At 34.8% G+C, this 135234-nt stretch overlaps 3 protein-coding genes and 2 long non-coding RNA genes across 6 annotated transcripts in view; 4 read left to right on the plus strand and 1 right to left on the minus strand.

Moving 5' to 3' along the window:
* Positions 1 to 10751, plus strand: part of LOC125659889 (E3 ubiquitin-protein ligase TRIM71-like) — an 18570-nt gene extending 7819 nt beyond the window's left edge. For both annotated transcript variants that reach the window (XM_056149830.1, XM_048891685.2), the window contains 2 exons: positions 2790 to 4592; positions 8251 to 10751. In XM_056149830.1, the coding sequence (XP_056005805.1) occupies positions 2822 to 4592; positions 8251 to 8483 (2004 nt within the window). In that variant the 5' untranslated portion in view covers positions 2790 to 2821 and the 3' untranslated portion in view covers positions 8484 to 10751. The remainder of the gene's footprint in view (positions 1 to 2789; positions 4593 to 8250) is intronic.
* Positions 10752 to 16489: 5738 nt separating this feature from the next.
* On the plus strand, positions 16490 to 17649 carry LOC130050252 (uncharacterized). Its single transcript, XR_008798698.1, has 2 exons — positions 16490 to 16957; positions 17568 to 17649. It is a non-coding gene; the product is annotated as an uncharacterized LOC130050252 (long non-coding RNA).
* Positions 17650 to 38158: 20509 nt separating this feature from the next.
* Positions 38159 to 54281, plus strand: LOC125658645 (solute carrier family 23 member 2-like). Its single transcript, XM_048889953.2, has 12 exons — positions 38159 to 38266; positions 38394 to 38551; positions 43508 to 43596; positions 43678 to 43736; positions 46810 to 46991; positions 47523 to 47800; positions 48703 to 48956; positions 49149 to 49305; positions 49766 to 49882; positions 51667 to 51762; positions 53333 to 53407; positions 53438 to 54281. The coding sequence occupies exons 1-12, from the start codon at positions 38159 to 38161 to the stop codon at positions 53623 to 53625; spliced, it is 1761 nt and encodes a 586-aa protein (XP_048745910.2). The 3' UTR covers positions 53626 to 54281.
* A 12888-nt stretch (positions 54282 to 67169) lies between these two features.
* LOC125657994 (uncharacterized) lies at positions 67170 to 120279 on the plus strand. Its single transcript, XM_048888988.2, has 13 exons — positions 67170 to 67270; positions 69506 to 69537; positions 77033 to 77231; positions 78160 to 78288; positions 78401 to 78437; positions 79072 to 79220; positions 92359 to 92394; positions 93318 to 93359; positions 93775 to 94101; positions 96951 to 97139; positions 97292 to 97518; positions 110856 to 110979; positions 118023 to 120279. The coding sequence occupies exons 2-13, from the start codon at positions 69517 to 69519 to the stop codon at positions 120002 to 120004; spliced, it is 3462 nt and encodes a 1153-aa protein (XP_048744945.2). The 5' UTR covers positions 67170 to 67270; positions 69506 to 69516; the 3' UTR covers positions 120005 to 120279.
* On the minus strand, positions 70392 to 71381 carry LOC130050251 (uncharacterized). The gene is made up of 2 exons (XR_008798697.1): positions 70993 to 71381; positions 70392 to 70647 (listed from the first exon to the last, which is right to left on the minus strand). It is a non-coding gene; the product is annotated as an uncharacterized LOC130050251 (long non-coding RNA).
* Positions 120280 to 135234: the final 14955 nt, after the last annotated feature.

The following is a 135234-nucleotide window of genomic DNA, read 5'->3' on the forward strand; positions in this document are numbered from 1 at the left end:
TTGTTATCCGCAATGACTAAAAAACCTAACAAACTGAGTAAATGCTCGCATACAGTAGAGGAAATGCACGGTGCTGTGAATTATTTTTTGAGTCACCTTCCACCACCAAACATCAGAAATTGAATATAATAACTCAGAATTTTGGTACTAAGATATTCGCTTGCCACATTCTGAAAATCAGGCAGACATTTTTTGTATCAGAAATGAATCATCTTTAGCAGTCTCTAATTTGTATCTATGAATTGCCCAAATGAAGCATACTTTTCGTAACTTCTTTTTCCAAAGAGTTCCAAAATTATTTAGTTCCGATACCCCGTAGTTCTTTCCCTTCCTCTGTGCAGTTGCTTTGCTAATGAGGTGGACTATAATTTACATCTGTACTGTGATACTATTTTCTAACTACCATATGTTGTGTTTCCCTTTAGCTCATCTGTATGGAGCGCCAAATTAACATAAACTCAAATAATTGAAGATATCTTCAATTATTTGAAGATATCATCAATTGAATTATTGCTCTCTTTAATTGAATTAATGCGCGCATTAAATCATTTATTGCTCTCATCAAATGAATTGATGCGCGCTTCAATTCAACTATTGCTCTCATCAATTGAATTAATGCACGCATCAATTGAATTAATGATAGCAATAATTGATTTAATGCGCGCATTAATTCAATTATTGCTCTCTTCAATTCAGTTGATGAGAGCATCAATTGAATTAATGAGAGCAATAATAGATTTGATGCGCGCATTAATTCAATTATTGCTCTCTTCAATTCAGTTGATGAGAGCATCAATTTCGTAGAAATATTGCTCGCAATAATTAATTTAGAACTCGGTATAAATAATTTGATGATCTCTTTAATACAATTGAAGATATTTTTAATTATTTACAATGCTTTTGTATAAGGAATTAATGCGCGCATCAATTCTTTTAAAGAGAGCAACAATTCAATTAAAGAGATCATTAATCCAATTGTTGATATGTTGAATTGAAGATATCTTTAATTATATAGTTGCTCTTTCTAAAAGAATTATTGCTCTCTTCAAATGAATACGCAAGATCGTAAATACCGAGTTAGTGGAACTCTCTTGTAAAGAAGTCCGGAAAAGCATGTCGATCTTGGGCATTTTTTGTTTATTCAAAACATGGCATCGGAAGACGATTTAACCTCCATGTGTTTTCCACAATTAAAAACATTTTTAAATGAAAGGTGTGTAAAAACGTCTGGATACAGGAAAAATGAACTTTTGAATTGAGCTCGCGAAGCTATATATTTTGACGCAAGCTTTTCTCAGCTGTGGGAATTTCCTGGCTGACAGCACTGGGGAAAAATCCACCACATTTCCATTAAAATCTATCAGTTGTGGATATTTCTGCGTATTATGTTTCTTTCTTGAATCATTACTAGTCTAATGCAATGCAATGTGATAGTACACCATTGTTAAAATCGGGTGAATCGATCACGACAAAAGTTGCACAACTGGTATTATTTACCAACATGCCCAAATTCTCGCATACTCTGGGTCTCACGAGACTTTGAAAGGGGAAAGTAAAATTTAAAACCAAGACGGAAAAAGTAGTCGCGATCTTGCGTAATAAGAAAGATATAAAATAATATTGAATGTAACTTAATCAAATTCTGTTCTGATCGCTATCCGCATACTTCGACCTTACCAATACTGCTTTTTTAAACTTTGTATGCACCCAATTTGATTAAAAATTGACATGTTTTTACAGACAAGTTTTTTCGTTTGACTCGATGTTTACTGCAGAGCGAGGGCCCGGATGTTTAATCTATCCTCGATTGACCTTTGACATGTCTTGACGTCGAAGCGTGCAATAGGACTATACTCAAACTTTTATCTATAGCGTTTTCGCCCTGCGAGCTCGTCAGTAGATTTTTAAAAATCTACTGACGAGCCCGCAGGGCGAAAGCGCTATAGATAAAAGTTTGAGCATTGGATTTTAGTCCAAATAGAAAGAGTTCATATCATACAGTCAAAATAATTCCCAAACAGAAAGAGTTGATATCACACCAAATAGAAAGAGTTGATATCACAATAGTGATTTAAATATATTTTGGAAATCAAGAAAGCGCTAGTGATTTAAAAATATATTGGAAATCCAGAAAGCGCTAGTGATTTAAATATATTTTGGAAATCCAGAAAGCGCTAGTGATTTAAATATATTTTGGAAATCCAGAAAGCGCTAGTGATTTAAATATATTTTGGAAATCCAGAAAGCGCTAGGGATTTAAATATATTTTGGAACTGTATATTTTCCTGCTTTTTTATTGAATTATATATATATATATATATATATATATATATATATATATATATATTCAATAAATTCTTTTTTCTTGGTATCGGGGTAGAATAAAGTCAAAAAATAAAATCCAATTATATTATTGTATTGGATTTTATTTTTTGACTTTATATATATATATATATATATATATATATATATATATATATATATATATATATATATTGTTCATAACTGCAACGCATTCATGTGGGAATTACCATCATTACAATTGATAAAGATAAGGCTGAAACATTGGGAGTGTAAATTTAGTTTTTTGATAGACAAGTGGCTCAGGTGAGTGTTGTGGAGCTTAATCATCAAGTTATCTTGATATATTCAGTACAAATGATTATATAAGTACGCTTTGGGGTTGTATTGAGTACATATTCTAAATGATGTAAACCTTGAAATATAGATAGTATAAATAATTGTCATTTCAATGTTTCTCTAGCTTTTTACTGTATGTTTGATTTCAGACTGTATTACTAAAGACCAAACCCTCCACATAATGAGCACACTAGGACTCAGTACACAGTATAAAGTACGACAGTGTTCTCAATGCCAGGAGGACACCGAGTTCTACTGTAACACGTGTAAACATGATCTGTGTTTACAGTGTAAAGAGGAACATGTTGCAGAAAAAAGCACCAAATATCATAGTGTTGTATTTTATGTAACTCGTCACACACAGAGAAATTTTACCACGCAATGTAAAGTACGACAATGTTCTCAATGTCAGGGGGACACTGAGTTTTACTGTAACACATGTAAACGTGATCTGTGTTTACAGTGTAAAGAGAAACATGTTATTGATCTACATACCAAATACCATGATGTTGTAATTTACCGTGAGAAGTTTAAATGTGTCCCTTTACGAGAGACCTGTGTCAGACATACAAACAGAAAATACAGAAAGTTCTGTGATCAGTGTAAATATTCCGTTTGTAAGCGTTGTATAGAACATAGAACACACGCACTGAAAAGTCTTAGAACAACTTATCGCACAAAGCGACAACAACACAGAGAAATCATTCACACTATCAGAAGTGATACTATCTATAACTGTCGTGTTTTCCTTGCAGGAATAAAAAATGATATCAAAACCTGTCCCCAACTAATATGTTATCGTCAATTACAGATGTCAACAAAAGCCCAGAGATTGAAAGATATGATTGATACTGTGGTATGTAATGTTAAAACACGATGCAGAGGTGTATTGACTGAGAGAATGCAGAAGAGAAAAATGAACAGGGATGTTGTTCACATAGAGAACTATGAACATAGTTATGAACAATCAGCAAACAGAGCGGTACAATTCCTCTTGTTTATAAAGACCAGTCGTGTCCCCCAAATAAAGAACAGTCCTAGTCGGTTATTGAGTGTTATCACAGAAATTCAAATGACAACACAAAAACGACAAATAGGAATAAATGAGTGTGTGAAACGTATGCCAACACCTATTAAACACATGTCTATTTGTGTGAAAGGTATTAGTTACGGTGTGTATCATATATCTCGTGTGAGAGCAGACCGGGTCTGGGTCTGTGATAGTACCAATCTCATATTGACAGACACAACAGGAGACACTGTACACTGTGTGGCAGATAGCATATCAGGGTATAGAGGAATACACACGGTGAAAAGTTCTCATGAACTGATTTATATAAACAGTGCTGATACCATTAAAGTACTGTCTGTAGACAATAAAACAGACACCGACGTGTTAAATAAAACATTAGAATGGACAACACGTTGTGTGTACTACTCCCCTGCCATTGGAGATCTGATTGTCGGGATGTGTAAGTCTGGTGCATATACAGGCAGGGTAACCCGATACACCAGTACTGGACAACACATCCTGACCATTGAACATGACAACGAAGGTCACATGTTATATAGTTATCCGGATTATATCACAGAAAACAAGAACGGTGATATCATTGTGTCTGACTATGACCGCCGCGCTGTGGTGGTGACAGAGCGCGTTGGGAGACATCGATTCTCCTACACAGGACCTCCATCAGGATCATCACTACGACCATGTGGAATCTGTACAGACGCACTGTCACACATACTGGTTTGTGATTTAAACACACACACAGTACAGATGATTGACAAGGACGGTCAGTTCTTGTTTTTGTTACTGACACGACAACATGGGATATACCGACCATTCAGTCTGGACTATGATGATAAAACTAACCTTTTGTGGGTTGGATCACAGGGCACCACCACCGTATCTGTATATAGATATATACAGAGAAGGTACTCTCTGACTGGTAAGAACATGTGCTAGTACTATTGTAGTTTATTGTAGGATATAAGTCACTAAAAGTTATATGGATAGTGTTTTAACTATAATGTGGTTTATTATTAGATATAATGTCTAGTTTTGTTTGCAATTAGTTATGATTAGAGGTAGTATTAAGTTTTGATTACGATGTTGTTTATAATCAGAGGTAGTATTTAGTTTTAAGTATAGTATCGGTGATAATAGGATGTAGTGTTTAGATTGAATTAGATATGTATTATAGATACACGGATATGTTAAGGCAGATCATACTCCATTTATGTAAACTACGTACACAATCTTTAGAATTTGTCCTACACAAAGGGACGGAGCTATTAAGTTAAAAAAAAACTCTTATAGGTGTTTACATGAAAACATTTTGTATCATATGACAAATATTCGCATCCGTATGAGTCATTACATGCCGTTATGAATATATCATGAATATGCCTTGATAAAATTTTTTAAAAAGTATAACACTTTTCCATGATTTAAACATTGATATAACTGGCAATTATGACAGTAAAACACCAATAGTTTATCAAAAATGCTGCTAGAATCCTACCACTTTCGGTACGAAATGATCGTTAAACATTTGAACACAAAACCATCTACCACGGTTTTACATTTTAAAATAATTTTCTATAGTTTTCTTTGGAAGTTTTCACAACAATCAATTCTAGCAGTAATTGCCTTGTACATTAGTTGACCTTTCAGACGGTGTATAAAAAGGTTGTATATTATGCGGCGTAGTGTGTTATTTTTGCAGTTTTATTTCAGTGTGTGACAGTGGAAAACCGGACCGACATGCTAAATGGAATGCCTTTTTTCCCATTAAACAAATATGTCCATGAATGAAATCAAAATACCTTGGCACACTGATTTTGACTACAGATAACTCCGTTTACCTGATCAGGATATAGGGCCCACGGCGGGTGTGACCGGTCGACAGGGGATGCTTACTCCTCCTAGGCACCTGATCCCACCTCTGGTGTGTCCAGAGGTCCGTGTTTGCCCAACTATCTATTTTGTATTGCTTGTAGGAGTTATGAGATTGATCACTGTTCGTTATCGTCACCTTTCACTTTCATAATATCAATAAAGAAGTAGGGACAGTTTCTACAGTTATCTGACCCAGAAAATAGATTATTTCAGTAGGAGTCCCAAAATCTGGCATTCAAATAAGGAATATATAAGCAAATTCAAACTATGTTTAATTTGATCCAAAATTGCTTTGTGTTGTATGACAGAAGCGTGAAGTTAGCATAAAATTGCCAAAAATGCAAAAATCAATTAACATTTTCATAAATTCAGGGGTTTTCCTTTCAGAAAACATACAGGCCATGCGTTGAGGAAATTTATATTTAAATACATTTTTTCATCTTGTCTTAATACACGATATATATTAATTTAATTTTGCTCGACGGATGGACACACCTTTTCCTAAGCAATAATCTGGATGAAATTTAACAGTTATCAAGCTTTTTTTTTTGAAAAAAGGCGGGAAAACTATTATCCAGGACGTAATAATGCTATAAAATAAGAAATAACTTTGATTTAAGTTAAGACAGTATACTTGACATGCATTTAATTTATTCAAAACACAGATCAAGCTTGATTCCAGACACATTTAAATCAGAGAATTTTTGGGGCCTTTTTATGTACACAATCGTACCTTGTTCTTTTCAGTGTTTTTCATATATCCCACGGAATACATTTCAAAAACTACAGATTTTGTTGATATTTACATGACATATTTAACATATTCTTCACACGTGTCATCGTCACCGATGTATAGGTATGACGTCATCAGTTTACTTTCACATTGATCAGACACACATGACACGAGAGCATTATAACACTTCGTATTTCTTTGTAACTGTATGGTTTATTTTAGGCATAAATAAACTTACATGAAAATAAAATAGGAATGAAGCATATCTACTTAGTGATATACTTATTTCATTTATGACGTCGCAATGTTTCGCGGATTTTATCTAAGCAACGGTTTTCATAACCTGCATGAACGTCCCCGCCTGGAGGTATTGGGTAGTTTTGATTACATAGTGGACAAATCTTTAATATGATTTATATATTTTTATGATTTAAAGGTGAATTCGAATGGATATAGATACAATAACAATATTTTTATCTATATAACAGTATGTTCCCTATGCATCGTCCCTTGGTACCTTTAGTTCTTGTTCAAACATATTGTACTTAATTGCAATGTTTAAAATGTCTATGCCCCTAGGGGTCCATTATTAGGCAATAAACTATCTGTATCTGTATATCATTTAATAACTTTTAAAGTGATGACTTATAAACGATGCTGATTGGTTGAAAAATTCGTTTGATTTCTCTGTCAAAATTTCGTTCCGAGTTCATCTGCACTAAGCACGCGGGACTACTTTTCTCTGGAATGCGTCTTTCCCGTACTAATTTTAGCGCTATTTATAGAACGGGATTTTCCACACAAGCATTATATATAACGAAATGCATTTGTTTGATTTTTGTTTTTCATTGCTATCAAAAATTAGCACAACTAAAGATATGAATAAAATACAAATTAATTTAAAGAAACAACATACATAGGCGATGACGTGTCAGAATAGTCAATTTGATGACGTAGACAACTTACTGGTAGAAGTAGACAGATTACACGAGTTCCCGGTATGAATCGTCTGCTTTACGAGATCGATAACATGACAGAGCAAGTGGCGACTTCTGATTTGGTAAATATCAATGACATTGAACTGCGTTATATGGGGCTCAGTCAACGAGTGCGTTTTGAACGTTTTTCTCGATATTGAAATGGAGCCGAATTGCATTCTACCGTTCCAACGACACAACCAGTGTTCAACGTCTCCTCCAACACGATGCAGCATAAATCCAGTCACCACTTGTTATCTTCCTTTATATTTCATTCAGCTTTTAACCATTGCACTTTTAATTTGGCATATAATCCATTTAAATCTGCACAGTAACTGTTCCTGACCTAAACGCACAGCCTTGCCGTTTTGTTTTTGTTTTCATTCTTGCCTATATGTATTCCTACGCGCCATTTCAGAAACGTTAATTCAAGCTTTTTGATGGGAGAAACTATTTGTTTTTCTATCTTAAAAACATAATTAAATGATAAGAAATAAAACTTGTAATTCTTTGTTTGATGCATGTATCAAACGAAACATTGGACGGAAAACTTTTTCATCAATGCGCTACGCAGTCAGTAGGTATCCTATCGTATCGTGCGTGTATCCTATCGTATCGTGCGTGTATCCTAACCTATTGTGCTCGTATCGTGTTCTGTCGTTTATCATGTCAAGAATAACGTTGTGGAAACTGTAAAACATTAATTTTTATCAATATACATGTAATTATTTATCAATATAGAATCGATGTTCTGGGTGGTAGATCGGGCCCACTTTTAGAGGATTTTATGCTTTAACACTGCGTAAGCTATAAACAAAATGTTTTAAGATTGCTGGTAAAAAGGAGAAGATAACGAACATTGATCAATATTATATATATAAGGAATAAAAACTGGATTGTTGTACAAACACGGGCCCTTGGATCTGATGATAATTTTTCTTTTAAAGTAGGATTTGTGATTTAGTATTATGTGTTTTTTTATATATGTATTTCAGATAATCAAGAGAGTGCGAACAAGGGAACTAGGGAAGAATCTGACCCTGATGATAAGGAAGCCTTGGAAGAATCTGACTTTGATGACGAGGACACATGGAAGGAATCGGACCCGGGTGACATGGACATCAAGAAGGAATCATTGACCAATTCGCAGCGGTGTACTGTCATCATCGTCATAATCATCATCATTCATTTTTTTTCTGGAGTTTTATTAATCCTTTTTAAAGGGTAAGGCCCGACTGCCCTGCCCTGCCGAGACCTAAGTTTTTCTTTCTATATTTTTTGGTCCTGTGACTGACAACTCAACTGTATGACAAACGGGATGATTTCAGCTTCTCCATCGTCAACTTCCCATATTTATGCGGTAATATTCAATTATCACCTGCGTATGGTGTTTATATATCTCAACTGATTCGATACACAAGAGCTTGTTCTGCATATAGTCAGTTTTTAGATCGAGGGAAGCTACTGACAAAGAAGTTGATGGCACAGGGGTTTCAACAGTCTCGATTGAAGTAAGGATTTCGCAAATTCTATGGTCGTTATAACGAATTAGTTCGTCAATACAACTTATCATTGCGTCTTATGCTGTCTGACGTGTTTCATACTGATTGTTAGGTCGTTTTTGGCACACTGATTTTGACTGCGGATAACTCCGTTTACCTGATCATGATATAGGGCTCACGGCAGGTGTGACCGGTCGACAGGGGATGCTTACTCCTAGGCACCTGATCCCACCTCTGTTTTGTCCAGGGGTCCCTGTTTGCCCAACTATCTATTTTGTATTGCTTATAGGAGTTATGAGATTGATCACTGTTCGTTATCTTCACCTTTCATTGATACCACTCAATCCCGCAGATTCTATATCTTGTTTCACTAAGTCATATCACAACAGATTTTGTCTGCCTAGAGCTTGATATCCAGTGACATTCATGGCTTTATCGTTTCCATTGAGTGGAAACTGCTATTTCCCATGTTCTTGAACCATGTAGCAACACAGGTATAATGTAGGTTGCGTATAGACGACCCATATAATGTAGTTGTATGAATCAAAAGTTGCCAATACTGTTACAGAAAATTTAATTATCAATATTAAAAGTGAAGCTTGTCTTTGAAATTGTGACAAAACATATATTCCAAACTCTAGTGTGTTGTTATATTTAGCAAAACTGGATATATGAACATCCTTTCATGCACGGCTGCAACGCATTCATGAGGAATTGACTATCATTACAATTTGTAAAGACATCAAAGACAAAAAAAAAAAAAAAAACAAAAAACAAAAAAAACAACAACAAACAAAGCGATACGTTTTTGCTGTTTTGCTGACAAGTCTGTTAGAATTACAGAAATGACAATATTATATTTTATGTTTTGCAGATGAGATACCATTATCATTCCCTTTAATTACATCAGCCAATGGTTTAGATATTTATTTCCTCATCTAGTGATGGTGAGCATTGAGTACATTTCCTCATTTAATGATGGTGACATTTATTACATTTCCCATTCCATTGAAGGCGGACATTCATTACATTTCCTCTAGCAATGGCAACATTGGTTACATTTCCTCATCTACTAATGTAGGACGTTCTAAAGGTGACATTGATGATAAATTTGGTCATCTAAAGATGATGAACATTGATTAAATTTCCTCATTTTGTGATGTTGGATATATATTACATTTCCTGATCTAGTGATGGTGGACATTGATTCCTTTTCATCCCCGGAATGAAGGATTAGCGGCATATTATTTTCGACTGTCCGTCTGTCTGTTTCTCTTTGTATTGTTACGGTTCAGGACTTCACTCATTAAATATACTACTTTATACCTATACAACATTAAACTGACCTGATAGCAGATGTAACTTTAGAATTATCCAATTAAATCCATATCGATTGTTACAATGTTGTGATTTTCATTCAGACTAACTGCTTATGATAGAATATTATGAACCCTGAACCCGATGTTTTAAACTACTTCTAAAGTCATTTATAAGCAAAATATGAACAATAGAAACGAACTGCAATTGATTTTATTTAACTTGATTACTTTGATTCACATATTGTTATAAAATATGTTATGTTTATTATGTTTATATTGGTACAACGTTATTAAGTGATATTTACAAATTTAACTTAGATAAACGATGTCGTTATCAGTTTGAAATGTTACTACGTCATAACAACAACCGATGTAAATAAAAGACAGCTGTTTGGAGAGAGAAGATCAGTCAACTGCAGAGAGAGACTCGGTACATTTCAGAAATAAGACAGTGGTAGTTACCAAATAGTACCAAGTTTAAGTTGCATGTAACCACATAATTATTAAGAGTGACATAACGTTTTTATAGTAATTTACAAGCCTTTTAGTAGTAGGAACGTCCTGGATTGGTTCGTCACTGTATACTTAACTAAATAACGTTGTACCAACCAAACGAGTTACCATTGTATGTGTATATACAATTTGACCAAAGGATCGTCGCAATAAATGTTATAAACTTTATAGAATATTATTCTCATACATATGGCAAGTGAAGATATCATTTCAAAGTGGACCTTCAATACGCAAGTTCCGAGTTACCCAAAAGTGATTTCCCTTTGTCGAACTCTTTCGCATTTTATGACATATTGTGGGTACACATTGTATACATTATATCGTAGACTGGCACTGTACATAACGATTACGTACGATTAATGTAATGAAAACGTAACTTTTGTTTATATCAATCACTGGTATGCATATTCTGGTCATATCAAGCATAATTTGTTTGAATAAGGCTATTAAATCATTATTCGTTTCCTCTTCTACATGAGTGACCCTTTTATCAAAGAAAGATGGCAATTAACAATATTTGTTTGAGCCATTTTGTTATCCAATATTCATAAACTCACCAAAGTTGCCTTTCCCCTGAGATAGGATGGTCTCAGAAACTCTGGATATAATCTTTTAAGAAATAATACAACGATAGTAATTAGCAAATGTACCCACCGTCATCATATTTTACGTCATAATTTACGGAAGAGTTCGATAAAGGGAAATAACTGTTGGGGAACTCGGAACTTCCGTATTGGTCATCGTTCGTCATAAATTGTGGTCAACCAAAGTAACCATTTCTACCTTACAATTTATTAAAAGATAAACAGCGGCCCATGATTATGTGATTATGTAACTACCCCATACCCTCGGTTTCGTTACAGTATGTTTGAATGTCGGTGGCAAAAATGGAACCTTTTTACACCACAAGAGGTAAAGTTACCACATTTGGTGTATTTCTTGTGGCAAGACCTTTTCATCAATCCTGTGACCTTGATATTGAACGTAAACCTAATTTTAGAAAATTTGAATGTAAGTCATATCTTTCAAATTGTAAGAGGTCCTGATTTTATATTTAGCATGTACATTTCTTGCGAGAAAACCTTTAAAACAATACCAGATTTGTTGGCTTTGTGATCATTGACCTAGTTTTTTGAAATTTTCTACAAATCTTAAGCCTTAGTCATATCTTCTACACGATATAGAACTTTCATATTTGGTATGTGTATTCCTTCTCACATGTAGCGGATAAGCACATTTCCTAAAATTATATATATATTGATGATCAGATGGAGTTCAATCACATAACATTTATTTCTCTACAGGCTGTTTCGTAAGGGGATGGTTTCCCCTCACTCATCGGGAGAAAAATTACATCTAACGAAAAATATCCGAATGGCTGAGAATATGTTACACAGAAACATACTGGATAGTTGCTAAGCATGATTACACATAGGATTGAGTAAATAGAAATTTATGGGAATGACGGCAAGTGCTGACAAGTTGTGAACGCTTATTCAATGAAGATTTTTCGGGATGACATATTATAAAGAATTTCTCTAGAATACAAAGGTTGCACTTTTTTGAAATGTTTGAGTATGATGATGTTTTTCCTAAAATTTCCCACTTGATTTTGTAGTCAATATTTTTGTCTTTCAATGTCCATATGAATTTGCTGAGCTCGGTGGTATTCTTTTTCGTGGAATTACGGAATGAATGAGTGTGGTTGGCGTATCTTAATTTGAACTCGGTGTCTGCTAGTCCCACGTAGCTCTCTTCTTGTCCATTATCGGCTCTGACTCTAGCTAAATACACAATTCCGTGGGCGCGACATTCACCGTTGAGCGGGCATTGATCTTTGTTTCGGCAATTACACCTGTTACATGTATCTCCGGTCTGGCGCACTTGTTTGATTGAAGCGTTATGCGAGTCAATTACATTTTGCATGGATGGCATACAACTGTATGATATTTTAATAGTATTTCTGTTGATAATCGGGCGTAGAACATGGCCTATCGGGAAACACTCATCTATAATTTTGAGAAACTGTTTACCCAAGTTTGTTTTTACGTTACTATCATATGGGGGGTTAAACCATGTGATGTTACGGGAACGATTTCTTCTGCTGTTCTGTTTAGTTTTGGCTGATTCGTCGTATGTTAGCTTGTATTTATAGCCGCTTTCATCAAGTGCTTTTTGGTATATGCCGGCGGCTTTGACGAATTCCTCTTTGTCCGATGAAATTGATGACAATCGATGATTGATGCCTGATGGTATAGCTTTAAGTATGGAAGGCGGGTGGTTGCTGCCGGAGTGTACGTAACGCGGAATGTTGCCGGGTTTCAAATACGGGGAATGTTTACTTGTATGTAAGTTCAACGTTACGTCCAAATAGTTGACCACCTTCTTGTTGGCATCTATAGTGATACGGAGACCATGATCCTCAAATATCTTGCACAGACGTTGTTTTATCTTCTCTGTGACTTGTGCGCTGCATTTCGTAACGCCTAGTCCGTCGTCTCTGTATAGTCCTACGTTTAATAGACTACCGAACTCGGCTTTGATCACTGACAGCAGGTAGATGCCGACTAATTCACAAAACTCAGCGCCATCGTATGAGCCCATGGTAATATCGAATAGATTTTCTTTGGCTTCTTTCTTGACCCACGGTTCGTTTTGACATAGTAATAACGACTTCTTTGTGTGCATAATGATGTGACTATCCGCATCGGAAATATGATGGAACTTCGATGCGTAACTGAGAGCATTGCGGAGTAATTGCTCAGATATGCTGGGATAAAAGTCCACGATATCAAAACAAATGAATGAAGATGAACTCTTGTCAGGTATACTGTCGAACCATTCCACTACGGATAAAGTTTTTCGTATTATGTATTAAAGCATCATCAGTCAAGGAAAAGTTTAACAGAATGCGCATATTGATTCATTTTTGTATTTTATACCGATTTATAAATACATGTAGTAGGATCATTACATTTAATGAATACAAGATGTTTTTTAAATCTTAACACATAACAGCATTTCATTTGCTATTATTTTTTAACAGAAAAACTGCGTCAACTGAAATGCATGTACAGTCTACTCCGGATATAATGAAATTCAGGGGACCAGCCTGAATTGCTCATTATATCCAAAGTTCGATATAACCAATGCTGAACTACACAAACATTGTTACTGGGGACCTTATTTAACTTCAATATAACAGATAGTTCAATATAACAGACTTCAATATAAGTAGAGTGGACTGTAGTATGTATTCAAGATTTTTCGTGCATATACATGTTAGTCTTAGAATATTTCTTTCATGACTATAGTTCGCAACCACTTCAGAGCACATTTATGTCAAATGTCTCGAGTATTTGTACGAGATGAGGGGTATTTTAGAGTTATCATTCAATCCTGATAATACTTTATCCTAAAGCGTATTCTTATTCCTAAACCAGCGTATGTTGGCAAGTAATATGTGCTGGTTTCAATAAGCAAAAATTTACGGCCTAACAATTGGTATGAAAAAATTCAGACAGTACTCAACCTAATGACAGGTTGTATTGGCAAATTAGATCATTACAACAACCATAGAATTTGCGAAAGGCTGACTTGAAATGAGACTGTTGAAACCTCTATAACATCAACTTATTTGTCAGTAGCCTGTCTAGGTTTAAGATTTTACAATACGCGGATCATACTCTTCAGTATCGAATTAGTAAAGAGACATAAACACCATATGCAGGTGATTATGGAATGCTCCTACATGAAAATGGGAAGTTGACAATGGAAAAGCTGAATTCATCCCATTTGTCATAAAGTTGAGTTGTTAACCATAGTTTTTTTATTTCGAGTTTACTTAAATACTTTATATCGAGTCGACATACATGTATGAGTGAAAGTTAATATTGTTGATAGATCTAGTTATTTTACTGGTCCTTCGGATGAGAAAGCAAAATCCGAGACCCCGTTTCACACCAGTTGTGGTACAATAAAGATCTACCCCTGCTCAAAAGTCGTAGGCGTCGAGCATAAGCCTAAAATTTGCAGTAATGATGACGTCTCCATATGAGTGAAACATTCTCGAGTAGGACGTTAAACAATATACAATCAATCAATCAACAATTTTTATGTTAAAATAGTTTGGAAATTCTATATTGTTAATATATCTAATTGTTAGGTCCTCAGTTTATCAATAATTGAAAAAAAACCCAAATATTTTCAATCAAAAGTTCTAAAACATAACTTTTTTACTCCATACCGTTAGCTTTAGATTACAATGCTATATGTGAAATGCTAGTTTCTCGGTATTGATTGTACTTTCAGTTTTGTGGAACTAATTACTGAATCATATTGTCCTGCCATGACACCGAACTAGCCTTCGAGGTAAAGTAGTAACCCACGTATCTTCTAATTTGTCTTCCTTCCTTCAGTGTTCGTTGCCCACTCATGGTAAAAATCTTAGAAGTATTTTGTCATTTCTCCGTGCCCCTGGTTCTTGTCCTCTGAATCCATCAGGTTATTGTAGATGTTTGGATGTCTCAATGTGATGAGAATGTGAAGAATTACAGAAGTCGTGATGATTGTTCTGCATGTCTCTGACGTCTGGTTCATTTACCTCTCCAGAACTCGGAACTTGTGTGTCACAATACAAAGACGTTCTCCACTACACGACTTGCTCTGTAGAGTCTGTAGTTAAAATACTCTCTTTCGTGATGCTCAATGTTTCTGAGGGAAAAGGGGTTAATCAGGCTTTTGTTGATCCCCAAAGCATTGTCCCCTACTATGTAGTATCGGACAGGAAAACGTCATCACCAGGTAGAGCCTTGTCTTCGGGGAGATTGAATGTTGTTCAGACTCTCCAGCCTTCCGTCAGTTCTGACCCATTGTAAATACTAGCATCGTTGCTGGCATTATCAGAGCCGACACCAATCCAAAGAAACTTGTATTCTGCGTCGATCAGAGCCCTGGGGACAATGGAGAAGAAGTCATTGTATTGTTTGAAGACAGTGGAGAAGAAGCCCTTGTATTATTTGAACATGGAGCCAGTATTTCATGGACAGGTGACCATCACATGTCTACCAACTAGAGCACCAAAGCAGACAGAAAATTGTCACCTCTTCTCAAACTGCTCAGCAATGGCGATCCACACTTCAATTATAGCAGGACACTGGATCACCTCAGCAGCAAACTCGGCTTTGATGGCATCGCAGGCATCGTTAAAGATAAGGGAGATGGTGTTTGTAGGAACTTGAAGTTGTAAGACAGACTTGATAATTGTCAATGCGGGCCATGTGTCATAGAGTAATGGAAATCTTGGGACCAGGAGGGAAAAACTTTCTGTGCCATGTGTCCTCTAATCTACCTTCTACCCTTCACAGGACCTCATCGTATGGGTCTCTATGAAGTCTTGTGTAGTTGGAAAAGACCTTCACATCTTCTGTCTTCAGTTTATTAAGAAGAGTGCTATATTACACTCAAAGTCAATAAAAGCGTGCAATCGATGTCGCCGGCACTTTATTAGAAAATAAGCTATATCAAATCATATATTTTGTGTGCTATACATTCATGGACCCATAGCCTCCCTAGGCATGGTATACTTTTTATTTCCCCTTTACTTATAAACTTGGTAATAAGCGTAGATACCCTAATTTTGTAACATACGTGACTGTCGTCGACTCAGTTTTTAAAATTGAACAAGCAAATATAAAAATCTGAGAGCGTGTTTTTTAATTTTCTTTGCGTTAATATCATTTGTATTTCCTAAATTTTCATTCAATAAAAGTTTAACACCTTTTGCGTATGATTTTAAGCAGTGGTGTATATATTACTCCATGTCGCCAGATTATATTATGTGATCATAGGGTCAATTAAACACCCAATGTATGAACAAAGATTTCGTATTATCTTTATGTTTTTGATCTCTTTTGGCGCTAAAATATTCAAAAACTTTGGGAAAATATTCATCAAGCGATATTTGGATGTGGCATTGAGAAGAAGTCATCATTTTCTCAAAATTTTGCATTCTGATTTTAGAAATGTAACATACGATACAATAATTTTTTTTATGAAAACGTATTTGCAGAGCAAATGTTACCCCTTTTATGAAAATCTCGTAGTGTACAGAGAATGAAAATATAAACATTTCTTTTGCAGAAGTCATTGGTTGGTCTGAAATTTGACAAACGTGTCAAGATGTAACATTCGTGATGTAACATTCGTTACCGAGAAATTAATTAAAAGGAATGGTATCACAATTTCCCGCGTATTTTTGCTCTCTGTCTGCATGATGTGGTATACGACATGAATGTCTACTATGAACATTTGAGTTTGAAAGTCAATACGTGTTAAACTTTGAGAATTAGGATTAATTTTCTCTTACGGTAAGTACTATTACAACAACTGCAATGTTTGATATACAATATTGATTAAGCAGATGGAATGTTTTGGTCTGAATTTGTTCTTCTGATATCAAAGAATGTATATAGTATTCCAAATATCTCGAAATTCCTCTGGTGTAAGAATTACATTGAGTAGAACGCTGGTAACATACGTTTTTCAAAGTAACGTATGCTACTTAATGAAATGCTTGATTAGACATCAAATATTGAACTACATATTGACAAAATATCATCATTAACGATATGTTTGTTGAATATCAACTATGTTATGAAGAAACAAATGTGTTATTGTTCCCGTATTCACCAGCATATACAGATATCCTCTGCAAGAAATACAGACCATGTTTTTCTCTGCTACTGTCCTATTTATGATACATGTAACTATGCAACTCTACATTTATCAATTTGCTAGAATTCAGCATCTTTTCATAATATACCTTAGAAATGAAGGGATTAATCTCTGATGATTGTTCTATGCAATCTTATAGAGAAATCATTAAAAAATATTTTATCTGAGTGTAACGTATGTTACCAGGAATTCCGTTACGTAATATTATTCTACTTGTTCTTAATTATTTATTTATTTTTTCAGAAATGGCGCTTGTGAGAGCAGATGTACAGAATAACTACCATGAAAAAAAATGCATTAAAACATAAGAACAACCATGAAAAAATGTTTTAGAAATAAAATTATATGCTCCCCTTGTGGCAATACTGAAAAGGTAGAATGTCTGTATAGACAGTGAAAATAAAGGTTTAACTACCGGTCAAAGGCTACCACAATGATACATGTAAGTTTTGTCTCTCAAAATACTTTTAAGCAACTGGTCATTTGAGTAATTTTGTATGACCTTTGACCTTGTGACTTGAAATCCAATGGGGGTCATCTATTCATAAGGGGGCACCAGTGTTTCAAGTTTGATGTCTATCAAGGAAAGACTTCTCAACGGACAATAGCGTATGTCCAGAGTAGTTTAACCGTTGTCCTTTTGACCTCAAAATCAATAGGGGACATCTATGTCTTAAGGTTCACGTTAAATATTCATTCATAACACCGCGTGGTGGATTATACTGACAGTTTCTATGGAAAGGTATTCCAAAATAAGCAACAAAAACATAAGATTCGGTATACATTTAATCAAAATGTTGGGAAATTAAACATTTTCTTTATATTATTATTGTAAACAGATTGTTAGAAATGGGTAAATATGTTTCTTTCCATTGTTTGAATGGAAATGATGTGTTTACAGTAATGAAAGGAAAAATAAGAAACATGCGTTACTTTCATTGTTTATTATTACAAAGAGCAATCCAGGTTTCAAAACATGTGTCTGTTATTTCTACAAGAATCATGAGCATTTGAATAGCGAAACATCAATCTTTTACTTTTGTTTTAATAGCATATTTATTGCAAATTAACAAATTCAGAAGAAAAGACACATTTGGTAATTTTTTTTTACTTGTCTACGTTATATTTCTATTAAAATTGGTATTTCCATTGAATTAAGTGATGTCGTTATGATTTTGCAACATCAATCGTAAAGAATAACTGATGATGACATCGTTTTGGCATGGGTGTACTGTTGTGTAAGTGTTGAAACATACGTTACATAATTATAGCGCTACTTCATTTACATACATAAAAGCTATCGTTCTATATCTATTGCTAGTCTTTTGTTTTCATGTTTCATACATATTGAACTGTTCGAGAATATTTGTTAATCAATTTTATTTTCTGCCATTTCAAAGATATTGAAAGTGATATCTAGTCGTTTATATTGCGCTCTTAAAATCTTATTGCTGAGTTTTTCAGCAGATAATTTCTTGTTGTGTTGATTAAATATTTTCTTTGAAAACCTGTATTTATTGTCTTTCGCAAATTAGAAAAATATATGCTCAGTCAATTCCAATACAAGTTATGGAATAATACATGGAAAATTAATGTTTATCTTACATATTATCATGTCAAGGACTCGGTAACGATGGTTACATGTGAGAAAAATCTCGAAAAATTAACCATACTTTGACCTACTGTAAAAAAAAAATCTGTCTTACTTAACTTGAAACAATTTGAGGTGAGTGTTCAACAGATATTTACCATTAATAAAGGCATGTTACCATATATATTTTGAATGGTCGATAAACCGTGATTTTGAAACCCTCAATTGCACGCTTTTATTGACTTTGGGTGTATAGTGACAATAGTATTGTCTTCTTTTATCAGACAAGCATTCCCTGACCCATATAGACTTTGGTTTACTCCTTCGCCTTGGTTTGTCCCTACCATAGAAAATAAAAAGCAAAACAAGATAATACTTTGTCGAATGCTAGAAAGGCAAATAACAAGAAATAGCAAAGTGAAGTGAAATACGACATGTTTTAACTGGATTGAACGGTTGTTTGAGTATTTGACTAATGTTTACCTGTAAGAGGAGGTACTGGGCCTGGAAGAGTTGCTTATCATGTTCTCTGAGTAGCATCCTTCTTTTTCCTGGTCGACTCATCATCAAAGTAAGCCATTATGCAAGAACTGAGTTGTGTAAAAGAGTGAAGATGTCTCGATTTCACAAGATGCTCTCGCGATGATCTTATGAATGGCAAAATGGACACACGAAGTCAACACGAAAATCAACCTTAGCAAGGTCTTTCGGGAAAATTTGGCATGCCAAAGATTTTGCCACCGCTCCCAAAGTTGCTGCCGGAGTCTGAGAAACTCATCCAGCGATCCTACGATGGCTGAAGATGCCCTCACGAATTGCCAAATGTTTTTACGATCAGATCCGAATTTGAACATTTCGTTTATGATGTGTCAATCTGGTGTCAATTTCGGGACAGTGTGACGCCTGCACCACTGTAGAACGTGATAATTGACGCAGAACAATCTATCTTATTTTAGACAAGTGATTAGGACTTACCAGAAGATGGTGGGGGTCTGGAGTTGGATGTCACTACAGATGAACAATTAAGGTTACAGAGGTTCCCATCACAACAATGAGGGCACAGGTCGGAGAGTGGTCGCTTCCTCCCCACTACTGGCCCAGTCAAATGGGAGGGGCACATCTAGATATCAGGACAACATGATGTGCGAATCAAAATAGGTCTATCTTGTTCTGGAATACTGTCATAATACTATTTCTGTAATCTACTGGGTGTTGTTAAGTACAAAATTTACAATGTAATGTTTGTTATTTAAAACTTTAAAAAAATATTTTAGACAAACTTTAACATGATTAAAAATGGCGCATACTTTTAGTTTTGTTTTCTCTCGCACGAATCGTTTGCGTGTTTGGTTACTTTATACGATTTCGAATTTTCGATAGATGAAATATTTTCTTTGTCCAAACAACTGCTTTAATCTTGGTTCAAATTTTCATCCGAGGAACATTTTCTCCTTCTCTGACTTTAATAAAGAATATAGAAATAAACCACGTTCATCCTGAAATGATTTGTTTGTTTTTAGGATTAAATCTATACAACGATTCAAGCAATAGAGAAAAATACTACAAAAACAGTGAAGAATGCAAGTTACCGATGATTTCTCGCATTTTGATGTATAATATCTCTGTCCAAATAAGATTCTCTCCTGAAGAAATCATTTCTACAAAAGAAATGTTATGCATTATAGTGTAGTGCTTCTAAGAGGCCTATTAATTTTCTAATCTATATCAACCATACATACTTTTTCGGAATTGCAGGGAACTATTTTATGACAGTCGGCGGGATGCAGAACATCTTCACAATCAAAACATATAGGTCCACGCACGAGTGGATATTCTGAGTAAAACAAAAATACATATTTACATATCACAAACCTATGGTATCCGGATAGGGCCATGTGCAAAAGCGTAATAGCTAATGCACAACACGCTGTTACGCTGAACATTGCGCTAATACACAACATGCTGTCACGATAACACGCCGTCGCGCTGTTGCACTAATGCGCAACACGCCGTCGCGCGTGTTGTGTGTTAAGCGTGATAGCGCAACGGCGTGTTAGCGTAACAGCGCGACGGCGTGTTTGTATTAGCGTGATAGCGCGACGGCGCGTTTTGTATTAGTGTGATAGCGCGACGGCGTGTTTGTATTAGTGTGATATCACGACGGAGCATTTTGTTATAGCGCAATGGCGTGTTAGCGTGACAGCGAGACGGCGTGTTGTGTGATAGCGCGTTTTAAGAAACGCGCTATTACGCTTTAGCACATGGCTCTATCCGGACACCACACAAACCAAAGTTCGATACGAAATCATGTCTATTTTTAAAATCAAATTCTTTGTAAAGTTTTTCTTATTTCATACAGATTTTCTTCAGCTAAGTTTCGTTAGAATTAGTTAGGTTAATTTTATATTACATAACATGCTATAATGAGGCGACATTGGCACTCCTGTAAGAGACCCGATTAACGTCACAATGAAATTGTCTGGAAGCTCTACTCAATATAGATGTTCAAAAACAGAAATATTCGCTTTAAGTACTGAAATATCACTTTTTATCTGAATATTGTAAACACGTAGTAAAAACTATCTCAGACTTTATGTACATAATGTACATGTACTGCATTGTGTTATCATATACATGTAGGTTGATTGATTGATTGATTGATTAATTGTATGCTGTTTTATCGGCGGTATTTTGACCGTATATTTCCTTTATATTGTGTCATATAATTGTTGTTCAATCTACATGACTATCTTTAATGTGATAAATTTCTTATATAGACAACCAGCGTTAGTGTAAGGCTCCTCATTGCCGTCTTTGGGCGTGGTCAACTAGATAGATTTCTGTAGACGGATAGTAGAAAGTTCGCTTTGTAACTGGGAGTTCATGAGTTCGAGTCCCACTCGTGTCGTGGGTACATTAAACCCATGTCAGATACATAGATAATGATTGTTCCTTCGCCAAATACTAGCCATTTAGAAGTGAGAATCACGGACCTTTCCGCTATGACCTTAAAACGGAGGTCTCGTGTCGCGGCAAGCGTTATAACATTAAAGAACCCTCATTGCTACAGATTTGAGCGCTAAGCATAGGTCTAAATCTGTGGTACTTCACCTACAGATGGTGACGTCTCAAAATGAGTGAACAATCTACGTGGGACGTAAAACAAACAACCAATCGTAGACGAAACAAGCCAACACTGATACTGAGCTCACTATCCCTGACAAACTAGACAACTAATACTCATTACTCAATTGCTCTGAAAAAATATAGTTCCATTCATGATCAGCAGATACAGGATTACAACAAATGTATAGAATATCGAGGTGTATGTAATAGGTGGGAGAAAACAAAATTAAAGTCAAATGTTTTTAAGAAAAATCACTTTTCCCCCCAGAAATATATACATTTTTCAGAGCAATAGTGTGAAGAGTACCTGGATCCAGTAATATATCTTGAATAGATAGTATGCACTGATCGAATATATTAAAAAGGACTTATTTTGAGTTATTTTTAGATAGGTTGTACGTAGGTTATAAGAACCTGCGCAAGGACTATATATATATATATATATATATATATATATATATATATATATATATATAGTTAGTTACTGTAGTTAGTTAGTTAGCTGTAAAGTATAAGACAATAATTCCAGATTCCAGCTTACGGTGTTACTTACAAGAATTTAAAATAAAAACGAATTATTGACAACGATTGATATTTCGTACAATCATCCAAACACGAGTTCGGCCCCAAAAATCAATATATTTTTTGGAGTATATGTATGACTTGGACCTTTCAGGTGTACATGTATATAGATCTTATAAATGCACATTAAGATACTAGTATATCTTTTTTGTGAAAAAAAAATAAATAATTTTTTCTTTTTAAAATGTTAAATTCTAGTAATTATTTATTTATACTTTCTTTTAAAATCGTGAATTCTCCAATGAGGATCTCCTGAGCTGCCGAATGTCCATATCAAATAAATTGCTCTTGAATATAAGATATTATTAGTTACACAGTTAGTTAGTGACCAGATACGGAAAAATACGGGTTTTCTTTTCACACCATGTATTTTTCCGTATCTGGTCACTAACTAACTGTGTAACGAATTTATCACGTCGAAGACCTCTAACTGTAGTTGTGGGGGTCTATATCATAGAACTTAGTCAAATGTTTTTCCTTTTGACACGGTTGCAAGTCGAACCCGACGATAAATAAAATTACTCGCCCAATACGGATTTTACTCGCATGATACGGTTTTTTTCACGGCGTCATGTGACCAAGATCTGACCAATTAGATTTCAACAATTTTGTCTGAGGCGTGATAAAAACCAACTACAGCGGGGGTATAACGGTTTATAGACAAATCAAGCGCGCCCAATTATATAGTATTTGTCGTAAATATAAAATGACAACTGTCCACGTTACATGAAATTATACCAAAGGAACCATGCCCCCCCCCCCCCCCCCCAAGATATTCAGGTAAACGACCTGCACTCTACCTGATATATATTTCATCCTTGTCTGTTCAGTGTGCCCTATATCGAGGTCATAGATAAGGTGGAGCACTAATAAAGTATGATATACACAACTGTTGCATGTTCACACAAATCTTTGATAATATTCGAGTTTTCAAGATATGTTCTTTATCTAAATAAAACTTTTAAAAATTCAACGAAGGAGATGTTTTACTCACAGGAACTCTTGTGATACAAAAAATATAATTATTTATAGTATGACGAAGTTCAGGCCCAAAACGGTCGAGAAGGTTTCTTTAATAATAACAATAATAATAATACCATATTTACACTCTAAAAACAATGTTTAGGTTTGGAACACTTTTTAAACGTGTTTAGGTCTAAACGTGTTTAGGATTGTGCTTATATCCTAAACGCGAAGTGTAATAAACATGTTCTACCCTAAACATGTTCAGACTGAGAACATGTTTAGCTATGCAAAAATACAGTATCTAAACACAAAATAACATGCTAAACACTTGCTAAACACATTCCTAAACGTCTAAACACAATCCTAAACGTCTATGCGTTTAGGTTTTGAACATGATAAGCTTAGTAACATTGTTGACATTAGTTTTACAGTCTTCATGTAGAATATTCCTGTCTTCTGTAAATGAAATTCGAATTGCAGAAAAAATTGCATGTCAGAATTGCCATACTTCAAACTGCTATAGTGTACCAGGTCCCGATAGTGACCATAGTGTACATCATACGCCGTATTGCAAGTATACACTGTCGAGGTCGATATCCAAAATTGATGGAGCATTAGAAGAGCCGTCTATGGGCTTCAACCCTTTCCTGTTGGAAATGAGCAGAGTTTAGGAGTATCCAGAAAATTTTATCTGGAATTCCATTTCAACTTGAACAGGTCTGGACACATACATATTGAATTTTAAAAAAATAGTGTAATTCATTGTCTCTGGTATTAGACGTGCCTTTAGTGTTAATTTAAACCAATGCATCACTCTTACTTTGCATTGGAACAAAATTCATTTAAATCTTGTGAAAGAGAACATCAGTTGCAATTGATGCCCCCCCCCTTTTTTTTTTAATTCAACATGTGACAGTGCCTGTTATGCGAAAACTAGCATATCAAAGACAAAAAAATTGTTGAAGTTGTACTTGCCGGATGATATTTAACCATGTATAGTTTACTTCTTATATGTGCATAAGTGATTTTTAATGGTTTTGTCTTTAACATGTATCGCGGAAATGTCAACCATGTTGTTTCGGCAATTAGAATATAGAAATAGACTTGCAATGTAATTTGAGAAGAACCGCCCAAACCCGTGTAGTGATTTGGGGGGGGGGGGGGGGGGGGGGGGTTAGTATTTCTGGTCGGGCTCGGAGTCCTCTGAGCCTGCACGTGATTTTCTCTCTCTCTTACCCGCGAACTCTAGGCAATCGGACGTGTTTTAGAAAGTGCAGCAGTGTAGTTATTGTATTTGTTAACCCCTTGTAAGTTGTTCTGTGTATTTGTGAGTATATCTGTTTATAAGTGTTTTCCGGTGTTCTTTGTGTGTAGGAAATCACTTTACCCGCATTGTTCGATTTGAAACATCATGGATCCCATAGACACAGTTTGTAATGCAAGGGATATTCTTGCTAGATTTTGCAATGTTATTCTCCTATAATAGAAGAGAAAGCTACTATTTAAGACTCTTTAATGCTGTGGATTGAGTTTTAAATAGAAGGTTAGCAAATCATTTTGTAATTGAGACAAAGTCAAAACCTAAATACAAGGAGAACTAAACATGTTCAAAACCTAAACACAAAAGAGGTAAACGTGTTCAAAACCTAAACACAATAAGGGTAAACATGTTCAAAACCTAAACACAATAAGGGTTAAACATGTTCTACACCTAAACATAAAAAGAATTAAACATGTTCAAAACCTAAACACATTGGGTTAAACATGTTTAAAACCTAAACACAGAAAGTGTTAAACATGTTTAGATTTAGAACGCGTTCAAAACTGTACACAAGAAATGTGTTTAACTTTGTGTTTAGGATCTAAACACCATTTTTAGAGTGTATATAGCACCCTTTTCATACACTATGTACGCTCAAAGGTGCTTTACAATGCATATATACCTTACAAGAGAATGTTATACACATAATACATAGAAAATAAATAAAACATTAAAAGCTGTACCTATCCTCATTGTACATATAAAACATGAAAACACAAGATACCATAAATATGCTAGATAAGAATAAACATCAGTTTCAGGGCGTGTTAAAATAATAATGAAATACACACACGCACACACAGCATATAATGTCTCAGGTATCATACATTAAAACATACAATTCCTATTTTTTTTTTTAAATAAAACATCACAGAATGGTACTCGAAAGCTAAGACACACAGTCTTTAGTTTTCACAGAATCTAACCTACACGAATGACTGAAATTATAGAAACTAGTCCTGGAAAACTTGATGGAAAAAATGTGTTTTCAGTGACTTCTTGAATGCACACGGTCTTCTACAGTCCCTTACATGTTCTGGAAGGGCATTCCATAGTTTTGGAGCTATTGTTCTGAAACACCGATCTCCGTATGTTACGGTTCGACTTTTTGGAATAACTAAAGTGACTGATTGTTTTATAGACCTAAGATTTCGGGTAGGCTTATATACCTCTAGTAATTGTTTGATATAAGTTGGGCACTCATCATGTAAGGCTTTGTAAGTATAAGTAAGTATCTTATATTGTGTCCTATACTGCACAGGTAACCAGTGTAGTTCTCTTAGTATTGGAGTGATATGGTTGTAACGAGAGGTCCTGGATATGAGACGTGCGGCAGTGTTCTGAATATGTTGGAGCTTGCTCAGGACTTTCTTTGGAACACCAACCAGGAGAGCGTTACAGTAATCTAACCTTGATGTAATTCGGGAGTTCACAAGAGATTTAGTTGCTTCTGTTGTTAAATATTTTCTGACGGGCCTATTTGCCGCAACTGTGCATAACAAGATCTGCTGACAGAGTTCATTTGTTTCTCCATATCCATCTTGGAGTCAAACATGACACCAAGATTTCGAACGCAGGTTGAAGGATTAATTTGTGAGTCACCTACTGTCACTGAAATGTTTCTAATGAGGTTTGCATTTCGATCAGATGCAAACACAATGACCTCAGTCTTATCCGTGTTGAGTTTCAACATATTGCCATGCATCCAAAACACGATGTCATATAGACAAACCTCAATACGATGTAATGTATCTGCCTGTGTAGCTATGCCCCTAGGTTTAAAAGACAGATAAAGCTGAGAGTCATCAGCGTAAAAATGGTGATCAAGTCCATGATATCTACAGATGGAACCAATTGGTTTTGTGTACATTGTATAGAATTTGGGACCCAGCACTGATCCTTGCGGCACACTGAAATTCATTTTCACTGGCCTTGACTTGGCACCATCTATGCAGACCGTTTGGTGACGGTCACTGAGGTAAGATGATATCCATCCTAGTGATTTGCCTGTTATTCCGAACAGATGTTCAAGTCGGTGCAACAGGGTAGTGTGTTCGATAGTGTCAAATGCAGCGGAAAGATCCAGCATCACAAGTATAGTGACATCATTTTGGTCTAAAGATTTAAAGGGTAAATCATTATTTACATCTCTTTCAAGTTTATCTAATTCATCCTATTATTAGTGCCCCGCCATATGATGGATGCCTTACAGTAAACATTCTGTTCGTCCGTTTGTCTGCCCGTCAGTATTTTCTATGACATAAATTTTATTCATAATGCTTGGATTTAGCAGAGGAAATCACCTTTAGATTTTCATATTTATCGGCATTGTCATTACGGAGTTATGGGACGTAAATTTCTTTAAAAATATTAATACATGTAAGATAATCACACTTTTTACGAAAGCCTATTAGTATCATGTAAAAAAAAAATTAATTCACATTCCATTATCCCGTAATTACGAGAAAAGATCTCAAAATAACGAGAAAAGATCTCGTAATTACGAGATAATCATCTCGTAATTACGAGAAAATATCTCGTTATTACGAGAAAAGATCTTGTTATTACGAGAAAAGATCTCGTAATTACGAGAAAAGATCTCGTAATTACGAGAAAAGATCTCGTAATTACGAGATAATGGAATGTGAATTAATTTTTTTACAAGATCTCGTAATTACGAGAAAATATTGATATAAAGCCAAGTTGCACAACTTATGGATAATTTTGGAAACGTTTGATACTATTTCCCTCTTTGTTGATTGGTCAGGAAATCGAAATGATCTCATTCAAAGTGTGTGTGACGGTACATATTGTCGTCCAGTGTCGCATGATTAAGCAACGCTAAATACCTATAATTTTCGTTCCGGTTTATCATTTATGTTCCGGTCCGCGTAAGTTTAGTTGCGGTCATAATCACATTTTTAGAAACATGAAATGCATATGTTTACGCACATTTTTTGTGAGTTTTATTTCGTTCATCGGGTTATACAATAATCAAAGACAAATATCATTAGAACCAAAATATTTGTACGTCTGTTTTTGTGTTTTCAAAATCTGTCAGATCAACAGGTGTTCATTTTTGTTTTATTACGAAGGTTTGATCTCCATTTCAAATGATTGTAAACTGGAGGTGTGAAACCTGTATATATTTAGATAGAGTTGTTACATGACTCCTTCTACAATATGTACCGACACAAACCCTCACCATTATTAGATGTATACATGTAGCATCAGGTACTGTTCTACATGTAGGAATGAGACTTCTTGAACCAAGTTTGGATTTTTATTTATCTATTATATTTTTACAAATCTAGATTAGATACTCAAATGTATGCAATATTTTTCATTTTTATTGATCAATGCCAACATATATCTTTAATGATCAAATAATTTCGTACTGGTTACTTCAGATATTGAGTACGCGTGATAGAGAGAGAGAGAGAGAGAGAGAGAGAGAGAGAGAGAGAGAGAGAGAGAGGTCACTAGTCCCTGTACATGCATGTTACTAAGAAAGTAAAAACAAAAGATGCATACACTTAAAGCGCTAGATAGTGGTTTGTTGAAATAATGATATTTTCATATTATAGATATTTTAAATTGAAATTTATCAACATATAAAATGAAACAAGTCAAACATGTAATCATTTAATGAGATTAACAAAAAGGCGATCACGTCCTTCATTGAAAATGGTATTGGAATCGTACAAGAATTCCAAATATTCATTCGCATTAAACAATTCAGCCTTTAACCACAACTAAATATTCTCTACAAAGATACCTATAATTATTTTACCACTACCCCCATTCCCATCTATCGCGGCCGGCGACAATATATTCCGATGTTTATTGTCTCCGACGACAGTATGTACCGTGATGCAAAAAATATGCCTTGTCTCAGCGCATATTATCGTCAGCGACAATATGTAGTATATGTACCAATGGACAATATGTACCGTGAGGGTACGTGCATATCGTCGCCGAGGATGATATGTTCCAAACAACAATATGTACCATCATAGTGTGTACTTAACGGTGGAATTACAAGAATCTTGAACTTTCAAATTTATACACAGTTACACTAAGCATTATGATAGTTTAACTTTATTATTAGCTTATATCATCGTAAAATTTAATTGATTTAATTAATTGATAGTGCAGAAACCTACAATAATAAATCGTCGTTTTCTTTCCATTGTACCTTAAATGCATGAATAAACTTTCGTTCGGTAAGTTAACTTCGTAAAAATTCTATTGGTCAACTTGGCATGCTTTGAATGGAAAGTGATTTCTTATATTTAAAACAGCATCCAAAACACACTGACGGAATGAGGAGAGGAGAGCTCATATAAAGATAAATAACATGTGACCAATATTTACATATTTTTATCTCGAAATTACGAGATCTTTTCTCGTAATAACGAGATGATTATCTCGTAATAACGAGATCTTTTCTCGTAATAACGAGATAATTATTTCGTAATAACGAGATCTTTTCTCGTAATTACGAGATCTTTTCTCGTAATAACGAGATCTTTTCTCGAAATTACGAGATAACTATCTCGTAATAACGAGATCTTTTCTCGTAATTACGAGATATGGGAATGTAAATTTATTTTTCATATGATACTAATAGGCTTTCGTACACTTTCGATAGCACGCAATGACTTGAGAAGATTTTTACAGAATTTAAAGGTAATGATCGGATTAAGATGAGGAAGTTTAGATTTATCAGTTTTATCGCTACGGAGTTATAAAAATCCTCATCGCGGGGGCTTTTCGAAATTGTCCGTTAATGGCTACATATTATGCCATGTTTCGTTCAGAGAATGTTTTATAAATACATGCATGTGTAAAAATAGTTACACGTTTCCGATAAATATACTGGCAAGTTGCATCACTCGATTTATATGGAGGTTCACGTCGAATCATGACCGAAAGAAAATAATTCCAGGAATTTTCCTTGCATTATGGGACTCTCCATAAGAGGTAGACTCTCCAATTTTTTTGTGAGGTGTAAATTCAAATACATAGTGTTTGATATTTTGTAAGTAAAAGACATCAAAAAAGAATTTAGCTTTTTTTTTTTTTATTGTAGATGTGGGTGATTTGGTTTTTGGCCAGCTGATTTAACAAGTGCTTAACGTCAATGTAAACAAACTTTCACGCCTTGCTGGATGGGTATGTATTTTTGGTATGAAAACTAATGCTGATTGAGAACAGTACTACATGGTGTGGAAGTAAAACTTCTGAGGAGTTTACTTTAAGGAAGCATGGTCAGATCAAAGGTGAGTAATTTTGGTAAGAATATATAGGCAAAATTAATAGAGCCATGGAACCTGCAGTTGCGCATTGAAAGTTTTTGTACTTTTATTTCTTTAGAAGATTCTTACTTATGACAAACTTCACAATTTGTGTTATCGAATAGTGTTTAATTAAGCTAGATGATAGAACAGACACAATATAACCGAAGATTCCGGTATTTACACTAAATGAGAGATCAGGCACGGTAGAATTGAAGATTCTGGGGTTTACACTAAATGATAGTGGAATTGGAGATTCCTATTGAAAAAAAATCCGGAAAGAAGAGGGAGAAATTTTATCCCTTTTTTCCTCCACAGGGAAACTCTATACTGACTTTGTTCATGGGTGGTGGGGTAATACACTGATACCCCCGGGGTAGTCTAACGCGAATCTGTTTTCCGGGGAGGGATTCTATACGGGGGGGGGGGTCTAGGCTACAACAGAAGGGGGGGGGGTCATAGTCAGTTCTTAACTGAATCAAGTTGTTGGTATTCTGACAGTTTTTACACGTTGGGTTCTATAACTTAGTAATTATGTTCTTGTGTATTCCAGTGCAAACTTACATATACAAGGCTTTTTGTTACCATACTCTGACCCTAGGGATCTTGAACTGAATACATATGATCTTAAAATATAAAAAGATGCTTGGACATTGCTTTGACAATTTTTATCCGTAAAGTTTTTGAGCTGAACTATTATAGAGCAGAATTAAACCACGTTTAATGACATTGAGAAAGATATAGGGATGTGACTGATCGACAGGGGATGCTTACTCCTCTTAGGCACATGTTCCCACCTCTGGTATATCCAGGGTCCGTGTTTGCCTAATTTTCTATTTTGTATTGTTTATAGGAGTTATGAGATTGATCACTGTTCGTTTTCTTCACCTTTCATATATGTGGTTTACATATTAATTATACTTCGGTCCTTTGTAAGTTATTGTAAAAATAACAGTCAAAGGTTTGCAAGGAATATTATAACGAAAGAAAATTGAATATAATTATCAGAGTAAAAATCTACAATGTATATACAAATCAGGCTGGGATTGATTTATTGATAAAATTGCTATAAATGAAATTCTTTTTTCATATTTTGTTCCCAGGTATTGAAGTATCACAATTTTGACAATGGTGCGTGCGCATGCGGTAAAGAATAGTTTTGTTTGCATCTATGTACAGGTGTTCCAAGATATTTCTGCTAATAATCTGTTATGAGCGAGCGGTAAATCAAATATCATCACGATTTCCTCGTATAGGTAACTGAAAAAAAATGTTGACTTTTTACTTACAGGATAATCTTTTTTCTCAATATTACATGATTCTCAGGCGGACTGATTCTTTTGAATTACTATTATACACACTAGTATACACAACTATTACTATTATACACACTAGTATACAGAACCATCTACAAAAATACGGTAAATATGGACTATAACATGCAAGTTGGACCTTTTTTTTAATTGAAAACATAATTGTTTTATTTCGTAAAGTCCGATATGGATTTAGCTGTAACGCACGTGTCTACCTTTCGTGAAGTATATTATATTTTCTGTAGGGAAGGCCTATAAAAAAAATTCCGAGGGTGAAATGTTATTCAGCTACAAAATGATCTCTGAAATCTGAACCCTTCCAAGTGTAATCTTTCGTATGACACCGAACCCGATTTTAACGGATGATAAATTGTGTGTTTGTCGAGTGACAGTCGGTAAAAGCTTTCTTGGACGCCTGTTATATGGATGCTGCGGGTAGTGCTCTTTTTAAGGTTAGTAAATCAGAAAGGAACGCCCTTTTCGTTTGTTTATATCATTGGGGATTAACGTATGCATTATGTAACTTATGTAATCGGCGATTATGCGGCTTCAGATGTGGGAAATACCTCGCCTTTTTTCAATTAAACTTGTCAATATATGCACCGTTTGTACAAAAATAAAATCCGCGATTTCGCCCGTCAACTGTTAAAAAAAATCTACTACGAAAGCAAATTGCTACGCAATGAAGCACTAGCGAAATATTTCCTCGAATGTGTGTCCATCTTAGGGTTTAAAATGATTACGATGTCGTACCATTCAAATACGTACATGTATGACAATGTACAGTTAAAGTATGATATAGAGGGAGACGGTAAGATTCCAGTTCCAAGAGAGCAACTTTATTTCCCACAATCCCTATTATTATAGTCTCGTTTAAAGCCAGCATTTGGCAATCTCTATGGTCGTTATATTGATCTAGTTTGCCTATATAACTTATCATCATTGGGTCAAATGCTGTTTGGTGTGTTTCAAACCGATTGTTAGGCTGTTTTTTGGCACACTGATTTTGACTACGGTTTACTCCATTTACCTGATCTAGACATAGGGCTCACAGCGGGTGTGACCGGTTAACAGGGGATGCTTACTCCTCCTAGGCACCTGATCCCACCTCTGATACATGTATATCCAGGGGTCCGTGTTTGTCCAACTCTTTATTTTGTATTCCTTGTATAGGATTTATGAGATTGATCACTGTTCGTTATCTTCACCTTTCATACAAACACTAAAACCAGATTAAAACTTAGTACAGTGTTTAAAACCAGAATAAAACTTAGCACAATATTTGAATAGAGAATAAAACTTAGTAGAATGTTTAAAACCAGAAGAAATACAATTTTTAAAACCAGAATAAAGCAAAGATTGGGGTATGTTATTGCTTACAATTTTTTTTAGAATGTATGGATATCGATCTGAATATATATCACATTTCAAATAGTCTTTAGGTAAAATGTGTCATCTAAATGTTAAATTTCTGTCTTTGAAAATTAGGATGTTTTAGATTACAAAATTAACATTTCACTGGTTTGCTTGAAAGGATTATCAAAGCTTGTTTAGATAACGGAATTAATAACAAATTTTGGGGGTCAATTTTAAATGAGCTATATCTTTAATGTTTAGATCAAAAATGAAAAATAAAAAAAGAGTATGGCAGTCGCTTTAAACATCATAATTAAGGTGGTTCACTACACCAAGGCTTATACTGTTTCTGACCCTACGTCACAAAACGGCGATTTAAATGTTTTGTGATATATATCGATCGGTGTCTCTGTCTATCATCGGTGTCTCTGTCTATCATCGTAGCTCAGTGGTTACTGCATCAGAGAGAGCGAGAGAGAGAGAGAGAGAGAGAGAGAGAGAGAGAGAGAGAGAGAAAAGAGAGCATCAGGTTGGTGAACCGCAGATCCCGAGTTCAAATCCGCAAGAGTCTTTTGTTCATATGTACTCAAATAAACTTATGAAAATCACGTTTTTAATCCGAATTTGCATATTTATGCCTTTTGACATATGTACTCATTATATATCATCATATTTTAATCAAGTTCGACACGGCACCGAAATTGAACGCTTTGAAACAAGCCAACTTTTCTTCTTCTCTCTTATATCAAACAAGCTCCCTAGTCATTAGACTACCTCGACCGATTGCATGCAAGACATTTCATCTTTTTCTTTCTATGTTTTTTTCTCTAATCACACATAGTGTACGTACATTGTATATCTGGGAGCTGTCTAAACACTCCACATACTAGTATATACAGATACGTGTATACCCGCCAGACTTTGTTTTTCTTCATAGATTTTGTTTTTAATCTGAATGTTGTTTTATGTCTCATGTGAGAATTCATTCAAACATGGTCGAGCGATATGTTTAATTCATCTAAAGGTAAAATACACTGGCGGATTTAGGAGATGGGGTTCAGACCCCCACCCCCACGCCCCACGCCCGTTCTTTTTTTCTTTTTTTTTTTACCACACAAATGATCCACCCGTCTAAAATTCCATTCGGAACATTTTTGTCGGCCAAGTGATATACAATGCAATAAACAAAGGCACCAATTTAAAATTATGCAATTATGGTTCGCAGTCGTCAGATATTTAGTGACGATGCCTCAGGATTGCGCTGGATTTCTGATTTTTGAAATGCAATAAAATTATTTAGAATCAATAAGTCCAGTTTATTATTTTTGTTTAAATCTTATAAAGGATGTGGTGACTATAAATGAAAGGAAGAAGGAACAAGAATTTTGAAGTCTAAAATGCACTAAAATTCACGAATTTGAATTAATCTTTTAAAATTTTTCCCGGGGAATCCCCCCAGACTCTCCCCTTCGGTCCTCAACCCCCTCCCCCCCCCCTCAACAGTAACAGTAACGTTTAGATCCGCCACTGAAATATACAGAACTTTTAAGATAGACTTTGAACTTGAAAAATATTTAGAAAAATTGCCTGAAAAATTAGAACTATTCTTCTTAAATTTCGCACCACAAATCACCGCCTTCAGTAGAGACTGGCAGGTGTATTATTATATTAGTATTAAATATAATGAAATATCTTGTATTTTGTGTAACGAATAAAAAAAATGTAGACAAATTCAATTATGTATTAGAATGCAGTGCTTTGTCAAATATTAGAAAAGAAACCCAGTATCATTAAATTTCGTGAAATTTTGTCAACCAGTAAGATTTAAAAAAAACCTCTATGTTTATCTCAAAAACCTACGAGTTAGTCTGTCCTCCTTAAACATATTTTGTAAATACTTTTTCACTACATGCATATTGTATATTTGTACATACCAGGAGCGGATCCAGGAATTGCGATTAGAGGAGGCGCAACTTTATAAGGCAGGGGGCCTGGGGCCGTCAGAAGATCCTGGATTTTACAGATTTTATAGGGCTTGAAATATGGCACCTATGTAGTCACTTTTACCATTTTCTGTCATTCTCAATAGGGTAAAATTAATAAAATGACGCAAATTTTAAGGGTTTTTGGGAAAAATGTAAGTTCTCTCAATATACAATAATTCAATAAATCAAAAGATTTTGTCGTTTATTGCTCCGCGAGTGGAGGAAATTATTGTTTCTTTTATCGTTTACATTTTTCTAAACGAGAGACCACGATTTAACTTAGATTTTAAAATTTATGGGGAGCCACTGCATACTCTGACCTCGATCATTCGTACTCAAATGTATGTTTATCTAATGCACCAACTGTACCATTTGTCTGGTTTGAGCGAAAAAATGAACTTTAGAATATTTCACTCATCGATACCTCACCAGCTGTATAGGTAAAGTGTACACACGTTTACTTTTGTGCGGCGCTCAGGGCCGTGACGGTGTTGATTCTACATCGTGCCAGCGGCTACCGTGACCTCTGTTACTGTGAATGTTTCACAAGACTGCAATTCTAAAATATTTACACCCAATTAAGAATAGAAATTCAACACCAATTTGTTGGGAATCCGTATCATGATACGCCATAGAGACGTACTCGGGGTGAAATTTAAATGAGTGCAGATTCTTCTTGATTTTTCGCTAGCTGTTTATTCTGATGTCACTCCCAGTATAGATAAGAGTTCAAAATAGGAAATTCACATTGTGTGCACAGAATAGCCAAATAAATGATATAATGGAGTCCAATTTCACAGATAAATAATCATTCCTAGTTATTAAATAACGACACTTTTGCTTACATGCAACACATTTTCAGCATTTTTATGATTCAGTGTATTAAATATTAGTTACATGTACATCAACTTATAAAAATTTCTTCAAATATAGTTTTTAATGTTTCTTTTTTAATTTATATATAGTGCTATATTTTTGACGACAAATAACGTCAAATGTCATTATAGTGTAAAGTTTGTCCACGTTCGTTAACATTTTTATCATGAATAATTTAAAGATTTTCTCCATAGATAATAAGATAGGAAATTTACGAAAGCCGATTAGCATCACATAAAAAAATGAATTCACCTTCCGCTATCTCGTAATTACGATATAATTATATCTCGAAATTACGAGAAAAAATCTCGTTATTACGAGAAAATATCCCTTAATTACGAGATAATTATCTCGAAACAACAAGAAAAGATCTCTCTTAATTACGAGATAATTATCTCGAAATTACGAGAAAAGATCTCTTAATTACGAGATAATTATCTCGAAATTACGAGAAAAGATCTCGTAATTACGAGAGAATTATCTCGAAATTACGAGAAAATATATAAGTATTGATCACATGATATCTTTCTTTATATGACCTCTCCTCTCCTCATTCCGTCAGTATGTTTTGGATGCTGTTTTGAATATAAGAAATCACTTTCCATAAAGCATGCCAAGAAGACCATTAGAATATTTAGAAAGTTAACCTACCGAGCGAAAGTTTTATTCATGCATTCAAAATACAAAGGAAAGAAAACGACGATTTATTATCGTAAGTTTCTGCATTGTCGATTAAATTTTACAAGCTTTACGATGATATAAATTAATAATAAAGTTAAACTATCACAATGCTCAGTGTAACTGTGTATGAAAGATACATGTAATATCTCTTGTAATCCCGCTGTTGAGGTAGCTCATTACACCAAGTTTCATTTGATGGCTCGTTAAAACACATCTTATGAATTATGGTTTCACCATCGAAAAAAGTGACACAAGCTCTCAATTATCTTATGTGAATTTTTTTCATATAAAATAATTGAGAGTTTGTATGATGAAATTATACTTCATACGCACAAGCACTTGTTTCTGTAAATAAGTTATGGCGTCTGAATACTCAGTATTGAATGTTCCACTCCAAATGAAACGTCACCAGCTGTAGGTGAAGTATCAAATTTAGAACTATGCTTAGCGCTCAGGGCCGTAGCAGTGAAGGTTCTTTAACGTGCCAACGCCTGCCGCGACACGGGACCTCCGTGTTTAAGGTCATATCCGAAAGACCCGAGATACTCATTACCAAAGGTTGTGCGTTTGACGGGGGAGCAATCACTGCGCACATTCAAAGAGTTTCGAACCTGAGATTTGGAGCAATGTCAATTTTTTGGGAAGTGTATTTTTCATATCTACATTGAAGGAGAATTAGGATATTAAAGTGAAAAACTAGGGTCGCTACGCTTATTATTGAGCTACAGTGTTCTAAACATGACCTTTTTCACACTTAAAATTATTTCAATTAAACTTGATTTGTCTGTTGATGTCAACACAACATAAGCAACTCAAATCAATCATTACATAAGATAGAATATGATACATAATCATGTTAAATAACAATACAGATATTAAAAAAAGATTAATAATATACCAGTAATGGAAATCAATAATGACATTTTTGCACTTGTTATACAAATTTCACATAATTTTCAAGGGCATGTCTTAAAATTTAAAATGAAACTTAAAAAATGCGGGGGTTAGAGACCAAAAATACATCTAAACCAAATTGATAAATTACAACATTTGAACTAGTTCCAAGTCCCAACTACTTGTATCATAAACTATAAAAGTTCATTATCTTACTATATAACAAGTTAGTTATCTCGTTATAACGAATAAGTTATCTCGTTATAACGAATTAGCTATCTTGTCATAACGAGATATTATCTCGTTATAACGAGATCCTAATTCGTTATGAGATAATCAACTCGTTATAACGAGTTAATTACTCGTTATAACTAGATACTAACTCGTTATAACTAGATAATTAACTCGGTTTAACTAGATACTAACTCGTTATAACAAGATAATTAACTCGGTTTAACTAGATACTAACTCGTTATAACTAGATAATTAACTCGGTTTAACTAGATACTAACTCGTTATAACAAGATAATTAACTCGTTACAACCAAAATGAGCCTAGTCGACTTTCGTATGTTTTAGCCTGAATGGAGTAAAAAAGAAATTGACCTCTCTTTCGCCTGACTGAATTAAACAAAAAAACTTCCATATATTCCGCCTGACTGAATTCAAGAAAGAAACTGAAATCTATTCCGCCTGAGTGCATCAAAGACAGAAACTGACCTCTGATTTGGCCTGAGGACAAAAGAAATCAAAGAAATTGACCTTTGTTTCGCCTGAGCAGGTTAAAGAAAGATACTGAACTCAGCAGTGTATAGATCAAGTCTTCACTGGGTATAATCAGATGATGACGGAGGAAGAAAGGTCAAATTCAGGGGAGGAAACTGAGAAACCCGTATTATACGGGGTGGATGATGTTCCGCCGGCCCATCTGACTATTTTGTTTGGCTTACAGGTATGTTACAGGTGTTCTGTGCCAATTTAGATTTTGTTAAAATTTAATACTTCGGTACCAAAGAAATGCGGGTCTCATATCAATATCAGTTTATATATCAGGCAATGTTTCTTTTTTCCATTTATAGCAAGCTGTGATGTGTATTGGAGGGTCGCTTTCCTTGCCGTATATCTTGGCGACCTTACTCTGTCCGATGGATGAACATAACGTGCGCGCGCAACTTCTCAGTATAGCCATGTTCATGTGTGGTGTAGCCACCGTACTGCAGTGTTTCTTTGGAGTGAGGTAAGAAAGCTATAGGCGTCATCAATGACGTAATTTGTATGGCAATACTATAGAGGTAATTGCACTGCAGTGTTTGTATGGAATGAGGTAAGAAAACTATAGTCGTCATCAATGATGTAATTTGTATGGCAATAATGTAAAGTTCAATGTAATGCGTTTATTTTGAGTGACGCAAGAAAGCTATCGGCGTCATCGGTGACTCAATCTATAAGACAATATTGTAATTACCTATGAAATTTAATGAAATGATATAACCTTTAAATACAATGCGAAAGATTTCGGTGATTATTTGGTAATCCCATACTGCTGACACTGAATCTATTCCCCAATTCCCGTAACTCGTGTACATAGAGAATTGATGCACTGTTTAAATTACATGTACAATGTACATGTAATATTGATTATATTTTACATAACTAACGTTCTACACAAATGGTCTCCTGAAAACAAGCAGCGGTAACGGGTTTTATGACCTTAATGTATTACGAAACTCTGAGCTGAATATGATGTCTTAAAGAAAAACGATATAGGCTAACTCACATTTTTGGGAGTTGAACTATGTTCAATCTCCCTGGGTCATCACGCACTTTTCTGCGCAGTAATTTGTATTGATTTGTATAGTGGTCGTCAGCGGGGGTTCTGTGTCAGCTGATTTACTCCTAGGTAAATCAACATAAACTTTTATAAACATCCGCCATTAAATAATCCATGTAACTTTTCTGAATTAATCTAATTTTGATAATTGACATGTAAATAAATGCAATGATATTGTATTCAAATCAATTTGAATACAAGATTTCGATCAAATTGATACTGATAGACATAGAAAAATAAAAGATAAGATTGAAAATTGTCGTTTGTAGCGCAGCGTCACCTATAAACATTGATAGGGAAACGAACGACAACTGCACACAAGCCCTATTGACACCGTGGCGCGAAATATCGAATATGGTGTGAAACCTCAGAAAATTTACAAGAAATAACTCTACAACATTGTGTATGTGTATATATTTGGTTTTTTTTTAATGTGATATAAAAAATGCTTGATGTTACATGTAGATTGAATTAAAACACGTCATTCCCAGTCAACAACTTTCGATTGGGATCGGAATACGAAATAAAATTTCTTATATCCGGTGGCAAAGTGAAACTGCTTCATGCTTCAAGTTATTGAATTACGTAGTAATTGCACGTTACACATTAGAGAACTGTTCCTTTTAATAAAGAAAGTCACAAAATAGATACAAAATGAGTGTACCTTATTCATTACTGTTACCGAGCTTCCGTCGACTATAATCTCGAAATGGCGTGTTTCGCTGCGCTTGATGACGGTAAGGTCCACATTTTCTACGTGAGTAGTGTGATATTTGTTTATGTATTTTTTGCGCATACATGGTATGTCTCGGCTAGGAATAATGGAAACTTTCTCACCTATGTATGTAAAGACATATTAATCTCTATTTTTAAAAATGTAGAACACTTTTATCAAATGACAATGTTTGAAAACGCTTAGAGCCCCGATGTCAGAATTTCCTTTTCCAAGACATCAATATGTCAAATTCATTATCCTTTTTGAATAGTATGTTCCATATTTTGTACCAGTTATCCATTTTGAATCCCCTATTACAATGGGATTTTGCTGCACTCTGTAATGTTTGAGTGGATGTCATGAGTGTGTGTCAAACAGAAATTTTAAGAGTATGGGATAAGGTGCTGCCATGTATTACTTCACTATCAAAGTTTAACCCAGTTGCCACAATGTTGAATTTATGCTGCAAAAAGGATTGGAAATTGCTCTGGTCAAAACACATTGTTTATTTGTCTACAGATGAAAGAGACATGAGGATTCTCCCTCACAAACTGAAAAAAAAAATAGTTATGGATCTTGTACATGTATAGTTTATTAATCACTATAGATTTCCAGCATCACAAGTCTGATTCCACTATATGCTTTCCATACTGTCAGGTTCATTCACCCCCTGTTTGAGCCACAGTATAATATCCCAAATACCTTGGCAATAAATAACATTATTTGACTAGTGTTTCATTTTTAGCGGAGTTGCGATGAAGTCGAACTCGGCTTATGATCTGATGAAGTGCCTTTGGGCGGGCAGGCGGGCACGCATCAACATTTCATTTCCGCACCATAGCTCTTGAGCAAATTATAGGATCTCATTCAAACTTAGATGGATTGTCACCCTCAGTAAGATGAGGAAGCCTATCGATTCTGGGGTCACTAGGTCAAAGGTCAAGGTCACTGGCTATAAATAGACTGAAATTTGGAGAAAATTTTGTTTTCCGCACCATAGCTCTTGAACGAATTATAGGATCTCAATCAAACTTAGATCGATTAAGTAAGACAAGAAGCCTATCGATTCCGGGGTCACAAGGTCAAAGTCACAGTGGCTATAAATAGACTGAAATTTGGAGAAAATTTTGTTTTCTGCACTATAATTTTTTAACAAATTATAGGATCTCAATTAAACTTAGATGGATTATCGCCCTTGATGAGACAAAGAAGCCTATTGATTTTGGTCAAGGGTTAAAGGTCAAGGTCACAAAGGATTTAAGTCGGCTGAAATTTATGTACGCAAAATTTTGCTCCCTGCTTGATAATTCTTGAAAACTTTTCTGCCGGTTCCCTCTATGCCCATTCCTTGCGCAACTCGGCTTGTGCATTTCCGATGCCCGACAATTTTTAATTTTTTTGCATTTCATTTATTTTTAGTTATTATACAATTACTTACCATTCCATTGATCCTCTACAGGACTGTAGTATACTCAGGTGACAGTTTAGCATATTGGACTACCTTTTCAAGTAATGAATCCTTAGAATTAGCTATAACTAGGATTAAACTTGAATGTATATATACAGGGGAAAAACTTCTTCATAACTGCAAGACATTGATAACCATATTGATTTGAATGTTTGGGCCATAATATGTGGTCACATTTTTCATGAGAATATAAAGGGGTGAAATTCTAGAAAACAACAACACGACTTCAGTTACTCGAGGAGCGTTGTGGCCCATGGGCCTTCCATTATCCATGTTTGCTGTTGTAACGCTTTGAAAAACAACAACAGTTGATTTGTATCTAAAATCATGATAATATTCAGTCATTTATCCCCCTACCCTTCCAGTACTATCTTTTCTAACTGAATTTCCACAATGTTCAACTCCCATGAGTACTTTAAGTACTTTGATTAAGATAAGCAGGTCATAACTGTAAAACGAAATTATTTCACGAGCTATTGAATTCAGCGCCTTTAGTACAAAGGGTCACTTTGTGCTAAAATTAGAAGTGCAACACAGATCATACAAACGCAATACGCAAGATCGCGACTACTTTTTCCGTCTTGGTTTTAAATTTTACTTTCCCCTTTCAAAGGTCTCGCGAGACCCAGAGTATGCGAGATCAGTCTCACAATTTTGTTTCCTACGAAGATCATGCTCAAATGGCTTACATTTTTGTAGTTAATCCCTTTACTTCGGATGTTGGGGGGGGGGGGGGGGGCGCTTACGATTGTGGTCCTAAGCTTCACATAAATAATATTAACAAATAGTGTATAGTAAAGTTTACGTTACCACAATCTGCTGAGTTTTAACGGGTGGTAATATATCTATGACAAAAAGGCTTGATTTCTTCGATTTTATGGAGAATTTATTTTAAATTATATGCACTTCGTCAAATTGTAGAGTTGGGGAAGGGGGATGGGTGTTATAGGCGTATTTAACGTTTATTTCTGTCCAAATTATGCAATTGATACCGAGGGTTACAGTCACTATAGTAATCTGTTTTAAAAACAACAGACACCTAGAATCAAAAGCATTATGAAAGCATGTGATACAATCAGGCACGTAGCATCGTTTAAGAAGGGGGTGGAGAAGCTGACTTTATAATATTGACTGAAAATTCTTCTCAAGTAAATTTTAAAAAAACTCCAAAGCTCGAGAAGGAAGGCGGCAAGGGTTGATCTTTCAATTCCATTCATCAGTTAAATTTTACATTTCTACTACCATTCACAATGCTGTTTTTTTAAGAAGGGGGGAACCAGCCAACCTATAGATCTATTTTTTTGCACGTAAAAATAACCAATTTTGCATGTAATGGTAAGAGGGACAGCCCATTGTTGTTACGTGCCTGATGATTGGTTTTGTGCTCATTTGAGTAATTGAAGTGCAAGAAAGCCAGTAAGTTGATGTACACAAAATTTAACTTTCAAAAGATTGAATCACACGCAAAAAAAATAAATATTTTAACAGAAATATTACATTTGATATACCAATTCGACATAATTAACAAGCTTTGTTTATTGACATCTGTTGTATATTTAGCAACAAATAGTTTTATTCAATTTGAAACGATAAATGAATAATGTACATGTATGCGTTGGTTGCACAAGTGTTTTTAGGCATATCTTATTGCATGTTTTCTGTATTTTGATTGTCGAAAATAATGATAAAAATTAATCTAAGGACATCATGATTCTGATGTAAAGAAATCGAGGACTAGTTTTAAAATATGTATTTACATACTTTGTTATATAATGATAATACATTGCTTGCGAGAAAACCACACAAGGTACACATTTAAATGCAATCGGTGACTAAAGTATTTTGTTCAGTTATGCTATTTTTTAAGTCAATACACTTAATTCTTAGAAAAATTCCTTAAATGGTTATTCATTGCAATAAGAAATAAAAAAAATTCTATTTATTCCTCATATATGACACCGTCAATTGAGGACCGCAATGTGCTGCACGCTCAGTACAATTAGGGGAATTAACTATCATAGCATTGTGAAAAATGTAGGCCATACTCTACCCATCATCTCAGTTATTAGGTCAAATTCATTTTCTATTATACCTCAATATTCTTTTTTCAGTATTCTTCATTTTCCTGGAATCAATGATTAATTTATTTTAGTTTACTTGCTTTTCCTTGTGTTGGCAGATTACCCATAATTCAAGGCGGTTCACACACATTTGTGGCTCCAGTTGTTGCAATGATGACATTAGAAAGGTTCCGCTGTCCAGAAAAAGGTTTATAAATTCAACACCCACCTCATTCCAACATATACTTTCACAATTTTTCGTTATTTATCGGATTTTATTTGACTCTAGGATTCGACATATCCCCCGGGAACGGGACAAACATTGATTGGACAGACAGAATGCGGGAGGTAAGTTTACGATATGGCTTCATTAATTTGCTGACTATAAACGTTTGATGAATATGCGAGGAATGTTTCCTGAAATTACCATTGCTTCGTTACGAGTTTGGAGGATATGAATATTTGTTGAATGTGTGACGTATGTTTTCGGAGAACACTGGTTTCATTCATATGGTGGATATAGCTCACTGCAATATACATTGTATGCTGTCGTAATTTTTCGACATTTATCAGCTTCGACATATCAGCAGGGAACGGATTACACATTGACTGGGTAGACAAAATGCGGTTTTTTCTGAAACATTGTGGTCTCGTTCATCTGGTGGATATGAATACTGTAAACCAACCTTTATTTGCGTGGAAGAAATTGTCGCGAGATTCACGAGAACCTCATCATCGCGAATATCTCGAGACACGAACCAGTCCTTTAATGCTGCTTTAATGCTCCTTGTATAATAAAGATTATGTTAGTTGCAAAATTAGTCACCGTGAACCATTCCATCACTAGTAATTCGCGAAATAAAGTAGTCGCGAATAAAAGTTAGTTTACAGTATCCGTCAGATGGTTGAGGCATGTTATCTGAAAACATTGTGGTTTAAATTATTTGGTGGATTTAGATATTAAATTGTTGAATATGTGAGATACGTTTTCTGAAGGAAAAACTGGTTTTACTAATTTTGATGGATATATATTTTCGTTGATTTGTCAAAATATGAAACATTGTGATAAAATTAATCGTGGACAGCAGTCCTTACTTAATTCCCTTTAAAAAGAATGCTACTTCGATGCTCATTCAATTTCGTGCTCTTGTTCAACCATGACAACTACGGAAGTTGAGGTTCAGTGGACGATGAAAGTATAATACAACCATTTTTCTCTTTTCTTGATCACTTCTGTTACGCACCACCGGTCAAAATGAAAACAGGAGGGATTAAAAGGTTTTCCAACACCCGTAAATTCCTTACCGATTTCTCAAGTTCCTTTACATGTTTTTATTCAAAGACCTTCATGTGTGACCTGTTACACCCTAAATCGTCGCCGGCGACGATTTGGGATGACATTTCACCCAAAATCGTCGCCCCGGTGACGATTTGGGACAAGATTGCACTATCATTAGGGGCGACGATTTGGGATGTATAGTACATCCCAAATCGTCGCCCGTCCTAAATCGTCGCCCGTCAATATTTCATTGACTTTTTAGGATAGATTACACAGAAGTTATTTTATTGTAACCCCTCTTATATTGGGGAAGGGGGTACATAAGTTTCACTTGGTCTGTTTGTCTGTCTGTCTCTGGTGTTTGTCGACCTATCCAAGTTTTTGGGCTGAAATTTTGTATGTAGATTACAAGTAACTCTCTGACATGCGTCCCCAAAAATGAGAATTCTGGAATGAGAGCTTAAAGCACCGCGAGCTGTGCACCATTTTCAGCAAGTCTGCAATCAATTGAGCTGAATTGGTTTTACTTGAGAGAGAGAGAGAGAGAGAGAGAGAGAGGGAGGGAGAGGGAGGGGGGACAGAGAGACAGAGAGAGAGCAACGAGTTAAACAAGCAATCAAAATATTGAAAAATAAAGAGGAAGGATGGGTGTTTCTCGAGGTTTTCACGAGTGTCGAAACGGCAGAAGAGTATCCAAACGGCGGCTAACAGGTGTAATCTAATATAATATGAGGTCACTAACAAATCTGCGGTGCATAAGACCTAACAACCCCGTGATTAGCAGAATGGCCCTACAACAAAAGGCAAAATGATTTGCACATCTCCCCCTCTCTCTCGCTAGAGGACTGTACTAAAAAAAATCATATAGACGACAATGACACCACCAACAACAACAAATACAACTCTTTCAATAATAACAACAACACTACCAACCAAAACAACAACAAAATACTGCGATCATAAATCTTTTTTTTTTAACAATTATACAACAGAACAAGTAAAAGACGAAGTGAGTTCTAGAGAACCTTTTGCGGTCAATAGCTGGATCACAAAAGAAGAAAGAAGGGAAGGGAAGAAGGAGTTAACAAACAGGGTCAGTTTGTATGTAAATGATGTTTCCAAATAGTTGTAGCAAGGGGGACGGCAATTTGGGATGTAAGGTTATGCTCAAATCGTCGCCGGCGACGATTTAGGACGGGCGATAATTTGGGGTGTTACATAAGAAACCCCCAATCGTCCCAAATCGTCGCCGGCGACGATTTGGGACGGGTGACGATTTGGGGTGTAACAGCACCTTCTTTTGTGAATCTAATGATAAATAACGAGTTTGTGAAGACCGTTACTCACAAAAACATTAAGAAACCAACATCTCGTATAATATTGTTTGCATTATTCAGAATTCATTGATGCGTCAAAGGTCGTAGTGACGTAACATGAAACAATAAACACACTCACTGTCGGAAGTGATTTAACATGAAACAATAGACACACTCACTGTCGGAAGTGATGTAACATGAAACGATAAACACACTTTCTGACGGAAGTGATGTAACAGAAAACAATATCACTGTCGGAAGTGATGTAACAGAAAACAATATCACTGTCAGAAGTGAAGTTACATGAAACAATAAACACGCTCACTGCCGGAAGTGATGTACCAGAAAACAATATCACTGTCGGAAGTGATGTAACATGAAACAATAAATATACTTTTCATTAAGAATTCTAATAAATGTTTATCCTTAAAAAGAAATCATTAAGGAAACTCTTATTGATCAGCGCAATCAGATCAAACAGATCTAACAAATGCAATACTGGTAAGTATATACATGGATATATCTTGTTTGGTTTTATAAAATGAAGTTAAATTTAATTTTTTCTTTAAAGCCTGAAAGCTCTTTAACTTCATCGGTGTCCAAAAAGTGTATGCATATACGTGTAGCTCTATTAGTAAACTACAAATTGAATTAGGATATATTTATTTAGTGTAAAATAACCCCCCCAAAGACATATTTCCTTCATTCTTCGCAAATTGCAATTTCTATACATTCTGTTTCAGATACAAATATATTTCATGGGAGTGCAAAATAGCTTATCCAAGGACATATTTCAAATTTCAATTTCCATGCATTATTTTTCCAGATACAAGGGAACTTGATCCTGGCCTCCATGACTCAAGTCTTTGTAGGGAGTTTCGGACTCATCGGAGTAATTTTACGATTTGTAGGACCTCTAACCATCGCTCCAACGGTGTCTCTGATTGGTCTATCTCTGTCACATGTCGTCGCCATGTTCTGTGAAACACATTGGGGAATTTCTATGTTGTAAGTTCAAAAGAAAAAGAGAACAGGCTATCTGAAATTAAATACATGTACATCTCATCGGTTAGATCTATCATTTATTTCATGTACTATTGATTGATTGATTGATTGAATATTGTTTAATGTCCCTCTCAAGAATATTTCACTCATATGGAGTCGTCACCATTGCCGAAGAAGGGCTGCAAAATTTAGGCCTATGCTCGGCGCTTACGGCCTTTGAGCAGGGAGGGATCTTTATCGTGCTACACCTGCTATGACACTAAACCTCGGTATTTGCGGTCTGATCCGAAGGACCACCCCATTTAGTCGCCTCTTACGACAAGCAAGGGGTACTGAGGACCTATTCTAACCCGGATTCTCACGGGACTTTTAAATACTAAGTTAAAGCAATCCAGATGTTTAATTAAATGCATCTCTTCTCAGGCAAAATACGATTAGACAATTTTATTCTTAAATTCTTTTTGCACACTATTTTCTTCTAAAAATTCTTTTTAACGTGTACATGTACTAATGAATGCTGATTTCATTGATTAGGACTTTGTTTTTCCTCCTGTTATTTTCAACATGTATCAACAAAGTGGAAGTCCCAATTCCTTCGTTTTCACTGCAGCGGAAGTGTCATACAAAGAGACTTCCGGTATTCCAACTCTTTCCTGTTGTGATTTCTGTCGCCATTGTTTGGTCCCTGAGTCACGTGCTCACTGTAACCGATGTCTTTCCCAGCAACAGCACAGTCACGGGACATAAAGCGAGGACGGACTCAAAATTAGAAATCATGACAGACTCTCCTTGGTTCACATTCCCTCTTCCATGTACGCAATATCTACATACTGTATGTACATGTAATACAAAATTTAGTTATACAGCTAGTGTGACCGTTTGACCGAGTGAAGCATGAAATGGTGATTGGCCTTCATGATTCGATTAAGTACGGTGAATTAAAACCCACTTTAAGATATAAATATTTATCTTATTTATGAAATTCCCCTTGCGCTAAACGCCCAGTAACATCTAAATATTAAAGGGGGGAATAAATTAGATAAATACAGAGTCCGCCTATTCATTTACCGCGGGAAATATAACGCTAGCCGACGTAAACCGTCTATTTTGACATCACATTAAGACTAGACTTTTTTCTCTCTTTCAAATCAAACAATTATAAACAACAGTGCACCCCATTTGCAATTTAAAAGACATTTAATGCTAAACAAAACTAACCAACAAATTTACAGTGCTAAATATATTTTCATTTAAAGAAACTCATGAACTCGTTCATCTATTTAGTCGTATTACTATTTTTCTATTTGATAATTGGCTGCAAACTGTAACATTGATAATTAAACCATTTATTTTCAACTAAGTATTTGATTACAAACTGCACGTCAGTCCTGTATTTTTGGCATTCAAAATAAAAACATGAATAACTATAGAAGCAACTGATGAACAAAACAAGATGGCGGCGCCCATATGGATCACAAACTTTTCAGTGAACGTATGTAGAGATTATCTCTATTCATTTGCTGATTTTCTTGTTTTCTCTTTTACATACGTGGTCCAAGCTTCGCTCGGTATAACTATAAAAATTTTGATAGTTCAATTCTTTTATGAAGACGTCCAGATTTGAAGCTTAAATACCCCGTGATATGAAGACATATTGTAAACTACAAGAAACATTATCTACCAGGCAAATCAATAACTTATGCCTCGTTTTCAGTCCAGTTCGGTCGCCCCACATTTAGCTTGGCAGGTTACATGGGTATGATGGCAGCAACAATTTCCTCCATTATTGAGTCTGTCGGTGATTACTTTGCGGCCGCGCGATTATCTGGTGCTCCACTTCCGCCAGCGCATGCCATCAATCGAGGCATCACATTTGAAGGCATGTCTAGTATAATTTCTGGACTGGTTGGAGCAGGGCATGCTACTACGTCATACAGCGGGAATATTGGAATTATTGGAATAACAAAGGTTAGTGATAAGGAACATAATTACATTTGTATGATATTTAAATATTTTAGATGAAAGATTCACATGCATCAAAATACTGAATATCTCAAGTTAAAACCAAACATTGTGAATGCATTAGGGCTGAATAATGAGTTAGGAAATGACTAAAGCGTTTTTAAAAGATGGTTTTATTTTCAATTTCTTTATTGTCAGGTGGCCAGCAGGACAGTGTTCATAGCTGCGGGTGTGATCCTGATTATCTGTGGGTTGGTAGGGAAAGTGGGAGCAGCCCTTGCCCTCATACCAGAACCCATCATCGGTGCAACTCTTGCTCTGAGTCTAGGAATGGTAGCATCCATAGGAATATCAGGTTAATATATTCAAGAAATCAATTATTTTAAGATGTAAAAGTGACGATAACGAACAGTGATAAATCTCAAATCTCAAATACAAAATTAAGAGTTCGGAAAACACGGACCCCCGACATACCAGAGGTGGGATGAGGTACCTAGGATGAGTAAACATCCCTTGTCGACGGGTCACAACCGCCCTGAGCCTTATAGCCCGATCAGATTAACGGAGTGATCCGTATTCAAAGTTAGTGTGTAAAGAGCGGCTTAACAATTGGTATGAAACACGTCAGACAGCATTTGACCCAATGATAGGTTGTATTTATGGATGATTACATCACAAGTATATAAAATGTTTACAGTGGCATTACTTTGTAGAATCTCTATATGATATAACTGTATCTATTGCTTCAAACTAATGGCGGGATGTTTGAGTAAATCATGTATCATTCTATTCCTCTCCATATTGACTTCTACCAGTGCTGCAGTTCTGTGACATGTCCTCCAGCAGAAACATCACCATTCTGGGAGTTTCGTTCTTGATGGGTCTCATGGTGCCAGAGTGGTTAGCTGAAAACTCCCAAAAAGTTAAAACAGGTTGGTGTCTAAGCGAAAAACGTATATCGGGTAAATTCATAACGGACAACAAACTTTTGACAAAGATAAAAGCACCAAAATTTCCATTTAAAGAAAATTCAAACTTAAATCTGCCAAGATTTATATTCTTCATTTATCACAGAAGTGTGCCAAATTTTCATGACACCAAAAATTCTCAATATACGGCATTTGTTCATTTTATAACTTAGAATTAATATAAAATGGGAACAAGAGGCCTATGGACTACGTCACTCACCTGAGTCACCTTGGCCCTGCCGCTCCTCAGCTGGTGTGATTTTATAAAGATTTTCTTATCAATCTTTATTCTGATGAGAATATTTGACCCCATATTGTGGCCCCGATTTAGCCCCAAAGGATCACAACATAACTGAAAATGAATTCCTATAACACAGAAATGCCCTAACATTAATATGGCTAACATGAAATTGCAGTTCTGGATAAGATGAAGGTCACAAGGTCATAGATCATGGTCTGATATGAAATCGATATGAAAAACATGAAAGCTCTATCCTAAATAGTTCAGGAGATATTCAATGTCAGATTTTTATCAAAAGTAGGTCAAACTTCCATGTCAAGGTAACAAGGTCGAAGACCAAAGTTTAACTTGTCTTTCCATAAAAATCTATTTACAAAATATGAAAGTCTATCCTAAAATTGTATATGTAAAATTAACTATGTTTTCTTAAAAGTGGGTCAAACTCCGAGTTCAAGGTCAAAAGACATGATATGAATTGAAAGGTATTGTCAAAGAAATCTATATACAAGGTATGAAAGATCCACCTTAAATAAGGACATATACATGTAGAACAATTCAGATTTTATCAAAAGTAGGTAAAACGTCCAAGGTCACAAGATCACACACCTTTGCATTGACCGGTCGACATGGAATGCTTACTCCTTCTAGCTCCCTGATCCCACCTCTGGTATACCCAGGGATCCGTGTTTGCCCAACTCTCTATTTTGTATTGGAGATATGAGATTGATCACTGTTCGTTATCTTCACCTTTTATAAAATGTCTTACCGTAAAATATGAAAGCCCTAGCTTAAATAGTTCAAGAGCTATTTTAAAATATTTTTTTCTTTATATATCAGCATATGAAACTTTGATCATCTTTTGTGGCCCAAACCTACCTCTGGGAACTATGATTTGACCAAACTTGAATTTACTCCATGTTAGGAAGCTTTCATGTAAATTTCCAATTTTCTGACCCAGTGGTTCTTGAGAAGAAGATTGTTTAAAAAATCCCCAATAAGTCGGAATGTAAATTTTTGATCTCCTTTGTGGCCCAACTCTACCCCCGGGGACCATGATTTGCACAAACTAGGATCTACTCCATATCAAGAATTTCCATGCAAATTTTCACTTTTCTGGTCCAGTGGTTGTTTGAAAACATTTAAAAAGATGTTCCTTATATATTCGCATATAAATTTTGATCCTACCCTACCCCCACGGGCCATTATTTTAACAAACATGAATCTGCACTATTCTTGAAAAGATTTTTATATGATCCAATCCTATGTTTGTATTTTCGTAATTATCTCCCATTTGAAGGGAGTTTTACCCTTCATTTGAATAAAATTGAACTCCCTTAATCCAAGGATAGTTTGTACCAAGTTTGATTGAAATTGACCCAGTGGTTCTGAAGAAGAAGATGAAAATGTGAAAAGTTTACAGAGAAACAGACGACATTAATCAGAAAAGCTCATTTGAGGTTTTAACTCAGATTAGCTTACTAAAATGCTGTACACATATTTGCTTTAGGTTCGGATGAATTGGACCAGATGATCCGAGTTCTATTTGGAACAGCTTCTTTTGTTGGAGGTTTCATTGGGTTTGTTCTGGATGCTATTATCCCAGGTATGACTACATCAATTTTCATAATCCCATGAATGTCATGGACATAGTAATGAAAGCGGTAACACAATAATGTGCTACATTAAATTTGAAAGAAAACCTGTCTTGCATATAGTGAACGTGGATGACTTATCATTGATCAGTAAGCCTGAGGTTCGTTTATTTAATTGTTATCATTGATCAGTAATCATGAGGTTCGTTTATTTCTTTGTTTTACGTCTCTTTGAATTTTTTTCCACTCATCTTAAGAAAGCACTACCTGGAGTTGAAGCACTACAAATTTATACCTAAACCATGTTGATCTTATCTAGGCTTGTACATTGTAGCAATGAGGGTTCGTTTACCTTGCCTGCTGCGAGGTTATATTCAAAGGACCCACGGCTCGTTTAGCAAAGGAGCAATCTTTGCCTATTTTTACATCTTATTTTTTGACGAGCCATGACATGATTAGTGACCCTCTAACACTGAAACACTGTTACTGATCTATACACAAAAATCTACCGGTATACCTCCATACCAAGTTTCAAGTTTTATTCTTCTCATTCGCTGTTACCACAACATAGAGAACATAATTATAAACAAGCATTCAAGTAATTCATATAGATATATACCACAATCTTGATAATAAATAAGTACAATAATATACTACATATAAATTTAACCCGGAAGGTTCACTCGCTCGGTAATTAATTGTATGTATTTACCCAAATACAAAAGTAATTTTTTATTTTTGGTTGCAAATAGATTATGAAAATTTTTATAACATTAGGTCTAGTACGAAATATTTCTGGTATATAATGTCGCCTAATAAAAGGTGGAGATAAGGAACAGTGATCAATCTCATAACTTCTATGAGCAATCCAAAATAGAAAGTTGGGCAAACACGTTCCCTTGGACACGCCAGAGGTGGGATGATGTGTTTAGGAGGAGTAAGCATCCCCTGTCGACCGGTCACACCCGCCGTGAGCCCTATATCCTGATCAGCTAAACGGAGTTATCCGTAGTCAAATTCAGTGGCCAAGAACGACCTCACAATCGGTATGAAACACGTCATACAGCATTTGACCCAATGATAGGTTGTATCATTTAAAGCAGGAGAAATAAGAATATAATGCATCTCATCTCCAATCTATACCAATGCAACACATTCACTTAATACCTGTCGTCTCAATTTAGTTGTTCATTTAAAACCTCTTCCACGAATCAGCATCTAATCATACCTTCTATCAACTTCAGTTTTTAAGCTTAGTTCAATACTACGAAACAGTTAATAAACATAACCCATCTCTCCTTGATAAACATCTTTCTTAGTCTCACGTATATGCTGAATATAATGGATCTAGTTTACATTGTAATCATGATAAACATGATGATATTTATAATAAATGCACATTTAGTGCCAGGAAAACATACGCGTATATCTCAGCATAAGCAATATGATTATTTTCTGTCATAATTTTGTTCATATAATTTTGCTATATGAAAACAGACTGTGTCAATAATATTAATTCGAATACAAGTACATGTATAATTTCAATAAAACACATTAAACAACTCCGTGCTTGATATTCAGGGTCAAAACATGAAAGGGGTATAGACAGATGGGTGAAGATGTCTGACCAGTCAACTTCGGAGCATTCGACCCTAGGTCCGGATCACTCTACTTTGGGACCGGAAGTAAGCGGAGTGTATGACTTACCGTTTGTTACCAAGTATATCAAACGCGTCCGAGCATGCCAGTACTTTCCCATCTCGCCATCCTTCGTGAATTGTGGCACTTCCTGTCTCAGGACTTCACATGAGGAAACAGATGGATGCAAATTGACTGAAGAAAATGGATTGCTTCCTTTACAAAAGGAAGTATGAAGAATTTGACACTTATGTTTTACTTTGGAGGGGGCTGTAGGGACACAATTTTTCACTATGTAAACTTCTGCTACTGTGTAACACGAGCACTCCAGTTCGTCGACATGTTCGAAAGCTTAAGGAATTACCCTAAAAATTAAAAGACTGCATTCCCAAAGTGTCAGAGAAAATAAATCACAGAGAGAGATTAATCATACTGATGAGATACCATACTAAATACATGTATAAGAATTTGTATATTTTGTGAGAGAAATTTTGTTGGAGATGCGTTTCATTTTGTGTTGATATGAACATCAAATATTCATTATAGAAAATAATTTTTGCATATCAGATATAATTGTAATATTTCAAGCATCATACATGTATCATTATCAGATTATATGTACTCAACGAATGTAGAATTTTCTGTCAAAATACCCGCTTTTTGTAAAGCATTCATCTGTAACTGGAATTCTTTCTACATCAATAAAATAATTGAAATTTAAAGCAAGAGTGATAATTAAATCTTTAAAAAGAAGTATGAAATACCAGGTACAGTATCTGAAGTCATTGTGCACAGGAATTAAGTATGTAGACCATGGGCCAGTAAAGGTAAGGAGGGATCCCCAGGGGATTTTCGCAAACAAGTATTTTTTTTAAAGTACATAGTCCCCTGATTATTAATCATGTTGTTTGACATTTTTACTTGGGGTCGTTTACAAGCTTTGGAGCAACAAAAACCATGAAATTTGTACAAATACTATTAAAAAACCATGGAAACAATTCATATTCGATATAGAGATCTAGATTTCATTGACATTTACAAGCAAGTATTTTTTAAAGGTATGTAACCCTTTGATTATACAAAAATGTGTGTCAAGTTGTTTAACATAAATATGTGGGGACATTTGCTGGTTTTGGCGCTAAAATATTATTTTTGCTCTTTAAAAGATCGACGAAGAATGGGAAACTTCTTCAGATCCTATATAGATAATATGGGCCTCTGAAAACAATTATTTTCTGGAAGTATGTAACCCTTTAATTGTAACTCAAATTGTTTAACATTAATAACATCATAGACAGTTGCTTCTTCAACACCAATTGGAAAAAGGAAATATTCATATCTAGTGATCAGTCATCCAAAAACTTGCTTCGTCAAACACCACTCTAATTCCACGCACAAGTACTCTGAAGTTGAAATAAAAAATATGCTAGAGTTCCTCATTGACAATATCTTCGTGGTCTTTGGTGATCAGGTCTTCCAACAGTCCGTTGGAATTCCCATAGGCACGAATTGTGCTCCTTTGTTAGCTGACCTGTTTCTATATTCATATGAAGCAGAATTTATTCAAAAACTTCTAAGTGAGAAGAAAAAATCTCTTGCTGTGGCCTTCAATTCGATATTTAAATATATCGACGACGTGTTGTCCATTAACAATAATAATTTTCATTCATATGTCGATTCGATATATCCCTGTGAGCTCGAAATAAAAGACACCACAGAATCGTCCACTTCTGCTTCTTTCTTGGATATTGTATTGAAAGTAGACATTAACGGCAAACTGACAACTTAACTGTATGACAAACGGAATGATTTCAGCTTCTTCATCGTCAACTTCCGATATTTATGTAACAATATTCCATTATCACCTGCATATGGTGTTTATATATCTCAACTGATTCGATACGCAAGAGCTTGTTCAGCGTATAATCAGTTTTTAAATCGAGGCAAGCTACTGACAAACAAGTTGATGGTACAGGAGTTTCAGCAGTCTCGATTGAAGTCAGGATTTCGCAACTTCTATGGTCTTTATAACGATCTAGTTCCTCAATACAACCTATCATTGGGTCAAATGCTGTCTGACGTGTTTCATACCATGGCCCACTGAATTTGACTACGTATAACCCCGTTTACCTGATCAGGATATAGGGCTCACGGCGGGTGTGACCGGTCGACAGGGTATGCTTACTCCTCCTAGGCACCTGATCCCAACTCTGGTATATCCAGGGGTCCGTGTTTGCCCATCTCTAATATTTTGTATTACTTATAGGAGTTATGAGATTGATCACTGTTTGTTATTTTCGCCTTTCTATAAGGAACACAAAATAAAGAATTGGTCAAACACGGACTGTGATGTCATAGTTACGTTTATGTATACGTAACAACCAACTCGATCCACATACGAGGCTTTTTTGTGGTTACGGATAGCCGAGTAGTTACGATTGGCCAAGTGAAAGACCGGTATTCTCTGTATTGAGGACCTTTTGAAATAAGTGATTTGATGTCACCATTTTCAACTATGTCAACATCACCAGTAATGACATGTCCAGCTGGACTATAGTTGAAAGAAGACGAAGAACACGTAGGTGGATTAAGTATATCTAGGCACTGCGAAGTTTGTGTATAATTAAAAAGATTGGATGCAATATTAGAAGTTATGAGATTGATCACTGTTCGCTATCTTCCCCTTTCATGTAGATGATATAAGTTTGCCATTTGGAGCTTTCCAAAATTATATTTGCTACAAAATTTTCTCTCCATTTAGTAAATTTTGTAATCGATAAATGACTAGTCTCTCTCTCTCTCTCTCTCTCTCTCTCTCTCTCTCTCTCTCTCTGAGCATTGTCATACTCACAAACATATAATTCTGAGCAATATCTCCATATATTCGGATGAATTCAAATGATAAAGACTCATATCATCTATAGTTTCTGACTTGTTTCGGTCACCGGACTTAGTGTAGGTTTTTCGACAGATTTGATAAAGCATCGCCTCTTTAGCAACCAAATTAATGTCTTGAACTTTAATCATTGTGTCATAGTCATTTTTATTCGTTGCAGTTTTTAATGGCTTCTTCTACTGTTTTTGTTACACACTTTACCAGTTTGTGTTTTCCCGTGTACTTGAACGACAGACACTTCTGGGGAGGGGGAATGTGTCGATAGTGAACACAGGTTGAGTGAACGTCTCTTACAGTTTACTTGACTCGGTACGACACTCCCCAATGCTCAAGTTTTATCTCTAGTAACTAATATTTGTAAATTATTGATAACATATTAATATTGATATCAGCGATAGAAGCCATGTAAGTCACCATTTAAAGCTTCTAGTAGACAATCTATATCTTTATCATTCTTAGAAATCTGTTTTCTAATCTTTTGAAAACTGTTCCGTAAAAGAGTTTAAGTAATAATCTTCTATATTCTGTTCATAATATATGATACAACATTATTCTTGATGTTGCTGGGAGCTTGAAACAGATAACTTTCCTGACATACGATTTAAAGGTTGTTTTATCTTCTGTGTGACATCTTTCAAAGTTATCTGAAAATTGAAAGTTGATCAATTTTACGTATAACAATATATTTATCTATATTACAAATGTGGAATATAATTAATTAATTAAACTAGATAAATCTGGGTGATTAAACTGCGTATGAGAAACTTACTGAGCAGATTCACTTATGCAAGGCTGAAAATTTGTCTCACCCCCGCATGTAAACAAATTGTTTCGCGCCTTATACGAGAGTTCTCCAAAGGGAAATAACTCGGACTTATCTCGAAACCGGCGTATTACAAGGAGTTCAATTATATCACATTAACACATTATTAGAGATACAGCTATTTATGTTGCATGTACAAAGTAAGGAGTGTGGACGGACGGGAACAAAATCAACACGCCGTGAGAAACCTTCAAATGGTCACGAATTAGGGCTAACCACTCCCAAACCCAGGATCTCTACTCAAGTGATGTAGCTAATCGCTATTTAGGCCACTTGAAGACAGTGCATATAAATGTAACCTTACCACCACTCCCATAGTAAATAGTAATCATTTGTTGCAAATTACAGAGAACATTATGCCACTAAAACGTCTAATAATTTGCACTAAAATGTGCTTCGGGGGAAATGGTTCTGAAATTATCATTTTAGTGAACAATGACTTTCATTAGGGAATGAAAATATAAGATTTTGTAATGAAAGGAATTTCTCCTTTTCTACGTTTCTAAAGGTGTGTTATGATAATTACATATCATATTAGACGCTGATAGTGTATTGAATTTCTAGTGAGAGTGTATAAGTATTTAACTCCTGTCACGTGACTGACGCAAACCAATCATTAACTAGCATTTCAGCAAAGAGTCTGTTATAATAAGTTAAATTCATTAAATACGTGTAAATGACATTTTCATATTTGTACTTAAAAGCATTTCCCCAATAAGCTTAAGAAGAACAACATATTCTTACAGGGAAAATATATCAAAAGTTAAAGATAACAAACAGTTATCAATCTCATAACTAAAATTAAGAGTAGGAGAAACAGTACATGACATGTATATTAAATCGCATAATTTAACCTTTGTTTTATTTCATATTGTGTCATCAACTTAATGACAAAAAGAAATATTATCAAAATAATGATGAAAATCCAAATAGGTACATCCACCAATTCCCCTAATTCAAATCCTCTTTAAGGCCAAATGATATAAACAAATTTTTCTACCTTTAGCACCGAAGAGTTCCCATGGTAAAAAAAAATAGTTTGGTTGATTTTGGTTTTCTCATTTATAGTTGTTTGGAACTCTTCTGTGTTTTAAGAGCAGGAAGGGGGTCAGTAAACAATGTAAACAATTATGGTGCCAGAAGGAAATAATCCGGAAAAATTATTGGTAAAAAACGTCATCAAAGGTTACAGAATGCTACGAAAGGTTATGCATTATCCCTTGGACGTATGATAGTGAATGTTGATGTCAATAACAACGTGGTGATCGAGGAGAAGTTGGAAAAAATTGTTCCTCTGGTGATAATTCACAAGAATGCCTAGGAAATGAAGGCACGTATCCATCTGATGCATCAGAGAGTGAGGAATCGGAAGAAGAGCATGAGGAGATTATTTGTTGGAGAAGTGGGAGACGAGTTGTGGAACTTGGAATTCTAGTGGACAATTTGGAAAAAGGTTGTGCTGCGTGTTGTAGACCACTAGATTTAACAATGCATAAGACATTGTGAGGACGAAAAACGGTATGGACTTGGATCATTGCTATATATGAGATGTCAGCAGGAAGCATGCAGCCATCTTTCTCCTGTTTCTACTGGGAAACGTCATAATGCAGAAACTAACGTAAAATGGCACATCAAAGAGATCCTGTATTAGGCATTTCTTTATTTTTTTTCAGAGATGAATAGTAAAGGAAAATCAAGAGTGACAAAACAAAAAACAAAAACAAAAATCAGTAAAATCATAAATGCCATTGTAAATTATTTTCAGAAGTTGTAAAATTTTACTCAAATTATGGGAGATAACTCTTCTTTGTCTTGAGAAAATCAGCCAATGTGATTTTTAGAATTTTGCTTCTACTCAGAAAATTCACCACGTATGGTATATGATTTTTAAGTTTATATTACACTTTAAACATTAAGTCAACATATTATGACATTTATTTTAATTTGTAAACCTTTACTGAGGGTGCAATGTCCATACATGTATATGTAATTTTATTGAAGCAGCAATTGATATTTTCCAAGTGTAAAATTTGTAATGCATTAATATTTTACATGTTATGTTGTAAATCTAATATCAGTACACTCTGTTCTCCCTGACAACCATTTTTTGAGGTATAGAAAAAAGGTAAACAAATGAAGAATAAACTAATTTACCATGATAACTATTGTTTTGTACTTTTTTGGAATTACGGAAAATATTTCACTCTCCAAGTCAAAGGGGAGAAGAATTCAAGGAATTATCCACTTTTATAAAAGAATGACATCATATAAAGTCTCTTCGAAAGAAAAACATTGTTTGTATCATCTGCCCTTAATGTTAAGTTGAATTGCGCAATAAGTTTGTAGGTTCTTGCACTTTCGAAGTACATGCATTCGCGTTCCATTTCAAACAGTGATGTCTGCAATATGTATACTAGGCTTGTTCAAAATAGTCCAATCCCGGACGTCTGCGGGCTTTCGATCGAGAAGTAGTTCCGTTGCAAGTTATATTCTACCTAGGGAACTGAGGTACACGTAACACACGTTTTGAAAATGTTGTTTAAGTTCTGGTACAGTGTAGACAATTGTCACCGTTTTAATTGTCTTCCACTTAGAACAGCCTTGTAAGAAACAGGAAATTCAAAAGGATATCAAATTGTAAAAGTGTGTATAAAAGTCAGGGAAAACGGTGTTTCGGCAGTACTTCGAAACTCTCCTATTATCAAAATATTTAATACTTTCAACGATATGGTTCGAAAGGAGCTTGGAACATCGATGGCTATATAAGAAATAAATGTCTAGTTCTTGGTTTATGTACATTCATACATGGTAGTTAACATAAACACTGTACAAAGTTACATGTACCACGCAATAGACAACCATCGATAATAATATTTACATTTTCATCTGTTTTCTCCTATATACGAGCAATACGTATTTATCACTGTATAAATACCTATACGAGGTCAACAGAGGTTACGGTTGTGCGTATGAACATGTGTTAAAAGTGGGTTTCAGGTACTACTTTTACTAAGGCAATGCACATCTAGCAATCGCTCTCGCTTATAACAGAAGTCTATCAATAGGTGAAATCAACATCCTAAAATGTATTTATGATTTTATTTGCATTCCAATCAGTGGACTTTCATCAAACAATGTATTACTAATGTATGTCTAAACGTTCGTCTGCTCCACTCCGGTCATTGGTGATGCGGAATTGTACCTAGACGATGACATTAGGCTTTAGCAAAAAGGTAATTCACAGAATTTATGGCCAATATTTCTGATTTGTCAAAGTGCATTAAGACCTACATACCGCACTGTCTCCGTGCCACAACAGCCATGGGGTGATGTCGGTTTCCAAACACACCAAATCATATTTATATTGGGGCATCGAAGCGAGGTGTCGTTGAAAACCTATTACAGAAATTTATCGAGTCAACAGAAACGTTCAGTGAGCTCATGTTTGTCAACAATTAAAAATCAAAATCAAAACCGTCCTCTACCTTCGTGCATTTCCACAATCTTTGCGATGTCATTTCTTTCCGGAGATTCATCTGCGTCCACTGTCCTGTCTATAAATGATTTGCCTACACCTGACGTCTGCAGCCCTGTTCTTCATTATCCTCCATCTCAATCTTCTGTTAACTCCGTAATGTCCACAGAATATCTTTCAAAGTCGGTCTTCAACAACTGCGTCTTCAACTTTCAAAAGTGAAAGGGCGCATCAAAACTGTAACGTTGCGCCCCCCCCCCCCCCTTTCGCTGTACGTTTTTTCCTAAATTAGGCCTACCAATTTATACATAAGGAAGAGTTTTCTATAATGTACTACTGAGTTGATACCGATAGATATTTTAAAATGATACCTTATTTCTTGAATATCATTAATCTTTTTTTTTATAATGCTTTATTTCTGCGCAATATGTGTTGAATAAATCTAAACAATTGTTGTGTTAAACTAGAAACTATTTCTTGACTGGGGTTTTGTAATAAGATAAATAGATGATTAAGTTTTGGGATGATTAGAGTTTTTGCAACAGTGACTCGTCCAATGGGCGCAAGAACACGCAGTTTCCAATGTTGAATCATTGCAGAGATTTTTGGTAATTGTTCTTTAAAATTCATATTTACAATCTCTTTTAAGTCCACAGAGAAATTTATTCCTCATAGAGAAAGATGTGTTGCACCCCCCCCCAATCTAGTTTCCACCTGGAGTGATGAAAGACCTCTGCAGAATTTGTTTTTAACTTATCCAAGCAATTTTTGCTTTAGCACTGTTGATTTTTTAAACCAGAAAATCTTGCATACATTTCCAATGTGTCAAGAGCAGCACATAAAGAACTAGCGGAACCGTCAAGGGCAAGGCTGATGTCATCAGCATATTGGGATATTTTGTGTTCTTTATCATTAATCACTATACCTTTTATATCACGGTTTTGTTTGATAAGAATTTCAAGAATTTCAGCACAGAGAAGAAAGATGAATGGTGAAACGGGGTCTCCCTGACGCCATCCGCTTTGGACTTGGAATTCCTCAGAAAATAAGCCACTGTAAAGGATATATGCTTTAAAATTGGTGTTAGTTGACTGGGGTTTGGTAATGAGATAAATAGATGATTAAGTTTTGGGATGATTAGAGTTTTTGCAACAGTGACTCCTCCAATGGGCGTTTTTTTTTATCCAGTTGATCATATTTATACCAAATCCAAAAAAAATGTAAAACTTTATAAACAAAAGACCAGGAAATGGAATCAAAAGCTTTTTCAAAGTTAATAAGAACTAGTAATCCGGGTATATTATTTTTTCAGTGCAGGACATAAGATCATAAATAAATCGTGTGTTTTCTCCGATATATCTCCCTTTTATAAGGCCTGTTTGCGTATCTGAAATGAGGAAGTTCAGTATGGATTTTATTCTATGGCTAATACACCCTGCTATCATTTAGCAAAGTAATTGGGCGTCATTTTTTTTAACAAATGCCTCGGTTTGTCTCCTTTAGGCAAAAAGATATTATGCCGAGTCTCTGAGATATTGGGAATTATTTGTGTAGAAATATTTGATTTATTGACTTCATGATTATAGTTTTAAGATCATCGCAAAAAATTTGTAAAATTATTATCATTATCCTACCAACACAGGTTTCCGCAGTGTCTTCCAATAGTAGTCAAACAGAGAATCTACAAGTACAATTTTAGAAAAGCCATCCTTTTAAAGTTACAAGAGTTGAAATATTTTATCTTTACAGAAAGTAATGCAAAAGCATTTTCGATTCGTACGATTTTATGGGAGTGCAGAATATCACCAAACAAAGTGAAATATTTTATCAAATTTCTTACCATTAAAAGAGTGCATTATGATGTAAATTTCTAAAGCTATCTAATTACGTGTATTTCATACTTCTGCCGTAGACTTAATGATCGAGCTGCCCCTGATTTTTGTTTGTTTCCTTAGGGGTGTGTGGGTGGAAGGTGTGGGTTCGTGGTCTGAGGATAAAGGTTTGTTTGGGTTTTAAGTTGTTTTTTTTTGGGGGGGGGGGGGTTGCTACATTACCAATTTGACATTTTAAAATTAGATTCGTATGACAATTCGATTTTGACGATACATGCCGTGATTGCGTTGAAGGAAAGGAGGTGTCACGTAAACATGTAATGTACCTCGGTCTCCCTTTTCCTTCCAAAAGTGTACAGTAATTAACGAAGTTAGTTACCACATACAGTTATTTTAAATGTGCTTACAATGTCATAAAACTCATCAAACTGTAAATAAAAACCGGTGAACAAGGTTTATATAGAGTTACGAGGGCTGTTCGATATGTAATGTGTATTGTACCACAGTGCGATAACGCTCTGCACGATTTCGTGGATGATGATACTCTTGAAAAGTTCTATTTAATACCATTCCAACAGTATAAACACGAACCTTCAGCTCCACATAGTTTTAAGCTTATAGTCATTTCAATAGAGCCAGTCATAGACCACTGTTGTAAAAACGGTTGGGAAACGGGTTGAGAATATTAAAGAAATTAGAGCTTATATAAAAGTTCGCACAAAACTCGGTCATTCGGTAATGCAGATTTTTACTGAATTGGGGGAAGTTTATGGGTCTGATAAGGTATCTTATGAGACAGTTTGTAGGTGGAGAAAGAAATTTTTGACTGGTACAGAGTCCGTCAAAGATGCAGCAAAATCTGGCCGACCTGTGACTGTAACAGGCAAGGCAAATGTCTCAAAAGTCAGGGAAATAATTGAAAGTGAAGGCAGATACACGATTCGTGATATTGCCAAAGATGTTGGCATATCGCTATCGCGGGTGTATTTCATTTTGAAGCGTATTTTGAAAGTACGAAAGATTTCTGCCAGATGGATACCGCATATATTGACAGATGACCAAAAACGGGTACGAGTACAAACTGCTAAGCAATTGCTCAAAAGGTTTTCCAAATTCAATCAATGACAATTTGCAAACATTTTTACTGGTGACAAAACATGGGGTTTCACTATTTCAAACCAGTAAGAAAAATTGGAAACAAAATATAGCTAACTAAACACGGTAGAAGGCCTGTAGTTGCCAAAAGAGCCATCAGCAACAAAGAAGGTTCTTCTCATGTGATGGTATAGCCGTAAAAATTCCAGTACCGAAGGGCAAAAGTGTTGCAGGTCCGTATTACCGAGATGTTATACTAAAAAAGCTCAAGAAATATTAACATAAACGACGCCCTGTGTCAGGATTTTAGTGCTTTGTGTAGATAGATAGATATAATTTCAACATGTTCAGACCTAATACATCTGTCAATATAAACACCAAGTAGTTTTGCACATGATAGATTTTCAATAATGGTATTGTCCATTTGAATAGACAGTTTTCTACAATTTTTTAATCTTTGCGCTGTACCAATTATCATGCACGACATTTTCTTGAGATTGATTGTAAGTTTGTTTTTATCCATCCATCAGCAATAAGACAGTTCAAAATGCCACGTTCACTGAAAAACGAAATTTAAAGGTCATTACACTAAATTGGCTCCTTAAAACACCTCTTGCATGTATGAAGTATGATTTCACCATCGAAAGAGTGATACAAGCTGTCAAGTATTTTATATGATTTTTTGTGATTTATCCTGGAATGATAAAAAAGATACTTTGTTTGCAAATAAGATACTCTAGAGACCAAATTTCGCTGTGATTTGATGCATAATATATATATATCAGAAAACATGCCTAAACGACTCAGATAGACGTTTTAACTTTTAAATAAAGATATATTCATGAAAATTGAAAACGTTATTTGCTAATATTTGTTTAATCTACGGATAAAATCTTCCAACCCCCCCCCCCCAAAAAAAACCAACCCATCAATTAGAAAAAAAGAGATATCAAAGAAATATATCGGAATTATAAAAAAAGTAGTCATGGAAAATATTGTAATCAGAAAACTACATTCCCTAGATGTAAATTGGACTACAAATTAAACGAATTTATAAAAGAAACTAATTTCTTGATGAACATTGCATACAATTAGCAACAATTTGATTATTTTAGTAATTTCTATGAATTTTGATCGGGATCGATACTTTTTTCTCTCGTTTGAATATAGTGATTATATCTGGAATTTGATTATTTCGTTTCAATTTCTTTTCATGATATATTTCTTCGATATATCTCTTCTCTAACTGACATGTCTCTTAAAGATTTTATTCGTTCATTTAGAAATGTTAACAAATAACGTTGTCAATTTTCGTATCCCCCCCCCCCATAAAAATTAGAATGCTTATATCTGAATCTTTTAGGCATGTTTTATTAGATATTCATATCATGCACCAAATCACAGCGTTTGGACTCAAGAATCTCTTATTTGCAAACAAGATACCTTTTTTATCACTCCGTGAAAAATCACAATCACGATAGTAAAATGGTGTTTTAACGAGCCATTAAATAAAATTTTAGTATAATGAGCTACCTTAAATTTAAATATCAATACGCGCATTATGTCCGATGAAAAAAGTTGAAAATTTAATGTAATGATAAAAAAAATAATGATCAGGACTTCTATCTAGATATCTTTTATATGCAATTGAATTTCGATTATTCCACCTGTTACAGATTATAGTGATTCCCACAGCAGCTTCTAAAGGGCAGGGAAATTTAGTACCTCAGACAGGGGCAGAAGGGAACCCTCGCTTGGTTCGAGGCTTAAAACACCACGTCCTCACAAGTCAAGGTTTTGTGATTTGGAACTGTATTTTGATGATGAAAATGCTCAATGCACTCTTCAAAAAGTTGTACAATTATAAAACAAAGTAACAAATCACATAAATGAAATAATTCTTTTTAATCTGTTACCATGGAAACAAAGCCCGGTGGTTAGTAATTTTACAAGGTTTCTTAAATGTTTATGGTCCAAATATTATGTTTGAAGTGAAAATTTTCTGATATAAACCTTGTAAAACTACCCAATATACATTTTTGTTGCCATGGCAACCAATTTAAATTTTATTAAAGACATAAAAAAAATGCTTTTTTGTGTTTTAAAATTTTTCTACCAACTAGAATTAAAGATTATCTTATAGATAATACTTTTTTTTTTTTTTTTTAAAAAGTCTACCATCTTTTTACCCTATAAGTTTTTATAACACTGGTATTCTCGTTTGTACAAAGATCCTGTAAATGTAAAACATCAACAACAAAAGAAATTAAGCTCATCTGGTCAAAAAAAACAACAAAAAAACCCGACACGGGCGATTTTTGATAAAGTCAATTTTCAGAAGATAAATTCATACTGAACATACTGATATGCTACATGTCAAAATGTCGCAAACCTTACCCTTTTAAAGTTATTTTTTACTGAAAAAATCATTTGAAAGTTTGAAAGTTTAATTGAAGCTGCGCGATGTTTCAGGAATTTCTCTGCCTTGTTTTGAAATATTGCACAGAGTCAGTCGACACCAGAATCATGGTTAATTGATATGGATTAATTTATATTCTACCCGTATATATTTAAATTTTATTTTGATTATGATACGGTAAAAGTCTCGTCACATGATCTCTGCGAAATTGAGTTGTCTCTCTTGTTTATCTGATCTACATATCGCTAATTATAGATATACCTAACAACTTTTGTCGTATCAGAATAATTTTAACAATCTTTCAGATATTATTAAGAATGTTATTTCCATAGATGAATACTTCATGTTCGTGTTTTAAAAATGATTTTCCAAGTATTTTTGTATGCAAAATGGCCGGGGAATTAATACACGAATTGATGATAAAACGGACATCTCTCTTGTGATAAAAGCAGTGAAGAAATGGTATGCCACGAAATGACATGGGTTTCAAATGACTTTTCTCAAACTGCTCATAACTACCCCTTCATACTTCTTGAGGTACACAAAAGCGCGCGCCAATCCGCGCATCTAGCTAGCTAGGTTCACTTCAGTCGTGTACCAATTCTAAGTGGTTCACCGTAAAAGCAAAACGATATTAATGCATATATATAGTGATGAAAAGAAAACGGTCACCTTTTTTTTCAAATTGTAAAAATTATCACAATATTCAGAACTTAATCTTGTGTCAGTTATCAGTAAACGAATGTATATCAGAATTAGCCTCGGAAAGAGCTATTTTACTCATATAAATCCATTGTAAACGTATCTGGAATTTTAATATTTTTTTAAGCGAATATCATACCGAACGAATTTCGCAAGGTTGAAGTGGTATACACTTTTTTTGAATATGATACAGTGTACCATACTTAGACAGTTTCTACGGATGTTTACCGTTATCACGTGCTTCCAATTATCGGATTAGACACAAGTGATCAATTACGATCTGTTTAATTTACCTGGTCAAATACTGCATCCGGCAAATAAAACGAATTTGACAAAAGAAACAGACATTTGTAATTGGGTACAAAAAGGGGAATTTTTGTGTTGTAACAGTTGTTAATGGCAAAAGGGCGGCGATTTTTTTTTTAAATTTGGGAAAGGGCAGAGGGGCGGCGGCAAAAGGCGGCAGGGCGGGGCGCCCCTCTGAAACTGTTTAAGGGAATCCCTAGATTAGTCGATTACTTAATAAAAGTCACTTGACTACAATTACCACTTTCCTTTGTCCGTCATTTACTTTCGTTTTGTTACGGGGTTTTCCGTTTTACTTTTCAAAATTTAGCAGCCGGGGCGGAGCAGCGTGAGGTAAGATATGTTTCATGTATATCTCAGAATTTCGATTTTATTCATTTAACAAACGACTTTTAACTGCACTAGCTCTTAATATAATAAAACGAGATACTTTTATTTTGATTTCATAACCAATTTGCATGACTGCATACATGTATATACAAAATGCACATGTATTTGTTCTGCGTGCTTGACCTAGTTTTCTAACTAAATTGTCCATTGAACCACTGATTCTACAAGTTTATTGAAGCATGAATTTAGCACGGAAGTAAAGAAATTATAGACTGTTATATAGGTGGCATCTCACAAAGCCGACATCAATGATCATACGCTTTGGTATTAATTGTGTACATATGTATTAGATGTTTTTATAAACATGCTTCCCAGCATTTTACAGTGTTTTAATCACTGCGTGTCATTATCGCCCTCCAGGTGTAGCAGGGAAAGCCGCTGGTGATATCGGTCGCTTTAAAAATAGAACTCTGTAGCGGTACCCGTGCAATTCGACCCTCGAACGATTAGAATTGAGTAGAGTGATAACAGATTGATGTAATTGTGTTTGGTTATTAAAATTAAGCAATATGAAACACAAACAATCGAACAATATTGTATCATTCAACGGTTTGTTACAATCTGTGATGGTTTTAGAGAGATCATGGGACAGACGAGGTATCTTGTTTAGAAAAATATACTAAACGATAAAAGAAGGACTAATTTCTTTCACTCCCGGGGAATTAAATGATAAAATCTTTTGATTTCGTAATTACTTTTTGGGAGAACTTAATTTTTTCCAATAACCCTTAAAATTTGCGTCATTTTATTAATTTCACCTTATAAAAAATGATAGAAAATAGTACAAATGACTGAATAAATGACTGTAAAATCCAGGAGCTTCCGGGCACTTCGCCCCCTGGGCCACCACCAGGGCTTCGCCCTAGACCCAATGGGGCCAAGGCGGCCCCCAGACCCCCTGCCTCATAAAGTGGCGCCCCCGTAACCGCAACTCCCGGATCTGCTCCTGATCTCGTAGTATCAATTTCCACATTTAACTTTATGGTTTTATTTCAAATAATCAAAACTAGAAGTATTTTTGTAGCTTTATCAATTTCACCTATATTCATATGTTAATCTTTTGAAACAATGTTCACTATAAATTGAAATTGCTATTTTTATAGTTAAATATATAGGCCTATGTGCATTCTACCTAATTGAGTACCAGTATATCAATACATTTAGAGATGGGCTATTATTTAATGAAATGGAATGTATGATGGATGTCCGGGTAGGGCAGAGGTAGCGCTCTCGCTTCTCACCGCTGCGACCTGAGTTCCATCCCCGTGATCGGCAGTGAGAGAGTATGGTGGTCTCCCGCTCGGACACATGGATTTCCTCCGGTTAAATAAATGTATCCCATTTCCATTCTCAACGACCGTGTAGCGTGTGACAGTGTGACGATAATTCCATCGTCATCGAAAGCAAGTTTTTTTTAAGACTTGCCTAGATGGTCCAGCGGTCTAGTGCGCTGGTTACATGCTGCTAGGAGATTTGGTTCCGCAGGTCGTGAGTTCAACCACGGGTAGCGGCGGAAATGGGTATCCAAATAAAGTGGAAATTTTTTGTGCTTTATATTAAATATTTCTTCACTTAGGGCAGTTATGTTCATTTAAGAGTTCATTGATATTTCCGTGCTTATATATATGTAAAACTTCTACGGTACCAATTTTGATGCACCAGATGCGCATTTCGACAAATGTCTCTTCAGTGATGCTCAACCGAAATGTTTGAAATCCGAAATAACAATGAAGTTTTAGAGCTTTTATATATATATATATATATATATATATATATATATATATATATATATATTATATATAATCCAAACAGAAAGAGTTCATATCACACAGTCAAAATAAATCAATAAAAAAGCAGGAAAATATACAGTTCCAAAATATATTTAAATCACTAGCCCTTTCTGGATTTTAACATCCATCCTCGGGAGAATACAAATAATGAATCTGCGCATTTCGACAAATAATGTCTCTTCAGTGATGCTCAACCGGATTCATTAATTATTTGTATTCACCTGAGGATGGATGTTAAAATCCAGAAAGCGCTAGTGATTTAAATATATTTTGGAACTGTATATTTTCCTGCTTATATATATATATATATATGTGTGTGTGTGTGTGTGTGTGTGTGTGTGTGTGTGTGTGTGGATAACATGTGACGTATTTTCTCTGGACTTTGCAGGTTTCCTGAAAATGACCCATGTAAGGGAACCGGTAAGTTATGCATCTTTTCTATCAGTTACGTAATACATACTCAACATGGTAACTATTGCTTATCTTGATTTTTTGTTTGTAATATACATGTACAAAGTAATGTTGATATATAGTATTTTGTGTAGTAATTATATCGCATTTACTGAGAGAAAAACCTCTAATGGGATCGGCAAGTTACTACACATGCAAAATTATCTGATAAGGTTACAAACACTGTCACATTCAGAATCCCCACTGACACTTGGAATTACTGGTCATTTATTACTACCCATTATCTCTTAACACCATAATGAAAAAGTGAACATAAAGAACATAACTACTATTTAATCACAAAATATGTCCTAAAGTATCCACCCTGTTGATAATGTATGCATACCTGCTAGCATGGGATTCTGTGTTTTGACATTGATGTCTACTTAGAACATTGTTTACAAAGTTTACAGGTTTCAGTTAAATCAATTTAAAAAAATGTGATCCTTATGTATATATATATTAAGTTCATAATGATGCAGATGTTTGTAGTTATATTATTTGCTACTCTTTGGTAAATTATAATACAAGTTCTAAAATATATTTTAGTATGTATAACCCTTACTGCGCAAAAAGTATTTTTAAAAATGAAAAGCAGAATGTCCTGTGCTACTGTGATAAGAGGACAGAAAGATATCCAGCAAACGTGTGCACATTGAAAGAATTATTGGACTTGCCAAAACTTTCAAAATACTGACAGAACCTATGAATAGCTCTGAAACAAAGCTTTCCTCTAAAATTATTTATGTCTGTTTCATGTTGTGCAATTTTTGGAAATGCATAGTGTCGTCTTATGCATAATTCACCATTAAAAATTGATGTAATTAAAGAATAAACCTTTATTTAATTTTTTCAACATTTATTCCATGTACATTTACCAACAGATTTAAAATATCTTTCATAAAATTCATTCAATTTTCTTTTCATCTCGTCAATGAATTTGTCATTCCTTTTAATTTGGAAAGCTCTTATCACAATGAAGGTCCCTGTAGAGTTGTGGATCGGGTGACATCATAATGAATAAAGGTCCAGACAGTGTCCTTGCACGATGTTCATTTCTTCTATATGCTTCAATTAAGTCTGTAATCAAATAACACGTATCAAGTGATCATTATAATGTAAAACATAGTGGCAATAATCAAATAATTATAACACTGTACCGTTTTATTCAATATAAAAATGCGTTTCTATTTTGCTGCAATCATGAAGCAATATAGCAACGATGTTGGAATTGCCGAGGAAATTCAAGTTTAGCTTAGCTCGGTAAATCTGCAAAATTTTACAAGAATTCCTTTCTGATAACACCTAATTCCATAATACGTTGTTATAATATATTTAAATAATATCTAAACACCATTTATAATTATTTACCGCGTTAATCATATTTTACTTGGATGAACATTAAAACATTGAATGTTTATTTACCTTCCTACAAGTTCCCACTTTCTTCCCGGTTTCTTTGCTCCAAACTTTTCTAACTCTTTCCTAAGTTCAGGTATTGTCATATGACCACAACTGGATGCCATCGTAAGTAAAAGGTAGTGTTTGTGTTTTCCGAAATCGCATTTGAGAATGGTTGTTGATAACCCATCTTCTCAACATTAATAATTTTGTTTGTTCATGGCCGGATTTGCCTGTGGCGCCCTCTATCAATACAAGATAAGATAACCGACTCCGGTTCCTCATTATATTGATAGTTCACTATTTTTAAAACTTATACGGTACCAATTTTGATGCACCAGATGCGCATTTCGACAAATAATGTCTCTTCAGTGATGCTCAAGCCGAAATTTTTGAAATCCGAAATAACAGTAAACTTGTAGGCCCTAAGAGCTATTTTAGGGGAAAACAGAGTGCCAAAAAAGTGGAGTCAAATTCGTCCAAGGATAAGAGCTATGCATGAGGGAGATGATCCTTAATTTTGAAAGGAATTTCTAAATTTTATCACAGCAATTAAATATACATCCGTATTTTCAAGCTAGTAACGAAGTCCTTAGCTACTGGGCTGTAGAGACCCTCGGGGACTAACAGTCCACCAGCAGAGGCCTCGACCCAGGGGTCATAATGTAAAACTTATACAGTACCAATTTTGATGCACCAGATGCGCATTTCGACAAATAATGTCTCTTCAGTGATGCTCAAGCCGAAATTTTTGAAATCCGAAATAACAGTAAACTTGTAGGCCCTAAGAGCTATTTTAGGGAAAACAGAGTGCCAAAAAAAGTGGAGTCAAATTCGTCTAAGGATAAGAGCAATGCATGAGGGAGATAATCCTTAATTTTGAAAGGATTTTCTAAATTTTATCACAGCAATTAAATATACATCCGTATTTTCAAGCTAGTAACGAAGTTCTTGGCTACTGGGCTGTAGAGACCCTCGGGGACTAACAGTCCACCAGCAGAGGCCTCGACCCAGGGGTCATAATTTAAAACTTATACAGTACCAATTTTGATGCACCAGATGCGCATTTCGACAAATAATTAATGTCTCTTCAGTGATGCTCAAGCCGAAATTTTTGAAATCCGAAATAACAGTAAACTTGTAGGCCCTAAGAGCTATTTTAGGGAAAAACAGAGTGCCAAAAAATTGGAGTCAAATTCGTCTAAGGATAAGAGCAATGCATGAGGGAGATAATCCTTAATTTTGAAATGAATTTCTAAATTTTATAACAGCAATATCACACTATATGTCAGAAAAATAGTAATGAAAATTGCATGGTCTTAGGAAAGGGCTTGTGATCGATTGTCAAGATTCAATACCATAAATACCTTGATTTGTACATGATTTATAGAATAATAGGAAACAATTAAATAAGGTATCAAAGTTGATAAAATGTGATACTAAGATGAATGTTTAATAGATCATTTTAACTTTTGGAATATATTAGGTGTGGTTAATTATCAATAATGTTCTTATTCGACCCAGTCTCAAACGAACATAAAATATTTACTTCCTGATTCAAAATCATAACAACACTTTTTATGGGTAATTGCTCCAAGACTTGCACATTTATTCATGATAAGTACATATATCACGCGATCTTTCTCACTACCTTGAGGAATAATATCTTCAATATCTACAATGGCATATACATGTACATCTATATATATACCTTATGTGTAATACATATTTGTATCATATACATTATACCTGTATGATAATTAATATACATTACACCACAATAGCAATGTGTATGTAGAGGGTGGGTGGGTGAGTGGGTGTACAGGTGTGAACAGCGCAATGTCTTGAGCTCGAATGACTGAGAAACAGAACCTGCTAATCATGCTCTACATAACCGGTCTTACTGGTATGACACGCCTGAATCCCTTTACAAACTATAAATAGCAACCACGTGTTCGATGTAACAGGTTAGATTTATCAACCTGCAATAAATATGTTTCTCAGTATAGAGTTAGTTAGATATCTCTGGCATAAGACTTTCATGCTTTAAATGAACAATTGCAAAGTTAAATATTTGACAACGTAAAACATCTGATATTGGAAATAATATTTATATGATATACATAGAATATAGATTGTTTGTATAGCATTGTACACGGTATCAATATTCAAACTTTGACATCACGACAATATGAAATTATTGCCTCTGATGTTGGAAATTCAAAAGTGCTGGAAAGAAAAAAAAATCAAAGGATGCCGGAAATTAAAGGGGTGTATATTTTTTTTTTTAAATGAACCGGGTTGTATTCTTACGGTTATTTTTTATTTATAATGAATAGGACACAAATCATTATATTTTCTATTAGTATACAATGTAATCAAAATGACCATAAGGTATTCCAGAACCATAGGACAATCCAAAGGGAGGTCTCTGTGTTCCAAATGCCTATAATATATATTGCAGAAAACGTTGCTATTTCTTTCTCATGAAATTGATTATACATGTGTAGCTATCTTAATCCTTTGTTTAATTTATATAATTAATATATATCTTTTATAATATGTTATAGAAGGATATGCTATAAAAACTTGATATTACAGTTTTCATATCACATCCCACACCAGCCCTGGGTCAATTTATATCACCCCCTCGAACTTTATGGCTTTGGGACTTATTTAAAGTGACGCTGATATATTGTAAGTGGTAAGACGTTTTGAAGGTACTAGTACATATGTCCCAATTTGTATGTTATATTTTGTCCGATAAAGATATCAATACTATGGTATTCTTTGAATAAAGTGCACACCCCCCCCCAAAAAAAACTATCAAAGATGCATACAAAAAACTTCGATTGTAGAGATATACATGAAAATAGTTTCAAAAGACAGTCTATAGTTTTCCACACTTTCTTTCCGAAATAAGCCGAGTGTTGACCACGTGACTATCTTATAAGCATTACTAGGTGCTATTTTCAATTTCCCCAGCAATTCATAGATAACTACCCTTTAGTGTTTACACATGATATATCATAATGAATTTACTGTGATACGCCCTAACTCCTATATCTGCAGTCAATGAACTCGATGCCAAAATTTACCGACGTCATCGTTTTCTTTCCGACCACGTGTGAAGAAGGCGCGAGCAAGGAATACATTACACAAATAAGGCCAACCAAATATGTCCCAGTGTTAAATTAGTCAAAAACGAGCTAAACTTTTTATGGCATGTCAAACGTTGCAATATTTGATCTTTTCCATTTGTATTGTATAATTTTCCATTTGTATTCTACATTATCCATTTGCATTGTATAATTTTACATTTGCATTGTATAATTTCCATTGGTATTGTATAATTTTCCATTTGTATTCTATATTTTCCATTTGTATTGTATAATTTTCTATTTGTATTGTATAATTTCTATTTGTATTGTATAATTTTCTTTTTGTATTCTATATTTTCCATTTGCATTGTATCCCAGGAATGTTTACTTTGATTTGTTACGAAGGATTTCATTAGTTAACGTCACTGATGTACCACATCTGTAGAAGGGCCGCATCGTCGCAATCCACGGTTTTAAGTCCACTCACTCGAATAGAAGCACCCGTGGGTAACCGACGATGACAGGGCCGTAACAATGACGGTTCATTATCGTGCCAACGCCTGTGCAGCGATACAGAATATCTGTTTTTAAGGTCATTACGGAAAGACCCGTGATTCTCACTTTTAAATGTCGAGTGTTTGGCAAAGGAGCAATCACTGTCTTTATGTCTTAATAGGTTTGATGCGGCAATGACAGTAACGGTTCTCGAACTCACGACCTCTCGCCCACAAACCAAGCGATATATTACTGAGCTACCGCGACCAGGTCCTGGATTTTTTAAATTACGTACCTAGCTCTAGTAATGGCGACCCCCCCCCCCGATCATTTTTGTTTAAAAATAGAACGTTACTGTCCAGAAAAGCATGCACATTTTTATTTAGTCAGAATTCAGTAGATTCGGGGGACTTAATTCGGGTTTGTTACAACTATTCAATGGATTAATCTTAAGTTATCGTTTATCGAATTTGGTAATGCGCGAGATGTGAAGAGGTAAAGTTCAGGAGCCACGTTTCGCAGGAATGTACCGTATTTGCTAAGTGTAATGGCGTAACCCCCTCTCCCCCCATTAATTGATCGCTTTTATGCGTCTAATGTGATCAGCATATTCAAACTAGTCTCCTATTTAACCACTGGCTGATCTAGATAATTCTGAACGAAAGGATGCAGTAAACTGCTGGATGTCTGGGGACTGTCTTAAGATCCCTAGTGAGTCCAGTGCAAAGCCTTGGTGGAGGGGGAGGGGAGTTGCATGGGGAGGGCGAAGTCAGTGGCGGATTTAAGGGGGAACGCAGCCGGCGCCCCCTCCCCCCTCAAAATTTCCAAATTTAAAGTAAATCTTAGTATCTTGTTTAGAAAAATGTATTAAACAATAAAAGAAGCAATAATTTCTTCCATTCCCGGAGAAATAAATGACAAAATCTTTTGATTTCTTGAAGTACTTTATTGAGAGAACTTAATTTTTCCAGAAACCCTTAAAATTTGCGTCATTTTACTAATTTCACTAATTTACTATTTCAAGCCCTATGAAATCTGTAAAATCCATGCAGGAGCTTTCGGGGACTTTGCCCCCTGGACCCCTACCAGGGCTTCGCCCTGGACCCACTAGGGGCCGCCTTGAGGCGGCCCCCAGACCCCCTGCCTCATAAAGTGGCGCCCCGTAACCGCAATTCCTGGATCCGCCCCTGGAACAAGTGCCTTCTGATAAAATAAAACGTACATGCATGCTTTTTTCGACATCTATATATAAAATATCATATTTGTGAAGGGAGGGGGGATGGGGGGTCTCCCGGCGCAAGATTCCTCATTGCTAGCTACATGTATGTTCAACTAGTCCTTATATGGAACCGATCGCGGTAGTTCAGTGATATGCCCTTTGGTTCGTAACCGTGAAGTTGCATGTTCGAGTTCTACTCGTGTCATGGCTGCATCAAACCTTGGACGTAAATATCGACAGGCGTTGACACGTTAAAGTACCCCCAATGTTACGCCACTGTGCCCATACATGTAGCATAGTAAGTTTATTTGTGGTACGTCACCTGCAGCTGGTGACGGCTAAATATAAGTGGGACCTAAACTAATGAAATCCTTCGAAACAAATCAAAATAAACAATCCCTCGGATGCAATACAAATGAAAGATTTTGCAATGCAAATGGAAATTATACAATGCAAACGAAAAAAATATATAATACAAATGGAAAATATAGAATACAAATGGAAAATTATACAATACAAATGGAAAATATAGAATACAAATGGAAAATTATACAATACAAATGTAAATTATACAATGCAAATGAAAAATTATACAATGCAAATGGAAAATATAGAATACAAATGGAAAAGTATACAATACAAATGGAAAAGATCAAATATTGCAACGTTTGACATGCCATAACTTTTCGACATTCCTTTTATTTGGGATGAAATCAAATAGTTTGTTTCACAAGTCATTATATATCGCCATTATATATACAGTGTACTTTAACAATGTTATTTTTTTTAATCATTAGTACGTATGTACATTAAGGTATTCATTTAACTGGTTGTAAGATAATTCTTGGAGTGAGGCAAAAAGACATATACTCTTCTAGTATTCAGAACTAGGTAGATACCCAGTGCGTATTTTATGGAAATGAAACTCAACCAAACAACCTTGTTATTATAAGGAGAATAAGCAAGAGTTGTGTTCACCATTAGGTGAGGCAATATTAGTATGAAAGAGGCGATTTTATATTGAATTATCCAAGACATATCAAAGACATACTTTTTGGCATACAGAAACAAGAGGTGTTGACAGATGTATGCCTCCGGGAAAATATATCTTCATTTAATGACTTATTTCGAAATGAGGATACTTTTATTGGGAGATATTTCTGATATCAATATATGCACGATTACTTTTTGGAACTATCTCAATGAGTTACCGACACATTATTATTTTAAGTGACACTGATAATTGCAGTTACCTGGCTACCCGTTCAATGTATACGAGGTTGAAAAATGTCCAATTTCAATCGAAATGTGGGATAGAACAGCTCAGAGTCTGAACTGCAGCTTCGACAGTTCAAACAAATATAGGTATCACTGTTTGCCAAACAGTAACCTTACAAAGCTGGTTGAGTTCTGTTGGACGTCCGCACGATATGGCACAGGAGAAGTGGGTAAGAATATCTATCTATCTATTTATCTTATCTATGTATCTTATCTATCAAACTATCTTATCTATCTATCATCTATCTATCTATCTTATCTATCTATCTATCTCATCTATCTCATCTATCTTATCTATCTATCTATCTATCTAAATCTATCTATCTATCATCTATCTATCTATCTATCTATCTATCTTATCTATCATTTATCAATCTATCTATATCTTATCAATCTATCCATCTTTATCTATCTATCATCTATCTATCTATATCTTATCTATCTATCATCTATCTATCTATCATGTATCTATCTATCTTATCTATCATCTATCTATCTATTCTATATATCTATCTATCATGAAAAAGTGAAGAAAACTAAGGGATGAATCTCATAAATCCTATAAAGAATACGAATTTAAGATTAGAGTAAGCATGTACCCCTGGACACCAGAGTGGAAGCAGATGCCTAGGACGAGAAAGCATTCCCTATTTACTGATCACACCCGCCGTGAGCCCTACATTTCGATCAGAAAATCTAAATAACCCTTGGTCAAAATCTGTATGTAATGACTGCTTTAACAATTGGAATGAAACATGTCAGACGGCATTCGACCAAATGACAGGTTGTATTTGCAAATTAGATCATTATGAAACCATGGAATTTGCTAAATGCTGACTTTAAAGGAGAGTGTTGAGAGCCTGTAACATCAACTTATTTGTCAGTAGTAATTGATTTAAAATTATACTCAGGACATGATTTTGTGTATCGAATCCATTTAGAGACATGAACACCAATTGCAGATGATAGTGGAATATACATAAGTATGGAAAGCTGATAACGGAAAAGCTGACGTCATCCCGTTTGTCATAAAGTTGAGTTATTAGTTGAATTGAAATAGAGAATTAGAAAAAAATGGATTTGCATTTTTTCTTACAGACGGTGCGTTTGATTGCTACAAACTGACAGGGGAGGGAACAGGGAAAGCGAATTTGATTCGGACTACTTGCAGTAACGTTTCCAACAGCTGTCCAGACAAATTTTACTACAGCGATAAGATTTATCAGTGTATGTATTGCAGAATCGATGTAGAGTCTAAATCCTTCAATCATGAATGTGTTTATTCAGTATTCTAGAATATGAAGTATTTTATTCTGTTGATGGTTTATTTTCCTTCTAGATCCAGACTGCTTTCACTTAAATAAAACGTCTGAAATGTAAGTATTGAACATAGGCATGATACCAAATTTTCGGTGACAATCCTGTGTTAGAGATATCTAAACCACCAGTTACCTTTTAAGTACGACAATGCATATCTATATTTAGAAGGTTGTTAAGCAAATACGAGCGCATGCGTGTAATGAATATAGTATAAGTTGAATTGCATGCATTGATTTTTATGAATTTAAAGACGTCATAAAAAGTGCTGTTGGCCTAAGGGGTTGTCTACCAAAATTACCCTTGGACGGACAACAAGAGACACTATATTTTATTTTTTGGATTAGTAAATGTATCCAAATTCTCGACATACAAAAACAAATCAAATTTCAAAATCTCTGTTTCCAAAGAGACTTTGTTTAGTTGTTATGTTAATATACAATGTAAGGCTACCGAGTACAATACCAAGTGAAACCGCTGATAATTAGATAGAACTCAAACAAACTTACATACAACCACAACATATATGAGATGCAATTTATATTGATCATGTGCTTTTATTCATGTTCTTTTCACTAAATGTTTTATTCTGTTTTGTATGCCAATAGCATTACCTCTAAAAATCATGTCTGATGTAAAAAAAGGAAAATTGGCAACATTTTTAATTCGTTGGAAATTGTGGGTTTTTTTCAGTAGTCGACCAACACCACAGTCTGCCAATGAAACGACAAACATTGTTATAGGCTGTGTATCAGGGGCTGTATTTCTCATAGTGTTCGCATTGGCTGTGCTGTTTTATTGTAAGCGATATCGGAAACGACGAAATCGCAAGACATATCAAGGTATTTTATATCATAAATATTCACAAATGTTGTATTAAGTTTACATGTATTTCTATCGCCTTCAATATATGGTTGGCGATTAGAAAGAAGTTTTCATCTCAACTGAGTTGAAAAAGCTCTGATCGGAGTTCTGTCTCTCTGATGTACATTTTTACATTTTTGTCTTCTTCTCAAGAAATACAAGACTAATTTCAAGCAGACCTGCTGCAAAGCACCCTAGGGTCAAAGTGATTTTAAATAAATAAATGTAAAATTTCTTTATTTAGTATAAATTTAAGCATGTTTGCACATGATATCCGATACCACGATAGGGGTTTTACATAAGAATGCATACTGGAACATATTCCCCAACTCCAAGCTTCTGCTCAAGAACTACAGGGCCACAAAAGTGCGAAAATTTTTACATGGGAGTTTATCGGGTTTTTGCTGAAAATCTTTTCAAGAACCGTAATGATACAAAATGGAGTAGTGGAGGTCATCAACTTCTCTATAAACTTCTCAATACCCTAGATCATTTTGTCCATGAGGATAAAATTACTAGAAAAAATACCATCATACCAACAACCCGACATTAAGTACCCCTTTTCGTAGACAACGAGAAAATCACTCAATCAGGACACTAGGCACTGCATTTTCATATGGGTGTAACGACAACGTAGATAATGTATGGAATCTGACTAGTCCATATGGAAATAACGTAAATGTGATGGGACTTTTACAAATAAACAAAGACGTAAACGCAGTTATACAACAGACCAAATATACCCATGTCACACTTGATTCACTTTCACCTTATGTCAACAGACTATTAGGTCCACATATTGGCACAAAATTTTACTGTTGCATTGAAAATTTTAAATACCTTATCAGAAGAAGCCAAAGCTAGTCCATACTTGGATTTTTCAACACCAGAATACATGTACAGACTGAACTCTATTATTTTGGATGTTGCCCATCAGAAGCTCTTTAAACCACCGCGGGTTATGGATAATAATCCTTCCGAATCATACCGCCAGTTCCTTCAACTTGAATGTAATATTAAAGGAATAGCATCTATTCCTTTAATATTACATTCAAGTCAACATAAGCAACGGTCTCCGTCATAAAAAAAAGTTCAGTCTTGTCTTTCATCGTATTTCAATTTCAAGTCTACACCATGTATTTCCTACAAATAAACTTGTATTATCACATCCAAACCTCTTAATTACAAACTTTACAGTGCCTAGATATAGACAACTTGTTCATAATCCACCTATGTGTTTTGTTCTTCTTTGAACTATAGTCCAGCTGGACATGTCCTTACTAGTGATGTCGAGATAGTTAAAAATGGCGACCTCAGATCACTTATTTTAAAATGTCCTAAATTCAGAGAGCCCTGATCTTTCAATTGGCGACAGAACTTATCTCTATTATGAATTCTGTCGAAGATTATGCCAGATAATGGGCTAAACGCGTATGAACAGGAAGAACTTGACACCTTGTCAGAATGGATAAAAAGTATGAGGAATAAAGCAAAAGTGCGTGCCATCTATCCTGCGTTTAATAAACTAAAAGTGATAAAATGATTAAGATAGGTTACATGAATACATGGTGTATATTTTGGTTCCAGCTGACAAGGCTTGTAACAGCATTGTCTTTGTTTGTAAGGCTCTTCATTACTACTGTGTTTTAAACGAACTTCGCTTTATTTCCACGTTTGGTAATTCTACTTATACTCCAACTATCCTTTCAAAAGATGAAATTCTTCACAATCACGCTTCCGTTTTTAACACATTTAATATCCCAGTCATCAATGGGACGAATATATATATATATATGTGTGTGTGTGTGTGTGTGTGTGTGTGTGTGTGTGACATGAATTAATAAATACGTACACCTTTCTCATCTTATCCGCCATATTTCTCTCAGGTAGCCTAATTTACTCTACCCGTATATACCCCAAATGTGATTGTCACACCTGAGTGATTTTTCTAGGTGGCCTCGACCAGTGCACATCTCCGATAGTAATATATTGGGAATGCGAAACAAATAAATTCATATTTTAAAAAATTATGCTTTGCTCAAAATTACAATATATTTATTGTATACAAATGCAACATTCCGAAAGATTAGATAATTTAGAAAAAAATGCAAAAAAAGCTTTTCTTGCATACTTGCAAGTGCATGCAAGTATTTGCAGTTTCTTATGAAATAAATGCGGATAAATCATTTGCCAATTACATACTGATAGAATGGAATAAGCAAAGAGCATAAGATATATTATTTATATCAATTCTTGCAATGTACAGGTCCATGCCATATGCATAATATGTAATGCACATGGCATATTCGCTAAAAAAAAAAAACAAAAACAAAAAAAACAAAAAACAAAAAACGTATCAAATACGGACGTCTATTCAACAGGTATCGGAGATTTGCACTTACCGAAAATATTAGATTCTCTTTATTCTGATAAATCCACGAAACAAAATGATAAACTCCATTTGTATCTCGTTAGAACTTTACAACACGTTGTTATTCCATTATACAGACTGCGACACACTTCACCCGTGCCAAGCAGGGTGTCTTCAATCAGGGGAGATGTCAGAGTCGAAATTTTTTCCTGTATTGAATGCTTGTCTGGTCGAGGTTTTGCAGTTTATAGAAATCGGGAATCTAATCATATACACTGAGCATCTGGTTGGATATATTGCGTGCTCAATTCAAAATTTATCGATGATCATATACAAACTTGGATGTACAAATAAGGGAATAATGATCGAAAATATACATCTGTTTGAAAATGCGGGTATTACATTTGCAATCCATAATAAACAGTTGATTACACAAAGACACATATAAAAGGAAATGTATAAACGAATATATAGTTTTATTGTCTCTTTGGGAACCACATAATTATTTACGGTCTCTGCATGTCCATATTCATTGATTGAACAGGAGAGAGAGAGAGAGAGAGAGAGAGAGAGAGACTGTCCTACTTCGATGTACAATATATCATTTCACAGAAGGAAAGAAAATTGATCACTGATATAATGGTAAGCTTACAAGCATTAAAAAATTGTGATTGACAATATATTGAAAACTTGCAGTTGATACTTATAATTGAATTCATTACAAATTTAAAGAAAAATATTAGTTTAAACTGTGCATGTAGAAAATACTGACTTTGTATGTTAGAATAACGGAAAAAGTAAATTGTCAAAAAAGTGGGGAGAGCAGACCAGCCCAGCCTCCCTGCCCACCCCAACCTCCTGTATACGTGCCTGAAACAACATATCAATTCTTGTTGAAAGAAAGGTGCATATCTGCATTTCATTAAATTCCAAAGGAGCTCGAACTTATGTGTTCCCCTAGTAATTAATTATTTTGTATGCAAGATTCGTTCCCGAATTTAGAATCATGCTTTCAGTCAGAGCAGAAATGAATTCATTTTGAAGTACATCTAGTTTGAATGCAAATGTGGGGTTCCTTCTTTTAATTTCATCAGACTCATTAGAACCCCCTCCCCCAAACTATGCAGCTTTGTTTTTATTGATATCTAAATCGGCATATGAATCCGGATATAAATTATGTTTTTTCGTGATCATATAGATATTGATACTAGAAAATGTTTATACTCTTACCTTTTGCATATCCTACTAATGCATTACAGTAGATTGACACTGTATCATATCAAATAAAACCTCAACACGAATTTTACTGATTTATGAATACTAAAATCTTATCGAATACATTGAATTTGAAATTTCGACGTACAGCGGTATGTCTATTTTCAGAATATATCCATTGCGCCAGATCTACGACATGAAAATATTTATGAATAAATTACACTCAAGCCTGAAAGTAATCATTATGGTATGTTACAGAAACGTTAAAACACATTTAATGCTATAGTCCTGCAATGCATGCATGCGATTTTTCTGAATACATGTATTTATGTATTCGTGAATGAAGTTCCTACGCTTAAAGTAACTCCACCCTCCTGTGATGTCATCAGATTTTGCAAAATCAATGATTTATTTATGATTTATGTATGATACGAACATAAATTTTGTTGGAGTCTTTTCCTATAGTTATTGTAAAAAAATCTTGTTAAAAATAAAATATTTCAAAAGTCTAAGTTATAGATGAATAATCAATGATACGTTTCAAAATATTGAATCCAAGGGCAATCACTCAGTTTCTATTAATTTCTTTATCAAGTCTATTATGCGACGATTTTCTGTATTTTTTACAGACATTTTGTACATTTTTGTGAAGATACAGTTTCATGAAATTGTTATGAATGCTATTATATCGCCATAACCAGTTTGTATGGAATTTTGATAACACTGTTTAAGGAAAATTGCAATTTTCTGACGGTGATATAGTATTCTGTTTATGTACGTCTTACATCTTAAAAAGTGTGATGACCTATGTATTTTATTTGATAATTTGTTAGTTTTAACTTTAATGAATGGAAATAAATACACATTTTAAACTTGTATCAGATAAAACTGCGAGTATGGAGTTACCTTAAAACTATCTTAGCCTTTATGCATTTTGTTTTGTGATTTTGGTTTACCATTCCTTACACTGTGTAAATGAAGGAAAACTTGCTAAAGGATGCAATTCTATACCATACAATTAGTATGCATGCATGTGTTGAAAAGCAAATGTACATGTAATAACCAGACATGTATCGTCATTTTTCATGGGGGGGGGGGGGGGGTACAACAGGAAGAAAAAAAAAAGGAAAATTGCATTCTTAAAAATTTCTTGCCATTCAAAATAATAATTTAAAAAGTTGAAACGAAAACACAATAAAATCAACCCCCCCCCCAACAAACCAAGATGTTTTATCCGATGTTCAAAGTCCTAATGTGGGGTGAAGGATTAAAAGAGTCTTCTACTTTGACTGCCTCAATAATTTCCCCCTACACTTCATTTTCTTCCATCGTTGGGGGTGGGATGGGATGGTTAAAGTCCTCTACTCTGAGTGCTTAATAATATCTTCATTTTCTTAATTGGTGGTGGTGTGTGTCTTCTACTATTATATAAGAACTTTCAAGCTGGGGTCAAGTTAGGGGTGGGGGGTTGTCACCCAATATATCTCTTATTTGCATTACAAAATAACAAAAAATGGATATTGTTATCAAAGGTGGGGAACAGACACTCTTGTCCCTTCCCCTTGATTCAATTTGCTTGATAACGACGCATATGATAATATATAAATATTGCATGTATTTGAGGGTAACATTGAAAATTTTCACCCCGAGAAAACCATTGTCAACCGAGGCGTAGCCGATGTTGACAATGGTTTCTCGAGGGGTGAAAATTTCAATGTTACCCTCAAATACATGCAATATTTGTTTTATTATACTATGTAAACTGGAAAGCAGAAAAACTTACGTCTGTTGACATTTGATCAATCACTGTCGTGCGATATTTCGTATTTCGATGCGGGTACTCGCGTTTATTACAAACGCTCAAACGACGTCGCCTAGCAATCTACGGCGAACCGTACGCGCATAAATTTGACGCATGTGATAATTTTTTATAATATCACCCGTTGTCAAGTACTGTTACCCGTTGCTAGATACTATCACCCTGGGTCGCGTGTTTTCTGTTCTCAGAGGGTAACAATATGTTTTTTTCAAATGCTTCTCGACCAATCAGGTTCGAGTATTTTACATGAAAGTATAATAAACTCAATTATTACATTTTGCATTAATACAATTTACGTTGAGTTCAACGCAGAATGTAATAACGCAAAATGGCATAGATATATAAGATCTATTGAGCGCCAAATTAGCATAAAATGAAGCAATTGAAAATAACATTATTTAAAGATATGTTTAATTTTTAATTATTGCATCCTTTAAATGAATCAAATAAATCTGTATTATCAATTAAAGAGAGCAATATTGAGTTACTGTTCTCTTATATTGAATTAACGATACCATTTGTCTTAATAAGAGCGCGATTATTACAAGATCATCGTTTGAATCTCTCTCTCTCTCTCTCTCTCTCTCTCTCTCTCTCTCTCTCTCTGTCTCTCTCTCTCATCCCATACACTCGTACAGTATTGTATATGCAAATTATCTATGCACTAACAATTTATGTACCTAAATGATTTCCTGATTTATAAATCTGCAATACTCTGACCAGTAAATAATACGATATAAGGATTCATGCACAATACAGGGTAAATATTCTACTCTGATACTTCCCCTGATTGAAGATAGCTGATCGGCACGGGCTAAGTGTGTCGCAGTCTGTACAATGGACAATGTTGTTTACTGTTGGAATACAAATGGAGTGTATCGTTTTGTTTCATGGATTATGCTAATAAAGGGAGTTTTACTAAGATCGGTAAAGTTGGCTACTAGTAACCAGCTACTAGTAACTGGCTACTTAAAAGGAGAAAAGTTGGCTACTAGTAGCCAGCTACTTGAACCAGGAAAAGTTAGCTACTAGTAGCCAGTTACTAGTAGCCAGCTACTAAAAGTAAGAAAAGTTAGCTACTCGTAGCCAGCTACTACAAAATATAAAAGTTATAATTACTGATAGCTCGCTACCAGATAAAGATTAATGAGTTTGAAAATTATTATCTATCAGATTTATTTCTAAAGAGGACGAGGAGTCGTATGAAATTTAATGCTCAATTATCCCCAATTACATAACGTTGCAATGCAAAATACGAATACACTTTTTCAACTGAGTGTTTACTTTAAAAGTGACACGGATTGAATTCAGACCTTCAATCATTTGATATACCATCCATTTTGAGATATCTGCTACTTTTACAATTTGATTCGAGTTACCCTGAAATTTCAACATAAGTGTGAATACCGTAAGAAACTTTATGTTTATATTAGATATCTGACGAATTTACGACTATACATATGGCAAGAAGTGATACATGCTGTTTTGGTACGCCACGAATTTTCAGATATCGCTCTTTAGGAAATCAGTTACTTATACATTTTGATTACCGGTAAAATGAAATTTCAAGATCCGTGTGAATACCATAAGGAACTCCGTATTTATATCATATATTTAACTAACTTACTACGATACGTATGGCGAGTAGTGATATTGGGTATTGTGACATGTCATCAATTTTCAGATATCACCCTTAAGGAAGTCAGCTACATATACCTTTTGATGGCAGGTAAACTGAAATTTCAAGTTTTTCGCAAATATCTTAAGAAACTCATGAGTTTGTATTAGATATCTGACTAATTTACAATTATCAAAGTGAAGAAGAGTGATATTAGGTATTTTGACATGCCATAAATTTCCAGATATCACGCTTAAGGAAGTCAGCTACTTATACCTTTTGTTCCTGGAAAGCTGAAATTTCAAGTTTTTCATAAATATCTTAAAGAACTCTGTTTGTATTAGATATCTGACTAATTTACAACTATCCATGTGAAGTGGAGTGGTACTAGGTATCTTGATATGCCATCAATTTTCAGATATCACCCTTAAGGAAGTCCGCTACTTATACCTTTTGATTCCAGGTAACCTGAAATTTCAAGTTTTTCATAAATATCTTAAGGAACTCTGTGTTTGTATTAGATATCTGACTAATTTACAAATATCCACGTGAATAGGAATAGTAGGTATATTGATATGCCATCAATTTTCAGATATCAACCAAAAGGAAGTCAGCTACTTATACCTTTTGAATACGTGTAGCCTAAAATTTCAGGCTTTTCGCAAATATCTTAAGGAACTCTGTCTTTGTTTTATAAATCTCATTAATTTACCATCTTACATACGACAAGGAATGAGATTAAGTATCTTAATATACCACCAATTTTCAGATATCACGCTTAAGAAAGTCAGCTACTTATACCTTTTGATTCCAAGAAGCATAAGATTTAAAGGTTTTAGCAAATATTCTAAGGAAGTCTGTGTTTTTATTAGATATCGTATTAATATACCAGTAAACATATGACAAGGAGTTACATTAGGTATCTTGATATGCCATCAATTTTGAGATATCACGCTTAAGGAAGTCAGCTACTTATACCTTTTGATTGCAAGTAACCTAAAATTTGAAGTTTTTCGTTAATATCTTAAGAAACTCTGCGTTTGTATTCGATATCTGACTAAGTTCCAACTATCCACGTGAAGAGGAGTGATATTAGGGATCTTGATATGCCATGAATTTTCAGATATCACAATTTAGGAAGTCAGCTACTTATACCTTTTAATTCCTCGACACCTGAAATTTTAACTTTTTCATAAATATCTTAAGTAATTCTGCTTTTGTATTAGATATCTGACTAACTTACAACTATCCACATAAAGAAGAGTGATATTACGTATCTTGATATACAATTGATTTTCAGATATCACCCTTAAGGAAGTCAGCTACTTGTATACTTTTTGATTCTAAGTAACTTGAAATTTGAAGTTTTCCGTAAATATCTTGAGGAACTCTGCATTTGTATGAGATATCTGACTAACTTACAACCATCTACGTGAAGAGGAGTGATATTAGGTATCTTGATACCTATTACCATACCTCTTCACGTGGATAGTAGTTTACTAGTCAGATATCTAACAGAAACACAGAGTTCCTTAAGCTATATACAAAACACATTAAATTTCAGGATGTCTGGAATGAAAAGCTATCAGTAGCTGACTTCGTCCAACATGATATCTGAAAATTGATTGCATATCAAGACACTTCATATAAAGCCCTGTAATATCGGCAAAGATAAATTAGTCAGATATCTAACATATCTATCTGAAAATTGATGGCATATCAATATACTTAATACCATTCCACTTCACATGGATAGTTGTAAATTAGTCAGATATCTAATACAAACAAGGGGATCTTTAAGATGTTTATGGAAAACTTGAAATTTCAGGTTAGCTGGAATCAAAAGGTATAAGTAGCTGACTTCCTTAAGTGTGATATCTCAAAATTGATGGCATATCAAGATACACAATACCATTCCACTTCACATGGACAGTTGTAAATTAGTCAGATATCTAATACAAACAAGGAGTTCTTTAAGATATTTATGAAAAACTTAAAATTTCAGGATACCAGAAATCAAAAGGTATAAGTAGCTGACTTCCTTAAACGTGATATCTGGAAACTTATGGCATATCAAGATACCTAATATCAGTCTTCTTCACATTGATAATTGTAAATTAGTCAGATATCTAATACAAACAAGGAACTCCTTAAAATATTGGTAGAAAACTTGAAATTTCATGTTACTTGCAATCAAAAGGTATAAGTAGCTGACTTCCTTAAGGGTGATATCTGAAAATTGATGGTATATCAAGATACCTAATACCACTCCACTTCACATGGATAGTTGTAAATTAGTCAGATATCTAATACAAACAAGGAGTTCTTTAAGATATTTATGAAAAACTTGAAATTTCAGGTTAGCTGCAATCAAAAGGTATAAGTAGCTGACTTCCTTAAGTGTGATATCTCAAAATTGATGGCATATCAAGATACACAATACCATTCCACTTCACATGGACAGTTGTAAATTAGTCAGATATCTAATACAAACAAGGAGTTCTTTAAGATATTTATGAAAAACTTAAAATTTCAGGATACCAGAAATCAAAAGGTATAAGTAGCTGACTTCCTTAAACGTGATATCTGGAAACTTATGGCATATCAAGATACCTAATATCAGTCTTCTTCACATTGATAATTGTAAATTAGTCAGATATCTAATACAAACAAGGAACTCCTTAAAATATTGGTAGAAAACTTGAAATTTCATGTTACTTGCAATCAAAAGGTATAAGTAGCTGACTTCCTTAAGGGTGATATCTGAAAATTGATGGTATATCAAGATACCTAATACCACTCCACTTCACATGGATAGTTGTAAATTAGTCAGATATCTAATACAAACAAGGAGTTCTTTAAGATATTTATGAAAAACTTGAAATTTCAGGTTAGCTGCAATCAAAAGGTATAAGTAGCTGACTTCCTTAAGTGTGATATCTCAAAATTGATGGCATATCAAGATACATAATACCATTCCACTTCACATGGATAGTTGTAAATTAGTCAGATATCTAATACAAACAAGGAGTTCTTTAAGATATTTGCAAAAAACTTGAAATTTCAGTTTACCTGCCATCAAAATGTACATGTAGCTGACTTCCTTAAGGGTGATATCTGAAAATTGATGGCATATCAAGATAACTAATATCAGTCTTCTTCATGTGGATAGTTGTAAATTAGTCAGATATCTAATACAAACAAGGAGTTCTTTAAGATATTTATGAGAAACTTGAAATTTCAGGTTAGCTGCAATCAAAATGTATAAGTAGCGAACTTCCTTAAGGGTGATATCTGAAAATTGATGGCATATCAAGATACCTAGTACCACTCCACTTCACATGGATAGTTGTAAATTAGTCAGATATCTAATACAAACACAGAGTTCTTTAAGATATTTATGAAAAACTTGAAATTTCAGCTTTCCAGGAACACAAGGTATAAGTAGCTGACTTCCTCAAACGTGATATCTGGAAATTTATGGCATGTCAAAATACCTAATATCACTCTTCTTCACTTTGATAATTGTAAATTAGTCAGATATCTAATACAAACTCAGAGTTCCTTAAGATATTTGCGAAAAACTTGAAATTTCAGTTTACCTGCCATCAAAAGGTATATGTAGCTGACTTCCTTAAGGGTGATATCTGAAAATTGATGACATCACAATACCCAATATCACTACTCGCCATACGTATCGTAGTAAGTTAGTTAAATATATGATATAAATACGGAGTTCCTTATGGTATTCACACGGATCTTGAAATTTCATTGTACCGATAATCAAAATGTATATGTAACTGATTTCCTAAAGAGCGATATCTGAAAATTCGTGGCGTACCAAAACAGCATGTATCACTTCTTACCATATGTATAGTCGTAAATTCGTCAGATATCTAATACAAACATAAAGTCAAACATAAAGTTTCTTACGGTATTCACACTTATGTTGAAATTTCAGGGTAACTCGAATCAAATTGTAAAAGTAGCAGATATCTCAAAATGGATGTATATCAAATGATTGAAGGTCTGAATTCAATCCGTATCACTTTTAAAGTAAACACTCAGTTGAAAAAGTTTAATCATATTTTGCATTGCAACGTTATGTAACTGGGGACAATTGAACATTAAATATCATACGACTCCTCGTCCTCTTTAGAAATAAATCTGATAGATAATAATTTTCAAACTCATTAACCTTTATCTGGTAGCGAGCTATCAGTAATTATAACTTTTATATTTTGTAGTTGGTGGCTACGAGTAGCTAACTTTTCTTACTTTTAGTAGCTGACTACTAGTAACTGGCTACTAGTAGCTAACTTTTCCTGGTTCAAGTAGCTGGCTACTAGTAGCCAACTTTTCTCTTTTTAAGTAGTCAGTTACTAGTAGCTGGTTACTAGTAGCCAACTTTACCGATCTGTTTTACTACTACTTTGAGTATTTTCGACAAGTATACACGTACATCTGCGGTCCTTTACAGATATTATGAGTAGACCCAGGTAAATAGTCGTCCGCATTCGATGCTTTTTCATGGCGAGCATACATCAATAGATAATAGATGAAATATTTCTCCGCGTTTTTGTATAGTTTTGACATATTTATTGCAAATGTACGCACATTCACGTAAAGAAAAGGCATTCTATATTTATTTATCCAAAGCTTTTAGAATGATTTACTACTGTACGATATGTTTATTGTAATTTTGAGCACTGCGTGGTGTTTCAAAACATGATTTCATTTCTTCCTGATGTCCTATAAATTAGTATCGGAGATGTACTTGTTACCTGTCGAAGCTACCCGTATAGGTAAGTCGAAGACACTGATGTGAAGTGAAGTGTAGCAAAACTCGTCCCCTTATATACCATGCGAACCCTGATACAAATAACAATAAAATATCCAACTAATATGGCGGATAAGCAGAGAAATATGGCGGACATATAGAATTATACTATATTTATTAATTCATGTCAGCTTTAACGTACCTATACTGGATTCCTAAGCCTCACATAAAACCTTACAGAGATACATTGCCGGATCCAGTAAATGTTTTACCAAGCTCCGATCTTTGTTCGTCACCAAAATATTAACTGAAGTGATTGAGAAACTTCAAACGTATTCTTAAAAAAAATCCAAAGAACTTTCAATAAATTTGAAACCACAAAACTTTTCCCAAATTAACAAAATAAAAAAGTAGGCCGTTTCAATATTTTACACAACTATTCCTCACAGTAGCACAGAAACACTAGACCTTTTGACATCACAGACACTTGCTTCTTCAATAAAAACGGAACATGGAGATATTCATATCTAGTGATCAGTCATCCAAAACATTTCTTAAACACCACTCTGGCTCTACGCACAAATACTCTAAAGTTGAAATTTAAAAAAATATGCTGGAGTTCCTAATTGACAATTTATACGTAGTCTTTGGTGATCAAGTCTTCCAACAGTCTGTTGGGATTCCCATGGACACGAATTGTGCTCCTTCATTGGCTGACTTGAGGCATAATTTATTTAAAAGCTTCTACATGAGAAGAAACACTCTCTTGCTGTGGCCTCCAACTTGACATTTACATATATCTACAGATTTGTCTCTTTTCATGTAGACGTTTGTTTTTTTTTAATAAACTCTGCTTTATAAGGATATAAAAACAGGTAAGCTAACAAAGGAGCACAATTCGTGCCCATGAAAATTCAAACAGACTGTTGGAAGACCTGATCACCAAAGACAATGAAGATATTGTCAATGAAGAAACTCCAGCATATATTTTTTGTTTATTTCTGACAAAGTATAAAGTTCTTCTTTTTCATATTTAGCCCATCGTCTGGCATAATCTTCGACAGAATTCATAACAGAGTATTGAAGTCGTTTCGTAGAAACTTTAAATGTTTTCGTTAATAGTAAGATGAATGTAGAATTTATATTTAGTTTTGTATTTATATCACAATTTGCTCAATTATTTTATAAACACTGGTATCAAACTACACAACAAAATATTTTAAAACATAACATTGAATGTTGTCATCTTAATTTTCTTTTATATTTATAGCAGTTAGATGTAATAGCATTCTAATGATTTATTTTCTTTAAAGTGAATGAAGAAAAGGCATCAATGGAGGCATTAATTGGTAAGCATTTAATATTACGATAACGTTTAATGATGATGATAATAAATGAATACTTGTCAATTAAAAGTCAGTGCACAGTAGTCATGCTAAGATTAAAAGCTTTTGACTTTCGTGAAAAAAAGTGTGAACCATATTTTTCTTCTTGTATTAACTTTACTTTGATTTTATTATGCAACATTTCGAACAAGTTCTTGAACAATACTACTTCAGTAAAACAAACAAATACTACAGATGTAGCAAAGTGAATCCCCCCCGTGGGATAATCAGAATTAAAATCGATGAATATATATATTTCATTTATAGTTAGTACATGGTAAATCAATAAGCTCTGCAAAATTAATTGAATCAGTCGATACATATTTTATATTCGGGAAATTACCAGAAAAGTAAGGCAGTGTCTTCAATGGATTTAGGTTAAGGGTAAAAAAAATAATAATTCCAATGTCTAACTAGTAAGAGTCGAAGATTTATGAAATATAGATCCAAATTACATAATCGAAATGTGATATTATTTACGGAAAAATTTGAAGCTGAAATAGAAAAGTAATGCTATTATTAAGTAAAGCGAGGTAAGACTTATAGTAGCTTTGTGGTATTTAAAAAAGTCACCATTGTAATGGGATATAATTACAGACGATGTACACAGGTCTGTGTCATTGTGACTGCATCAACAGAATCCACGAGACAAAAATAGCGGTAGAAGTTCACACAATTATAATTCTATTTTTGCTGTATTTACTTTACCATTTCCATGTAAAATTCTGTTTTAGTCACGCTTTTCCAATTCAACTTTTTAAATACTTTATTGCCATGCTCAAATTATGAGAAATATGCCATGTTATGCTAAAGCATCATGTAATTCCTCTTTGATGCATATCGCTAGTATCTAAAATGGATAATTACACGATTATATCTTATTCCAGAAACCCAGAAGAGCCAGACTTCGGTGACTACGCAGTGGATAGGTTTGATCTTTAGTGCCTTTTCTGTATTACCTTATTCACAAAGTGTCCCGTATTCTCAAGATGAACTATTACTTAATAATTATTTACAATGTAAACTACTTCATTCCTACAGAGGACTACTTTGTTCGCATAGTATAATTCACAAAGCAAAGTGTACTTACCTTATTTACAAAGCGAGACAGCTACATGTATATATATATATATATATATATATATATATATATATATATATATATATTATACTTTATTTACACATGGACCACTTTAATAGCTACTTTACTTACACATTGTAACACCTTTATTCCCATATATTATCAACACAAACGACTGCATTATTCACACAGTGCACTGATAAGCACTACTTGTTACAGTGTGATGATAAATGTAGACGTTCATGTCTTTGTTCATTTCACAGCTCCACTAGGGGCGACATCTGCAAAAATTATCCATCCTGGCCAAAATTGCATCAAAGTAAATTCCAAAGATACGATTGTTCTGCTGGCAGAAATTAGATCTATTGTTGAAGTTCAGAGCGTTGCCTGGCAAAAAAGAATTGACAACGGAGAGTGGGAGAGTCTTGATATTACCCAGAAAAAGTACAGAGGCAGTCGAATAAATCTGTATGTGCCCTGTTTGATCATCAATGATTGCGGAAGTGATGAGGATGGGTTTTATCGTCTTTTGGTAGAAAATGCCGAAGGACCAGTCCCTAGCACAGAGCGACGAATTCGCGTCTACAAAGGTAAAGATTTATTAACGACTTGAATCCAAATTGATAGCAGAAGACTTTATTTTTCTACAAATCTGAAAGTCCACCGGCGGAAGACAAGGGGAACTTAACATATGCTCTCTGTCTTCTATTATAGTTTATAAAACGTTTAACATTTTCAAGTTTTTCTTTTGCCTCCTTGGTATTAGAACGTCCCACTTGAGAATCTGTCACTCGTATGAAGATGGGTCACGACTTCACATGAGTGAAAGATTCTCGAGGGAAACGTTAAACACTATACAACCAACCAACAATCAACCCTTAAAAATTAATAACGGACATGAGCATAGAGGAATTTTTGAATTACATTCTAGAGAACATAAAAGCAACTATTTTTGTAATACTTTCTTTAGGCCATGCCAATTTGTAATCTAGTTCGTCGGATTCGCCGCTTCTATTTGTAATAAATCCAAATTATAATATTATCAAAAATTAATATCCGCCCGCGTGTTAAAAAATATCCGTAATTTTTTTTTTCGACTTTTTACAGCAAACTTAATATGTACAATACTTCATAACACTGGATTGGAAGTTGTTCCTTATGCTGGGATCGAACTGGAAGCCGATGAAACTTTTGAAGCGCTATTCGATGCCACTATTTAAAGAGCATCGACAGCGTACGATTGATTGTTTGATTATATATTGACTAAAGTCTCTCTTGAGAATATTTCACTCACATGAAGACGTTACCATTGTCGGTGAAGGGCTGCACAATTTAGGCCTATGCTCAGCGCTTATGGTACTGACGGATCTTTATCGTGCCACACCTGCTGTGACAAGGATCTCAGTTTTTGTAGTCCTATCTGAACTGAAGGACCGCCTCATTTATTCGCCTCTTACAACAAGCAAGGGGTACTGATCGAAGACTATTTTAAACTGAACCGACAGTTAACGACAAATTCACAACAGGTTTGGTGATGTCCTATCAAAATTCGAGAAAATGCTCAAAACGATGCAATGGAGATTGCAATGAATGTCAACACTGGATGTGTCCCTAGCAATATGCATATCTCTGAATCGAAAGTTTGTAGAAATGAAACTGAAATAAAATTCTTCAAAAAGACCTTATCAGTTAATGTTGCAAAGTACATGTATTAGGTATAGAGAAAATAAGTCTTTGAAACCTGAAATACGTCTTATTTATTGTAAACTATATAAACAAAGTTGAAAAATATTTAAGTTTATGTGGTAAACAAATGATATCTGTTGATTTTAGATCTTTATTTTTAGGCACCCGCTTTTTAAAATCACACTTAATTCAATTAAAAATATTTATATTTTCTGTATTCGCTCGCCTCATAATTTTTATCGCCAAAATTAAAAATAATATTTGTAAAATAATTTTGCCTTCTCGCCTCACTTTTTTTGTTTGAAAATCCGAAGAACTATTTTACAAATTGGTGTGGCCTTATACCTAAACATCCAGTTCAAATTAACCTCTGTCAGAATTGTGAATTAATCACTCATGGGCAGCAGAACGGGGCAAATTGGTCATGTACTCTTTTCTTGAAATTGCCTTCACTTTTCTGCATTAGGCAGATTAAAAGTTTTGATACCACAGGAAACGTTTGTAAACATTAAATATCAAAGCCCTATCCCCCTTGTTTCAAAAGATACACTTTTGAATAGTATGTCAAGGGTCTTGGCACCAGAAGAAAGGCCTGGTCATGAGGTATATATATGTGGACTGTCAAAGCCTTATCCTCCATGATTCAAAAAATGTAGCCAAGGTTGAATTATTTGAAAAGTAGTTCAAGGTCACTATGTCAAACTATCTAGGTATCAAAAGAAATGCCTTGTAATGAAGCATCTATATGTAAAATATCAAAGCCCTATTTTCTTTGGTTCAAAAGATAGAGAAAAGTTCAAATTTTTGAAAAGTAAGTCAAAGTCCAAGGGCACAGGCATCTATATATGAAATATCAAAGCCCTTTCCCCTTTAGTTACATAAATATGGCCAATGTTAAGTTTTTGAAACGTAGATCAAAGTCCAGGTCATGAGGTCAAAAGTATTTATGTCAAAGACATAGCTAAGGTTAAACTCTTTGAAATATAGGTCAAAGTGCAAGGTCAATTGTCTGGTACCCAAAGAAATGCATTATAACGAGGCATCTACGAGTATTTGTGAAATAGCAAAGCCGTATTTTCTTTGGTTCAAAAGTTGTAGATTGTAGACAAGGTTAACGTTTTGGGAAAGTAAGTTAATTTTCATGGTCACTAGGTTAAAAATTATGGTACCAAAATGAATGTCTTGTTATGAGGCATTTATTTGTTTGTGAAATAGCAAAGCCCTTTCTCCTTTCAATCAAAATATATGATCAAGGTCAAAGTTCTTAAAAAGTGGATCAAAGTGCAAGGTCAAAAGAAAATTTGTGTCAATTAATATTTATTGTATGAATATACAAAGGGATTGGTTACAAGTTCTAGCAACTTAGAAAACCTCACTCGTATACAAAACATATCATGTTATACATGTACAAATAAAGATTGTCGTGTCACAGAAAATATAATAATAGTTATGATATACAATTATGATAATATACAATATATATGTATAGGTTCATGTAAGTACATAATCAGGCATGAAATGCATTTAAAAAATATATATTTTTAGGTTTGATTAAAATCTGTTAGAGTTCTTAATAAATTTCTGAAATGCTCTGAAAATAAAAAAAAGAATATCAATCATTTCATGTTCTACCTGTATGCCTGCTATCACATTAGATAGGGATGACCAATATGTGTAGGGGTACCAAGAGGTAAAACTAAAATCCGACATTGTCTGTTACAATTATTTACACACAGATATTTGTTATTTTTAGGTGAAAATTCTGGAATTCTGAAGGGGAAGATCGATGTTCTTAAAGACATTGCCCAGTGTCTGATTTTGCTTACCACCCGTAACTTTGTGTGTTGCAACACGCCAGGAAAATTTGTAGACTTTCTAAAAAGTGTAATGACATCTTTGAAAGAAAATCTAAATGAGGAGGAAAATAAGGAATTGGATAAAGGTTGAGAATTTAATGCTCTTTGAAACTAGCTATGGTCAGAAACAATGTATTGCTGATCTTCATGCACCGATAATTAGTTCCTTCGTCTATAGACTGAATTGCAACTCACAAAGATCAATTATTACATATTCGTATTTGTTTGCATATTTCAGTTATGGAACAGACCTTTGTTATTAAAGACCTCTCGTTTGGATTTCTTTGTAAAATCGTTCATTCTCTGAACATTCCACCACCTGCACTTGGCTGGGACAATGAACCAAACAAAGGCTCGAAAACGGAAGTAGATGATCTTGAGCGATGTCATCAATATTGGAATCGCATTAGGGGTTCTAATATACCTCCTTCAAATTTATGCTCTATGTGGAACTCTTTGTCACAGGTAAAACATAAACATAATCGTCAATACCCTAGAACAATTGAAATCTTTTAGGGCACCCGAGTTACTCAGGTGACTTATTGCCATTGGTCTTCGTCCATCGTCATATGTTATCCATCGTCCGTTAACAATTTTACATTTTAAACTTCTTGAAACTATAAGGCCAATTGCTACCATTTTTGGAATGAAGCTTTTCTACCATAAGAGGAATATTAATTGTGAAATTTATGACTGTACTACACTTGTTGCCCCATAGGCGGGGCCAAATATGCTTTAAAAAGCCATATTTTCAAAATTCTTCGTCTCTTAGTCTACTACTACACACGTGGAAGAAAACCTAGATGCATGGTTGTGATGTCCATGAAGCCCTCTATCAAGATTGTGAAATTCATGGCCTCAGGGGTTCAGGCCCTAAGGCAGGGTCAATATGGTCATAGGGTGAAAATGTATTAAAATCGTAGAAAATCTTCTCTACTTTCATATATAAGTGTATTTTAGAAAAACTAAATACTGATTGATTGATTTTATATTGTTTGACATCCTTCTGGAGAATCTTTCATTCATGTGGAGACGTCACCAATACTGGTGAAGGTCTGCAATATTTAGACCTATGCTAGGCGCTTACGGTGTTTGAGCAGGGAGGGATCTTTATCGTGCCACACCCGTTGTGACACGGGGTCTCAGTTTATTCAGTCCCATCCGAAGGACCGCCCCATTTAGTCACAACTTACGACAAGCAAGGGGTACTGAGGACCTATTCTAACCCGGATCCCCACGGTAAATGCATGATTGTGATGTTCATGAAGCTCTTTACCAAAAATGTGAAATTCATGGCTCCTAGGCCAAGTATACAGGCCCTTGAGCAGGGCCAGTATGCCCACATAATGAAAAATCTTTTTTTTTTTAATGCTAAAATGATTTATATGCTTCAAACTTCCATCTTTTTGTCCTCTGTAATTGGATTAAATCTTACAAAATCATGTCTACTCTCATATACACCTGCGAAAAACTGAATACATGATTATGATGTCCATGAAGCTCTCTACCGAAGTTGTGAAATTCACGAATCTTGGGTCGGGTTCAGACCCATGGATGGGGTCGATATGGCCGTATAGTGAACACGGATTAAATCTTAGAAAATGTTCTCTACTCCCAACTATATCTGAGGAAAACTAAATGCATGATTATGATGTCCATAAAGTTCTCCGAAGTTGGGAAATTCATGGGTCAAGGGTTCAGGCCCCTGGGCAGGACCAATATCGCAGTATACTATGAACACATTTTTTTAAATGATAGAATGGTTTGTATGCTTCAAACTTCCATTTTTCCTTCTGTCATTAATTAGGAATTGTATGTATTTTGAAAAATCATAAACATGTGCACGAAAGACTCGGGCTTATATGCAAATATAAAACTCCCTCTGTGAACTATGGTACTCAGGTGACCGTTAAGGCCCGTGGGACTCTTGTTTAATTTTTACTCATACCTGTAGAAGTGCAGTATATTGTGTAATTATACCTATAACAAAGATAACAAGAGGTCCACAGGCCTTATCGGTCACCTGAGTATTGGTTAAAAGTATCGAACACTTGTCCCAAAGGCTGTGAAATCGAGCACACAAATTCCAGTTCTGAATATCTTAGCTACAATGTAGTATTCAACAACAGTATGAAATGAAATATGTTCTTAAGAGCCTGTCTAGCAAAACAAATCGTGCAATACTGTCCAAATCGTAGGTTACCACATCTTGATGAAATTTGGTGGGTAGGTAGACATCCAAAATGTAATTGAAAAATCCCCCCAAATTGCTACATGGCCGCCATACGCAACGCCATCTGTATTTCGCATATTCTCATCAATATTGTTTGTAAAAATCCAGAAAAAAGGTAATATTCAAATGTAATTTATTTCACTAAAAATTTAAATCCATGTTCTTTCTCAAATGTATTTCAAAGCTACAACAGACAGTCCTCTTCCAAAATTCACATAAGTCATAATCAAACATGCAACACATCAAAGGGCAGACAACTCCTAAAATTTGGCAATAATTTAGAAATGAAGAAAAGTACATATTGGAAGGGTCAAATCTTCCAAGAGCAGGCTAGCAAATAATTCCTTTTATACTACTATCAAAATAGACTACTAAACATCATTAAATCATATTATTGAGCTTGACTTTTAAAAATCAAATTAGATATCAGGGTTTAAATAATGTCTTCTTTTTTTTTAAATCTTCAAAAAGGTTGCATGTACATTTATGTTTTTACGGTAAGCCAAAATTAAAGTTAAACATCATGAAATGAATCACGTAATAACAACAGACAATAATAGCCTTCCAAATTTTTTTTTATCTTTTTTATTATTATTGGTTTTTTGTACACATACATGTAATAAAGTACATGAATACAACAAGTCATATATAATTATCATTATGTGCATGGAGAGAGATAGTGAGAAAGAGAGAAAAAGAGAGAGGCATGTTTTAAGTAAATATTAAGTTCCATTGAGTATCAAGTTTTTTCTTTTCACCATTCTTATATCTATATATTTGTGTGTTTCATAAAATAATTTCATTTGTGATATTGCAGCGGGCAAGTTTAAAGGTTTCTTAGTGCATCTTGCAGTATAGACATAATACTTCAGAAATAAAATGATAATGTTTTGTATATCACTATTATTTTCAATACAAGCTAAAATAAAGGATTTCTTTGTAATTGTAATCTGTCGATCAGTCTTGTCTTCTAAAAAGTGTTTGAATTCTACAAGAAATAATTGTAAACAATTACATTCCCATAGAATATGTTCTATTGTTTCCTCTTCATAGTGACAAAAGTTGCAATATTTAGAATCTATTCTTTTTATTTTGAACAATAATGAATTTGTTGCTAAAATTTTGTTTATAATTCTGTACTGAAACCAGTGGAGCTTACTGTCTTTTGTCACTCTGAAGGGTATTTTGTGGATTATTTTCCATTCCCTGTCGTCTACATCTAAAAGCTCACTCCATTTCTTTTTGCCAGCTGAGACCGAGTTATTTTTATTAAGAATTTCATAGAAAAATTTTGATTTGTAACATTTCAAAATTGTGTAAGTATTTGTCATAATTAATGGACTTGTGAGCTTCATGATGTTTTTTCCAGGGTCTGAGTTTTTATCCATGCTCTTACTACATGGATAATGCTGTTGTATTCCAAAAAAATATCCTAATGTTTGTATAAATATCACAAAAATGTTTAAAACTAAAAAGTGAACCATCTTCATTAATAATATCATTAATCAGTCTGATGTTGCTGTCAAACATTTGTTTATTAAAAAATGGTTTTCCACAAATATGAATCTGTGGGTTATAAAATAGAGGTGAATCAGCAGCAACAGTGGACTCATCAATAAGACTATGTAATGTAATGTACGACTTGAATACATCAATCCAAAATTTATTTTTCAGTGTTTTTAAAAGAGTGGTGATGTATTCAACCCCACAGTTAATGAATTTGTTCAACTCAAAATTGGGAATAAACAGTCCCATACCTCTGCTGGAAAAAATAAGATGTCTTACCCAAAATAATTTCATAGAAGCTATAAAAGACATTAGATTTACCATTTTCAATCCTCCATCTTCATATTTTTTAACTATTACTTCTTTTTTTACTCTGTGAGTTGAATTATTCCATATAAAAGAAAAAAAATAATTTTTCTAAATTTTTACAATATAACTCAGAGGGATTTGGGATTGACATCAAGATATGGTTTGATAAGGGCAAAGCCAATGTCTTAATAACTGATTTTTCCAATGGGAGTCAAAAATCTTTTCTCCCAATGTTTAATTAAAGATTTAATCTGTACACATTTTGGTTCATAGTTTAATTGCATCATTTTCTTTAGATCCACATCAAAATGTATTCCTAGTAGTTTAAATCTTGTAGCACCCCACTTAAGCTTGTAGTTAGGCAGTAAAATTTCATTACTAAATCTTTTGGATCCAATCCATACTATATGGGTTTTGTCAAAATTAATATAAACTCCAGACATTTCTGAAAATTGTTGCAGTTTTTCCAATGTTTCTAAGAGAGATTCTTTACTGCCATCAAAAATAAGTGAAGTGTCATCAGCCAACTGGGAAATCTTCTTTTCTACATTGTTTACAGTAATACCTTAAATACTTTTGTTTAATCTAATCTGAATAGCTAATATTTCTGCACAAATTAAAAAAATATACGGTGACAAAGGGTCACCTTGTCTACACCCTCTCTGAATATTGATTTTTTCAGAGAGATTACCACCTTGATTTACTGCAGATGTAATATCTGTACAAAATAATGATACCCAGTTCCGAATAGAGTTGCCAAAGTTAAAGAAAGTTAGTGCTTTTTGAATAAATTCCCAAGACACTGTATCAAAAGCTTTTTCAAAATCGATAAGTAATAATAAACCAGGTATATTTTCTTCCTCAGTGTAATGCATAATATCATAGATAAGCCTTGTATTTTCTCCAATATACCTGTTGGGAATAAAACCTGTTTGATCAGGGTTGATTATTTTATCTAGATACCGTTTTACTCTACTAGCCACTGTACCTGATGCAATTTTATAAACAGTATTCAACAGTGTGATAGGCCTCCAGTTCTTCAGATATTGTCTTGGCTTGTCACCTTTCGGTAGCAATGTAATGATACCATGTCTTTGTGTAACTGACAAAATACTACTTCTATATCCATAATTGATAGACCTTACAACAAAAATACCAATATATTTCCAAAACATTTTGAAGAATTCGGCAGAAAAACCATCAGATCCTGGGGATTTATTAGATTTCATTTTGTAAAGAGTATTGGAGGCTTCTTCAATAGTGATTTCCCCTTCTATTGCTTCTGATTCTTTATTAGAAAGTTTCGGAATATCTTTAAAGCTTGGCTCATTATTAAAATCAAAACTATTATTTACTTCAGTTTTCTTGTATAATTGTTCATAAAAAGTTTTTGTTTCCCTTAAGATTTCAGATTGTTCATATATTACACTCCCTTCATTATTCTCCAATCTAGGGATTATTTTGCTCGTAAAATTTCTGGATTCCAAAGCACAAAAATATTTTGATGGTTTTTCGCCTTCTTCAACCCATTTGGCTCTACTTCTTACATAATTACCTTGTAACTTGTGTTTTCTTATGTTTTCTAGATCTTGTTTTTTACTAGACAGTTCATCAATATTACTGTCACAAACATTTTCTTCCAATGTTTTGATATTTTCAATTAATTCTTTTTCCTCCTTTCTTTCTTTTTTTTAATATATGAAGCATAAGAAATTGTTTTACCCCTTATTTCTAATAATAAGGTTTCTAAAAACAGTTGATCATTAATAGTGAAGGAAATGTCTGCATCAGGGATATTGTGTATGTTACCAAAATTATATACAGGAGCTGCATATTGCTTCTTAACTTCTAAAATAACACCTCTAATACAATCTAAATAATTTTCATCATATCATAAAGAATTGTTGAACTTCCATAATCCTCTACCTTTCTTGAAGTTATTGAAAGCAATGGACAAGGATATCATAGAATGGTCTGATCTATAACTAGACTCTATATTACATTTTTCTAAACCAGACAAAAGTGTCTCAGATATTAAGAAGAAATCTAAACGACTTTGTTTTAATGGGTTTTTCCCCTCCAAATAAGGTCATAATCAAACATGCAACACATCAAAGGACAGACAACTCTTAAAAATTGGTATGTTGTCAATTTCTCAGAAAAGAAGAGAAATTACATATTCGAAGGGTCAAGTCTTCCACGCGCAGACTAGGAAATAATTCTTTTTTACACTTATGTCAAAATAGACTACAAAACATCATTAAATCATATCATTGAGCTCGTCCTTTAAAAATCAAATGAGATATTGGGCTTTAAATAATGCCCTTTTCTTTTTTTTAAATATTCAAAAAGTTTATACGTACATTTGTTATTAAACTAAAATTATAGTTATACATCATGGAATGAATTTCATAGTTACAACTGACAACAGCCTTCCAAAAATAGCAGAAGTCATAATCAAATATACAACACATTAAAGGTCAGACAACTCTTAAAAATTGACAGTATGCAAATATTTTAAGAAATGAAGAAAAAGTAGATGAAGAATTAAATCTTCCGAGAGCAGGTTAGGAAATAAGTCTTTTTCTTCTTAAAATTGTTTTTGTGTGTTCCAATATATCTCCCTTTTATATATGCAGTTTAATCGTGACTGCAATCTAATCAAAATTTGATCCTATGGTCCGCTCATCTACTATCACTGCACTAGCCTAGTGTAGCGTTAGTAGATGAGCGGATCATAGGATCTAATTTTGATTAGATTGATCATGACTGATTAAGTTGTCTAATAAGTTTAGTAATCATTTTCCTAAAACAAAGGCGATGATCCTGTAATCTGTATTAGTCAAGGTAATAGGTCGGTAATCTTTTATATTTGACTTATCTCCCTTTATGTGTATAAGCGATGCAATGGACATTCTTTGAGTAAAAGACATCATGCCCGTTTTATGGGCCATTTTCAAAGCATTATGGAAAAATGTTTGATATCTTTCCAAAAAATCTTATAAAACTCTACAGTAGTACCGTCAGATCCTGGTGATTTATTGTCTTTCTAAAGACGGAAATGAGTCGCACATTTTTGTTCTCGTCTTTATTTCGGTTAGAAATTGTTTTCATTGGATTCCGTGTTGTTTGTAAAAGTGTGTAATATTTTGGAATACATCGTCATTGTTTGTAAAAGTTTTACCCCTTTGTTGTAGACAATTAACCACGTTTGAGATTTGATGATTTTTTTTTCTAATCTGAGAACGTATGATGTATTTTCCCCCCTCGATTCTAACCATTTCGTTTTTGATCGGATGAATGAAAAGTCACATGGATCAACATCTGTTTAGTTTAAATACATTAGAAAAACGACTTGTTTTATTCTTTTCTAAGAAAATATAACCTTAACCCAAACTACATCCTGAGTCTAAGCACACAAAATAAACAAGAAATTAATAAACTGTTGACAAATATTCCTACATTTTATTGCGAAGTGATCAGTTATTTTAATATATGGGAAAACTTTACAGAATATCACACTTATATCGACCTATGAAATTTGGTTTCAACAAATTTGGTTAAATACACTATTTAGATACAAAATGACACTGTTTCAAAAATTGGATTCAAAGTAAAGGGACATTTTTGATGAAAACGAAAAATTAAAAGAATTAGAACATTTCAGTCAAATCTTAAAAGTGAAAGCCAACTGGCTATGTGAATACACAATTCTACAAAAAACAATTGAAACACAATTTGCTTGCCAAAAATCCATATATATTAACATGAAGGATGTCGTAAAAGTACATTCAAGAAATAATACAACTGTATCAATCAAAGGATTAAAAAGTCAAGACATCTATAGTATTATTTTGTCCATAAAATTTGGTTTGCAAATATGTGATAACAAATGGTCTAGAGAATAAAACTGTAGTTTTAAGGAATTTAGAAATCCAATCTAGATTTCAAAAGTAAGAAATATTTTAAAAACATCTGTAGCGGAATAAATTACAAATTGCTACATAACTTGACACATTGATTTGTCACTGCGCAAACGGCAAAAGGAACAATCCAGTTTTTGCCAATTATGTAAGGTTGTAGAAAATTCAAAGCATTTACTTTTTGAGTGCAACAATATACATTATATTTGGAACACTGTTGGAAAATATTTTAATTTTAAGATTACATGGAAATTAATTGTTCTATGTTTTTATTTTCAAGAAAACAATACCACAAACAGCTACAACAATGTAATGTTTTTATTGCTGTGAAATTACGCAAAGTGAAAATAAAATGTAGATTTCAAAATTGTGAAGAGAGCATTCACTGTCCGATGATGAATATCAAGAAACAGTTATTTCATGAATTCTATGCATGTGCGAAAAATCAAAGCAAATTATTTTTGGACCGGTCCTTCGAATGAGACCGCGAAAACCGAGGCCCTGTGTCACAGTAGGTGTGGCACGATAACAATCTTCCCCTACTCAAAGGTCGTAAGCACCGAGCATAGGCCTAAATTTTGCAGCCCTTCACCGGCAATGGTGACGTCTCCATACGAGTGAAAAATTCTCGAGTGGGACGTGAAACAATATACAAGCAACCCAAACCACTACCCCTTGGATTATTAAATTTACAATTTTGGTAAAGGACCTCCTGCTCTTTCGAAATATCCATTTAGTTTTAATTTAGTATCAATAGCACTAAAGAAGATGTTAGTCAAATGCTTCACACTTAAACACTGTATACCGAGTTTGTTTCCGTCCTGGAGGCAACTCCTCTACCCCGAGAATCATGAAATTTACCATTGTGGTAGAGGCCTTCCTATTATACACCACTATGCATTTAGTTCTTCTTACAGATGGGCTGTTGTAAAGAAGAACATTTTTGAAAATTGGTTAATTTTTTGGCAGTTTTTGCCTCGCCCCTAGAGCCCCAGCAGAGGAAGAGCCCTGAAATTTACAATTCATGTCCCCTTTGCCTCAAATGTGCTTCATACCAAATTCGAAAACTGTAAAATTGATGTATTTCTTTAAAAAAAATCTTTACTCCTAGGCATCTAGGAGAGAACTTGAGTAATGGTGAGCAAGGACGCTTCTACCAAAATTGTAAATTTCATGACCCCCAGGGCAGGGGTTCTGACCCCAGGATGGGGCCAAACTTGGTATATGTGTAAAATTGTTCAGTTATTGTGTGAACAATAGACATCTTTTAACTTCTTGATAAATATCATTCCAATTCTTTTAAAATTTGGTATGAAGCATCTTTGGAACAAGGGGGACATAAATTGTAAATTTCAGGATTACTGCACCACTGGGACCTTAGGAGCGGGCCAAAAATTGCCCAAAGTTGACAATTTCTATACAACCGCACGTGTAAGAAAAACTAAATGCATAGTGATGTAGAGCAGGAAGGTCTCTACCAAAATTGTAAATTTCATGATCCCCGACGTACGGGTTCTGATCCCAGGGCAGGGCCAAACTTAGTATATAGTGTTTATTTGTAAAACACTTAAATGACATCTTCTTAAGTGCTATTGATACTAGATTGAAACTAAGTAGATATTTAGAAAGAGCAGGTAGACCTTTACCAAAAATTGTAAATTAGATGATCCCAGGGATAGGGGTTTCGGTATCAGGGTGGGACCAAAATGGTCAGTTATCAAATGTGTGAACAGTAGAAATTTTTAACTTCTTGGTAAATATTATTCTAATTCTTTTCAGATTTGATATGAAGCATATTTGGAACAAGGGGGATATAAATTGAAAATTTTAGGATTCATGCACCCCTGGGGCCTTAGGGACAAGGCAAAAACTGCCCAAAATTGACCAATTTTCAAAACCCTTATCTACAACCGCACATGTTTAAGAAAAACTAAATGCATACATGTAGTGATGAAGAGCAGGAAGGCCGCTACCAAAGTTGAAAATTTTTTGATCCCAGGGCAGGGCCAAACTTAGTATATAGTGTTTATGTGTAAAACACTTAGATAACATCTCATTTAGTATTATTGAAACTAGATGGATATGTAGAAAGAGCAGGTAGCCCTTTACCAAAATGGTAAATTTGATGATCCCCAGGGTAGGGGTTCTGACCCCAGGGTGGGACCAAACTTAGTATATAGTTATTATGTGTAAGTTTGCTGATACTGTATAAAATCTTTTAAATTCATACTTAGGAATAGCAAAAAAGGATGTACAAAAACTGGTGAATTTTACAAACCAGGGTTTTGACTCTAGGATGTGTCCAAATAAGTCATATCTTATAATTTTAACACACCTATTATATTATGTAAAGCCTTTCATCAGTACATGCACTTTTGAGGGCATTGTCATTTTAAGAACACATCTTGTTTTATACTGTTGCTGAATGTTAGAATTGGCTTAGATATTCAGAACAGGAAATTATTTCATTGATCTTGTGAGTAGTGATACTTTTTAGCTCAGGTGAGCTTTCTGATCACCCGTATTCCGGCGTCCGTCCGTCTGTCCGTCCGTCTGTAAACTTTTAACATTTTTGACTTCTTCTCAAAAATCACTGGGCCAATTTCAACCAAAGTTGGCACAAAGCATCCTTAGGTACAGGGAATTCTAAATTGTTAAAATAAAGGGCCAGTCCACCTTCCAAGGGGAGATAATCAAGAAAAGGTAAAAATAGAGTTGGGTCATTAAAAAATCTTCTTCTCAAGAACCACTTGACCAGAAAAGCTGAGATTTATATGAAAGCTTCCTGATATAGTGCAAATTCTAAATTGTTAAAATCCTGGGCCCCGAGGGTCGGATGGAGCCACAATAGGGGATCAAAGTTTTACATACAAATATATAGGAAAAATCTTCTTCTCAAGAACCACTCGACCAGAAAAGCTGAAATTTATATGAAAGCTTTTTGATATAGTGCAGATTCTAAATTGTTAAAATAATGGCCCCCGGGGGTCGGATGGGGCCACAATAGGGGATCAAAGTTTTACATACAAATATATAGGAAACATCTATAAAAATCTTCTTCTTAAGAACCACTCAGCCAGAAAAGCTGAGATTTATTTGAAAACTTTCTGATATAGTGCAGATTCTAAATTGTTAAAATCCTGGCCCCCGGGGGTCGAATGGGTCCACAATAGGGGATTAAAGTTTTACATACAAAATATATAGGAATTTTTTTTTAAAATCTTCTTAAGTACCACTGAGCCAGAAAAGATGATATTTACTTGGAAGCTTTCTGACATAGTGCAGATTCAAGTTTGTGAAAATCATGGCCCCCGGGGGTACGATGGGTCCACAAGGGGGATAAAACTTTTACATACAAATATATAGGAAAAATCTTTTAAAATCTTCTTCTCAAGAACCACTGAGCCAGAAAAGCTGATATTTATATGAAAGCTTTCTGATATTGTGCAGATTAAGGTTTGTTAAAATCATGGTCCCCGGGGTTCGGATGGGGCCACAATAGGGGATCAAAGTTTTACATACAAATATATAGGAAAAATCTTTAAAAATCTTCTTCTCAAGAACCACTGAGCCAGAAAAGCTGATATTTACATGGAAGCTTTCTGACAGTGTGCAGATTCAAGTTTGTTCAAATAATGGCCCCTGGGGGTAGGATGGGGCCACAATAGGGGATCAAAGTTTTACATACAAATATATAGGAAAACTATTTAAAAATCTTCTTCTCAAGAACCATTGGGCCAAAGAAGTTCCCATTTACATGAAAGCTTTCTGACATAGTGTAGATTCAAGTTTGCAAAAACCATGGCCTCCAGGGGTAGGTTGGGGCCATAATAGGGACTACGGTTTTACATGCAAATATATATGGAAAGTCTTCTGATATGGACCAAGGTGACTCAGGTGAGCGATGTGGCCCATGGGCCTCTTGTTCACTAGTACTCAGGTGACCGATAAGGCTTGTGGTAGTAGTGATACTTTTTCACTAGTACTCAAGTGACCGATAAGGCCTGTGGGCCTCTTGTTTGATCACTAAGTAATCTTTATTATCGACGTGAAATTTGATTACCGGTATCTCTAATGCAGGGGAAAATGTCGTACATGTAGCTACACTGGAGCAATACAGTTTAAATGAAAAATTCGAATTACTCTTGACGTGTTTGATATCGTTGGGCAAATTTTCGGGTTTTTTATGCCCTTCTTCAAAGAGGGGCATATTGCTTTGCACCTGTCGGTGGGTCGGTAGACCACATGTTATCCGCTCAATATCTTGAGAACTATTCACTTGATCGTAATGATATTTAATATGTACATTAGTTATGAGTAGAAGAGGACCCTTGTCGATTTCAGGTCCAAAGGTCAAGGAACAATCCACTTTTTGACATAGGAAGACATTGTCCGCTCAATATCTTGAAAACCCTTTGCTTGACAGACATCATATTTGGGTATACTGATATGTTCTAAGGAGAATATGACCCCTATTGATTTTGAGGTCATATGGTCAAAGGTCAAGGGTCAAACTGGACAGGAATATACTATCCACTCAATATCTTGAGAACCCTTTGCTTGTCAGACATTAAACTCGGTCAATGGTACATCTTTGGGAGAAAATGACCTCTATTGATTTTGACGTAATATTGTCAAAGGTCAAGGGTCAAACTGGACATAGGAATATACTGTCCATTTAATATCTTGAGAACCCTTTGCTTGACAGACATCAAACCTGATACACTGGTACATCTTCAAGAGAAGATGACCCCTATTGATTTTGAGTCACATGATCAAAGGTCAAGGGTCAAACTGGACATAGGAATATACTGTCCTTTCAATATCTGAAGAAATCTTTGCTTAACAGACATCAAACTTAGTACACTGGTACAGCATAAGGAGTAGATGGTCCCTATTGATTTTTAGGTCACATGGTCAATCCATTCTAAACATATGGAGATATTGTCTGCTCAAGGCGAATTTGACAGCGAAAAGGATGTATAATTTGAAATGAAGACGATCATCGTCGATTTAGTGTGGAATTGAATGGTTTCAATTGGATTCACTTGCGGAAAAATCATTCATGGATTGATTTATGTAAGTTTTCGAACGATTCACATGAAATGTGACCTGAAATAAATTCAAACCGAAGCGCGACTGATTTTCCACATACTTTATGAAGGCTTGGACAGAAACGAGGGGGATAGGGAAGACCGAATATAAATATACCCCTTGTTTCCACATAAATCACGGCATATCATGCATGAGCGGTTAACTGTAATTCGTATATCCACTTACACTTTGTCAAAAATTAATTATAATTATCTTTCTTCAATTGATTTTTTTTTATTTTCACCTGTGTATTTTTATAGTGAGTTAATTGACTATTTCTCAACACAACAAAGTGTGGGTTCATCTTCTCGTAAGGTGGTAAGGAATACGATAGTGATAATTACGTACCCTAATGGCGACTTATGCTAACTCTAAATGGACGACGAATAACAGAGACACAGATTTCTAATTTTGAAATAAAGATTTTCTGAAATTTAAAAAAAAAATGTTTTTGATTTTATTTTGTTGTTTTCTCCTAGACATGAAAATAACCAAATTCAATACGAAATTAAATATGTCTATAGTAGGTTCGAAGTCCACTTAAATTTTTTGATTCGGATTTTTTTTTTTCAATTACTTAATGTCATTTATCGGTATATTGTAAGTTGCATATGCCAATATTTGAAAATTCTGGATGTGGCATACAATTGTAGTATAAACAGCTTGTAAATCAATTTCAGTGCAAGACAAATTTAGAGAAAAATCACATTTTCTATAATTGCATTGTACATTTTCAGGCCTTGCATCGCCTGAATAGAAAGCATGAGGAAATAAAACCTTTGATATGGGCGTTCAGACAAATGGTGTTTTGGACAATGCCAGGTTATTCAAACACAGGATCGATGCCAGAAAATATTTCAGGTACGACTTATGTAGAGAAAATAGATAAATTTTCTGTGACTTCTTTTCTAATACCACATCAGGAACATTTCAGACTCTTCCAAACAGAAACTAATTAATTACTTATTGTCATTGAGGTACGAATTTTCAACACTTTACACCAATATTCCTCACGATAAATAAAAGACTACGTTTTTTTGACATCATAGCATCTGCTTCCATAAAAATGAAATTAGAAAACCTATCAAATAGCAAGTCACCTAAAGAAGGTCAAGTACGGTGAAAATAGGTTTGAAATAAAGTTTACAGTTCATTAAAACCATTTTAAAACGATTACAGATGTGTTTATTTGTTTAATGTTCTTTTAAAAATCCAGGTAAATACACAAAATACCTATTTAAATATCGTTATCAGTGGAAGGGAATGACGGAATTATCGCACCTTCCTATTGCGTCATCTGAGACAATTGCATTTATCTATATATATACATTTATTACGTCACTATATTATCGTTTCATTTTCTGTGACAATGGCCAGTTTTATAGCGACACCGTGGATAGTGGCGGAAATACCGGATATAAACTTGAGTTTAAGGATTCAACCTTATACATGTATGTCTGAGACTACACCCGTTTCAAAGCCATCTCATCAGCGTCAGACGAAAATGACTCTGCTAGATATTATTCACCAGGTCAGCCTACAGAGAATTCATTACGTTCTATAAAAAACAATGTCATTTGTTTTAAAAGAAAACAAATCAAACAGTATGTTTGAAACCGCAATTCAATTAACATTGGATCCTTGATTCGGTCCACTCGCCAACAATGGTAGGTGTAGGTATCAAAGGATCCCATTTTGATTTCAATTAGGCCTAGGTTGTGAAAAACGACATCTGATATACAGTAACTGACCCAATACTGACCTAACAACGTGTTGTTGTTTTTTGGTAAAAATGGATTTTTCAAATTTATTTTTTCACAATATTTAAATGAAAGGATGGCTCACTTATGATCAAATATGTACTATGAGGACGACAACATTCGTAAGATATTTCATTTACTACAGAGAGATAAGACCAATTCTTAGTAGGCAATGGATTGATCTTTTCATGTGAAAATGTAAGACAAAATGCAATATTAAGACCCATTGATTGATTGCAGTTTTATGCTGTTTTGGCAATATATCAGCCATTTTACCGCGGTTAACTAATTGAAATATTTTTGGTTGTGAGTTTGAGTATCCCTGACGGCCCCCAGTGAGGCTACGCTTTTTCGAAAATCAAGGAAACGATCTTTTGCGTGCCAAGGAGGTTGTAATACTCGACACGGAACACCCTTTACCCGACGGACATAAAGTTAAAAACACATAAACAGACAGAATACAGATCTTTTCTCAACACTTGTATTTTTAAAGTATTCAAATTTTTTTCTGTAAAAATCGCATTTTTGTAAATATCGTAAAATATAATGATTATCAATGTTTCTAAAATGTTCTTGCATTGATTGCACATTACCTGAAAGTCTATTCCGCATGGGTGTAAAATCACTACATTCTAAAAGAATGTGATATGTAGTTAATGGACGGTCACAAAATATACATTCAGACTGAAGTTTTCTGTTAAGTAGGTACTGTAAGAATGAGTCAGTTATGAATGTCCGATGTGTATTCTTAAAATAATCACATCGTCCTGGCATTTCATTACGTGACAGTCCTGTGAAAGCATATGATTTAGTGGTGAATCTAGACAGGGGGATTACTGGAATTGCACTCCCTCTTTTGATCGAGTTGTATTTAGTAGTAAAACGCACCTCTCCCCCTTGTATTGTAGGAATCGGCACTTTATACTTTATACTTTGTCTGGAATTAAACAGCGGATACTACACCAGAATGTAATATGGAAATTTGATTCTTGTGAAATTATAGTCATCTGTTTCTTTTCAGTTTCAGTGTCCAAAATTTTCGATATTAAGGGACTCTTTGGAAAAGAAACATACTTAATCCCTGTTCTAATTTCACATTGTACTTCAAAGCAGATCATTCTTCTATTGCTGCAGGAATTTTCTGTGTAAACGCTGTAGATCTCAATTTGGTCTGTCGCTGTGCAGTCGAAAGTTGTCAGATGACGTAATAAGTTATGGACGATCATTCATGTCACTAAACAATTATCGGTCAATCAGGTAAAAGTTTGATAGCACTGTGTAAATCACGCCAAGAAATTGTTGGCAAAACGACATGGAAATTTAATCATAAGTAACCGAAAGACATCTTTAAATGTAAAATTCAAGTTTGAGGAAAATCACCGTACTTGACCCTTAAGCACCACTCTCATTCTAAGCAAAAGTATTATGCAGTTGATATAAAAAGACGCTAGAGTTCCTCATAGAATATAATCTTGTACCATAGTTTGGCGTGCTTTCTTTTGTTAAAAGTGTGGGTTATCTACGCATTACCCACACTTCTTCAAACCCCGCCTACAAACTCGAAAAAAAACACCAACATCACTGTCCACTGTCTGAAGTTCCTCCAGATCAAAATTGCACATATCAAACACGGATAACTGACTCAGACTAAGTTCTCCAAATAAATATTCGCACTGAATCTCACTTGAAGCTTGAGACATGATAATATCGTCAATGGTTTCGTCCCAAAGACTTTCTATTTCCATATTCTCCTCAAGTCGAGAAACAGGTGTAAGTAGAAATACGGGTATCGTTTATTATATGAAGAGTTCTATAAAAGACCCAGTCACGTGATAAAATGCGTTCGAGATATAAACTTGTTTTGCGGACAGAGTGAACAGCGGCGGCTAATCAGACTTGTCGTGTTTCTTGTATGGTTTTGTGCCATACAATTTATTATTTTTTTTTTTATTTGGCTTATGATCTATCGATTTTTTTTAAATTCATTGTATATACATGTAAATGTTTTTCAGCCAATTTAGTCAAAATATGTATTACAATGAAGGATATGAAATAGGATTTTTAAAAGAGTAACTACCATCATCAATTAAATGTATTGCTAAATTTTTAAACAGAGAAATGCACAAATATGGGTTCTTAGAATTTTAATTGTATATAATTTCAATTCTTTGAAGCAAATACAGGTACTAGAAGTCGGAGAATGAGTAAATGTGAAATGCAAATATCAAAACCAAGAGTCCAAACATTTATATGCACTTAAATAAAGGTTTTTAAAAAAATAATTAATGATCATACATTTTTGGTGATAGAAAGTCATTTTGATAGAAATATATGGTGTACAAAGTGTAATGTAATTTAGACCCAAAAAAATGACACCATATTGTAAACAGGCAACCGTGCTTCCGAAAGCTATAATAAGATATAAGGAACAATAGCAAACTATGGTACAAGTCGCTTACCCCATATAATATTGTTCATTATGTTCAGATACCCGATGGGCGTGGTCATAATGACCAAGCCCATCGGGTATATGCACATAACTAACAATATTATATGGGGTAACTACTACATATACGTAGCTTTTGGTGATAACGCCTTCCAATAGTCTGTTGGAATTCCAATGGGCATGAATTGTGCTCCTTACTACTTGAACTGTTTTATGTATTCTTATTCTGGATTTATTAAAAAAAAACTTCTATATGAAAGGTGAAGATAATGAACAGTGATCAATCTCAATAATGAACAGTCATCAATCTCACAACTCCTATAAGCAATACAAAATGGAAAGTTGAGCAAACATGAACCCCTGGACATACAAGAGGTTGGTTCAGGTGTCCAGAAGGAGTAAGCATTCCCTTTTGACCTGTCACACCCACCGTGAGCCCTATGTCTTCATCAGTCAAAACCAGTGTCCAAGAACGGCTCATACACTGTAACTCCCATAAGGAATACAAAATAAAGAATTGGGTAAATACGGACCCCTGGACACACCAGAAGTGGGACTGGGTGCCTATGAGCAGTTCCTGTCGACCGGTCACAACCGCCGTGAGCCCTGTATCTGGATCAGGTAACGGGAGTTATCCGTAGTCAAAATCAGTGTGCCAAGAACGACTTAACAATCAGTATGAAACACGTCGGACAGCATTTGACCCAATGATAGGTTGTATTGGCAAATTATATAAGAAGGAAAAATGTCTTGCTGTTGCCTTCAACTTGACATTTAGATATATTGACGACGTCTTAGCTATTAACAATATTCACTATCATTCGTATGTCTATTCGATACAGTGAACTCAAAATAAAAGACACCACAATGTCTTCCATATTTACATCATGTTCGGATATTTTATTGAACATAAGCGTTAACGGAAACTAACACTTCAACTTTATGACAAACGGGATGACTTCAGCTATTCCATCGTCAACTTCCCATATTTGTGTAGCAATATTGTATTATTTCCTGTATATGGTATTTATGTCGATAAACTGAGTATATACGCGAGAGCATCTTCTACGTATGAGTAATTTCGAAATCAATCCATACAAGCATCTGACAAATACGTTGATGTTACAAGGGTTAAAACAGACTCATTTAAAGTTAGTATTTCGCAAAGTCTATGTTTGTTATAATTATCTAATTTGCAGATACAACGTGTTATTGGGTCAAATGCTGTCCGGCATGTTTCATGCCAATTGTTAGACCGTTCTTTACATACTGATTTTGACTACGTTTTATTCCGTTTACCTGATTAAGGTATAGGGCTGAACGCGAATCTGACCGATCAACAGGGGATGTTTACATCTTTGACGTTTCCAGGGGTCCGTGTTTGTCATTCTCTCAATTTTGTATTTTTTTACAATATTTATCAGGTTGGTAATTATAACGATCTAGTTGGCCAATGCAACATGCCTCTGGTTCAAATGCTGTCTGACGTGTTTCATACCAATTGTTAAATCGTTCTTTACCCACTGAGTTTGACTACGGATTACTCCGTTTACCCCGTTTACCCTATCGAGATATGGAGCCCACGGTGGGTGTGGCCGGTGAACAGGGAATGTTTACTCCTCCTAGGTACCTGATGTGTCCAGGGGTCCGTGTTTGCCCAAATCTTAATTTTATATTCCTTATAGGAGTTACGAGATTGATCTCTGTTCGTTATCTTCACTTTTTTAGCTCACCTGAACCGAAGGTTCAAGTGAGCTATTCTGATCACATTTTGTCCGGCGTCCGTCTGTCTGTCTGTCTGTCCGTCTGTCCATCTGTCTGTAAACTTTTCACATTTTCGACTTCTTCTCCAGAACCACTGGGCCAATTCAACCTAACTTGGCCAAAAGCATCCTTGGGTGAAGGGCTTTCAAGTTTGTTCAAATGAAGGGCCATGTCCCTTTCAAAGGGGAGATAATCACAAAAATGCAAAAATAGGGTGGGGTCATTTAAAAATCTTCTTCTCAAGAACCACTGGGCCAGAAGAGCTGAAATTTACCTGAAAGCTTCCTGACATATTGCAGATTCAAGTTTGTTCAAATCATGGCCCCGGTGGTAGGATGGGGCCACAAGGGGGGATCAAAGTTTTACATACAAATATATAGGAAAAATCTTTAAAAATCTTCTTCTCAAGAACCACTAAGCCAGAAAAGCTGATTTTTACATGAAAACTTTCTGACATAGTGCAGATTCAAGTTTGTTCAAATCATGGCCCCCGGGGATAAGATGGGGCCCCAAGGCGGGGATCAAAGTTTTACACACAAATATATAGGGAAAAACTTTAAAAATCTTCTTCTCAAGAACCACTAAGCCAGAAAAGCTGAGATTTACATGAAAGCTTTCTGACAAAATGCAGATTCAAGTTTGTTCAAATCATGGGCCCCTGGGGTTGGATGGGGCCACAAGTGGGGGGATCAAAGTTTTACATACAAATATATAGGAAAAATCTTTAAAAATCTTCTTCTCAAGAACCACTGAGTCAGAAAAGCTGATTTTTACATGAAAACTTCCTGACATAGTGCAGATTCAAGTTTGTTCAAATCATGCCCCCCCCCCCCCCCCCGGGATAAGATGGGGCCCCAAGGGGGGATCAAAGTTTTACACACAAATATATAGGAAAAATCTTTAAAAATCTTCTTCTCAAGAACCACTAAGCCAGAAAAGCTGATTTTTACATGAAAACTTTCTGACATAGTGAAGATTCAAGTTTGTTCAAATCATGGCCCCCGGGGATAAGATGGGGCCCCAAGGGGGGATCAAAGTTTTACACACAAATATATAGGGGAAAACTTTAAAAATCTTCTTCTCAAGAACCACAAAGCAAGAAAAGCTGAATTTTACATGAAAACTTTCTGACATAGTGCAGATTCAAGTTTCTTCAAATCATGGGCTCCGGGGGTAGGATGGGGCCACAAGGGGGATCAAAGTTTTACATACAAATATATAGTTAAAATCTTTTTCTCAAGAACCACTGAGTCAGAAAAGCTGATATTTACAGGAAAACTTTCTGACATAGTGCAGATTCAAGTTTGTTCAAATCATGGTCCCCGGGGGGTAGGATGGGGCCACAAGTGGGGGGGTCAAAGTTTTACATACAAATATAGAAAAAAGCTTTAAAAGAACCATTGGGCCAAAGAAGTTGACATTTACATGAAAGCTTTCTGACATAGTGTAGATTCAAGTTTGCAAAGGGTAGTTTGGGCCATGATAGGGACCAAGGTTTTACATGCAAATATATATGGAAAGTCTTCAGATATGGGCCAAGGTGACTCAGGTGAGCGATCTGGCCCATGGGCCTCTTGTTGTTGATAATTGTCCGTTGTCTGTAATTTTTATCCATTGGTTATATATGAGTCAGGTTCATTTACTCTCTGTCTAGAGGAGGAATTTAGAAAATACTGATAGGTTGGAAACTTTTGTAACAATGTTAGAGAGCTTAGTAAGACTATGTTTCTAAAAATAAACCGTATTTCAGTAAGAAATTGCTTTGAGTCCATTTTGGTTGATACGTCTTTATGGTACAGGGGGAGAAGTCAAATCATGGATGTTAAAAGAAGGTCGAAAAGAGGGATAACTGATTTTATCTCAGCTGACCTAATGATATAATAATTCTTAGTATTTGATACCATATGATTTTAAACTTTTCATTTAAAATTTAGATCAAAATCGAGCACGAATAGAAGTTTGGATAGATGATGATTTGCTATATGAAGAAACAAGAGCATCAACGAATACGAGAAACTTTATCAGAAGTACACCTATCACAGTTTTGATAGGTGGTCCGGGTTCTGGTAAGTCTTTCCTAGCCAGACATATTGCTCTGGAATATCAATTAAACGGCTGGGATGTTATTGCAATATCTTCACCAGAAGAAATTCGAAAGTATGGAGATATGGAAAGAAAGCAGATATTTGTACAAGATGACGCATTTGGTGTGTACGGAATTAACCAGGCAGCAGTTAATACATTCGAGCAGTTCTATGAAGCTGTACAGATTGTATTAGAAGAGGGCTCAAAGTACATCATCACATGTAGGAAAACAATATTCCTAGCATCACAAATCAGTTCGTATTTCGGTACATACGTGGACTTAGAGTCTGATGAAAATAGTCTTAGCAAAGAAGAAAAAAGCCGTCTTCTTCGATGTCACTGCGAAGACAAAATGGTGGATAAAGCCTTATATCAGAAAGCTGATCCTCCGTCAAATTCCTTCATGTTCCCATTGCTGTGTCACTTGTTTGCGTTAAACCCACACGACGCTGCGTCTTACTTTGAAAACCCATGTAATCAGTTACTTGAGGAGTTCAAGAAGATGTACGACCGAGATTGCAAAAGATTAGATTACACTGCACTGGTTTTATGCGCTGTCAATAATGGACGGATTTCCATTGAGACTTTTCCAACTGATGCAATTCGAAAAGACATTCTTGAAAGCTGTGGATGCAATCTTGGCACATCCAAAAGAGAAATACTTGATTCGCTGAATCGAATGGTGGGGACCTACACATCTAAAGTTGGAGACGAAATTTCATTCATTCATGATGCCATTGGAGAGGTAACAGTTTGCCATTTTGGAAAGGAAAACTTAAAACAAGTTTTAGATCTCTTTTCCATTACTTACATTGTCAATAATGTTAAGTTTTGTGGGGAACCTGGCAAAGATTTAAAAATCATCCTTGGTGACGACCATTATGATAAGCTAGCCGATCGCTTGAATCACGATATCGCATGCGGGAAACTTTATGAAGTTTTCATGAGTGAAATGTTTACACACGAAAAGTTTCGTGCCAAATTTGTGGACAAAATAAAGGAAATCGATACGTCGAGGTTTCGAACAACGTTCATCGAGAAAAAACCAGAAAATGAATATTTCAAAGAAAAAATAGATCATGAAATCTCACGTAAAGGAGAAGTCCACAAGATGTCGGAGAGGGATAAACACTTGCTTATTCAGGACATTATTTGCAAAAATCAGAGTGAATCAAGATCTATAAAACCAATAAGTTGGCTTGTGTATTATGCCCATCCAGATATCTTGAAAGCGGTTATTGATCGTGAAAAAAGCATAGGGGGATCTTTGGATTTGCTTCTGGGAAGTTCTGTAGAGGAACATTGCCGCCTTCTCGTTCTTGCTTGCTACAGAGGAAGTAATGCAATTCTTGATCTTCTGCTGCTACATTGTCTAGACGGCTGTTTGGACATCATCCCGTTGCAAAGCGACGTTCGTGAATCAAAGGATTTCCATCGTTTTCATACACCATTAACCGCGGCGATCAGTTCCGGAAAAGATGACTTGCTTCCTATCTTGCTGAACCGTGGGACAAAAGGAACAACAGTAAACGCAAAAGATGGCTGGGATAACACTCCCCTAATAACAGCAACCAAAGCAAACAGATTAGGAACGATCAAGCGTTTGATAGAACAATTTGATGCCGATATTAATTTCGAAAATACAGATAAAGTCACTGCGCTGTTTATTGCATCGGAAGAGGGCCATAAAGAAATTGTCGAATACCTTTGTTCTAAAGGCGCAGAACTGAAAATGGGGGGAAAATGTCCTCTTCGAATTGCTAATTTCAAAAAGCATTACTCCGTTTCGAAAATACTTGAAGAACATCGAAAACAAAGTAGTGTGAATTGATGGGATTATTTCATGCATGTAACAATGGTGTTTATAAACTTTAAAGTCTTTGTAGCATTATTAATGTTGATTTATACCTATAAAGAAATACTAAAAACCACAAAATTCAAAATGAATACATCATTCCAGTAAATACATTCCTTTCTGATATTCTAGAGTAATGTGCATAATCTTGTATCAAATACTTTTTGACATTATATATACTAGTACTGCATTTGAATCATAATCCTCTACAGTCACTGTCTTTTGTTGTGTGTATAGCGATAAGCAATTTATCACATGTTTACTCCTTTATCCAGTGGATATTACCCATTACATCAATTTTAATTATTACACTGTTTTCCTACACCGTTTGTGACGTCACAAACAAATGTCAATTTTACATAGTTTGTTTACAAAATGTCAGCATATTCCCAACAATACAGTAACGTTAAAGCTGACATGAATTAATAAATACGTACACGTTTCTCATCTTATCCGCCATATTTCTCTCAGGTAGCCTGATTTACCCTACCCGTATATACCCCAAATGTGATTGTCACACCTGAGTGATTTTTCTAGGTGGACTCGACCAGTGCACATCTATAGTAATATACAGGGAATGAGAAATAAATAAAATCACATTTTGAAACATTATGCTTTGCTCAAAATTACAAATTATTTATTGTTTACCAATGAAACATTTTGAAAGTTTAGATAATTTAGACAAAAATGCAAAAAAAAAAAACAAAAACAAAAAACAACCTTTTCTTACAAACTTGCAAGTGCATGCAAGTATTTGCAGTTTCCTACGAAATAAATGCGGAGAAATCATTTGACAATTACATACTGATAGAATGGAATAAACAAAGAGCATAAAGTATATCAATTATATAAATTCTCGCAAAATACAGGTGCATGCCATATGCATAACATGTAATGCACATAACATACCCCCACCCCCCAAAATCAAAGTACTGAAAGTACTCATGGGAGTTGAACATTGTGGAAATTCAGTTAGAACAGATAGCACTGGAAGGGTAGGGGGATAAATGACTGAATATTATCATGATTTTAGATACAAATCAACTGTTGTTGTTTTTCAAAGCGTTACAACAGCAAACATGGATAATGGAAGGCCCATAGGCCACAACGCTCCTCGAGTAACTGAAGTCGTGTTGTTGTTTTCTAGAATTTCACCCCTTTATGTTCTCATGAAAAATGTGACCACATATTATGGCCCAAACATTCAAATCAATATGGTTAGCAATGCCTTGCAGTTATGAAGAAGTTTTTCCCCCTGTATATATACATTAAAGTTTAATCCTAGTTGTAGCTAATTCTAAGGATTCATTACTTGAAAAGGTAGTCCAATATGCTAAACTGTCACCTGAGTATACTACAGTCCTGTAGAGGATCAATGGAATGGTAAATAATTGTATAATAACTCAAAATAAATGAAATGCAAAAAAATTAAAAATCGTCCGGCATCGGAGATGCACAAGCCGAGTTGCGCAAGGAATGGGCATAGAGGGAACCGGCAGAAAAGTTTGCAAGAATTATCAAGCAGGGAGCAAAATTTTGCGTACATAAATTTCAGCCGACTTAAATCCTTTGTGACCTTGACCTTTAACCCTTGACCAAAATCAATAGGCTTCTTTGTCTCATCAAGGGCGATAATCCATCTAAGTTTAATTGAGATCCTATAATTTGTTAAAAAATTATAGTGCAGAAAACAAAATCTTCTCCAAATTTCAGTCTATTTATAGCCAGTGACCTTGACCTTTGACCTAGTGACCCCAGAATCGATAGGCTTCCTGGTCTTACTGAGGGTGACAATCCATCTAAGTTTGATTGAGATCGTATGATTCGTTCAAGAGCTATGGTGCGGAAAACAAAATTTTCTCCAAATTTCAGTCTATTTATAGCCACTGTGACCTTGACCTTTGACCTAGTGACCCCAGAATCGATAGGCTTCCTCATCTTACTGAGGGTGACAATCCATCTAAGTTTGAATGAGATCCTATAATTTGCTCAAGAGCTATGGTGCGGAAATGAAACGTTGATGCGTGCCCGCCTGCCCGCCCAAAGGCACTTCATCAGATCATAAGCTTAGTTCGACTTCATCGCAACTCCGCTAAAAATGAAACACTAGTCAAATAATGTTATTTATTGCCAAGGTATTTGGGATATTATACTGTGGCTCAAACAGGGGGTGAATGAACCTGACAGTATGGGAAGCATATGGTGGAATCAAACTTGTGATGCTGGAAATCTATAGTGATTAATAAACTATACATGTACAAGATCCATAACTATTTTTTTTCAGTTTGTGAGGGAGAATCCTCATGTCTCTTTCATCTGTAGACAAATAAACTGTAGACAAATAAACAATGTGTTTTGACCAGAGCAATTTCCAATCCTTTTTGCAGCATAAATTCAACATTGTGGCAACTGGGTTAAACTTTGATAGTGAAGTAATACATGGCAGCACCTTATCCCATGCTCTTAAAATTTCTGTTTGACACACACTCATGACATCCACTCAAACATTACAGAGTGCAGCAAAATCCCATTGTAATAGGGGATTCAAAATGGATAACTGGTACAAAATATGGTACACACTATTCGAAAAGGATAATGAATTTGACATATTGATGTTTTGGAAAAGGAAATTCTGACATCGGGGCTCTAAGAGTTTTCAAACATTGTCATTTGATAAAAGTGTTCTACATTTTTAAAAATAGAGATTAATATGTCTTTACATACATAGGTGAGAAAGTTTCCATTATTCCTAGCCGAGACATACCATGTATGCGCAAAAAATTCATAAACAAATATCAAAATACTCACGTAGAAAATGTGGACCTTACCGTCATCAAGCGCAGCGAAACACGCCATTTCGAGATTTTCGCCGACGAAAGCTCGGTAACAGTAATGAATAAGGTACACTCATTTTGTATCTATTTTGTGACTTTCTTTATTAAAAGGAACAGTTCTCTAATGTGTAACGTGCAATTACTACGTAATTCAATAACTTGAAGCATGAAGCAGTTTCACTTTGCCACCGGATATAAGAAATTTTATTTCGTATTCCGATCCCGATCGAAAGTTGTTGACTGGGAATGACGTGTTTTAATTCAATATACATGTAACATCAAGCATTTTTTATATCACATTAAAAAAAAAACCAAATATATACACATACACAATGTTGTAGAGTTATTTCTTGTAAATTTTCTGAGGTTTCGCACCATATTCGATATTTCGCGCCACGGTGTCAATAGGTCTTGTGTGCAGTTGTCGTTCGTTTCCCTATCAATGTTTATAGGTGACGCTGCGCTACAAACGACAATTTTCAACCTTATCTTTTATTTTTCTATGTCTATCAGTATCAATTTGATCGAAATCTTGTATTCAAATTGATTTGAATACAATATCATTGCATTTACTTACATGTCAATTATCGAAATTAGATTAATTCAGAAAAGTTACATGGATTATTTAATGGCGGATGTTTATAAAAGTTTATGTTGATTTACCTAGGAGTAAATCAGCTGACACAGAACCCCCGCTGACGACCACTATACAAATCAATACAAATTACTGCGCAGAAAAGTGCGTGATGACCCAGGGAGATTGAACATAGTTCAACTCCCAAAAACGTATCAAATGCGGACATCTATTCAACAGGTATCGGAGATGTGCACTTACCGAAAATATTAGATTCTCTTTATTCTGATAAATCCACGAAACACATTTTAAAATGATAAACTCCATTTGTATCTCACAGCAACAACACGTTGTCATTCCATTATACAGACTGCGACACACTTCACCCGTGCCAAACAGGGTGTCTTCAATCAGGGGAGTTATCAGAGTTGAACATTTTTCCTGTATTGAATGCTTGTCTGGTCAGGGGTTTTGCAGTTTATAGCAATCAGGGAATCTAATCATGCACGTACATATACACTGAGCATCTGGTTGGATATATTGCGTGCACAATTAAAAATTTATCGATGATCATACACAAACTTGGATAAATAAATAAGGGAATGATGATCAGCAATTTACATCTGTGTGAAAATACGGGTATTACAATACATTTTGCAATCCATAATAAACAGTTGATTACACAAAGACATATAAAAGGAAATATATAAACGAAAATATAGTTTTATTGTCTCTTTGGGAACCACATAATTATTTATGGTCTCTGTATGTCCATATTCATTGATTGAACAGGTGAGAGAGAGAGAGAGAGAGCATCCTACTTCGATGTACAATACTGAGTATATCATTTCACAGAAGGAAAGAAAATTTATCACTGATATAAATGTAAACTTACAGGCATTAAAAAATTCCCAATATTTTAAAATTTGTGATTGACAAAATATTGGAAATATAGAAGTTGATGCTTATAATTGTATTCATTACAATTTAAAAAAAAAAAAACCCTTTGCATGTAGAAAATACTGACTTTGTATGTTAGAATAACGGAAAAAGGTAAATCGTCAAAAAAGTGGGGAAAGCAGACCAGTCTCCCTGTCCATCCCGACCCCCTGTATACGTGACTGATATAACATTTACACACATTCAATTCGTGTTGAAAAAAGGTGTATATATTTAATCATCGCTAAACGTGAACGAGCTGTAAGTGGATGTATCGACTAACACTAAACAAACAACGGGTGCACAGTGAACTGAATTCTTTCCATCTGTGGGTTTTGTTTAGACTGTATCCATGGTAAACGATTTATACCTTTGAACTACTGTTTATATGTGAAACTGGGTGCACACCAGGTACATAAACTTCACTGGCCTCCTAACAGAGAGATTGCAGAATAGACAGTAACAGTCTATGTATATTATTACTACAGTAACTTGATCCTAACAGAGAGATTGCAGAATAGACAGTAACAGTCTATATATATTATTGCTACAGTAACTTGATCCTAACAGAGAGATTGCAGAATAGACAGTAACAGTCTATGTATATTATTACTACAGTAACTTGATCCTAACAGAGAGATTGCAGAATAGACAGTAACAGTCTATATATATTATTACTACAGTAACTTGATCCTAACAGAGAGATTGCAGAATAGACAGTAACAGTCTATATATATTATTACTACAGTAACTTGATCCTAACAGAGAGATTGCAGAATAGACAGTAACAGTCTATATATATTATTACTACAGTAACTTGATTCGAAGAGTCGGATCACGTCGAGTTGACTGGCGCGGATCATCAGATCACACGAGTTCGCGTCTCGTGTGATCTGATGATCCGCGCCTGTCAACTCGCGCCGACTCTTCGGATCAAGTTACTGTAGTGATGATAAATTTATTATATACCCCCTTCTACATTTTAAATCCACATTTAAAAGACAATAAATGTAATCCAAATTATCAAAAACACAGACATACATTATGTTTTGTGTACGCAGTTTCGTTAGTGACGCGGTCAATATTTTCCACAAATAACGTTGCGTTGATGCATTGTGACGGCATCAGTTTCAGAGGATACTGATACGGAATCAGAAAACCAGTGTGGTGATCCGGAAAACCGGATCACACGCTCTGAAATCCACAGTATCAAAGAACGATACATTGATGGGTATATAATAAACTACTGTACCATGATAAGTATAATCGCAAATAATTTCGAAAATAATTCATATTATAGTTGGCTGTTTAATTTGTTAACTAATGTGTGGTACATTTTTTATGTTGATTTGATTTATACCAACATGTTTGGTAATATCAATACACAATTCAGTCGAATTGAATTGAATACTGCTTGGACGACAAGTCGACCAATAGGTGGCGGTTATCCGGAAAAGCCTAAAGCGAAAGTACAAATGTAGCGACTAAAAAGCTCTTTCATGTAGCTATGCTCAGCGCTTTAAACATCCGCTGCACGACACAATATATTCATATCAATTGAAATGTATCAGTTGAAATTAAAATTTAAATCTACATAACGAAAAGCTGCTTTTTGTAAAATTAGCACTCTTGAAACTGTTCAATGTTTTCGTGTATACTGTGTAAAAAAAAAAAATCAAATAATCATTAAAATCGGCAATTGACACAGGTTAGGAATTTCCAGTCTCTGTCTGTACGACTATATCGGCACAAGTACGTGTACAAGTAAGAAACACGATGATAGCACAGAGTCACCTCCACGTGAGCAGACTTTGGGGAGATGCAACACCCTTGCACCTTTTTAAAACTTAATCTTCTAAATGTATGAAATTCAATGTCGCTGAGAATGTGTGCTGTGAAAGGTAAAGATTACAAACAGTGATCAATATCTTAGTAACTCCTATAAGCAATACAAAATAGAGTTCGGCAAACACGGACCCCTGGGCACACCAGAGGTGGAATCAGGTGCCTAGGAGGAATAAGCATCCCCTATCGACCAGTCACACCCGCCGTGAGCCGTATATCTTGATCAGGTAAACGGAGCAATCTTTAGTCAAAATCAGTGTGCCAATAATGGCCTAACAATCGGTATGAAACATGTCAGACAGCATTTGACCCAATGTATTGGCAAACTAGATCGTTATAACGACCATATAGAATTTGGGAAATGCTGACTTTAAACAAGACTGTTCAAACCCCTGCATTATCAACTGGTTTGTCTGCAGCCTGCCTCGATTTAAAAACTGATCATGAGACGGTCACTCCGTTTACTTGATCAAGATATAGGGCTCACGGCAGGAAGATACGTATTCCTCCTAGACCCCTTATCGCAACTCTGGTATGTGCAGGGGTCCTTGTTAAATCAATTCTTTATTTTGTATTCCTTCACCTTTCACAATAATGAATACCGAAGGTACTGATTTCACAAAGATTTCAGAAACTAACTACACTGATGGTCATAATGGAGAACATAAAGAAGAAGCAACCACCAGTGTTCCAGAACTAATGAAGAATTACCCAACTGAAGAGGGAGATAAATCAACAGATGAAGACACCTTTAACAAGTGATGGGTAATTGGATGTGTGTCGTTGTCATTGACAATGGAATGCATTATCCTGGTTTTGTTACTGACAGACAAGGATGTGGTCTCTGTCCGGTGCATGCATTCAGTAATCCGGTAGAGCGTAGATAACGTGGTTTGTTTGATAAAGGAACCAGTTAAATGCTAGTATATTGTAGATTGTGAAAAGAATTTTAAACTATGAAAAGTGTGAAATATTAAAAACTAAAGCGATGTTCTGTTTCTTCAAATCAATACACTAGCATACTTGATCTTTAGAATGTTTCATTAACAGTAGGTACATCGTTTTGAGTGTAGATGTATGGTGTCACTGGCTTAACTCGATGTCTGTAGCATTACCCAATACGTATTAATTCAAATTTATCTAATAATAATCTGTGAATAACGACCTAACAATAAGTATCAATTCAATAATATGTAATAATAGTCTGTAAATAATGTCCTAACAATAGGTATTGTAATGATAATCTGTAAATAACGACCTAACAATAGGTATTAATTCAAAACTCTCTAATAATAGTCTGTAATTAACGACCTAACAATAGGTATTAATTCAAAACTCTCTAATAATAGTCTGTAATTAACGACCTAACAATAGGTATTAATTCAAAACTCTCTAATAATAATCTGTATTTAACGACCTAACAATAGGTATTCATTCAAAACTCTCTAATAATAGTCTGTAATTAACGACCTAACAATAGGTATTCATTCAAAACTCTCTAATAATAATCTGTAAATAACGTCCTAACAATAGGTATTAATTCAAAACTCTCTAATAATAATCTGTAAATAACGTCCTAACAATAGGTATCAATTCAATAATCTGTAATGATAATCTGTAAATAACGACCTAACAATAGGTATTAATTCAATAATCTGTAATGATAATCTGTAAATAACGTCCTAACAATAGGTATTTGTCGTGTATCTAGCTATACACGGTGCGGATTAAACCGATTCATAGACGTATTTACTACAAACACCATTCAAAGTTCATCACTGTATTTTACTACCGGAAGCATGTTTATTCACAATATATAAGGGAGACAACTAGTAATGACATTAAATTTCAATGAATCATAAAGTTATCTTTCTTTTACTAATGTAACCGGAAGTAGAATTCTTTAGTGATTAAGTATTAAAGTTACCAGCCAACTTGGCTTATAGCGGTACTCTACCTCCAGGCTATCAAAGATCAACCCAGGTAAGGGGATTTCTGAACTATGATCAATGCTAAATGAAAACACTACTTAAAGTTTTATAAGTTTGATAAAGTGAGAATTAACCTTTGTAAATGATAACAAATAATAAGTCATGATCAGAATATAACAAGTAGTAAAGTCAATGGAAATTTCACAGAAACGAATAAAGTTATATCATAAATTTGATTTAATTTAGCAAATGAACAACAATAATCTCAATAAATAGATAAGAAGTTCATGAAAAATTAACTAATTTTAAAAAAATGGCAGGAATGTAGAAGACTAAAAGAAAATGTATGTCCCTACTGGGCCTCCTTACTTAGACAAATGCTCAAAAATCCTACTCTATAAATAAACCAGTGAGGTGAAAATATAAGAGAGATGAGCTACATCACCCAATATGAACTCTACTATTAACACTCTAGAGTTGAACTATCAACAATAAGGTAAAGTCTGGGCTCTAAAAATAACTGACCCAGAAAATAAACAACACCAAAAATATAAAGGGCAAAATAATAATAAATGGTTCTAGAATTTACACCTGTTATCTACATATCCTTAGACCAGGCTGGACTTGGTAAGGGGAAACTTAAACTTTATAAAACCTACATCCTAAGCTTATTCCTACACTAACTTATGAAAAACATGCAACTAAAGCAAAGACCTAGAGTGCTGTTTAAAAATCATAAGATTATCCTAACACAAAGGTACTGATGAAATAGTGCTGATAAACCATGAGGTTTTCCTGCACAGTAAAGAGGAACTAACCATGAGGTCGTGTTCCCCAACCCAAGTGAAGAAAACTACACGAACACGGCTTTAAATACCCTAGCTAGGCCCAAAAATAGAAGCCAATAAATATCAAAGATCCTGAGACTAACTTAGCCAATCAGAACACAGCTATCAAAAGTACTTTGGAAAGACTGCCAACATGGATGACACTTCCTGTTTTAAAAGTAAAACATGTGGAATGTCAACACATGACCTAACTTAAAAACAACCAACAATAAAGGGGTTTTACGTAAGTAACAACTGAAAATTCAAAGTAAATAGAATTATCATACTGAAATACCAGCAAAACAAGCTAAATAGAGATTACGAAACCAAGGCTGTAAAATAAAAATAAAAACCACTACATCCCGCCCCCTTAAAAAACCAAAATTTGCAATATTTTTTTTTTTTTTTTTTTTTTTTTTTTTTACAGATTAACAAACAACTTAAAGCTTGATATTAAAAGAAACATGGTTTTGAGTCTCTGGAATTATAGTTCTCAGGAAGCTCAAATAATCCGTCAGTGACACGAAATCTCCTTTCCTTAGCTGCCTGGTCTCGTGCTTTGCGGTTTACAGGTGGCACTGGCATTACGACAGATCCTGAAGTACAAATTTTTTCATTGAAGGAATACTTTTTGTAGACACAACCTTGAATACCTTTATGTTTCTTACTAACATGTTTCTGTAGAGGATTTAATTTCTTAGAGAAGAATCCACAATGGATTGCAGGGCAATAATAATGCGGAACTTTCTTCTTGTGGAATCGAAGATAATGCTGGTGATAGGATCCAATCTGCCGAAAAATATGCGGTCTTGAACACTGTTGACCCTCACTCGGCCACTTCAACAAAAATGAAAAATGAAAAACGCAAATATTCTTATCTAGTGACGTGATCAGTCATCCAAAATATTACTTTGTTAAACATCACTCTGACCCCACGCATAACTACTCTGAAGTTGATATAAAAAATATGCTCGAGTTCCTCATTGCAATATCTTCGTAGTCTTGAATTCTGATCCTTTGTTGGCTGACCTGTTTGGGGTTTTTTTTTTATTCATATGAAGCAAAATTTATTCAAAAACTTCTATGTGAGAAGAAAAAATCTCTAGCTGAGACTTTCAATTCGACATTTAGATGCATCGATGACGTATTATCTATCAATAATAATAATATTCATTCATATGTTGATTCGATGTATCCCAGTGAATTCGAAACAAAATACATCACAGAGTAGTCCACTTCTGCTGCATACTTAGATATTTTATTAAAAGTAGATATCAGCGGAAAACTAACAACTCAACTTCATGAAAAACGGGATAATTCTAGCTTCTATATCGTCAACTTCTCATAATCATAAAGCAATATTCCATTGTCACCTGCATATTGCGTTTATATCATTGAACTGATTCGATATACAAGAGTTTGTTCTGCTTATGGTCAGTTTCTAAATCGACACAGGATACTGGCAAACAACTTGATGATGCAGAGGTTCCAAAAGTTTCGTTCAAAGTCAGCATTTCGCAAATTCTATCGTCATTATAACGATTTAGTTTGTCAATACAACCTATCATTGGGTCAAATACTGTCTGACATGTTTTATATCGATTGTTAGACCGTTCTTGGTAGACTGATTTTTACTACGGATAACTCTGTTTACCTGATCAAGATATAAGGTCCATGACGGGTGTGACCGGTCGACAGGAGATTCTTACTTCTCCTCTGGTGTATCCAGGGGTCCATGTTTGCCGAACTGTATGGTTTATATGAGTTAAGAGATTGATCACTGTTTTTATCTTCACCCTTCATGTTTAGACAACAGAATGGCATGTTTTTGTTACATGTAGACAGGATGACATGTTTTTGTTATATATAGACAGAATGACATACATTTGTTGTATACAGACAGAATGACATTTATTCGTTATATATAGACAGAATGACATTTATTTGTTATACATGTATATGGACAGAATGCCATGTATTTCTTACGAAGAGAGAGAAGGACATGTATTTGTTATATATAAACAGAATGACAACTTGAAATCGCAAAAAAAATTCTCAGATCAACATCAACACCTATGAATGTTCAACACTTTACAAGATGAATTAAAAACTAGAATTTTACGTCATAGAAAGTTGCTTCTTCAACAATAATGGAAAACAGAAATATTCATATCTAGTGATCAGTCATCCATAAGAATTACTTTGTTAAACATCACTCTGACTCCACACACAAGTCTTCTGATGTTGAAATGAAAAATATGCTACAGTTCCTCATTGACAATATTTTCGTGGTCTTTGGTGATCAGGTCTTCCAACAATCTGTTGGAATTCCCATGGGCACGGATTGTGCTCCTTTGTTAGCTGACCTGTTTTTATATTCATTTGAAGCGGAATTTATTTGACTCCACTTTTTTGGCACACTGTTTATGCCTATAATAGCTCTAAAACTTCATTGTTATTTCGGATTTCAAACATTTCGGTTGAAAATCACTGAAGAGACAGGATTTGTCGAAATGCGAATCTGGTGCATCAAAATTGGTACCGTATAAGTTTTACATTCATATGTGGATATGATTTATCCCTGTGAGCTTGAAATAAAAGACACCACAGAGTCGTCCACTTCTGTTTCATGCTTAGATATTCTATTAAAAGTAGATATTAACGGTAAATTAACAACTCAACTTTATGACAAACGGGATGATTTCAGCTTCTCCATTGTCAACTTCCCACATTTATGTAGCAATATTCCATTATCACCTGTATAAGGTGTTTATATCCCTCAACTGATTCGATACACAAGAGCTTGGTCTGCGTATGGTCAGTTTTTAAGCCGAGGCAAGGTACTGACAAGAAAGATGATGGTACAGGGGTTTCAACAGTCTCGTTTGAAGTCAGCATTTCGCAAATTGTATGGTCGTTATAACGATTTACATGTACTTTGCCAGCACAACCTATCATTGGGTTAAATTCTGTCTAACGTGTTTCATACCGTTCTTGGCACACTGATTTTGACTACGAATAACTCCGTTTACCTGATCAAGATATAGGGATCACGGCGTGTGTGACAGGTAGACAGAGGATGCTTACTCCTCCTAGGCACCCGACCCCACCTCTGGTGTGTCTAGGGGTCCATGTTTGCCCAACTATTTATTGTATGGCCTCTGGAATTTATGAGATTGATCACTGGGCACGGTTTTTTGAAAGGTGGTTAACTTTAACACGGTGTTAACTCGATGTTAACTTCTATGTAAAAGTTACCCATGTGACTTTGCGTTAACTTTGTTGTATTAACTTTTATCCACCTTCAGTACCTTTGTTAAGTCTTAACAGTGGTTAAAATGGCCGCAGACTTCATTTCCTGTCCGCCTCAGACCAAAACTCATGAAAATCTCTAAGGCTCGGACAGTTTTAGGTATGTACTGATGCTGAACTATGACGGTGTGTTTATGTTGTTATAGATTGATATATTCGTCAAATATCATGAAATTTACCTAAGGGGAACGACCAATGGAAAACCTAGAACAGTTGGATGATGGAAAAAGACTATGAGTATTAAAAAACGGACAGTTAGATGTTATAGAAATTTAGATATTTTTATATGCTAGCATTGTCGTTAAACCCTCCAATGTCCAATTATGAATTAAACAATATAGAAAACCATGTGTTTTATTTACTATATTAGTTTTCAAGATATGTTGCACTCCATCCCCCAGCCCCTTTTACTGATAACATACGTTTACTCTTATTTGTACATGCAAAGTCTGACACCCCCTTCCCCGCGTTTTGATATCATAGCACCAGTGATTGGTAGTTGAAACATAAGCTTGAACTGATGAACTGAACCCGTATATTGTACTGATAAAGGGATGACCCCCCCCCCCTCAAGAAACTTAGGATTTGAAGTTCGGCCTGGACAGAACACCTCATTTAAGGGAGGGTGTACATATATCATTTTGTTTTGGCTTGTCAAGTATTTTCAGACAATTGTGAAGTCAACTTGTTGTCCGACTCCCTATAAACCCCCACTTTGATAAACTATGCAATGAGCCTGCTTTCTACAAGATATGCACCGTTTTTCTCAACTACTGTAGGCTTAGGCCTAGTATATATAGAGGATATCTATATTGAGTGTGTTGATATTTGTTTTATCCAACGAGTTGATATGGTGTTGGTATTTATTCGACAGGCTTGCCGAGCGAATAAATACACCATATCAACGAGTTGGATATATCAAAATATGCAATTATAGATGTTCTATTTATCTCTTACGTCTTCTTTTCGCCTAATTTTGAGATGATCCCCAGTGTAGTAGAAGCAGCTCATTGAATTTGTTTTGAATCGTGGCTTAGACGTCCTACTTATCAGTCTTCCTTACGCGGGAAAAAATAGTGCGCTTATATTCCATTCATATACAGTACAAAAGGGCATTTTTATAAAAGAAACCATGGATGAAAATTGGTTTAAAAGGGATTATAGTTTATCATTAATAATGGTTTTTCCATTCCAACAAATTAACAACTATTGACCGAGTATTTATATTTTGACGTAGGCCTGACCTTCTGATGAAAGTTTGATGTCGTCGTCTTTTTGAAATACGTAACAACGATCAATGAAAGTGATATTTAATTAATGCAACGTTATCATAATGTTCAACAGTTTACCATGAAAAGTAGAAGTGTTTATGCATTTGGATTTTATTCACGTGGTTTCATTGGTTCTGAGGACGAGAGGAAATCCTGAGGCACATTAGGCCTAGTACGTAAAGCTGTTAAGATTTATTAGACCTACATTCAATATGGCTCAAGAGAAAAGAGACTGTGCTTCTGAATACTTAGTACCGCAGCATGTCGAGGTACTTTCGATTATGCTTGTCCAGTAAGTGGTTGTTTCCTTGTTGATGATAATATTGTGGATATACTTTTGTTTTCTTATCGTAATTTTTGAGTAGTTACTGATCGAGATGGCGTTTTAATGGCCGGTAACTTCCATTATATATCTGGGGGCAACATCATTTTAATTTTGCTATAAAAGAAATTCTTAATAAATACAGAATAATAAGTTATACGTTTTATTTCACGCGTCGATATGCATAAACACAGAAAATATGTCATCCAAGCGGGGACAGTGTCAAAAGTAGTTCGGACTGGAAGTGCTTTATCAAACGGGCGTATGATAAAGCTAATGCTTTATCTCACTTTCAATATACACCACAAGTATGAGATAAATCATTATATAATGCTTTAATATCTCTATGATTATTCAAATTGAATACACTAATGAATGCATTTACACAAGTATAAGTGCATGACCCCCAATCACCAGTGGCGGATCTAAGGAAGGGGGCGCTTTCGCCCCCCCCCCCCCCTAAAATTTCAAATTTAAGGCAAATCGTGGTATCTTGTTTAGAAAAATGTACTAAACGATAAAAGAAGCAATAATTTCTTGCACTCCCGGAGAAATAAATGATAAAATCTTTTGATTTCTTGAATTACTTTATTGGAAGAACTTTTTTTTTTCGAAAAACCCTTTGCGTCATTTATTAATTTCACCTTATAAAAAGATAGAAAATAGTACAAATGACTAAATAGGAGACATATTTCAAGCCCTATAAAATCTGTAAAACCCCGAGGCTTCGCCCCCTGGGCCCCCATTTCAAGGCGGTCCCCAGACCCCCTGCCCCATAAAGTGGTGCTCCCGTCACCAAAATTCCTAGATCCGCCCCTGGTCACTGTGATGTATTTCGAAAATGAACAATACATTTCAATAGCTACCTCCCACAAACAAGACTTGTATTTACACCTAAATTATTATCGTTTACATAGGAAGCAAATGTGCATTATGGGTAATCAAATGATTAGCAAGTGATTAACTTGGTAAAAACAGTGTTAACTAACCACTGTGTTAAATTGCTTTTGAAAAACAGAATTTAACCATTGCGTTAGCTGATCACTTGGTTAGGAGTTAACACTGCGTTAAACTTAGTCACCGTGTTAAAGTTAAGGAGGTATGCTACAGAGAAATTTGATGTAGATGAAAAGTGGAGGATATGTACAACAGTATTTTGAAGTTGAAAATTTTCAAATTTACTTTATTTTGTCAAAAAGTACAGTTTTAGTAGAAGGTAGTCTGAAAAAAAATTTAAAACTCCTGCTGGACTCGAACCTGCGACCTACAGTTCAGCAGTCGGTATTCTAACCTACTGAGCTACTCGGCTAGGTATATAAATGGAAAAGGAAAAGTCAAATATTGCTGATAT

This window comes from Ostrea edulis, chromosome 9 (assembly GCF_947568905.1).
Source record: "Ostrea edulis chromosome 9, xbOstEdul1.1, whole genome shotgun sequence".
NCBI classification, from domain to species: Eukaryota; Metazoa; Mollusca; class Bivalvia; order Ostreida; family Ostreidae; genus Ostrea; species Ostrea edulis.

Excerpts from the sequence above, each read along its gene's own strand:
- LOC125657994 (XM_048888988.2), top strand. The coding sequence starts at position 69,517 with ATGACCCATGTAAGGGAACCG. Across the intron at positions 78,289-78,400 it reads CAGCGATAAGATTTATCAGT|ATCCAGACTGCTTTCACTTA; the intron begins GTATGTATTGCA and ends TTTTCCTTCTAG. Across the intron at positions 79,221-92,358 it reads AAATCGCAAGACATATCAAG|TGAATGAAGAAAAGGCATCA; the intron begins GTATTTTATATC and ends TTTTCTTTAAAG.
- LOC125658645 (XM_048889953.2), top strand. The coding sequence starts at position 38,159 with ATGACGGAGGAAGAAAGGTCAAATTCAGGGGAGGAAACTGAGAAACCC. Across the intron at positions 47,801-48,702 it reads GTTCACATTCCCTCTTCCAT|TCCAGTTCGGTCGCCCCACA; the intron begins GTACGCAATATC and ends CCTCGTTTTCAG. Across the intron at positions 49,883-51,666 it reads CTCCCAAAAAGTTAAAACAG|GTTCGGATGAATTGGACCAG; the intron begins GTTGGTGTCTAA and ends TATTTGCTTTAG.